This window comes from Pelodiscus sinensis, chromosome 21 (assembly GCF_052426305.1).
Source record: "Pelodiscus sinensis isolate ZL-2025 chromosome 21, ASM5242630v1, whole genome shotgun sequence".
Classification (NCBI taxonomy): Eukaryota; Metazoa; Chordata; order Testudines; family Trionychidae; genus Pelodiscus; species Pelodiscus sinensis.
Genome location: NC_143072.1, coordinates 13639857 through 13761752, shown reverse-complemented (window position 1 = coordinate 13761752; position 121896 = coordinate 13639857). Strand labels below are relative to the sequence as shown.

General features: G+C 47.6%; 1 protein-coding gene across 2 annotated transcripts; it reads right to left on the bottom strand.

The window, feature by feature from the left end:
• Positions 1-8108: 8108 nt before the first annotated feature.
• Positions 8109-89180, bottom strand: SMTNL2 (smoothelin like 2). Of its 2 annotated transcripts, none has more exons than XM_006113291.3 (9): positions 88761-89180; positions 35503-35587; positions 33939-34184; positions 32890-32952; positions 28853-28928; positions 22452-22625; positions 21216-21333; positions 17210-17361; positions 8109-9742 (listed from the first exon to the last, which is right to left on the bottom strand). In XM_006113291.3, the coding sequence occupies exons 1-9, from the start codon at positions 89178-89180 to the stop codon at positions 9616-9618; spliced, it is 1461 nt and encodes a 486-aa protein (XP_006113353.2). In that variant the 3' UTR covers positions 8109-9615. The 2 variants fall into 2 exon arrangements, with proteins under 2 accessions (XP_006113353.2, XP_006113354.2); XM_006113292.3 differs by having other exon boundaries at positions 22452-22622.
• Positions 89181-121896: the final 32716 nt, after the last annotated feature.

Below are 121896 nucleotides of genomic sequence, written 5' to 3'. Positions count from 1 at the left end.
GGAGGCCCTGGGAAGTGTCACTGTTCTTGTAAGAAATTCTTCCTCATGGCATCCTGGATGTGCACCCCTGCCTGATGGGACTAATGGATGGCATCTGTGAACAGTTGTTCAAAGACCCTGTCCTCCCAGCCATCCTCTGCCTCCCACCCAGGGAGGAAGGCCGCCTCCTTCCTCTCAGAGAAGTTGCGGACACCTCCTGGGCAATGTTTCCCCAAAATCCAGGCAGGGTCAGGAGGCATTGGAAATGGGCCCTGAGAAACCCAAAGGCACGCTCCACTATCAGATGGGCCCTGCCCAGCCAGGCATTAAAGTGGCCCATGCTGGGGTCAAGGTGTCCGGTGTAGGGCTTCAAGAGCCATGGCAGGAAGGTTGGGCTACATTTTCCCCCCCCACACACACCACGCATAGTGGCATATCCGTATCCCTGACTCCGATGGTGCACTCAGGGAAGAGTACAAGCCTCCAGTTTCTGGAATTGTGGAACATGCTGGTGTCATGCACCTTCCCTGACCACCCAACATGGATGTCAGTAAATTGCCCACAGTGGTCAACCAGGGCCTGTTGGACCATGGACAAGTATACCTTCCAGTTAATGTAGTGAGATGCCCCATGGTTGGGGCCTAGATGTGGGTGTGGTCAATAGGCCTCTCCTCCTCCCCCTCCCCCCCGCAGTTGGGGAAGCCCATGGCAGCAAAGCTGGTGACGAGGGGGGTCCACATTGCTGAGGTGCATGACCATGCTCAGCAGGGCAGTGTTGATGGCCCTCACCACCCACAGAAGGAGAATCACGGGTGCCAGAGCCCTTGAGAGATCACTGAGCTCCCCCCCTTTATCCTGCCCCCCACACCGGTGGCCATCCCTTATGTAGCCCACCCTCTGCAGCAGGGCTGTGAGAGGGTGGGACTGGAGAATTGCCTGGGAAGGGGGCTTCCCCCCCCACACCCCTTTTCCCTATGGTTCCCCTTTCTGGCACTTCATACACCCCCAGGACTGCAGCCTGAGCACGCCATACCTGCATGACGAGGGCCCTGACGGTTGACTTCCCTGTGCCGAACTGCTTCCCGACAGATCAGTAACTGTTCAGTGTGGCAAGATTCCAGACAGCAATGGCAATGCTTATGTGGATGTCCTGTCGCGTTAGGGCAGGGGTGAGCCAGGCACACAGCTCTGGAAAGGTCTCTTTCCTCATGAGGAAATTCTGGAGCCACTGCTGGTTGTCCCACCACTCCATCACGAGCCAGTCCCACCAGTCGGAAATGGTGTCCAGCTGCTAGAAGTGGCACTCCACAGTGGGTGCGATCTGAGAGAGCTGGGCTCCCAGATGCATGTTAAGGGTCTCCTCAGGCAGCTCGGGGTCGTGTTCCTGGAGGGCAGCCTGCAGAAACTGCAGCATGACAGTCAGGCTGTCGTGTGCTCAGAGGCAGGTCCAGTTCCATAGCTAGGATTGCTGTGGTGTTCACGGGGCAACCAAAGCACGCAACAGAAATGCTTTGCTGTCCCTCAGGCTGTGTCTAGACTACACCTCTCTGTCAGAGATGTAGATTAGGTTGTAGATATCGATTTAGATTAGATTAGAGATGTAGATTAGGATGTAGATGTGAATGAGGTTTACGGGATCTTTCAGAAAAGGATCTATTTTTCAAAAGATCTGTGTCCAGACAGCATTTTTTTTTCGAAAAAGCTCTGTTTCAGAAAAAAGCGGTGGCTATGTTTATGCTAATGAAGTACGGGATATTTAAGTCCCTACTTCATTAGCAATTTCGACGTGCCTAATCTACATCCCTCTGTCGACAGAGAGGTGTAGTCTAGACACACCCTCAGAGAGGTAGGCAAGCAGAAGAAGGTGAGAAACAGCTGTACAGAAGGGTCCCTTTAAGCATGTGTCTCAGATACTTCCTGGAGCTGCTGCCTGAGGCTAACTGCTGACGTGATGCCCTGCCTGAAGTGGTTCTGGATGGCCTTAAATGCGAGTTAGCGCCCAATCAGTGTGGACATGCTATTTCGCAATATCTAAGCACTATTTTGATGCACTTTTTGGATGCAGACATGCTATTTCAAAATAAGCTATTCCAGAAGATAAATTCCGGAATAGCTTATTTTGAAATTAGCATGTTAGATGTACCCTAAATGTATCCATTACTGGTGGTCACGGAAATAGGGATTGCTGTATTGATACATGCTTCAAGTAAAGCTGTTTTTTAATGTTTGTGGCTTTTTTTTTTTTTTTTTTTTTTTTAGCATTTAACCTTTCTAAGTTGTTTGCTATGCTTATTTTTAATGTTAAATAATTGTTTACAAGTTGAATCTTTTCTCTCAAAAAATAAAATCAAAATATGGCTTATCTTAAAATGTAAGTGAATTTTGCTCACGATTCTATATATTTTTGTTCATCTCTAAGCTGCCACAGGACTACTTGTATTTTTTTAAATGAGAATTAGATAAGTTTCAAAGGCGTTAATCACTGAGTGAGATAATGTTGCACCAAATATTGTTCTTGCTTTATACAAATGCAATCTTGTTGCTTTGCCCCCAAGAACATTATTTCCTTCTGTAATCTGATCAGTCATGTAGTTCATATTATTTGGGCAAATATATCTAACTAAATCTGAATCCCTGCTGCAAAAGCCATTTGTTCTACATACCTCTGTATTCTCCACAGCTGGATGGACAGAAGGAAAGAAAATCTCTAATTCAGTGGAAGTATATCGATGGGAAGGTAACTATGCCTGGATGTCTTCTTTCCATTCAGCATCACTGACAGTTTTCTCCTTAAACTCCATATAGCTACTGGATGGAACAGGAATAGGAAATCCGTAGCTATCGAAGGTGATTCTTTAACTTGTTTTGTCCCTGCATTTTCTCTGTGGAGACCCAATTGGGGCCTTTAAATAGATACAATGGTAGTCAGTTCTTTAGATATGGGACTCCTTGCAGGCTTCACACTCATTGGCTGTGTCTACATTGGCATGATTTTGCGCAAAAACATGCTGCCTGTCTATGCTGGCGGGGAGTTCTTGTGCAAGAACACTGATGTTCTAATATATGAAATCAGTGCTTCTTGCGCAAGAACTATGATGCTCCCACTCAGGAATAAGCCCTCTTGCGCAACTGTTCTTGTGCAAGAGGCCAGTGTAGACAGGCAACATGAATTTCTTGTGCAAGAAAGCGTCTACACTGGCACGGATGCTTTTGCACAAAAGCACATGCCAGTGTAGACGCTCTCTTGCGCAAATACGTTAACACAAAAACTCTTGCGTTAAAAGTATTTGCACAAAATCTTGCCAATGTAGATGTAACCATTGATAGGTAGAAATTCATCATACAAAAATGTATATTCCAACCTATACTCCTCCGATTGCAACATGGAAGTACTACAGTGGAAGTGTGTACATGTCTTATAAAGCATCCCCAAAAGTCTTGGAAAGGGTTTTTTAACCTCTTGCGAGCAGGGTTGCTGTGGGATGTAGTTTGAGAGGCTGGGGGAATGGAAAGTGAAATAACGTTCTTCTCTAGGGGAGGCAGGTACAATAGTGAGGGTCTGGGTGCAATAGAACTTGGAGTTCTTGGCGATACGGTGCGTCTTCTTTATTCCTTCAGAGCCCCCTTGTGCTACATTATGCATTTTTGTCTCTGTGAATGTAGTAATTAAAGTTACTATTGATTTATGTTTTTTAATTCATTACTGATTTCAAACTATGTAAAATTTGCACATGCACAGTGGTGCCTCTTAATTTTCAACCACTGCTTAATCTGGATTCAGAAGCCATCAGATAACCTGATGCATAGGTATATGTGATGCGCATTTGGGAATGTGTTCAAATTAATTTGCACAGTTGAATTAGAATTCCTAAGCATTGCACAGAGTGATCTTGAACGAATTTCTGTCCATTAGAGGTCAGCATTCTACTGTAAATGCTCACAAACATAGGAAAAATGTTTAGTCTCTGTTAATAGGTCAGCTGATTACTACCAATATTTAGATGTGTGCTTGTCACTTACAACCAAGTGGTCTCTAAGGAGCCTATAACTGCATATTTACTGAAGGCCTCAGTCTACAAACCCTGCTCCCAAAAGAGAGGATTTGCAAATTTGGGCCCTGTATCCATTATATTGAAATCCAGAATAGCTGAAAATGAAAAATTAACATGATGCAGAATAAGGAGGCTCAAATTGCCACTGAACCACACAACTGCTTGTTTGTATGTATTATAGACAGGTTGTGAAGTTTTAAAAGGGCATTAGAAAACCAGTGAACCATCTTCAAAACTGCCATTTGCTATTGAATCTGATATCTACCACTTTAGCATTTAATAGACCAAAGTGTCTCCCCTATCCTACCTTTCTAATGATAGGTATTTGTGGAGCAGGAAAAATAATATAAAAATCCAGCAGAGGGCATCACTTAAACTTTCAGTTTTAGCACAAGCACATGCACAACTAGTTTTATATTTCATTATAAATTAGATCACATACTATTAATAAGTTGAGGAAGAAGACAAAGTTAAAAATGAGTAAATGTTTCCAGTGCAACACACACACACACACACACACACACACGCATAGTTATGTTTTAGAGTTGCTTTGAAAATGTTCTAAACTTGCAGTATTAATTTTTAAGAAAAATGAAATTGACGACTAAATCTAGTTGAAAGTGAGTCCATTTTTATAATGAGCTCTAATTTCTATTTTTAAATAGATGCCCAAGAATATAACAATTAAGATAAGTTACTTGTTAGCTAAATGCAAAAGACAAAGCCAGTAGATATATCTGAAACTATGCAGCCCTAAACTTCCTTTTCTTCACTGTTTGCCCTGTGGCTGCTTGATGACTTTTTTTTTTTTTCCTAGAATGCTTTTTATCCGTGGATCTTGCAGATCTCTGTACAAACCAGGTCACTATACCATCCCAATTTTTACAGATGGGGATAATGAGGCATGAAAAGTAGCATATTCTCCGCATATAAGGTCCATCAATGGCTATTAGCCAGAATGGGTGATGGGTTTGATGATTACCTGTTTTGTTCATTCCCTCTGAGGGCACCTGGCATTGGCCACTGTCAGAAGACAGGATACTGAGCAAGATAGACCTTTGGTCTGACCCAGTATGGCTGTTCTTATGCACAAGTGGTAGAGCCCAGAATAGTCTGGACTAAGGCAAGTCATTTAAGAACGTAAGAACAGCTATACTGAGTCAGATCAAAGGTCCGTCTAGCCCAGTATCCTGTCTTCCAACAGTGGCCAATTCCAGGTGCCCCAAAGGGAGTGAACAGAACGGTAGAGTGATCACTTGATTGCCTATCATCCATTTCTGGTCTCTGACAAACAGAGGCTAGGGATACCATACCTACCCATCCTGGCTAATAGCCATTGATAGACTCTAAACTCCATGAATGTATCTAGTTCTTCTTGAACCCCGTTAAAGTCCTGGTCTTCACAACCTCCTCTGGCAAGGATTTCAGCTGTCTCTTCCTCAGCAGAGCTTGTATTTGTCTTTGATTTGGCAAAGCACCTTAAGTTCATGCTTCCGTCTTATTGAAATCAGTGGAGTATAAGCCTTTTGAGCGGGGGCCTATATGAATGAATCTGAGGTGATGCAAGTAACTAGTAAGAATCAAACTGTTGTAATGCCCTCATTACTCATGTTATCGGAGAAGATGGTAATACTGTGCTGTGAAAGGATCTATAACGATAGTATGTTCTGGATGTAAAGACAGGTTTCCTTTCATAGCATTTCAACAGATAAAATCTTTGACAATGTGAAATAGAAGTCTAGAGCTTTCCTACTCAACACATTTTGTTGCACAGTAGTTGAGAATATACATTTTACTTTCCATCATGATTTTGGTCATTCACTACAATGTTACAACTCAGAACAGCAAAACGTTCTCCAACAAATATGCAAAAGTGTGCCAAACCTCTATCCACTTGTGTAAAATATAGGAGCTTCATGATAACTGGGATGAGGCGCCAATGGCACCTTATATTTTTCAGATGTGCATAAAGGCTTTCAAATCGTTTCCACTATGACATTAGCAACTGGATATCTGCATTACAGCAGCAGGATGCTTCCCAGCTTGAACTGTCAGTTTATGTATTCAGTTAATGTTTTTTTCTTTATTCTTTTTCAATCTGCAAGAAAAGCAAGAGCTCTAGCCTTGTTTATATTGGGCATTAATATATTCTACTAGAGATGGAGCCTGAGCCAACCTCCCACTCCAAATGCCATTGAACTTTGGGCTATTTGGTCAGTTTTGGATCAAGTATCAAGCTATTTGGACTGGAAGGAAACTTCCCATCCAAATTCTTCTGAACTTTGGAGAAGTTCAGATCCAGATTGGAATGATGTAGCTTGGGCTCATCTCTCATTAAATTGATGCAACACGTTTCAACATGAAAGGAGTAGCAAAACATTTCACAAGTGACCTGTACTAGGAAACCTCAGTGTGTTAATCCCTCAAACAGGAAACCTTTTGAAAACCATGAGGGACATGGGGGTGAGGAGGTAATGATGTAGTCCATAGACTATTGCTTCTTGTCCTTTTTCCTCCCATCTGTTCGGTTTGTTCAGTGTTAGGGCAAACTTAGACTGATGTAACAGAGTAGCTCTTTGAGAATTAATAGAGTTGGTCTTGTTTACATCACTATTTAGAACAACTCAATTTTAAAATGTTGTTACAGTGAAAGAATAACTAGTTCTTGCCTGGTCATTGCCATGCAATTGGCTCAGGAGCTCAGCCTTAGGTTTGTGATGTAATTATCTCTAAGTCCTGCTTCAGATGTTGGAACAGAATAGGGTGAATAAGATGAGGCAGAGTGGCAGTGAATAGGGAATCTGTAACTCAACAAACTATGACCTGAACATATAAATTATAGAGGCAGTAGCCTAGGGCAGCAAGTGGCTCCGCAGGAGCATGTAATTGTTTGGATGGGTAACCGATAAGCATGAGCTTATCAGTTACCCTTTTAAATGGCTACACGCTACATCCCTAGAATGCAGTGATGTAGTTGCACCAGAGAGCTGTAGCTCCATTGACTTCAAGGATGGCTTCGTGACTTCCACTAAGGATCTGAGCTGCATGTGCTTAAAAACTAGAGATTCAACATTTGCATCTTCTAGCATTGCCAGATGTTTGTAAGGGCGTGGAGAAGGGGAGCAAGGATGGAGAGCAGATGCTGGTTCTAAAAGCCAGCCAAGGAGAAGCAAGATGATCAGGGCAGAATCTGAATTGCATTTATGTTAGGTACACATATGGCTTCCATCACCATAGTGTAGACATGTCTTACTGTATTCATTCTCACAACACTAGGGATGTTAGGTATCGTTTGATTGAATAGTCGTGTAACTGCGTGATATCTTAGCAGTTACACTATTGAATTGTCACCGTGGGCGGGGTCAGCACTCCGTATGCTCTCGGCCCCACTCCTGGGAAGCCCCCTGCCACCCCATGCTTCTGCCTCTGTATCAGTTTAAAAACCAGCTCCCCGCACAGAGTGGCTACTCACCACCCCGAGACAGAGTCAGCAGCATGGGGTGGCAGCAGCCCCTGTATTCAGGGAGTTGGAACTCCCCATGAACAGGGGCTGCTGCTATGGACCAGCCTCTGTCCATGGTAAGTCTGGGCTGCCACAGGCAGAGGTTGCTTTATGGCAGCCTCTCCTCCTGCCCCAAATTGAGGCTCAAAGAGACAGAGTGACTTGGCCCAGTACATACAAGAAGGCAGTGGCAGAGCAAGGAGTTGAATTCAGTATGAAGCCTAAGCTGCTATCTTTAAGTGGATCATCTCCATGTAGATGGAGGAGACTTGGTAGAGGGCACAACAATCATACAGAGAGCAGCTGTGATAGACTACAACTAGGCAGAGTAGAAACTAAATATTATTACTGTCCTTTGCACTGCAGTAAGACCCACTGGCTTCAGTCATATCCTGTTGTGCTGTGCACTGAATCCAATGATGTTGCTCTAGATTTACAGCCCTGTGAGTAATATCATAATGGATCCTAGTTTGTTTGTTTTTCCTTTAAACTCTAAATATATTTCAGTTTTGGAAAAACTTCCTTGGAATCTTTCCAGCTGTATCCTCCACTCAGCCATGAGAAATGCTGTGAGCGGAGTTTGACATATATTTTATTATAAATGGTCATCAATACAGAACCAAAGTCATTTTTATAAATAGCTGTGAGGACCACAAACAGATGCAGGTAAAAAAAAAACATTCTTTAGCAGGATCAATCTATTTGCCTAGTAGTTGTTACTGTCTATTCATTTGTTTTGGGGAGGGAGACTTCAGTATTTTACATTCATTGCAAAACCAAAGCTGCTTCTCTAGTGAAGCCAGAGGGTAGAATCTGATCTCTTTTTCATAGGTGTAAGCTTGGAATAACACCACTGAAGTAAATGGAGTTACTCAGAAAGTATTCTAGTTTATCAGAAATAATTCAAGGTATTCCAAAACTCCCAGATCTTTTAAATTTAGTGGCATCTTAGTAGGCCCCCGAGCAGAGAGGCCCAGGATAGAATGGAACCGGGTGTTCAGTCACATTATTCTCTCATCTCAGAGCTACTTTCTCCTGGGGCTAGGGTTGAAGCATGTTCCTGGGCAGCTTCTTCCATTGCCTGTGCTATACCTGTTTAAGAGGACCACTGCTACTCTGTGAGCATCAAATTTATAAACAAATGCTGCATAAAAGCAACAACCCCATGCCTGCCTTGCCTCCTTAGCTAGGCCTTAAGCCAGGACCTGCAGCACCAGTATCAACCAACCACTTTAGCAAACAATTTTAGCTTTGACCCCCACTAGCACACACTGGTGGAGTTTATTACACAGTAATAGCCAATATGGGGATTTGAGCTTAGATACTAAGTGGGTGTGGCTGATACAGATAAAAGCCCACTACTGCTGCAGGTGAACTGTGTAACTTTTTTTTAGTTTAAGTAAGTGGCAGAGGCCTGTATTTTGGTGCTGTGGTTTCAGTCCCCAAATGGGCCACTGATATGTAAGAGCCCCCACCAGCAGTTATGTTGCACGCACGCACGCGCGCACACACACACACACACACACACACATATTTGCCCATGGGCAGTGATATTGCAATAGTGGCAGTCAAATAACTTGCATTCACTAGAACAAAGGCTGCCTTCCTTTGTAAAGTCTTAATGTAAGCTGCCATCTGTTTCTTGGGTGTTATGCTGGCTAGAGGGGTAGAAAAAACATGTACAGTATCCTTTGTGGCTTGAACAGTGGTAGGAGAGAATGCCTTTGAAGCATAGATTCTTGTAACATGCAAACTGACTAGAAGGAGACTTACAATTTAGCTTTCTTCGATCTTTTAACACAACTGTATTTAAAACAACTTATTACTAGCACCAAAACGATGATTTCTGCCTTTCCCTATGTTTTTTTTTTTTGTATTTTACTGGTCCATTACTGTGATCGACATTTTAGGGCCCTGCTTGGCAACAGTGTAAGCAGTGACACAGCTGAATGCAAGCACGGGACAGTAACAAATTTCCGAGTGAATATAAAGGCTGCGCTCTATTCTCAAAACCTCACTCTTTTTTCATTGAGAAAACACCAGTCGTCTCAGTATGGGGTTGTATTCAAACTTTCTTGGGGGTTATTCAAAGCGACGCAGATGATTGTATAGAGACTGTACGTAGGTGAAAACACACATGGGATCTGGCTTGCGGCCCATCACCATCATGTCGTCCACTTCTATCAGGCGGTCGCAGTGTGCCAGTTTCCTGCAGCAATACCAAAAAAGAGCCATCAGACAATGGGTTATTGCTAGTGCACCCTGGTATATTTCCAAATCAGCTGGGCTTGTATCAAAGAGTGGAATTTGTTTTCAAAGAAATCTATATAACCATCTAGTTATGGATTAACACTGAAATGGTCAAGCGCATGTGTTGCTTGAATGTTGCCAGGTTCTGTAAACAGGGAAAATTCCTCTTCCACCCCTCTCCTTTCTCATGATCTGACTCAAAGCTCAGTGGGATTTTTTTCCATTAGTTTCAATAGACTTTAGATCACCCCTAATGATCTGCTGGCTGCATCCCTGCCTCTCTCTGGGCCTGGGCAAGAAGGGCCCATTGGGCTTCCAAATCCTTCTCCCACTTCAGGAGAAAGAAAGCCCAGATCACTCTAGTTCAGAGGGGAACAGAAGTGCCATTCTGCCGGCAAAGAGGCTTGCACGGACAACAGGTATAAGTGAAATGGGAAAGGACTTCATGAGGAAGGCCGGGCTGTTTGTTTTACGGGAGAGTGACCCAGGTAGCAGTCCTGGATTGCCATCAGGATCAAGCACAGATACAGGCTAGAATCGGGAAGAAAGGGAGATGTCTGATGAGGTCTGCGGTGACAGATCTGTGGCATGATGCACCAGTGGGCATGGGGTAGACCGCGCCCTGCATGGATACAGAATTTGTATGCACATCTCTCCCTGCAAAAATGAGCCTCAGATAGCTGCCAGTTTTGCAGGGTTGTCCACTAGAGCCCAAGTCCTGTGGGAGGAAATGAGCCACCAGTCTTTCTTTGCTCTAAATGGGCATGTCTAGACGACGTGTTATTTTCGAAAGGATATGCAAATTCTGCTGGAATTATCATATTTTCTTCCGGTCGCTTTTTCGAAAGCGGGTCTTTTGAAAGTGAAAGTAGTCTGGATGTGGGGTTTTTTTTTAACCCCCCCTCCCTTTTTTTGAAAAACCGTGTAAACCTCCATTTTAAAGGAAGAGCAGTTTTTTCAAAAATGTTTTTTTCCCTGAAAAAAAGTGTCCAGACTACTTTTACTTTCGTAAGACCCGCTTTCGAAAAAGCAATCGGAAGAAGATATGCAGATTCCTGCAGAATTTGCATATCCTCTTTCGAAAATAAAACAGTCTAGACATGCCCAACGAAAGCACCAAGATCAGAGTCAATGACAATCATAGGTAAGCGGACCTTCCCACAGACAGCTGTTATATAATCGACCACTACTGAATTTTCAGTGGCTTTTCTGGTCTCGTCCACACTTATTTCTGCACACAATCCGTGGATGTGAAAAAGGCTGGACCTGGGCCACAGGATAACTGGTCCTTTGGAGGGGAAGGAAAGGAGGGGTTCAGTGCACCTGGGATTTATTACCTGCTGCCCAACTGGGCTTAAGAGAAGATACTTCGTCCTTATAAAGGGGCAGGCAATAGTGGGGGAAGGCTGACTACCCAGTGATCTCTCCACTCCAGCTACTGATGCCACTGTGGAAGAGGTTACAGAGTGGGAGACCCTAAGGAACAAGTGGGAGGGCTAGTGAGTGAAGGCTGAATTCCAGGCAGGAGGGCTGAGAGGGGCTGTTTGGTGAGGAACAAACTGGGATAAAAGAAGGGCTCCAGGGATGGCTGAGCATGCTAAAGCCGATTATGAACTTTGGTGTGGAGGTGTTGGACTTCCTTTTGAGGACTTTATTTCACAGTCAATACTATTGAACCAGTCCTAGGCGGGGGTGTGGTTATCCATAAGGAAATCTGTGTAGAGATCACTAGGGAGTCCTGAGAAAACCAACCCAAGGCTGTACAGAGCCACCCCATGCCATGAGAGAGGCACCTGGGCAGCGATGCATTCTTTCATAGCCCATGTCATAAATCAATCAGCCAAACAATCATGATTGTTAATTAGCAGCCGGAGTAGGAAAGATTATCTATGACTGCTAGATAATCAAATACAGTGAGCTCAAATTCAGTGCACTGCCTTTCTGGCAAGAGTTTTGCTTGATGCCAAATAGTGATTCCCATTCTAGTGAAGTTTTGATTTGAAAAACTCCACTGTGCTGGGGACCTCCTGTACGTCAATGTGACACTGTTTGAAGTTGCATCAAAAGTTGTAGGCGCCTGTAGCTGTGCTTTGCTGCATCCTGTGATTATTTGGAAGAGCATACTGCACCTGGCTGGGCACCCCATGGAGCGTTCTTATTGTTACCCAAATTAAACAGCACAGCAAGTGAGTCCGAGTCATGTTTGCATTGGGGCAAGTGGTTTAAATGTACTTCCTTCTATAATTAAACTTCAAATAGCTGAAAAGTTCTCCTTTGTTATGAATGTAGCAAATGCTGTCCGGTCTCAGTCACTGAGCGGATGTGCCAAAATGCAGGCTGATGCAACTGCGTGGTAGTGGCCCCTGCTCTGTTTTACAGGGCTGAGATTTTTCAGAAATGCACAGCACTAGCTTCTCTCTATTCCCACTGAAGTCAACTGTCATGGACATCAGTATTGCAAATCTTACTCCAGAAAAATAAACCACTAGCCCCATCCTGCCAGAGGGTCATGCAAATAGGGCATTAGTTGGTGTGGGATTTTTAGGGGGGGGGGGGGGGAGGAGGTATTTTCTCAATTCCCTCTGAAAATCAACCAGAAGTGGATATCTAACTCCCTGAGGCTGCTGCAAATGCCAATTTCTTTGCTATGATGGCTAGTGGCAAAGTTCAGTAAGAGCTGCCCATTACTTGCATTATCAAAAACTAGACAGGATGTTGTTTCTTCTCTGTCCAAACATAGAATAGACAGCCAGTTTCCCAAAGAGGAGTGAAATAGCACCGTAAAGCTGGTTTAAATGAAATGTTTATAAAATCATCCCACTTGGATGACACGCTATGTTGCGGCAATTACCTAATTAAGCTTCAGTAAAATGTCAAACCCTTTAAGACCAATAAATAGATCTCTGTGCAGAAAACAGCAGAACAGCATTCAATGGAATGCTTTAAACCATTAAAATGAGCCATTTTCCATAAGCTGTAACACTTCAGAGCTTTCCTTATGATTTGCTTTGACTTCTTGATTTTTAACTTGGAATGCTCCCACAACATGTTGACTTATGGCCTAATGGAAAGATTAGCTTTTATAGTGCAGTTTCAGACATCAGGTCCTTTATGTAGCTACGATTAGCTACCTACTATTCTAGGGTTTTAGCAACAATATTGCTAAAACTACATTCTCCATTAGACCATCTGCTTCTTCATTAGCCCGGATAGGTCTTGACAGTGCAGACTGTCACAGTTCTTTTTCCCCCATGATGTTTACTCTTGGGAAGAAAAAGAGGAAACATCATCTAAAGTTCCCACTGGACTGCAGTAGGAGAAACAGCTGCAGGAGTCTGGAGGGATGTAGCTGTTGACCTTTGCAGCTGGGAAGCAACTGAATCAGCTCTGCCTTGAGCAAGTGAACCTATACTCCATGTAACACTGAAAGAGTTCTGTGGTCTATAGTCAAAAGTTCACCAGACAGCATCTCTTTGTAGTTTTGTTTTTCTTGCTACCAACTATGGAACAAAATAGCACTGAAAATTTCTCTAGCCCTAATTAACAGACTTAGGCTTGTCTATACTAACTCCCACTATCAATCTATGCTATGCCACTTCAGCTATGCAAATAGTGTAGCTGAAATTGGCATATTTACAGTGACATCTTGTGTGCATTAGGGTCCTGGTGAAGTACCAACATCGACTGAAGTGCATTCAGAGATTGATTTATTACGTCTAAGCAGACATGATAAATCAATGGCCAGTGGATCGATCACTATAATATCGATCCCCTGCATAATGTATGGCTACACAGAGATGAAAGAGGTGGGGTACAGCTGCAGCCAGCCTGGGTCACCTGACCTGGTCTCAGGCTACAGGGGTAAATATTGCTGCATAGACCTTAGGGACCTTCCATCTTTGCAGAACATGAGCTCAAGTCCGCTGATCTGGGTTTTTTTTTATCCCCATGTAGATGTACCCCAGTACAGACAGATCTGATGGATATTTGTGCCAATGTAGCTACTCCAGTGCCAACTACTAATGCAATTGTACTGCACTGATGAAATACTGGGGGCTTGTCTACACAGTGTATTAGTTCACATCTGTGGGGTGTCAAGTCTAGTGCATGCTAGCATGTTACACATTCACTGTCCTGTGTCAATCCAGCTGGTGTGCATTAAAAGTTCCCTAGTGCCTGTTAATTGTCCTGTTTCAAACAGTATTATGTTAACACCCAGCAAGGAATTTTAAGTGTGGGTTAGCATGCAACTTGCTGGTGTGCACCACAGTTCATACCCCCACTAATGTACACTGACACACAGTTTAGGCAAACCTTCCTGCATCTTATCCAAGTTTCAAACCACACTCAGGTGCACCAGTGGAGCACGTTTACACTGGGATTTGTCCCTATCTAACTATCCTGGTACAAATCTCTCCCTAGCAGAGACAGGTCCTTAGACAAATGTGACAACAGAGCCATCGGTTGACATTTTGATTGCCATATCTTCCCTCCTAACAGTATTTAACAAAGCAAAATAAATGTTGTTCTAAATAGACAATGGCAGTCTACTAAAACAAAACCAACTTGAGAGCCTGATCCTTAGTCACCCAAAAGTCAGGAGAAATTCAGTTCTTGAAAAGTGCCCATTGCAGAAAGGCAAGTACACAGGCTCATGCGGTGTAGCTAAGCCAGTAGCACAATGGCTCCATGTATGTTGCAAACATGCATAGCAGGACTGGTAAAAGAGCTTAGGTACAGCAGTCCACTTTACTCTCTCTCTCGAATGATAACACCACAATTAGTCTGCTCAGAAACCACTCACGTGCAGCCTCTTGACTGATGCAAATTTTACAATTGTTTTGCCACTTAATTTTGTGTTTATGTCACTGATCAACATAATTTGATGACAATGGAGGTGTCTTGCGCATACTTTGCCGTGACAGGCTTTCTGAGCCCCGGTCTATCACGGAGTTGTTTTGAAATAACAAGTGGAGCATACACACTATCAAGTCTATTATTTTGAAATAATAGCTCCTGATTTCCATGAGGAATAACGCTTATTTCAAAATAGCGGTAGTGTGGCTGCTCCACTGCTGCTATTTCAAAATAACTACTTCCCAGAGTCATTCAAAGTGATTACTCTGCAGTGCTTCTTGGGGTTCTAAGTCAAGGTAGCGCATCCACGTTAAGGAAGTCTGCCTCAGACTATTTTTGAGGCTTCCCTGTAGTGTGGACACACTATTCTGAAATCGTTATTTCAGGAGTTTTTATTTCAAAATAATTTCCTAGTGTAGACATGCCCTGAGAGGTGGGGGCAGGAGAATAATCTCTCACTGCAAATGTCGTTACAACAGCTACTCATGTTCTCTTGCAGGAGGGATGCCAAAGGCAGTCCTCCCACTTGCCAAGTTAGAGTACTGTAAATGTGAGTTGGACTGATGAATCACCATAGTATCACCATTCTTGGGATTGGTTTTTTTGGTTCCTGGTTCTAGATCCTGAACTTTTCAACTCAAAGGCAAAAAATCCTTGCTCTTGTTAAAGTTGGAGGTGCAGATCCCAAGCTATTAGGAAATCAGCCATTAGAGTCAATGGAGCAAGGCCAAATCAATGGCATTTGCCAACTGACAGGATCAGGTTGAGAGCCATTTTTAATTTTTAAGTGACCCGATTTTCTAAGAATGGAATAATGACTTCTTTTAAATCTAGTTTTCTTATAAGTCACCATATACAACCCAGCCTCCAGCTGTCTCAAGGAAAGTGCATGTACTCTGCTACATTCAAATTCAATAGGCTGGCAGCAGCTAAAAGTCATACAGTCTGATCTGTTTACTTTGTCATAGTTACTATTAATCCATCTTAAGTACATTTTTGTTATTTTCCAAATCTCAATTAATAACATTTATAAGGTCTAAGAGCTTTCCAAATGGGTATTTACATGGGTTTACAAAAGCCACCTGTCAGGAATATTCAGTAATTACTGTCAGCAGAATTTGTAAAAGTTATTTTAACTTTTCCCCTCAAAGGACTAAGGGGAAACAATATCCAATTAGACAACAGCCCATGTTGACTTGAGCTACTGAATGGAAGTTCTATGATGTACAATAAAAAGATCAAGTTAAATCACGTGAAAGGGTTAACGTGAAAACCATGAATTTCCAGACCTAAAACAAGTGCATGAGAACTTCACGTCTGTGCATGTATCCACACTCTACAGACCCAGTCCTACCTCCCACAGATATCAGTGGCAAGGCTGCCATAGCTGTGGAAACAGTAGTCAGCTATTAGAAGCTTTGTATATGTCTTACTATATATTTTTGAAATGTCTGTCAGTCAATCTGTGAGTCCATTTGTTCATGAACTCTTCCTCAACAGTAAGAGCTAGAACCACCAAATTTGGTATATAACTTCCTCTTATCATAACTTAAAGGAAGGTCGGAGTTTAGTTGTGCCAAGACAATGGGATGTGCCTGAAATTTGATTGTTTCTCATAACATTGAAAGAGGGGTCTGGTAGGAGGGACAGTTATACTCCAGAATGACCACAGGGGGGCAACAAGGGACCAGAAATGGAGACTAGGATAGCTATAACCGCATTGGGCCATTGGGGGCAGGGTGGAGAAAGGGACAGCTATCTACTATATATTTCAGAGAGTTTGTCTGTTTCTGGGTCTGTCTGTTCCCCAGACAGGGGACATGCACCACTCTCCTGGCTATGCCTGCTGCAACTGCAGCAGCCATGGAGAGGTGCTTCTCAAATAGCCCCAAGCTACTGCAATGAGAGAGGGCTGGGGCTGTCCTCTCTCCCCAGAACAGCCTGCATACTAAACCCCTCTTCCCCACCCTCACCCCGGAGCAGTGATTTAAATGAAGAAAAAGAAAACGTATTTGAGTTAAGAACCTGAGCAATGCCAGGTAAATCTTCGTGTGTGTGTGTGTGTGTGTGTGTGTGTGCGCGCGCGCGCTTTCTATTATAAGTGTTTGGCAGATACTCTGATGCTGAGTAATATGAGTGTTGAAGGGGAGATTTATTTCAAATAGTCCTGATGCTCCTAAATCCCTTGTGTATATAACAGCTATGGCTAAAATACTGTGGAACTCATCTGGTTGAGGAGAACTGAGTGCATGTGTATAGGGGAGAACTGGAGCAGACAGGCAAGTCTGAGTGCATGAATCCAAAGGACAGGCTAGGACACAGAGCCCTGGCAGTTCTTTGCAACGATTTATAAATTAATAGTCATCTGCGAAAAATGCATCTTTTTTTTTTATTCCTGAGCTGCTAGCTTTGTGATGTCTTGTCCTGTACAGTTTTATTTCCCTTTTCTGGCATAATAAGTGTGAGCTTGTGATGTAGGGTGTGAGAGAGAAATGCTTAAACTCTGGTGCCGCACAGTCTTGTGAGATTCAACTGGATGCACTTCACAGAGATCTAATGTGATACTCACTCAGCCATGGTGAAAGCCAGCTCAAAGTTCTGCTTGCGATTAGTGGGGTCAAGCGCATTATAGTCGAAGGCTTCGGGGAAGAAAGAATGCACCAGGGCACAAAATGCCATCCCGTCACTCCAACTCGAGGAGAAGTTCTGTAGATCAAGGTGCTGTCAGAATGCAAACAGAGCTTTATGGCTTTGTACAGAGCTGGCAACTGCATCTGTCTTTGCTCACTGGCTGTATTCTTGTTGTCTTACTCTTCAAAGGGAACATGCACAGTACTCCGTAGATCCCTTATGGGTTTTGCTTTTTCTTATCTGTACACCCATTATGTTCTTTGGGCAAAAGAGGAGAATTAGCATCATCCAAACCTTAGCCCTATAGAATAGTTGATAACCAGAGGATGGCATTTTGTTCTGCAGTGCTTAGTCCACTATATATTTGAGAGAGTCTGTTTGTCTGTTCAAGAAACCCTCCTAAATGGTAAGAGCTATTGTAACCGCCACTGAGCAGATTTGAACCTATGACCTTCGAAGCAGAGTATAGGAGCCTCTACCCTCAGAGCTAAAAACCAGCTAGCTCCCAGCCTGTGCTGTAGAGGTCTCTTGGTCTTCACTGTTGCTGTGGTCTAGGTACCACTTGCATTATTCAGTAACCACACTAGGTGTGTGGGTTACACTATGACCACCAAAGTTGGTATACAGCTTCCTCTTCTCATGACTTAAAGCAAGGTCAGGGTTTGGTTGTGCCAGGAAAATGGGATGTGCCTGGAATAGGATTGCTTTTCAGAAATCCATACAGAAAAGAGAATCACCAGACAGATGAAAGGGGCTCTCTGGGGGTGTCCCCCCACCATCCAGGACTGCTCCAGTCCCAAGCCTCCCATCTTCCAGGCGTCCTTTAGAGAGGGGGGAGCTGAAGTTCCCCCTCTCAGATTCATACGGGAACTCTGCTATCTGATCCCCTTTATCCAAGAGTGAGGGGAAAGTGCACGGTTCTCTGCATTCCTTACTCTGGCTGAGGAGCCCAGGGAGCAGACTTGCCCCAGTCAGGGACATGTAACCCTCCCATGGCTGTGCCCACTGGAGCTGCAGCAGCCAGGGAAAGGTGCTTCTCACCTGGCTCTAAGCTGCTTTGATGAGAGAGGGCGGGGTAGTTCTCTCTCCCAGAAGCAGCCTGCATACTGAACCCCTCGTCCCCAGGCCCACCCCAGCAGAATGATTTAAAGGAAGTGTGGATATTTACATTTTATTTTCCAAAACCAAAAATTAATTGAGTTAAGGACCTGAGCAACATCAGGTAAATCTTCTAATATTGTATAAAAAATAACACGTATTTGCTTCTTTTATATATATATATATATATATATATATATATATATATATATAAAAAAGGTAAAATTAGTGCTGACTTATACCTTGCCTCTCCCTATTAACCTTAAGGGGGTCGTCTGGAGATGAAGGAGGGGAGATTTTGACCCAGTGGAATAGTACACAGCATAGGTCAGTGCAGAGCCTGGGTCTTTTACACTTACAACAAAGAACCAGAATCACTTTGGATTTGCACCCAAGTAACAAAACGGAATGGGACTCTTTTGCTTCCTGATGCTAGACTCTTTCCTAACAAACCAAAATCAAACTCTGACTACTATGATTATGGACGAATAGGATTTTGTCTACACTACAGCATTATTTCAAAATATCTAATTTCAAAATAGTTAATTCAAAATAGCTTATTTCAAAATAACGCATCTACACACAAAATGCATTTCAAAATAACATTTTTCTATTTTGAAATAGCGCATCCACACTGAGTGGACATTGAATCACATTTAAGGCTGGTTGGAACCAGTTCCAGCAGAGCATCAGGTCAGAAGTTACCTTGTGGCCAGGGCAGCTAGCAGGGCATCCTGGGAAGGGCTGGAGGCCCCCTATTTCGAGGTAAGCATCTACACAGCTCTTATTTCAAAATAGCAATTTCGAAATTGGCGCTATTCCTCATGGAATGAGGTTTACCAATTTCAAAATAAGCCCTCTGCTATTTCGAATTAATTTCGAAATAACGGAATGGCTGTGTCGACACTAGGAAGGTTATTTCGAAATAACTGCTATTATTTCAAAATAACTTTGCTGTGTAGACATACCCTGAGCGATTTTCATTTCTCTTGGATTATACCCTTGAGTTTCAAGTTAACTAAATATAATTGTTGTTGTTCTCAGAATAGAACTGTGGAATGGGGAGTCTTTTGTTCTTAAACATCTAGGAAATTATCCCTTTTCCTTCCTGCAGTTGCAGTAGGCAATGCAGTTTGATGCTATGGCCATGTCTTCACCACAGGGAAGATTGATGCTGCCGTGTCTGATCTTCCAGAGTAAACTCAGGGTACCCCATCAGTGCTGGTACTCCTGCTTCTCATGAGGACGAGGGGAAGTCAATGGGAGCATGTGGAAACTTAAATTAAGGTATGTTGACTCCAGCCAAGTAATTAACGTAGTTGGAGTTGCGTATCTCAATTCAACCTTCCCCTAGTGTAGACCTGGCCTATGTAACATTAATGGAACCTCACACAGGCCAAATTCTCTTCTGTTACACTGGAGCAGTTCTATAGACATGAACATGCTGAAACCAAAGGAATTTAATCTCAAGTATTTAATATGATGGAACATCTCTAATTCCAATTTTCAGCTTGGAAATATGATGATCAAGGGGGGATATTATAGAGTTCTATAAAACCATGACTGGTCTGGAAAAAGTGACTGAAGAAGAGTTATTTGCTCTTTCGCATAACACAAGAATTAGGGGTCACCAAATGAAATTAATAGGTAGCAGGTTTAAAACAAAAGGAAGTATTTCTTCACACAATGCACAGTGAATCTGCAGAACTCCTTGCCAGAGAATGCTGTGAAGTCCAAAACTATAACAGGGTTAAAAAAAGAGCTAGATGAGTTCATGGAGGATAGGTCCATCAATGGCTATTAGGATGGGCATGAATAGTGTCCCAGATGTCTATGTCTCAGAAGCTGGGAATAGGCAACAGGGGAGGGATCATTTGATGATTGCTTGTTCTGTTCATTCCCTCGGGAGCACCTGGCATTGGTCACTGTCAGAAGACAGGATACTGGGCTGATGGACTTTTCATCTGACCCAGTATGGCCGTTCTTATGTGCAGTAAAGCAGTCTGGTCTACCAAAGTTACCTCGGTCCCCAGGTAACTGTACTATCGTGTAATCTCCAGCCTAATCCACATAATACTAGCTACTATATATTTGAGAGAGTTTGGGCATCTGTGTGTCTGTCTGTGAGTCCAGTTGTTCAAGAACTCCTCCTAAATGGTAAGAGCTAGGACCACTACATTTGGTATACAGCTTCCTCTTATCATAAGTTAAAACAAGGTCGGGGTTTGATTGTGCCAAGACAATGAGATGTGCATGGAATGCGACTGTTTCACATTAAACAGAAAGGGAAGGGTGTAATAGCAGGGACAGTTATACTGATGAATGTCCACCAGGGGCCAGCCGCCCACTGTGCCACATGGCCCCCATCACCTTGGGCCACCCCAGACCTGGGCAATGCCAGATAAGTCTTTTTGTATTTAATAAAGCAGTTATACTTTGCAGTAAAGGAGACATACATTGCAATTAGGAGAGAGTTTACAAATGTAAAATGAATTTTGTGAACACACACAATTTAGATCTCAGTCCAGCAAAGCAATGAGAGTCAGTTTTTTAAAAATATTTCGGTACCTACTTCTTATGGTAAGCTGATGCCTAAATATTTTAGACAATCTAGCCCTTACTCATTAACTTCAAGGATGTGAGTATCTCTGTGACTTTAAATGAACTAAATAACACACATGTAATTTATACCCATATCACTGGAGTCCAGTGATAAATGTAACCTCATTGGCTAGTGTAGCCACTAGCTGCAGAACACGCTTGAGTACAGTTTCTCTAGAAGTACTAAAAGAAATTCCTGTAAAGAACTAAAATGGAACACACTACAAGCAATAAGGCCTTCTCACCTTGTATCCTATGGTTTTGGAGCGACACCAGTCCAGGAGAATCTGCTTAATACTGCTTGCGCTGGCAACCCCAAAACTCTGTGACCTCTTCAGCTTTGCTTTGGACTCTCCTTTTCCTCTACAAGCAGAAAAGGGAGAAAACCTTGACTAGAGAAAACAAACCCTAACACCTTCACATAAGCGTCATGCACGGACAGACAGTAACTAACCCATAAGTACAAGGTTTCTTTTGCCACCTCTTGCCAATGTGCTATATGAGGCATGTAGAGGGTGAAATTTTGGCCCTAAAGGGAAAATCCTATTAATTTCAAAAGAGTCAGGCTTTCCCCTCTAGTTTGTTTTTTCAGGACAAACATTATGAGGCAAGGACCATGTTCTCTAAGCACATTGCACTGTTGACTCTCAATGACAATATAAGGTTGACATTTGTGTCCTTTCATGAGCCATCCAGGAGGAGGTTTTCATAACACTCCCTTCTCAACAACACCTGCTAGGACAGTTGAGTGACTGTATAACAGCTAGAGCTCAGAATTTCCTAGCGACTGCCCTTTTTGAGGTTGACATACTCCCGACATTACTGGATCTCCATTCTCAGTAGAAGGTGTTCACCAAGCGCTTGAGACAGGACCCACTGGAAATTCTCCTGCTGATTTCAGTGGAGCTGAAAAAGGCCCCACATTCCCTTTGCTCAAATCTCCAAAGCTGTGTCTAGACTGGCAAGTTTTACCGCAAAATCATCTGCTTTTGCGGAAAAACTTGCCAGCTATCTACACTGGCCGCTTGAATTTCTGGAAAAGCACTGACGATCTGATGCAAGATCGTCAGTGCTTTTCCGGAAATACTATGCTGCTCCCGTTTGGGCAAAAGTCTTTTTCCGAAAGACTTTTGCGCAAAAGTGCCAGTGTAGACAGCACAGTAGTGTTTTCTGCAAAAAAGCCCCGATCGCGAAAATGGTGATCGGGGCTTTTTTGCGGAAAACCGCGTCTAGATTGGCCATGGACGCTTTTCCACAAAAAGTGCTTTTGCGGAAAAGCATCCTGCCAATCTAGACATGCTTTTCCGAAAATGCTTTTAATGGAAAACTTTTCCGTTAAAAGCATTTTCGAAAAATCATGCCAGTGTAGATGTAGCCCAAGTGTCAAGGTCCCTCAACTATAAGCCATTAGTGGAGTGTTTTCCCATGAGTGAGCCCCTTTGGAAGCAAGAGGATGCGGCAGGGACTAAGGAGTGACATACTTCCCACTGTCCTGCTCAAATTTCTCGAAGAGAGCTTTCCTGGCCTGCGTTCCTGAAGTGCGTGGCAGCGTCTGAGACCGCACCAGTTCTCGCCTCCTTTCCACTTGACGATGTACTGCCGGTGGCGGAGACCGGGATTTGGGTGGCACATCATGGAAACTGTCAGCAGTGCTGCTGAAAGATAACACCAAAAACACACTAAGCTACAGTACCTGGAACACTGGCTACTATATAAAGCACCAAGATCAGTTACAGTGAAACATCAGCAATCCAAACACACGGAATAAACATTTTCACAGTACGTGAATAACTTAACCGTCTGAGTCTCATTTTCAGAAGTAACTTGGGTATTTAGTAATAACATTTCTTCTAATTTTTTCCATCCGTGTGCAGAATAAATTGTACTATATGCCCCAAGATATGTGCAGATGTGCACCACTAATAGGAACACATGCTGCTGGCTGTGGGCACCCTGCTAATCAGCTGATCAGTATTTAAATCTTTCCTGGATAGCTACCCAAGTGCTCGGGTTATAGGGAACACTGTCTAGGAACCTCAATCTGACTGAAGAGCTATAGGATATGGATAGCAAAAGGGCAGATTTCAAAGGATATTTAGATGCCTAACGCCCATTGAAATTAATGGAGTTAGGTACATAAATAAATAACTAGGTCTAAATCACTTGTGAAAATGGGACTTAGCCATCTAAGCCAGGCATTACAGGGCAACTCCTCAATCCCTTGAATCTAAGCATTAGGCACGTAAGGTCTGAACCCTCCATTTCCAATGAGATTTATGCCTTTAAGGGCATAAGTCACATTATAAAAATGCTTTTGGGGCTATTAAGTCATTCATACAAAATCCAGTCTTTGGCTTCAATAAATCAGCCTGGCTCCGCTGCTTCTAATGGACCCAGACCAATTTATACTAGCAGGCCAGTTGGATTATATATCACTTTGCACTTCTATTTGAGGTTCCCCAAGCACTTGCCAAACCATAGTGATTTAAGCTACATAGTACACATGGGAATAAAGGTGTGTTACCACCTTTTCCAACAGGGGGAAACTGAGGCACAGAGTGTGGCACTGACTGTCTCAAGATCGCACATTATACAGAGCACAGCTGTGAATTAAACCCAGATCAACTGACTTCAAGCCTCATGTATAAATCCCACAATGATCATTCTTCCATGACCTAGCCACCAAAGAGCTGGTATAGCATCCATACTTATTAGTTCATAAGAAATTTAAAACCCCGGGCAAGATATTTTCAGGGCAGATGCAAGTCCAATTTAAGTGCTCCTCTTTTTTTTTATGAGGTTTTGCATGCTGAGTATCCCTTGATATTGCTGCAGTAATTGTGATACTGTGTAATCCTACACTAAACGGTGACTTTGAGTTAATCACAAAGGCGTGATAGTCAGCCTTTGGGAAGGAAAGCAAAAAGTCACAGTATGCTCTGCAAGGAGTTAAGAAATTTCAATCTGTAAGAGAAGCTATGGGCCTGTCAAACTAAGGATGTTTGATAGGGGTCATGCGTTCAAGTGCCAAAAATAGACCCAGAAGAATAACTTTTAAACAGCTGAGTGCTTTAAAAGGAGCTTTCAGGGGCCCAGACATGGCTATTAAAGGGTAACTCAAGCTTTTTACATCCCACATGTGCTCGTTCATGCTGGGTTTAGACCAGGGTTATCAATGTGGCACTGAATAGCAAGGTTCTGAACATGGTATCTTCTGACAGTGAGGTTTGTGTGACTGTGGAACACTCCGTGCATGGAGACACAGGTCACTAGCCCAGCTAAAGCACAATAAAATATACAGCACGGAACAATCCTGCACTGAGTGGGGGAACAGGCTAGCTCAAGAGTTACCAAACTGGTTTGGTACCGAGTATGGAGATGGGAGCCGTATGTCTGAGAACCTTACACAGAGTAATAGACTTAACTATGCAATACTTATGTAAAGTAGAAAAGTATTGTTAACCCAATTTACAGGAAGGATGCTACAGAGTTGGTCGGCTACCTATGACTCACTAGGGAGCCAGATATGGCTCTTCTGGAGCCCCAACTCAGCCCCTTCCCCCCCAGCTCCCCTTACAGCCCACCACAAGACTGGAACACCAGCACTGGGGGACAGGGGAGGAGGAAGAGAAAGCCCCGAGCCTCCCCGCTGGATCTGACATGTGAACTGAAAAGGGCTCAGTGCGCTGTCATTTTCCTTCCCCAGGACACACTTTTTGAGGGCTTCCCCTGCAAATCCTTCCTGGAGGCTTCCTTCCAGCAAATGGGAGCAGCAGGAGGCCATGTTACATGGTGCCTGTGATATGGCATGAAAACAAATAAGTGCCCCCCAGCACCCCCAATCCCTCACTCCCCAGACCAGGCAGCCTGTCCCCAGCCTGCTCCCCCCAGGCCAGGCAGCCTGCCCCCAGCCTGCTCCCCGCTGCATTCACTGCTAGATCAAGCATCCTCTAGAGATCATCCCTGACAGATATTTATCTAACCTGCTCTTAAATATTTCCAATAAGGAAGATTCCAAACTTCCCTAGGCAATTTATTCTAGTGTTTAACCACCCTTACAGTTAGAACATTTTTCCCAAAATAGCTGTTCTGCCTCTATTGAAGCAGCTCCGTATTTCAAAATAGATTTTGAAATGGTGGTCAGCTTATTCCGATGTCCCGGTAACCTTCGTTCCATGAGGGTTAAGGGGAATTTTGGAATAGTGAGTTATTTTGAAATTTGGCGCTGTCTGAAATAAGCTATTTTGAAATACACTCAAAATAAGCTACACAATTTGTGTAGCACAGATTGTGTAGCTTATTTTGAGCTAAGGGTGCTGTGTAGACGCACCCCTAATGATCAACCAAAACCTCCCTTGCTGCAATTTAAACTCACTGTTTCTTGTCCTATCATCAGGTGTTACAAATAGTTTTTCTCCCTCCTCCTTGTAACACCCGTTTAGGTATTTGAAAGCTATTATGTCCCTCCTCAGTCTTCTCTTTTCCAAACAAACTCAGTTCTTTCAGTCTTCCCTCAAGGTCATGTATTCTAGACCATTAATCATTTTTGTTGCTTTTCTCTGGATCTTCTCCAATTTCTCCACATCTTTCATGATATGGGGCCCAGAACTGCACACAATACTCCAATTGAGTATTAATCAGTGCAGAGTAGAGCAGAATTATTGTGTGTGTCTTGCTCACAACACTCCTGTAAATACATCCCAGAATGATATTTGCTTTTTTACAACAGTGTCACACTGTTGACTCTCATTTAGCTTGTGGCCCGCTATGACCCCTAGATTCCTTTCTGCCATACTCCTTCCTAGACCGTCACTTCTCACTTTGTATATGTGAAATTGATTGTTCCTCCACTTAGGGACTTTGCATTTGTCCTTATTGAACTTCATCCTATTTACTTCAGACCATTTCTCTAGTTTGTCCAGATCATTTTGAATTATAATCCTGTGCTCCAAAAGCACTTGCAACCCCTCCCAGCATGGTATCATCCGCAAGCTTTTTAAGTGTACTGTCTATGCCAATATCTAAAGTCATTGATGAAGATATTAAACAAAACTGGTCCCAAAATGGATCCCTATGGAACCCCACTTGTTATGCCCTTCCAGCATGATTGTGAAGCATTGATAACGGAGAATGGTTATCCAACCAATTAGTCACCCACCTTATGGAATTTCCCACTTTTCTGGGATTTGTCTTTACTGTTAATTTGCATGATAAACCAATCTCAGCCTAAGCATTATCATGAACTTGACTGTTCCTTTGGAAATGGGCTTAAGCAATGGGCTTAAATTGCAGCAAGGGAGGTTTAGATTGGACATCAGGAAAAGCTTCCTGTCAGGGTGGTTAAACACTGGAATAAATTGCCTTGGGAGGTTGTGGAATCTCCATCACTGGAGACATTTAAGAGAAGGTAAGGCAGACACCTGTCAGGGATGATCTAGATCAGTGGTCTCCAACCCTTTTACACCCAAGATAACTTTTTAAATGACAAACCAAGCCAAGATCTACTGCCCCGCCCCTCCCTTGAAACCCACCCTCTCTATTCTCCTCCTCTCCATTACTTGCTATCCCCAATCCTTATACTGCTGCTTTTTTAAAAAAAATTCTTCTGTAGGAAGAGGTTTTTCCAACATTTGGCCTGTCTAGACTGGACCAAATGTCAGAAAAAAAACCTTCTTTTGGAAGCCCCCTTATTCCTCGTGGAAAGAGGAATATAGGGGTGACCGAAAGAGCATGTTTGCTCTTCCACTCAGAAAAGCGGAAGAACAAACGCAACCCTGGATGCAGAAGAGTTTTTCTGGGATATCTCCAGAATCCTGAAAAACTCCTACAGTCTAGCTGGACCCTCGCTGGGTTGAGACAGGATGTGTAGTCTCTGGGGTGGGAATGAGGGATTTGGGGGTGAGAAGGGGTGAGAGGTGCAAGCTCTGGGAGGAAAACTGGATACAGGAGGAGGTGGAGAAGGGGACACTGGCTCGGGGAGGGGGCTCCAGGCCGGGCAGTGTTGGAATACTAAGCAAGCCAGAGACTTGCGGATGTGAGGTTGCAGGAATTTGGGTTGGAGTATGTGAGGGGCTCAGGGCAGGGGGTTCCAGTGTAGGATAGGCTCAGATCTAGAGTTTGGGGTAAAGGGGGGTACAGGAGTGTCATGATAGTGTGGCCAGATGGGGGCTTGGCCCCAATTGGGGGTTTGTTGGCCAGGCTTCATTTTTAAATAAAATACTATGTCAAACACAAAAAGTTTCTGCATTGTCTTTATTTATGAGAATGTCAGGGAACCTGCCTTGATTCAGGGATCATGACCCATAGAAAAGTCATTCGGGAGCAGGGGACACAGTACTGGGGAGGGGTGCTAGTGGGTTCTGGGGCAGGGAACAGGGTGCCGATGGGGCAGGGTGCCAGAAGGACAGGTTTCTGCAGCAGGGGACAGGGTGCTGGGGGGGGGGGGGAGAGGACAGGTTTCTGCAGAGGGGAGCAGGGGGACAGGTTTCTGTAATGGAGAAGGCAGGGGGACAGGTTTCTGCAGTAGGGGACAGGGTGCCAGTGGGGACTGGTTTCTGCAAAGGGGAGCAGGGGGACAGGTTTCTGCAGTAGCAGACAGGGTGCCAGAGGGAACTGCTTTCTGCAGGGGAGGCAGGGTGCCAGGGGGGCAGGTTTCCGCAGAGCGGGAGCAGGGGAGAGGGAACAGGAGGGCGGGGGACAGGTTTGGGGCAGGGGAGAGGGATCAAGGTTCGAGGGCAGGGAGTCCCCTACACTAGCCATGGAGGGAAGCTTCCGTCACGCGCTCCCTCCGGGGTCGACCCTCCTCCCCCCCCCGCGAAGGAAGGAAGCCCTTTTGCGTGCCTCTGCCGGGCCTGACCCCCCCCCCCACTGAGCAGGGAAGCCCACTCAGGGGACCCCTCGGGGGCGACCCCTCCCCCCACACGTGCCTGTCCCGGGCCCGAAACCCCCACGCATGCCTGCCCTGGGGCTATCACCCGCCCCCCACGGCACAGGATAACCCCGTGCGCGCCTGCCCTGGGGCCAACACCCCCCCCACCCCATGGCGCAGGGAAAGCCCGCACGTGCCTACCCCGGGGCCAAAACACCCCCCTTACCCCCCGCGTGTGCCTGCCCCGGGCCCAAAACCCCCACGCGTGCATGTCCTGGGGCCAACACCCCTCCTCCCCCCATGGTGCAGGGAAACTCCGCTCGTGCCTGCCCCAGGGCCGAAACACCCTTCCTTCCCTCCCATGCGCGCCTGCCCTGGGGCCGAAACACACTCCCTCCCACCCCCCCGGCAGCACAGGGAAACCCCACGTGCATCTGCCCCCAGGACAACTCATGCCTCCTGCACCAGTGCAGGAAATTCACCATGCTCCTCTTCCGGAGCCAGGGCCCCCTCCCACAGTGCACCTGGCAAAGCAGCCAGCGCACTTCTGGAACTCCCGGAAGTGGCGCTAAGCTGCGGGACTTCTGTCCACCCGCGGGAAGCCAGCACTACCTCCATTTTCACTGGAGGTAAGTACTGGGGCTTCTCAGGGGTGGGTGGAAAATGGGGGTGGGGGGAGAGTCCGGACGCCTCGCGATTGACTGGTTGAGGCCTTGCGATCGACCAGTCGATCGCGATAGACCTGTTGGTGATCACGGATCTAGATGGTGCTTGGTCCTGCCGTGAGGTCCCTTCCAGTTCTAGTATAGTATTCTATAAAATCTGCAGGATCTTTCTCTGTTCTGGTCCCTAGTTCCTTTTGCTCCTTTCCATCCCCCACCCACTGAGACACTCAAACCACTAGGACCCACCTGGTCTGGCTGCCAGGACGAGTCAACAGAAGGCCTCTGCATTTAGGCTCCATCAAACACACTCAGAAAAAGTCTCAGTAAAAGAGCCAAGGAAAAGTCCTACCTTTCACTAGCTTTGGTTCCACTAGTCAGTCCATAGCTTGCAGCTGACATACACTTTGTGACAGATGTGCTTTTCTCTGTGTAAACAGCAAGAGAAACAAGATGCATCAGCGTTGAAAGTATTTTCTCTCCTTCCCCCACATGTTTTTAATCTATTTCCTGACATGTGGCTGCACATTTATTCTTACTCACAGCAATGAAAAGTTGCAGATTTCGCTATGAAAGACCTGTGCCAGCATGAGCTAATGATCTCCTGCAGAGAGATTCTCCCCACTGTCCCAGGCATTAGACCCTACTACAATCGCACAGAAGGAAGAGGCCACAGGACAATTTCCCTGCTGCAGACAATGTATTGGAACTAGACAGGCAGGCCTATACTGGCCCTCTCCCAGCTCCAGAGCACAGTGCATGCTGGAGATGGAGCCAGGGCATGCCAGGGTCTAGATCACAGACTGCTATGGTCATTCTGGCAAACCATAACCTGCCCTGAGGAGGCTGACAGGATTTAAAGCAGACCCCTCCAAGTCACTTTCGTCCTACCAAGGGCTATTTCAGCCCCCAAAGCAACCCGAGTTCATCAGGGTGCAAAGGTGGCTTTTGGCCAGCTATGCCCCTGTCTCTCCCGGCATTGCCACTTCTGTGTCATGCCCTCTGCAGGCACAGCACAGGGTCTGCGCCCACTTCAGAACTTGTGCTCAGGAATGAAGCGCAGGCTCCCCCCAGCATTAATGCTCTAAAGGGCTAGTTCTCTTCTCACATGGGCTTCACCTGTGTGTAGCTCCCCTGATCTGATTACTCACCGGTACTGTAAAGCAGCGTTTCCCAAACTATGGGCCGCAGCCCGCTACCGGGCCGCGGGAAAAAAATACCAGGCCTCAGCGTGACTGCCAGGGTGTTCTGGGCTCCCGGACTGCCCGTGCAGCGCCGGGTTCCCCAAGCCCTCAGCCGGGCTGGGCGGATGCAGCCTTATGTTTCAGGCTCCCGGCAGAGGCATAGTGAGGGTTACCAGGTGAGCTCTTATTGCTGGCTGTGGAGGGAGGAGAGGGGGTTGGATATGGGAAGCAGGGTTGGGGCAGTGGAGCTGCCCGGGGGAGATAGGGAAGGGAACCGGCCGGCGGAAGCAGGGCTGGCCGGGGGGGCGGAGCAGTGGGGCTGGCGAGGGGAGATCGCGGGGGATGGGGGGAACTGGTTGGCGGGGGCAGTGAGGCTGGCTGGGGGAGATCGGGAGAGAATCGGCTGGTGGGGACAGCGGGGCTGGCCCAGGGCGGGGGACAGGGGAGGTGGGAGACGGTGGGGGGGGGAGAAAATCGGCCAGCGGGGAGCGGGACAATTCAGGGCACACGCAGATCCTGAATAAAATTTTTAAAACAGTGCCTTTTAAATATCCCCACTGCTGACAGTGAGGTTTAAAGGCACTACAGTGTGTCAGAATGGAGAGAATCTGGTGCATTCACCATCCGGAATGAGAATATGGATAAAAAAATTCCAAAGATGGTGTCAGCTTTCTGAAAATAAATGAGCCCCTTTTCAATACACGATGTGGTGGTGCAGGGTTTTATTGGATTACAGTCCATTTTTCCAATCCATATTCCCTTAACTTGCTGGTAAGAATGTTCTGGGTGGCCGTATCAAAAGCTTTGTTAAAGCTGGCCCTGGGAGCTTTGGGAGGACCCAAAACAATGTATTTGCATATTCGTCATTTGCTTAATGAATATGCAAATGAATGTTACCGGTCCTCCGAAAGCTCGTGAATGGATTTACTGGTCCCTGTGTCAAAAAGTTTGGGAACCCCTGCTGTAAAGGAAAGGGCATGTGGGCCGTAGGTTTTCAAACGCAAACTTAACTTCACTTTGAAAACTGAAATGTGCAGATCCTTCTTCTCAGGGTTAATTCCTGGACTGGGAAGGGACAACTTTTCCTTTCCCAGAGCTGATCTGGATCCTCACCCAGCACCTGGAGGCCGTGGGCGAACCCTTGTGCTAAGACTAGAATGTGTATTCTAAGCTGCGTCGTTTCTGCCTCCCTGCTGAACTGACAATGCAAATCAGTTCCAAGTGGCATTGTTAGCCACTTGATGATGGGAACTCAGGAGATGTCTGGACAGAGCTCACGTCATTTGTTTAGACATGAATTAAGAATCTGAAGCATTTTGTCCTTCTGCACATCCCTGCATTGAAGAAGCTGGGAGGGGTCTAAAAGAAAAGTTTCCAAACCATGGTGTTCATCCTTAAGGCTCTGGCAATGCATTGACTTGCCATGGCAGTAGAAGTCACACAGCTAGTGCATTGAAACAGCCATTTCAGTCTTCTATGCAGTGTGGCTGCTGTACCAAAGCAGCTCCATTTAGCAGCCTTCGTTATATGTACCAGGGTTTATTCTGCCTTCATGGAAATGCCACCCATATTAAAGTCCTTTCCCACCAGCTCTCCAGGCTGCAACTTCACACAGTCCTTACTCCTGCCATGCTCCCCACAGCTGAGGCATCTGGCCATTCTTGCCTCCTGAAAATCAAGTTTGCCCCAGTGTACAGTAAAGAATGCAAAACCCAGTCAGATATGGTAACACCATGGTCTCAGTGCTAGACAAACCATCAGAAGGTTTCCTTCTAGGAGAGCGATTTATGAAGTGTTAATTGATTTTCCACAGACAACAAGCAGGGGTGGAATATCCAAAATAAACCGTAAGTTTTACTTTCTTCTGAGTGGATCATCCTAAGGGTCTGTGAAACCAAACTCCAGTGGCAAATTACTTCAGGAGCATGTCTACACAGCTAAGGGTGTGCCCAAGGACAGGCCTATACAAGACCCAGAGTTCAGCGTAAGGTGCGCGACTCAAACTACATAAATAATGTTGCTGGCATCAACGGACCTTAAGCCAAGCTTGGCACCATCTTCACAATGGGAGGCTGATGGGAGCAAATACTCCCGTCAGCTTCCCTTCTTCTTGTGAGGAGCACTGGCACTGATTGGAGCTACCCTCAGCATTTGATTTAGAAGGTCTTTACTAGACCCACTAAATCAAACCCCAGAAGATTGATCTCTGGTGTGGCAAGTGGAGTTGAGGCCCTAGTTAGCCTACCAGAGTGCTCTTGAATCCAGCTAACACAGGTGAACAATAGCAGAAAAGACAGCAGTGCAAGTTCAAGACTGCCAGGGACCCTGGATAAATGCTTGGCGGGCTCGCCAGCTCCAAAGCTGACACGGCACTATCTACACTGCTGCTGTTGCCTGCAGTCGCTGGATTCAAACTAGTGTGGTAGGCCAGCCCATGAACAGCTTTTGCTGCGTAGACATCCCCTGAGTCTGACTGGACCATTTGCCCTTTGCTGAGAATTGCTTTATTGACTCTCACTGAAATCAATGGAAAGACTCTCCGTGACTTCAGTGGGATATCTCCATGCAGCCCTGTCAACAGAACCAAATCCAATTCAAGATTAGCAGATAGACAAACCCGACTTGCAGACAGGGGGCCAGATCTGAACTCCCAAACCCTGCAGCATTGGCTACCTGCTACTATTTAGCACAGTAATGTAGGTGGTGGTGTGATGTAGTGGGGGGCTCTCTGCTCTGTAACCCGGTGTCCCCCGGCGCTGTGATGTGTGATTCCCACTGACTCACCCACATGTGGATTAGCCCAGACACCTAGGCCCAGCCTGACCAGATAACAAAGCGCTTCCCAGGGAGAGAGACAAAGAGAGGGAGGCAGAGCCCAGCACCAGGTTTTGGGGGAAGGGGCAGTTGCTGGCTGGGAACCATGAAGGAAACAGCCTAAGTTGAAGGCTGAGGGTCTGGGGGGTGGGGAGGGGAGAATGAACCTCCTAACCAACCCAAGGGGCCTGAGGCATCCTGGCCCTGACTCCTGTAACCACATCACGTCTATGCTGTGCTGTATCCTGGAGAACCAATAAACCCTCTCTATCCTACTGGCTGGCGGAGTCTGTTCTTGCTGCTACGGGGCTGCAGGATCAGGGGGAACCCCGACTCGCCGTCACAGTTGGTTATACCCACCAGGCTGAAAGACAGGGAAAATAACACCCACCAGCAGAGACGGATGTGCCCACTGTTCTCACAGAACTTGAATTCCAGGTCTTCATAGCAGTCACTGAAAAGCCAAAAAGAAAAGAGCGTTTGGCTTGTTTCTTTGTTTTCATAAATGGGCAGGCAGAAAGGAGAGACTTTTTTTTTTATTTAAATTGACTCAGTTTCTCTTGGGCTGTGTCCAGACTCAGGGTTTTTTTTTTAAAAAAGTAGCCTTTTTTCGAAAAAACTTCCCCTGCGTCTAGACTGCAGCCGTGTTCTTTCGAAATTAAATCGAAAGAATGCGGCTTTTCTTTCGACGGCGGTAAAGCTCATTCCACGAGGAAGAACGCCTTCTTTCGAAAGTGCTCTTTCGAAAAAAGGCGTTCTTGAAAGCAAACAGGGCTTTTTAGAAAGAGAGCATCCAGACTCACTTGCTGCTTTCTTTTGAAAAAGCGGCTTGCTTTTTCGAAAGTTCCGTGTGCAGTCTAGACGCTCTCTTTCGAAAGAGGCTTGCAGTCTAGACATAGCCCTGCTGACAATGAGGCTGGACCCTCCTTTTACAAATCAGGAGTAAGTATCTCCACTGGAGTCATTCCATCAGGGTCAGACTCCTATTTTCTAACCCACTTTTGTCAGGACTCCTTTGTTTTATTCTGGGCCACACTGCTTGCTTCTTGTTGAACTGGGTTTCCTCATCTTTAAAAGAGGAGCAACAAAACCTTCTTCATAGGGAAGTTGTTGTGAACAAACCATTGAGCCTGATCCCAAAACTACTGTAGTCAATGGAAAGACTTTTACTGGTTTCAGCTGGCTTTGAATTGGGTTCTTTTATAACCCCAAATGGGAGCAATGTCAATGTAAAATCTCCAGTGTGTAACTTAGGCTCAAATAAACTGGACTATAAACATCATAGCTACTAACCTTTGTATGACGTGCACTTGAGAAAAGAGCACTGAATAGTGTGAACAGGAATCAAATTATATCAGCTTGTTTAATTTAATTTATTTATTTAAAAACAGGCCTGGCTTTGGTGAGCAAATTATTTTCATGTCTAGAAATTTATTTTACCTGATTGGTTGGAAGTTTTCATCACAGCCTCATTCTGGCTCCTGCTCTGCCCTGTCAGGCCACTGGTAGCATTACTAGTTCCTGATAAGATAGAGGAGGTTTCTCCAGAAAACTTTTCTGACACTCTTGTTATTGCAGTAACAGGGAGGTGGGGCATCCGTAAAGTTACTGCAGGGGCATGAGCTTCAGGAGAAGAGTTTGACATGTGGAGGGAAGCAGTCACTTCCTCAGCGACTTTTGCCTGTCCTAAGGTATTAAAGAAAATGAGAGAGAAATATTTTTATTGACAGCTATTTTTAAAAATACAAAACAATTTCTATGCACAATAACTTTATTTAATTTTATTTTAGGAAACTGGAATAACAATAAACTTTTCCCCTAACAGACTATGTGACTTATGTTTGATTGTGCAGATTCCAATACAAATGAGCAGTAACTGATCATATTCTATTTTTTAAGATTCTTAATTAGAAAAGCTATTTTAGATGACTATTCCAACTATGTTTCCTTTTAGGGCCACTATGTCCAGCACCTACTGCTGGGGATTTGGATTCAGGACTCCTTTGTTCTTCTTTGGTTCACTTAAATCATCTGTGCCTCAGTTTCTCTTTTTCTGAGAAAGAGATAAGACCTTTCCCAAAGGTGGTGAGAGTTAATTAATAGTTTAACTGTTAATGCATGGACAGGAAGGCATTTAGAATACAAAGTCCAGTTATCAGTAATCGGAAGTCATGCTGATGACGGGTCTTAGGTCCAAACAAGTTAATGGGACTACTCATTGGTAATAGTATTCTAGTATTCTAATAGGTAATAGAATTAAGCATATGATTAGGATACTGCGGTACAATGAAGGAAAACTGGGTTTATTTCATCTGCAGAAGAGAAGAGTGAGGGGGGATTTGAGAGCAGCCTTTAGCTACCTGAAGGGAGGTTCCAAAGAGGATGCAGAGAGACTGTTCTCAGTAGTGACAGATGGCAGAACAAGAAGCAATGGTCTCAAGTTACAGTATGGGAGGTCTAGGTTGGATATTAGCAGGGGTGGATGAGAGTGCCGCGGGGCCCAGGGCAGCGCCGCAGGGCCCCCCTTTGACACGGCACATGTGCAGGGCCTCGGAAAGCACGGGGCCCAGGGCAGCCGCCCCACTCGCTCTGCCCTAAATCTGCCGCTGGATATTAGGAAAAACTATTTCACTAGGAGGGTGGTGAAGCACTGGAATGGGTTCCCTAGGGAGGTGGTGGAATCCCAGCTTGATAAAGTCCCAGCTTCATAAAGCCCTGGCTGGGATGATTTAGTTGGGTGTTGGTCTTGCTTTGAGCAGAGGGTTGGACTAGATGGCCTCCTGAGGTCTCTTACAACCCCTAGGATTCTACGATACACCTAAGAGTTTGCAGGACCAGGGCCTTAGTGTACAGTACTCATGCTGAAACTTTTATAGAGTATGACACTGGCAACATTAGAAAATAGCTCAGTCCCTGACAGAATTGAGCACTTGACCAGCAGCAATATTTTGCTTTCAAAAGTCGGTCTTGAAAAGACTTATTTCAAGCATTTCTCTCCTCCTACCTGTCAAGGACTGTCCGTTTTCAACTATGGTAGAACTGGAAACTCTTCTAGTCTCAGGTTCATTGTGGTACTCCAGATCCAGGCTCTGCCAAAACACACAGGCAATACTTGAACGTAGTTCTGGCTTTCAAATGATTAATGGTGATTGCCATGGCACCCAGCAGAGCTCCCATTGAGATCAGTTCCCTTTGTGAGAGTCTCCATGCAAGAGCGTGAGAGACAGCCCCTATCCCCAGAAAGGCAAATCATTCAGGGTCACACTTGATTACCTGAAGGGTCTATGTGCGGTCCAGTTCAAAAGGAGCACTGGTGATAAAGGGTTAAATCTTACACATGGATACACAGCCAAGGGAAGATTGGTTCAATGCAGACAGGAGGGGTTTCCAGTGCTTACGTTGTGCACTGGCACCTTTAGGCATTTCAGAGCTCTGACCCTTTTGACCCTGTTGCATTAGTTATGAATGTAAAAAAATTGCCAGAATCCTGGCCCCTCATTCATTGCAAATTAAACACTAGGGAGTTCCCTTTCAGTGGCCCAGAGCTTACACTAAGCTCCGGTAGAAGACTTTCTATAATCACCGGGGACACCGCACAAGTCAATGTCTGCTTTCTCCACCTTTGTTACTTTAAGACAGTGGTGGGAACCTGCCGCTTGAGGGCCGCATGCAGCCCACTGAGGTTCTGTGTGTGGCCCACGGGAGATTTTGTTTACCGTTGTGGCCCACATACAGGGTTGCTGGATTCTGCTGGTTTTCGGTCACATTTTTTTTTCCTAACGGTATTACAAAAGTGACACGCACATAAAGTAAGGGGGCTTTTGCTAGCCTCTCCATCCCTCCCTCCTCTCCTCCCTGCAGTACAGAGAGCCACATGCACAACCAGCCAGCCATCTGGGGCTGTTGCCGGGGGGTGGATGGGGTGTAGCTTGCCTGAGAGTGCTGCTGGCAGGGAGTTGCTTAGGTAAGTGCCTCCCGACCAGAGTCTGTGTCTGTCTCTGCAGCCTCCCCTCCCCCCCACGCCCTCCCAGACCCTGCACACCCTCCTAGATACTTCCCCCAGGTCAGAACACTCTCCTGCACCTATACCCCCTCTTAGACCCTGTACCCCAATACCCTGCCCCAGCTCACAACCAAATCCTCTGAACCCTCTTTCCCCCTACTCCAGCTGCCACTCTGCCTGCCGGGGTCCCTGCCCCCAGGCCACTGGCCCTGCTGGCTGCCTGCTGCCAGACCGGCTGAGCTCCCAGTCACTGGCAACCTCAGTGGTTCCGGCTCTTCGTTCCAGCAACATCCAATGTTGCTATACCAGAGAGTCCCAGACCAGAGAGGTTCAACCTGTATTGTGAACTGAAACCAAAGCCCTCTGATCCACAGAGCAGACAGGCCCGACATGCTTTTAATATTAGCAAATTCCACCATCAGCCACTTGTGGGGAACTGGAAGGCTGTCTCTACACTGGCGCGATCTTGCGCCAGAGATATGCAAATGAAGCTAAGCGTGGAATATCGCCGAGCCTCATTTGCATACCTAATGAGCCACCATATTTGTGGAAGAGGCTCTTGCGCTAGAAGGAGCTGTCTACACTGCCCCTTCTTGCGCAAGAAAAGCCCTCTTGCGCAATGCTGCTACACTGATTATTTTCAGGAATAACGGCATTGCACAAGAGGGTTTTTCTTGCGCAAGAAGGGACAGTGTAGACAGCTCCTTCTGGCACAAGAGCGTCTTCCACAAAAATGGCGGCTCATCAGGTATACAAATGAGGCTCGGTGATATTCCACGCTTAGCCTCATTTGCATACTTCTGGCACAATAACCCGCCAGTGTAGACATAGCCGAAGTGAGCACATCTGCTGCGTATTTAACATTGCGTGGAAAATAAAGCCTGATCTTGCTCCAAGTGAAGTCAAAAGCAAAACTCCCGTTGATTTCTTTGGGAGCAGAAGCTGGACTCAAATCAGTGCTGTCTACCTTAGATCAATGGTACACACTTTCCAGGTGAAATCCTGGCACTGAAATCAAGAGTGGAGACATTAGAGAAGGTCCAGAGAAGAGCAACAAAAATGATTAAAATTCTAAAAAACATGACCTATGAAGGAAGACTGAAAGAATTGGGCTTGTTTAGTTTAGAAAAGAGAAGACTGAGAGGGGACGTGATAGCAGTTTTCAAATATCTAAAAGCGTGTTACAAGGAAGAGGGAGAAAAATTGGTGTCCTTGGCCTGTAATGATAGGACAAGAAGCAATGGGCTTAAATTGCAGCAAGGGAGGCTTAGGTTAGACATTAGGAAAAACATCCTGCCTGTCAGGGTAGTTAAACACTGGAATAAGTTGCCTAGGGGGGTTGTGGTATCTCCATCACTGCATTATTTAAGTGCAGTTTAGACAGACATCTATTAGGGATGATTTAGACCAGGGCTACTCAACATGCGGCCCATGGGTGGGAGCTAAAACAAAAAAGAAATCAATATAAATGGTTTTCTGTTGATATGCATTTTAGTAGTTAAATTCCTGGACTGTCATTGCTCATTAAAAGTGCTGTTATACGGGTGGAAATCGGATTAATATTGCATTTTATTAATATCAGCAGAACGGCCTTAAATGGGGTCTGTGTGTTGTGTAGTCTTGCCTTAATTTTTGTATTCATGCCCATCAGCGTGAAATAATCCATTTGCATATTTATTTGCATGTATATACAATTACACTTAAGTTGCGGCGCTCGGCATGTACTGTGAGTATCAATTTGGTCCCCAGGGCTTCCAAAGTTGAATAGCCCTGGTCTAGACAGTGGTTGGTCCTGCTGTGAGGGCAGGGGACTGGGCTCGATTAATTCTTGAGGTCCCTTCCAGGTCTATGATTCTAGGATCTCGCCCCAGGGCAAGAGATGTGCATAAAAGACTCAGTCTGCTCCTTTCAGTGAACTGTGTGTGTTCTTTATGCACATATCAGTCGTGCTTCACAGTTGTTCCACGCAAAGTGAAATCATTCTGCTTTATCGCCAACTTTGTCCTGTTTTCAAATGATCCTGCACTGTCTTTGACACCAAAAAGATATTTTGGCCTTGGAAAGGGTTCAGAAAAGGGCAACTAAAATGATTAGGGGTTTGGAACGGGTCCCATATGAAGAGAGGTTAAAGCGACTGGGACTTTTCCGTTTAGAAAAGAGGAGACCGAGGGGGGATATGATAGAGATATATAAAATCATGAGTGGTGTGGAGAGGGTGAATAAAGAAAAGTTATTTATTAGTTCCCATAATAGAAGAACTAGAGGACACCAAATGAAATTAATGGGGAGAGGTTTAAAACTAATAAAAGAAAGTTCTTCTTCACACAGCGTGTAGTCAACCTGTGGAACTCCTTACCAGAGGAGGCTGTGAAGGCTAGGACTATAACAGAGTTTAAAGAGAAGCTAGATAAATTCATGGAGGTTAGGTCCATAAAAGGCTATTAGCCAGGGGATAGAAATGGTGTCCCTGGCCTCTGTTTGTCAGAGGCTGGAGAAGGATGGCAGGAGACAAATCGCTTGATCATTGTCTTTGGTCTACCCTTTCTGAGGCATCTGGTATTGGCCACTGTCGGCAGACAGGCTACTGGGCTAGATGGACCTTTGGTCTGACCCAGTACGGCCGTTCTTATGTTCTAATGTTCCCGTCCTGCAAAAGCTCCAGCACTGCGAAACGCTACACATGTGAGTAGTTCTATCGAATCCAGTGGACTGGTCACATGTATAAAGTTTGGTCTTTGCAGGATCGGAGCCTCGTGCAGGTGCTAAGTCGTTAGGGTGCACAGCACCCCGCAAGATCAGACCAGGATTCACATGCACACTCTGAAAATAAATGCAGAAACAGGGTGAGGGCCCGATCCTGCAACTACTGATGCAGGTGTAAAACTTCAGTGAACTGAACAGTCTCCTTGATTTTAAACTCTCTTGTGAGTAAAGTTAACCACCTGCATCAGGATTGACTTCAGAAGTGAGGCCTAAATTATTACAGAAGTATGCCAGCAAATCTATTCCTCTTCTGGGTGGCAAAATAAGACATGCATACAATCCAGTTGCTGAATCCAACTTACTGTAAATCTAAACCCTAACCAAGTCCTGTATTTACCTTGAGAATGATTTAATGGCCTTTATATAAAGCAGTGGTATAATTTATGACCAGTAAAAGTTTTCCACTGGGATAAGTTGTGGAGTTAAGTCCATAACTCTTCTCCACATTAGCTGGAAGGGTCCCTCATGTTTACAAATGAATCTTCTTTACACACTGTTTATAGGACGTTACATAAAACTACTTAAGGTTCTACACAAGTTCTTTCTAACTGAGGCAGATAAAATGACAGTAATTACAATTAGATGATATATGGAAAAAGTATTAGGGGAAAAATAAATATCCTAGTGCTTTGTGACTGAGTTTCAACTTTTCAAATGTTGTTGTTTTTGGAAAACTACACTGTGTTTTGATGTTTGCTAACTTAATTCCAGCCCAATAGGCCAAGAACGTTTTGTTTTTTATCATCTAACAGGACGCAATTTTTGGTTGCAAGGGACCAAGCACCCCGCCCCTCTCCCCCGCTTCCCCTTTTTGCAGTCACATGATTAAAAATGTTTTGGTTCTTATACCTGTATATGGGAAACTACAAGTTCCCAAATTAAAGTCTATGGGAAAGTATTCTGTCACTTTAAATAGACTTTACCTCTGATTGGCCCAAAAGTTAAAAAAAAATCTGCAACACATCTGTGTGCTAACTTAGTCTAAACAAATTATGAAACAAAAATAACAGTTGTGCATCTGGGCTATCACATTACATGTAAAACTGATGTGTAATTTATTTCTCTGGATTCAGAGTGCAGGATTAAACAAAACAAAACGAAAAATCTCATCAGAGGCAGGGTTTAAGGATGTTAAGAGGTAGGTAATAGGCTAATTGTGTAGTCGATACAATTGTTATTGACTACATGATTAGTCAATAAGGGAAGATGCTCAGTCCCAGCTCGCGCTGGGTCCAGGAGCTATCCCTGCTGTGCCTCTGAAATTTAAATGTAGTAGGAACTGGGCAGGCAGGATCATCTAAACTGCAAGGAGCAGTGGGAATAGGTCCCAAACCCAGCGCGAACTGCAACTGAGCAAGCCCGGCTCAGTCCCAGTTCTCGCTGAGTCTGGGACCTACCTCTGCTGCAACTTTGCAGTATAAATTTACTAAGTGCTGGGCAGCCTGACGGCCCAGCTCTTAGTAGATATGAACTGCAAGCTTGACCTCGCTGTGAGCAAAGGAGACTGCTTTGTGGCAGCCTGCTCCCCAGAGACAGCAGTGAGGCACCGCAGAGATGTAGGGTTGCCAGATGGTTTCAACAAAAATACCGAACCCCCTCCCCCCCACCAAAAAAACCACTGGGGAAAAAATTCTGTTGGGGGGGGAAGAGGAGGTGGGAGACCAAAGTTGTTGAGGAAAAAAAAAGGACCCCAAGAGTTATTAAGCAAAAAAATAAATAAATAAAATAAAATAGCATTAAAACAGCATGGCCCCTTTAATTGCGTGCAGAGTCAGAATAGGGATAGGAAGAGAAGTGGTTGAGCACTAAGACCCAGGGCAGGCATTGCTTCCCCTTGCTCAGGTCTTTATGTTTTTTGCCTGTGGCCATCTTGTTTTCTTGGTCGAGCTAGAACCAGGTAAGCAGGGCGTCTGGGGACGTCCGGGGGCTGGGCCCAGTTGCTGCGTGTTGGAGGGTTGCCAGGTGTCCGGTATTTTTGCCTCCTGACAGGGAAAAAAAACAGAAAACACCAGACATTTCAGGTGCCCGGTATTTTCTGAATTTTTTACCGGACAGGAGGCAAAAATACCGGACTGTCCAGCTCAATACTGGATACCTGGCAACCCTACGGTGATGGTGCTGGCAGCCTTTTAAACTGGATCCCCTCAGCACTGGCTCCTGCTTCCCCCTCCCTTGCTGCCTCTGATACAAGAAGCATGGCAATGCAACTAATTGACTACTTGCTTACATCCCTAGCAGGGCTGCCCACTTACACCATTTTATTCCAACACTCACAACATTTTGGTGTTTGTCTTAAAGCCCCAGCTCCGGAGATAGGTGATTTTGTGAGTCTCCCATTTTCTTTTTTAATGGCAATGTCTAAATCTTATCATTGTGGAGAAAAGCCTGGAAACATGAACTGAGTGTAGGGTTGCCAGGTGTCCGGTTTTGACCCGGACAGTCCAGTATTTGGGCTTTCTGTTCGGGAAACACATTGAGAAAATATAAATAAGAAAATATAAATGTCCGGTATTTTCTAAATAAGATGTAATGTTGATTGTGATGTAATGTCAAGTGTGTCCTATATTTTTGTTGAAACCATCTGGCAACCCTAACTGAGTGTGACCTCAAGGTGCAGAAATTGAGAGGCAGAGAAGTAACTCCTAATTTTTTTTTTTATCATGATTAGGCCAATATCATGATTTTAGGGCCTGATTCATAACTTGTGAACTCACGGGCTACGTCTACACTACGATCCTCTTGCGGAAGAGGAAATGCAAAAGGCGCCGTCTACACAGCGTTTTTTTGTTTTTTTTGCACAAAAACCTCTTGCACAAAAGGGGAAGGAAGAGGAAATGCAAATGAGAGCTCTGCATATGGAAATGAGTGCTCCATTTGTATTTCCTCTTCCGCAAGAGGACTGTAGTGTAGACGTACCCATGAAGCGAACAGAACTGCAGAGGGACACACACTATGCCCCACTATACCAGTGTAAATCTGAAGCAACACAGTGGATTGAAATGGAGTTCTTGGGATTACCCCAGTGTTACAGAGATCAGTGTGAACCCAACATGTAAGGCTTGGTTTACACTTGCAACACCATGTAGGGTACATTTAGCGGTACGCCACAGTGACTAGCAGGCGGCGTCCACACTGCAGTGCGTAGCTACACACCATAGTGAAAGGTTCAGGCAGGGCAGAAGGCAGCAGGACACTATGCCTCTAAAAATAGTGCAGAATAGAGATGTTAAGAGCTTAACTGGTCAACAGATGCTTGTCTGTTTCCATTATGGTTAAACTCTTATGTCCTGCAGGCACACGCCTGCTCCCTTTAGGTGCCGGATCCTGGGGAGCCAGAAGCCACTCTGCCATGTAGTCTCTGCAGTGTAAGGCTTATACTGTAGAATCCACAGCACAGCTGGCCCCCCGGGGACAGAGCTGGCAGCTGTAGCCAGTGCTTCCCAGGAGCTGGCTTATAATATCCTGTAAGCCAGCTTCCAGTGCACACCAGCTCCAGCTGCTGGCCCCAGTCCCAGGGAGCCAACTGTGCTGCGGGCTCTGCAATATAAGCCTTACACTGCAATGCCTGCAGCACAGAGTGGCAGCCGGCTCCCCAGGAATTGGGGACGGCAGCTAGAGTCAGCGTGCGCCAAGAGGTGGCTTATGCGCACCAGCTCCCGGCTGCCAGCCCCAGTTCCAGGGAGCTGGCTGCATTGCAGGCTCTGCAGAATAATCCTGATACCACAAAGCCTGCAGTGCAGGGCAGCAGCCAGCTCTCCGGGAGCCGCGGGGGCACCCCCCACCATGCTTCCCTCCCTAATCCCACCCAGACAAAAACGGTTGACCGTGTAACCAGTAGGATTTTTAATGGTTGCATGGTTACTTTTAAAAAACCTTTTTACATCCCTAACATAGGCACAGCTAGCACTGCTTGGATGTACAGAGAGCCATGTAGGATATATACATCCTAAAATTGTCGGGTGTCTGTATTCAGCTTGCCTAAACTGCTCCTCCCCATCCACACTGCTATTTAGACCTGTGCCAGCTGGGTGTGCACTGCCTGTATGCTGTAGGCCAGAGGTAGGCAATAATTTTTTCAGGGAGGCCACTTCATGAATATTGGTACATGATCATGGGCTGGCTCCAAGCCTGCCAAAAGGGGAGGGGCCTCAGGTGGAAAGGGTGGGGCTGGGAGTTACAGAGAGAAAAAGTGTAAGTGTGGAAGAGACACATACTGAGGTTATGTCTACACTGCGCTGGTTTTGCGCAAGAACTATGCAAATGAGGCTAAGCGTAGAATATCGCCGAGCCTCATTTGCATAATTAATGAGCAGCCACTTTTTGCACTTCTTGCGCAAGAGCTGTTTTTCTGGGGAAAAAAGCAGAAAACAGCTCTTGCGCAAGAGGGTTTTTTTGCACACGTGTAGACGGCTCCTTTTTGCGCAAAAGCCTCTTGCACAAAAAGTGGCCGCTCATTAATTATGCAAACGAGGCTCGGCGATATTCCACGCTCAGCCTCATTTGCATATTTCTCGCGCAAAACCAGCACAGTGTAGACATAACCTGTGTGTGATAGACTTTGTGAGAAAGATTGAGTGTGCGTGTGGGACACGGACTGGGAGAAAGTTTGGCACAGAGACGGGAGAGTGTGTGGGGCTGTGTGGGACTGTACAGAGGCAGCGTGGCACAGACTGAGGGTGTGTACTGGCTGCTGCTGGGTAAGTTTCTGAGAGCAGCCACGTGCTATCTCTTTAAGACAGGGAAAGCTGTCCTGCTCTCTCTCCTTTCTCCCTCATTCTGCAGAGATGGGGCATGGAGTACAGGGGCAAGTGTGTGTGTGTGAGAGCGCACAAGCCCTGAAATCTTAGAAACAGTGCACTGCCTCTTCAGACAGACACTCCTCTGACACATCACTTACTCCATGCTTCAGACTAGAGCAGCTCCGCTGTGTGTCTCCCTCTCCCCAACCCCTGCTCTGCAGAGATGGGGTACAGGGGCAGGGGGACTACAGGCTTTTGTCGACAGAGGCTTTGTCAACAGATACTGTCGACTTCAGATCTCCCCTCCCTTCTGTACAGCTAACAAGAGAACCCCGGGAGTAGCTTGGCTGCAGGATGGAACACAGAGGGGCAGCTGAATACACACGGCCGGCCGGCTATAAGTATGCACTCCTGCTAATCAGCTGGGCAGGCGGAGAAAAATGCTTGGTGGGCTGAATCCAGCCCCTGGGCCTGAGAGTCTGTCCCCATGTTTTGTAAACAAACATATTTTACCTCGGTTGCTCTCAGCACATTCTTCAGAGGGACAGAATTTTAAAAATACAAATTACTTGCTACTGGTTACTCGCTTGTGATTTATACAAAATTTTAGAGACATCAACCAACCCTGAGCTTAGTGGAGTTACTCACTGTATTAAAGTTAAGCTCATGCTTAAGTAGTTAGCCCGTTTGGGACTGTGCATTCAACACCTTGCAGAAGTGACCCGAAGGCTCGTTTTAAAATAAAAAGTGCCAGGTTGTAACATAAATGGGGACACCTCTGACTCGTGTGTTCTGTTCATTAGCCAAACTTTCTGCTTTGACTTTTCCTACACACTTTGCACTGATGTTATTCATGTTGCTTAATCCTTCACTGGAAGACACTCAGGCCATGTCTACACTATGCAGAAGATTGACACTGCCGCAGTCGATTTTCTGGGGTTCAATTTAGCTAATTCAAACTGAGAGGGCCCCCCTGTCAGTGCTGGTTGTCCTGCTCCTCACAAGGAGTAAGGGAAGCAGATGGGAGCATTTGCGTCTGCTGACCTCCTGCTGTGTGGACAGTGCGAAAACATGTCGACTCCAGCTGCGTAATTAATGTAGCTGGAATTGCGTATCTAAGGTTGACTTTCCCCTTTAGCGCAGACCTGGCCTCAGATAATGAGGGTGGAATAAGAAATTATATACAATAGAAAGGAAAAAGGCAGCTCACAGGTAAGTAATAATTTCCTTCTGCATCCATATTTGGTTTTCATGTGGAAGAAGTTAAACCGATGGTTTGATTTCATATATTTATGCTGTAGCTTCATAATAATCTATTAAAATAATTCATTAGTAATGTAGGGACAGAGAACCACACTGCATGTAAAATGCAGAAACCAAGCAATCAACCCAAGGTAAGTTTCATGAGCCGTACTTGATTTTTAGCAAACCTCTGTGTATTCCCACCCACAGTCCACTCAGAACATGGGACAAGGATCATTCTTGCCTCACAGTTGTCTTTTAAATCAAACACATTCTCCTCTACAGTGTGTAGAATATACTGGGAATCTCCATTGTATTTTCCAGTACCTTAGATGTTTATATTCTTACTAGGCCCAATCCAAATCTTCACCAGCTCTTAATGATCTGTGCTGGCAGTGGGGTGGAGGGTCTCATCTACACGTTATACCCTCCGCAGTGTCAGGTGACCCTGTTCCAATGGCAGTATGAATTTACAGCTATAATCCTACTTTAGTAAAGTCAACGGAAGCCCTTCCTTTGAGTTCTGTGAGAATTGGCTGAGCCCGATCTTCCCAATCATGACTGAACCTTATGCTTTGCAAGGCTACGGCCCAGTTTGGGAACCACGGTTACCTTAGGAACAGTTATTCAGTTATAATAGTGCCTGAGATCATTACTAGGGTTGCCAGATAGTTTCACAAAAAATACTGAATCCCCCCCCCAAAAAAAAAACGCTGGGGAAAAATTGTTGAGCCAATAAAAAAAGGGGGGGCGGAAATGCAGCTGCTGTTCCAAGCAGCCTTCCGTCAGGCACCCGAGCTGGGTCTCAGGAAAAACAGAAAATACCAGACATTTTAGATGTCCAGTATTTTCTGAAATTTTTTACTGGACGGAAGGCACAAATACTGTACACCTGGCAACCCTAACCATTACTGGGATCTGATTTTTCCAAAAGTATGCGAAGTCACTTGAAAATCATGGCCCGTGCTCATGAGGAGGTAGAAATGTGATCGATACTAAGGCCCTGATCCAGTGAAGCATGTAAGCGCATGTCCCACTTCAAGCACATGAGCAGTCCCATTGGTGTCACATGCTTACAGTTATAAGGCTATTCACATTCTTAAAGTCACACGTGTTTATATACTTTGTTGGATCCAAGCCTGTGGCAGAAAAAGAATTTGCCAGCATATTCCCGTTTGCCATCACGCTACATAAGTAACACATGCCTCCTTCGTTAGTTTATTGTGCTTATGAAAAGGCACCATTGGTTTTTACCACTACTTTCTTTATAGCTTCAATAACAGGAGTGACACATGCTCAGATTTTCCTTGGTTGCCACATCAAAATCCTCCTGGCTCCGGGGATATTAGAATGGTTACTCAACAACAATTTTATCCTCCCCTAAGGTACACCTCCCAGCTCCATGTGAGATACAGTGTACTGGGTCTGCACACAGTAAACTTCTGTTCATTACTTTATTAGTATAAGTTGGACCTCCCTGGTTCAGCACCCTCAGAACCTTACTGGTCCCAGATGAGGGATTTTTCCAGACCCAGGGAGGTAATTTCTGGCCTCCCACTGCCAGCTTCCCTGTCCTTCCCCTCCATTGGGCTTCCTGGCTCTCCCCACAGCCCATCTGAGATGTGTGCTGGGTCCCACCCCCCCGCCCCAACCCCAGCAACCAAGCTGGGCCGCGCATTGCCCGCTTGCATAGTGCCAGGCTCCTGGCCCCTCCCACTCTCTGCAGCGTGCCAGAATCTGATCCTGGAACATCTGTGGTCTGGAAGCCAGACCAGAGAGTTCTGGTTTATAGCGGTGCAACCTGTAGAAATGTAGATAGGAGAAAATAATTGCTATAAAAATTTGAATGTTTGGAAGCTCTCTTTTCCAGTATCCAAACTTTCTTAAAAGCATCAAAACTGCTCCAGGGCCATCTGAGCTACAGGGGGTAAGATTTTTAAAAGAGCTCAGCTCCCATTTGGACATCTAAATAAGGGCCATGTTTTCAAAGAGGCTCACACCCAACATGGGGCTCTTTAGAATGACACATAATTGGGTTCCCACAAGGGCGCTGGGCTCTTTAGAAAGCCTGGGCTAGATGGACCTTTGCATTCTACAGCATATCACATATACAGGGAAAATGGCATCTTCAAAAATATTATCTTGTCTCAATCAAAAATAACACTTTTGCCACTAATACTGGAGCATCTATTATTCTCTAGTCTAGGAGAATGTTTCTGTGTACTTACATGGCAAAGTGAGAGTGCATCTGACTTATTCTTGCTAAATAAAATCTGTAACATTGTCTACGGACGTTGTAATTTTAAAAAAAAGGAAAAGTTGTTTTGAAATGTCTCTGTACCCTGAGATTAGCAGCGGTTATTTTGCATGAATAAATGCAGTCACCAGCCAGGGTTCATTTGAGAAGAGTACAACAAACATCATCCGTCATCAGTCCTATTTTTATTCTATATTTACACCATGCAAAACAAGGAGGGACAGATCCTGGCTACACTACGAACGTTTTCCAGAAGAGGAAATGCAAATGGAGCACTCATTTGCATATTCTCGTCCGATCCTTTTTGCGGAAGAGGTTTTTGCGCAAAAAAGTGCTGTTTAGAAGGCTTTTTTTGTGCAAAAATATCCCTTTTGTGCAAGATCCCTTCTTCCTCCCTCCCTTTGAGGAAGAAAGGATCTTGCGCAAAAAGGTTTTTTTGCGCAAAAAAGTGCCATCTACACAGAGCTTTTTTGCACAAAAACCTCTTCCGCAAAAAGGATCGGAAGAGAATATGCAAATGAGAGTGCAATATACGCAAATGAGCACTCCATTTGCATTTCCTCTTCCGGAAAAAGTGTGTAGTGTAGTCATAGCCTTAGAGTTGCTCCATTGACTTCAGCGGAGCTACATTGGTTAACATCAGCTTGAGAGTCCGTCTCATAATATGTTGCTATATAAGGGCCAAGTCATGACATTCTTATTCAGGGAAGTCTCCCGTTTCATTCACTGTACTCAGTGGGAGATGGGACTGAGGAAGGACCTAGCGGCCTGATCCTGTTCTCTATGGGGTATTAGTCACCCCTGAGTCTGACACCAGGAGAATGTTGCTGAGCTGCTTTAAGTAGAGAAAATTTCACTCACTATCTTCAGGGAAAGTTAGATCAGGCCTTTGCTAAGGAGCAGTTTCGACTCCCAGGATACATCTAGAGTACAGGCTTTTGTCAACAAAGCTTCTGTCGACAAAGAGCATCTAGACTACATCCAGTTCTGTCAACAAAGCCGCTTTGTCGACATGAGAGTGTAGACGCAAAAGACAGTGTAGATGCAATAACGCCTTCTGTCGACAGAGCTCTGTCAACAAAAGGCGTTATTCCTTGTAGAGTGAGGTTTACCGCCGTCGACAAAACTGCTGAGTTCTGTCGATGTTATGTTGACAGAACTTGGTGGTAGTGTAGATGCAGGTATAGTTTTGTTGACAAAAGGCAACTTTTGTCAACAAAACCCTGTGGTCCAGACACACCTCCAGAGTCCACATCTTACAGTGATGCTGTCAGAAGATGTTTAAGTTGTTGTGCTCTGGTAGGGCATGGTTTATAAATTCAAAATGGGCCTTCTTAAGAGCAAGATGCAGCAGTGTGGTGCCCAGTCCTGCACGTACCACGTGCTTCACAAGAAAGAGGATGAGATGCTTCCACTCAAATGGTGCTCAGCACCCCCACTGGATGAGGTGCTCCCACTCAGGCAGTTCTCAACACTCCCATTGGACAAGGTGGTGCTCAGCAATCCCATTGGATGAGGTGCTCCCTCTCTCCTCACCATGCAGTAACAAGCCCCATCATGCAAACGTGCTGTCACCCACTACAATCTTATGAAACCAGAAGTGAGAGTCCTTCAGCAACATGGTGCATCTTCATCCTCAGCACTGCCTTGTTTTGCCAAGGGGCTGTGCGCTAATGCCTAAGGAGTTGTTACTACACAGGAGAGAGATGTTGGAATCAGTGTGGAGAATTCTTTGAAAACTTCTACTCAGTGTGCAGCAGCAGTCAAAAAAGGAATGTTAGGAATCATTAAGAAAGGGATATATGGGAATACCTCATTGCCTCTATATAAATCCATGGTACATCCTCATAGACTCACAGTATCATAGAATGTTAGAACTGGAAGGGCCTTCAAGAGGTCATCAAGTCCAGTCCCCTGCACTCACGGCAGGACCAACCACCTCTAGATCATCCCTGAGAGATGTCTATCCAACCTGCTCTTAAATATCTCCAGTGATGGAGATTCCACAACCTCCTAGGCAATTTATTCCAGTTTTTCCTAATGTCCAACCTAAACCTCCCTTGCTACAATTTAAGCCCGTTGCTTCTTGAATTGCTTCTTGAATTCTGCATACAGATGTGGTCACCTCATCTCAAAAAAAAGATATCTTGGCACTGGTAAAAGTTCAGAAAAGGGCAACAAAACTAATTAGGGGTATGGAACGGCTGCCATATGAGGAGAGAGAAATAAGACTTGGACTTTTCGGCCTGGAAAAGTGATGATGACTAAAGGGGATATGATAGAGGCCTATACAATCGTGCCTGGTTTGGAAAAAGTGAATAAAGAAGAGTTACTTGCTCCTTCCCATAACACCAGAACTAAAGGTCACCAAATGAAATTAATAGGTAGCTAGTTTAAAACAAACAAAAGAAAGTATTTCTTCACACAATGGACAGTCAACCTGCGGATGCCAGAGAATGTTGTGAAGGCCAGGACTTTAACAGGAGTCAAAAAAGGACCAGATAAATTCCTGGAGGATAGGACCATCAATGGCAGGAACAGAGTCCATAGCCTCTGTTTTTCAGAAGCTGGGAATGGGCAACAGGGGATGGATCACTTGATCACCTGACCTGTGTCACATACAAAGTCATATGTGGGTCCTGCAGCTTAGCTTAGCAGGCCCAGGATGGACGTTTCCATCCTTGAAGTACACAGCCTGGGACCCTGCAAGCACAAACAGCAGCTGACCCATATCAGCTTTAACCCATGCTTTGAGCTGGGAAACTTCTAAGCAGTAAACAAATTTGACCTCAGGCTCAGCTCATGAGAATGTTAAGAGTGGCACTGAGCCAGTGCACATGCACCCAGTAAACAACTGTAGTATAACTAGCGTAGGGAGTCTCGTGCCTGGTGAGTCTCACCAGGGACCTAGACCTCGGAGGGTGCCCTGGATCCCCTCAGCTGAAGCCATGTCCATGGGTGGCCTGGTGCCAGGTGACCGGAACAGGACTCCCCGCAGACTGAAGGGGCGTAAGCATTTCCATTGCCTGTTACTCTTTTATGCATTGCTCTGCCTGTGCTTATTGATGTAGCTGTATAACCATTTGGCAGTATTAACCCTGTAATAGTAGTGATGTAGTGAGATGAATAAAAGCACCTATCCGTAATCCTCCTCTTGTTGAAGTGAATTCATAATCCTGTTTGGCCATGGCCCTGTGAGTTGACAACCTGTTCTATTCATTCCCTCTGGGGCACCAGGCATTGGACACTGTCAGAAGGCAGGATACTAGTCTAAATGGACCTTTGATTTGACCCAGTATGGCCATTTGTACAAGCAATCAGCCCTCTCCACTCAATGCTGACTTAGGCCCTGGGCCAGCAAACACTTAAGCAACGTGCTTAACATCAACGGTACTGTTTGAAGTTTAATTATGTGATACATGTAAACAGGCAGTTAGCTCTCAGTTACATCAGTATAAAACTGGAGCAACACCACTGACTTTAGAGAATTTACTCCACATTTGTGCTGAACAAAATTACGTTCCTGGGGGCTGCCCAGAATGGGCAATTTCTATTCTCCTCCGAGGGCAGGGACTGCACTTATTCCTGATTGGAGTGAGGAAACAGCTATTGTGCCAGAGCTATTCCTAAGCAATGGTCCATCCATTAAAGCAGACTCCACATATGGTTCACGTCTGCACACATCACAAATAGCATGAGGGACCAATTACACCAGCATAGCTCCACTGATTTCAGTGATTCATGGTCACTAATGTACAGGAGGTACCATGTTTTGACCATGCAGTGAGCAGGGATGACACATGGGTTATGTGCCCTGGTGTTATGACTTGCTGCCTTTGGTCAGGTGGTCAGGGCTGGACAGAGGCATGGGCTAGCCAGGCAGCTGACCAGGGCACCAACCCATGGGGGGTGCCTGATGGCAGCTGTAAGGGGCGCACAGCATCCCTTACAGCTGCCATCAGGAGCCGCGCACCCGGCTCCCACAGCGCCAGCCCTGCGGCGCCGGACAGCAGCACCCTTGTCCCCATGGCTGTGGGGCCCTGCTCGGGCCAGTCCTGCAGGTGGTTTGCCTCCTCTCTGTGCTGCATGAGGCAGCATGCAATCAGGGTTCAAGATCAGACCTTCCTCAATAGCCCTGCGGAGCAGCTTATTATTGATGATCACCCTTTCCTGAAGGATGAGCTGCTGATGCTGGGTTGGGGTGGGATTTTCACAAATGCTCAGGACCAGCCTAATGACTGGCCTAACGATGCTCCTACTGAAGTCAGTAGTAAAGGCTTAAGGATGTAAAATCCCATTTAATTAGTTAACTGGTTAAATGTTATGTTTAAACGGCTAACCAATTAAATGGAGCAAGCAGCGGGTCTGGATTGGAAGCACCCTTGCTCATGGCATGCCGGGGCCAGGCCCACCACGAATCAAGGACTAGTTCAGCTATAACAACATTGTGGCAGGAGGCAGGGTGGAGAAAGCCACAGCTATCTACTATATATTTCAGAGTTGTGTTTACGTGTCTGTCCCCCAGGTGGGGAAATGCACCCATCCCCCAGCTATGCCTGCTACAGCTGCAGCTGCCACAGACAGGAGCGTCTCACCTGACCCAAGCTGCTGCAGTGAGAGAGGGCTGGGGTTGCCCTCTCTTCCTGGGGCAGCCTGCACAGTGAACCTCTCACCTCCAGTCCCACCCCAGAGCACTGACTTCAGTGAAGAAAAGGAAAACGTAGTTGATTTAAAGAGCAATACTGAGTAAATCTTCTAGCAATAAACGTTTGTAAAAACCACTGAGTATTTTTTCCATTTTTTTAAAAGGAAAACCTGCAAAGATTTCCACCAGTTTCACAAACAGCCACAAAAAGATTGGTCCTTTCTAGATCCTTCTTCCCTGGATAGTGTCAATTTACCAAATGTAGGAAATAATTTTCTCATCTGACCAAATATTTACCGACTATATTTGCTATAGATGAGGCATGCAGGGAATAAGTGTTACAAATTCACCTCCATGATGCAAGATGAGTAACAGAAAATCTCCACTGAAGCAGAACGTGCAGCTAACCCAGGTGTTCCTCTAGCATGCTCATTGCTTTGGCATGCAAGAAACAGGAGACACACTCACTTTCTCCAATTTGCAAGAAATTAAGCTCGGTCAAGTTAGGGAAAAGTAAAATCCTGGTTCCATGTAAAGTCCTTTTGACTTCACACATTCTGAATGAAGTGGCCAGATTGATTTAAAAAAAACACACCAAAGGACCGCACTGTGCCACTGTTCTCTGTAGAAACCTCACAGTGTTAAACCTCACCTGTTAAAATAACACTTTGATGGGAGATAAGGTTCTGGCCTGGAGAATGTGCAGAATGGATTGTTCACTGCTGCTTAGAATGGTTTAAGGAGTCTCTATCCATTCGCATGGCCTTTCAGTGGCTTGTCAACCTGGCTCTGTCCTCCCCTCTGCTGTCAGACCCAACTCTGCATTTGTCAAGTCCCTCTTGACTGGGTCTTCAATAGTCTTTCTACACTAAATGGGAAGCAGAGATTTAATGGTTTCAGCAGAGGCTAATCAGCCAGAGGTGTCATGAGTGTGTTATGTGCCATGGGGCAAAGGCAAAATTTGCACCCTTCCCCCTCCCACCCTTGCTGCAGCTGCTTGGCGAGGCCCCAAATCTGGTGCACAGCTGAGCCCAACCCGGGGGAGGGGGAGGGAGCTTGTTCTGATCTTACCCCACCCCCTCCAGTTTGAGGGCCAGACCCCGCATGCACTAGCCCTCCAGCTGAGGTGGAAGAGGGTTGGGCTGGGGGCAAAGAGGTGGGGAGGAGGTGACTTCAGCTGGCGGCTGCAGGGAGAGGAGGAGAAGGCAAGCAGAGGGATAACAGGGGAAGTGGAGGGGGACTGAATTGGCGCCCCACTAGCGTGGCACCCAGGGGAAACTCCCTGCCCCCCCCCCCCACACTCTCCTTAAAACACCAACACTGTAAATAATCCACCTCTTAGGACATCTATTGTCTAATGAATTACTTATTTTGCTAACTACAGACAAATAGAAATTATAAAGTTTTTGTGGTTTACATTCTGTTAAATAAGTTTTTCTCTTTAATTTGTTCATATCCTGTTCTCATTAGGTTCATGTCTTTTACATTAAAAATGTCAAATTCTTAAAATATGAAAGTTTTATAAAACACGAGAGAAATAAATGTCATACAATCTAAATATTAATTTCATCACTATATTTCAGTCAAGCATTTAAAACCACTATTAGAGCTAACGAGTAACTTGTTGCTTTAATGAATAAAAGGTAAAAAAGATTTTGAGCATATCACATTTATTGTAAGCAATCGGTAATGCTTCCTAACTGCCTAGTAACTTACCTAGTTAACCCAGTTGTTTTTCATACTATCGCACAGTGATAAACTACATCAGTGTTACCATCTACATGTTTTGTTAGTCTATAAAGTGCTACCAGACTATTTGTTGTTTTTTATGAATGTAAGAGAGTAGCTTACCTGTTAAAATAACACTTAGAAAAACTTGTAAATAAAACTAACACAAAACATGAGAATTACCCTCACTTTCTTGAAGGCACTTTGAAGCCATAAGCAGCCTTACAAGCCTGGCTTTCTGTCTGCCACGAGGACATTTTCCTTCAGACTGCCATTAGATTCTATCCTTAAGTAAAGGAGAGAGGTCTCTCTGAGCTGCTCTTCCAAATTTCACACAAGCCATTCAACTGAAGCCATGAATGTCAAGATTCAAGGCCAGCCTTGCCTTGACTGCCTCTCCAGGTGTTCACAATCACAACATCCATACATGTATAAGACTTTTAGTTGAGAAAGCCATGATAAACCCTAGTCTCTGCTATGACTGGGAGATATGGGTGACCTATAGAAAACACCAGCGTGGGGGGGATCTATCACTTCAGTAATACCAAGTCCTTTAGAACTGAGGCCCGGATTATCCAGCACCAGCTGAGGTAGAGCAGGCACTATGTGCACGTCTGATATATTTTGACCAAAACTCCTGCCTGCCCAACTTGCCAAAGGAGAAAGGAAACAGGGAAGCCAAAAGGAATGGCATAGAGCAGTGTTTCTCAACCTTTTTTGATAAGCTTCAGAGGGGTAGCCAAGTTAGTCTGTAACAGGAAAAACTTAAAAAACAACGAATAGTCTAATAGCACTTTAAAGACTAACAAAACACATAGATGGTATCATGAGCTTTCGTGGGTGGAAGTGGGTTTTGCCCACAAAAGCTCATGAGACCATCTACATGTTTTGTTAATCTTTAAAGTGCTACTAGACTATTTTTTAAGTTTTTCCTTTTTTTTTTTTTATAAAGTACCTTTTAAAAAAAATAAGTATCCCCAAGGCACCAACCCTCTCCCAGAGCCAGGCACCACCAGCCCCCCATCCCAATACACCCACCCCCCCCGCAGAGCCAGGCACTGGAGGTACAGGACGGGTAAGGTAACCCTACCTTTAAAGTGGCCGCTTCTGCTGCCTGTCCACCTCGGCTTGATCACGGTTTGTACAGGGAGGCAGCAGGTGGCCCGCCAGGTGCTCAGAGTCCGAGCTCACCGCTATGCATCACATGGGCCTATGCACTCTAGTCCCACCCTAGCCCAGTGCCCCCCTAGCGTGGTGCCCGGGGGGAACTCCCCCCACTTGCTATGCCTATGTAATCAGCTCAAGTTTTCCTGGGCTTAGGAATTTCTTCTCTAAGAGCCCCTAATTCCCTTGTCAGGGACAGCCAGACCAGGCCTTCTCAACTCCTTGGTGTTCCCTGAGCGATTTCCTCACTCAAGAGTCTTCCCCAGCGTCTCCCTCTTGGGTGCGTTGGTTTGTCTAACAGCGTCTCACAAGCCTGCTGGAGAGATCCTCTTTCTGCAATCCCTCTGTCCCTCTGGCAGCCTCCCTGCCTGCCTTTCTTGCTGCCCTTTTATTGTCACAGCACAGCTGCTATGCGAGGCTCCCAATCAACTCCAGCTGAGCAGGCGGGCAGCGGTTTTGGCCACCGAACCAGCATGGGCTATATAGACTGCATGACAACTACAAATAGCACAGTTGTGAGCTGAACGTGTGTGACCCCAGGGCTGAGTCAGTGCAAGAGGGAACAGGCTGTCTGTGAGTCAGTGTTCCATTCCTAGCCCTGCTGTGGATTTCCTCTGTGACCCCCAGCCAAGCCACTTGTGCTGCCCTTTTTAAAAGTAGCCTCTAATTTTGGGTGTCCGACATTAGACTCCTGGAACCTGGTTTTCAGAGGCACTGTCAGTGATGGCTCCTCTTCCCCTTCTTCCCCCCAGCTGTATGAGATTGTCTTCTGTATACACATATGCATAACTCAAAGATGCACTGGACAAAATACCTCATGTGACCTGTCATGATACAGCCAGGAGAATAACCAGGGACTCCAGGGAGAGTAAAAGATCTTCCCTGGCTTGAAGGTTTGCCCAAAATAAAAACAGTCTTATTGTAAGTTTGCAGCAAGCTGTAGTGTGTTATATAAATACTAGCTATGTGTTTTCTGTTATTTTAAATTTGTAATTTACTTTGCTCTGTCCATTTTCACTTGCAAAAACACCAACTATCAAGAAACTAACAATTGCATCACTAGAGTTGGCAACATGTAAGTGTAAGTAATCCATTTATATATTTAAGAGTGTGTCTGTCTGCAATTCTGTTTGTTCAAGAACTAAACAGTAAGAGCTAGGGCCACCAAATTTGGTATGTAGCTTCCTCTTCTCCTAACGTAAAGCCAGGTCAGGGTTTGGTGGAGTCAGGACAACTGGAAGTCCCAGGAAAGGGACAGTTTTCCATAACATCCACAGGCAGGGGCTGCTGTTTGGAGGGACACAATATGAGAGTGCCCACGGGGGCAGTGAGCCTCCAGAGGAGAGCTATATGCAGAGCATCCACTGGGGGGGTCATCTTGTCTGCCAGCTCAATGAGTAAGTAGTGCTTCTTCCCAAACCTTGCCCCCATCCCTACCCTTGGCCACAGAGAGGGGGAGAGAAAAAGGCCCCTGGTGGCTGGGGAGGCCCGGGGGCTAGGGTTGCTAGATGTCTGGTTTTGAACCGGACAGTCCAGTATTTGAGCTTTCTGTTAGGGAAACAAATTAAGAAAATAGAAGTGAGAAAATAGAAATGTCCGGTATTTTCTAAATAAGATGCAATGTCGATTATGATGGAATGACAAGTGTGTCTGATATTTTTGCTGGAACTATCTGGCAGCCCTACTGGGGGGAGCGAACAGGCCCTTGGTGGCTGGGGACGGATTGGGGGAGGAAGACTAGGCCCCTGGCAGCTGGGGCATGGGGGGCTTAGAACAGGCCCCTGGAAGCTGGGGGGTGGAGGGCAAGAACACACACGCCTCTGGCAGGCAGGGGGATTCCTCCCGACCCTGAGCTCCTCCTTGTCACCCAACCCTCACCCTTGCTACCCCACCTCCTATACCCCTTCTCCTGTACCCCCTCCCCCACATTCCCAAGGCCCTGCCCTGAAGTACCTTGGCAACTCTGGCTGAAATCCTGGCCTTGCTGAAGTAAACATGAATGTACATGAGGAAGGGTAGGGTGGATACTAGTCTAATAGGTCCTATTGGAGGTACAACGTCCGTGCCAAATTGGGTAAAGAATGTGAGTGAGGCCAAACAGCAAAAATTAAGAAGTTTGTACACCAATGCAAGGAGCCTGGCTAACAAAATGGAGGAACTAGAGCTATTGGTCCAGGAAGTGAAACCAGATATTATAGGAATAACAGAAACATGGTGGAATATTAGGCATGACTGGAGTACAGGTATTGAAGGGTATGTGCTGCTTAGGAAAGACAGAAATAAGGGTAAAGGTGGTGGAGTCGCATTGTATATCAAAGATGAGGTAGATTGTAAAGAAATAAAAAGTGATGAAATGGAGAAGACAGAGTCTGTTTGGGCAAAAATCACATTGGGGAAGAAAACTACCAGATCCTCCCCTGGGATAGTGCTTGGGGTGTGTTACAGACCACCAGGTTCCAATTTAGATATGGATAGAGACGTCTTTAATGTTTTTAATGAAGTAAATACTCATGGAAACTGCGTAATCATGGGAGATTTCAACTTTTCAGATATAGACTGGAGAACAAGTGCTAGTAATAATAATAGGGCTCTGATTTTCCTAGATGTGATAGCTGATGAATTCCTTCATCAAGTAGTTGCTGAACCAACAAGGGGGGATGCTATTTTAGATTTGGTTTTGGTAACTAGCGAGAACCTCATAGATGAAATGGTTGTAGGGGACAACCTTGGCTCGAGTGATCATGAGCTAATTCAGTTCAAATTAAATGGAAGGATAAACAAAAATAAATCTGAGACTAGGGTTTTTAATTTCAAAAGGGCTAACTTTAATAAATTAAGGAAATTAGTTAGGAAAGTTGATTGGACTAAAAAAATTATGGATCTTGAGGTGGAGGAGGCCTGGGATTATTTTAAGTTAAAGTTGCAGAAGCTGTCAGAAGCCTGTATCCCAAGAAAAGGGAAAAAATGTATAGGCAGGTGTGTTAGACCAAGTTGGATGAGCAAGCATCTCAGAGAGGGGATTAAGAAAAGGCAGAAAGCATATAAGGAGTGGAAGATAGGAGGGATCAGTAAAGAAAGCTACCTTATTGAGGTTAGAGCATGTAGGGACAAAATGAGAGAGGCTAAAAGTCAGGTAGAGTTGGACCTTGCAAAGGGAATTAAAACCAATAGTAAAAGGTTTGTGGAAGAAAATTCTTCCACAGGTATTATAGCCATATAAATAGGAAAAAAAAACAAAAAAAGAAGAAGTAGGACCACTAATTACTAAGGATGGAGTGGAGGTTAAGGATAATCTAGGAATGGCCCAGTATCTAAACAAATACTTTGCTTCAGTCTTTAATGAGGCTAATGAAGAGCTTAGGGATAATGGTAACATAACAAATGGGACTAAGGATATGGAGGTAGATATTACCATATCCGAGGTAAAAGCCAAACTTGAACAGCTTAATGGGAGTAAATCGGAGGGCCCAGATAATCTTCATCCAAGAATATTAAAGGAACTGGCACATGAAATTGCAAGTCTATTAGCAACATTTTTTAATAAATCTCTAAATTCAGGGGTTGTACCATTTGACTGGAGAATCGCTAATATAGTTCCTATTTTTAAGAAAGGGAAAAAAAGCGACCCGGGTCTGTTAGTTTGACATCTGTAGTATGCATGATCTTGGAAAAAATTTTGAAGGAGAAAGTAGTTAGAGACATTGAGGCTAATGGCAATTGGGACAAATTACAACATGGTTTTACAAAAGGTAGATAGATCGTGCCAAACCAACCTGATCTCCTTTTTTAAGAAAGTAACAGATTTTTTAGATAAAGGAAATGCAGTGGATCTAATTCTACCTCGACTTTAGTAAGGCATTTGATACAGTACCATATGGGGAATTATTGGTTAAATTGGAAAAGATAGGGATTAATATGAAAGTTGAGAGGTGGATAAGCAACTGGTTAAAGGGGAGACTATACAGCGGGTCATACTGACAGGTGAACTGTCAGGTTGGAGGAAGGTTACTAGCGGAGTTCCTCAGGGATCAGTTTTGGGGCCAATTTTATTTAATCTTTTTATTGCTGACCTTGGCACCAAAAGTGGAAGTGTCCTGATAAAATTTGCAGATGACACAAAGTTGGGAGGTATTGCCAATTCAGAAAAGGATCGGGATATCATGCAGGAAGATCTGGATGACCTTGTAAATGGGAATGAGAGCAATAGGATGAAATTTAATAGTGAGAAGTGTAAGGTTATGCATTTAGGGATTAATAACAAGACATTTAGTTATAAGCTGGGGGCACATCAGTTGGAAGTAACGGAGGAGGAGAAGGACCTCAGAGTCCTGGTTGATTATAGGATGACTATGAGCCGCCATTGTGACATGGCCGTGAAAAAGGCTAATACGGTCTTGAGATGTATTAGGCGAGGTATTTCCAGTAGGGATAAGGAGGTGTTAGTGCCATTATACAAGGCATTGGTAAGACCCCCATCTGGAATACTGTGTGCAGTTCTGGTCTCCCATGTTTAAGAAGGATGAATTCAAACTGGAACAGTGCTCTTAAGTACCCTGTGCTTGGTTTTTTTATGTCATTAGGATGTGGAATGTAGTGGGCCATTCACACAAGGTCTTCATTTAGACCTCTGTTGCAGGTATCAAAGTTGTCAATGAAATTAAGTCCTGCAGCCTCTCTTCCAAACTGGTTTTGAAATTGGCTTGCAATAATATAGTTACTTCGAGATCCATTAATGAGTGTCTTCATGACATAGATCACATTGGTTGATGTGCAGTTATATATGAGCCTCTGATGTGGTGGTTTATGTAGTTAGGTCCTGTGATGTCACTTGTATAGATGTGTGGATAGAGTTGGCTCCAGAGTAGGGATGTTAAATATCGGTTAATTGAATAGTTGAGTCACCTCATGAATTCTTATTGGTTAGTCGACTATTCTATAGACCCCATGGGTAGGGGCAGCAGCTGAGGAGCCCCCTGCACTCTCCACTGCTGCCTCTGTATCAGAGGCAGCAGTGTGGGGTGGCAGATGGAAGCTAATCTCCAAGGGAAGCCAATTTAAAAACCAGCTCCCCTCACGGACCAGCTGCATGTTTCCCCATGTTGCTGCCTCTGTATCAGAGGCAGCAGCATTGGGTGGCAGCAGTCCCTGTCTAGGGGGCGGGTCTGAGCTCCCAGACCCAGCACAAGTCAGAACTGAGCCGGGCTGCTAGCCCTCCTGGCTCCTAACTTTAAATGCAGGAATGAGCCGGGCTGTTGGCCAACCTGCTAAAAAATTACTGGCAAGGGGGAGAGAGGGAAATATGTGTAGTTTATAGCATCAACCTATAAGCTTTTCGTTTATCAGTTAATTGACTACACTATTACATCGCTACTCCAGAGCTGATGGGGGGAGGGGGAGGGTGTTCCTGGAAGAGTATGATGAAGGTGTTGCTACATGGTTACTGGAAATAATTTGTTTGAGGTTAGGGGGTTGTCTGTAAGCAGGGCTGGATTAAGGGAGGCCTAGCCTGGCAGCTACCTGGGGCACCAACCTATGGAGGATGCCTGATGGCAGCTGTAAGGGGCGCCGCACACCTGGCCGCGCAGCCCCTTAGAGCTGCTATCAGGCGCTGCGTGCCCGGGGCTGGGGGCCGTGCAGCACCCCTTAGAGCTGCAATTAGGCGCCGCATACCCCATTACAGCTGTAAGGTGCACAGTGTACCGGGGGGCAGGGCCATGCATGTGCCGTGCACCCGGGGACGGAGCTGCGCATGCGTCATGCGCCCGCTGCCCGGGGCACAGGAATGACTCGAGCCAGCCCTGTCTGTAAGCAAGAATTAACCTTTCCCCAAGGCTTGTGAGGGGTCATTTTCCAGGATAGGCTGTCGATTGCTGATAATGCATTGGAGGGGTTTAAATTGGGGACTGTAGGTGATGACAAGTGGTGTCCTGTTGTTTTCTTTGTTGTGCCTATCTAGAAGAAGCTGATGTCTGGGTACTCGTCTGGCTCTGTCAATCTGTTTTTTTACTTCTTCAGGTGGGTATTTTAGTTCTAAAAATGCTTTATATAGAGCCTGTAAGTGTTTGTCTCTGTCTGTGGGATTGGAGCATATCTGGTTGTATCTTAGGGCCTGGCTATAAACAGTTGATTGGGAAATGTGTCTTGGATGGAAGCCAGAGGCACGAAGGTAAGTGTAACGGTCAGTAGGTTTCCAATATAAGATGGTAGAAATGTGTCCGTCATGTAATTGTCCTTGAATTCTACAGGGGTTTCAACAACTTCCACCTCACCAACTGTACTGTACTGTCAAGGAAGTGGATCTCTTGTGTGGACTGGTCCAGGCTAAAGCTGATAGTGGGGTGGAAGTTGTTGAAATCCCTGTGGAGTTTTTCCACTTTTCAGTTTACTAGATCCTCCCTGGAGGAAGCTGAGCCACAGAACAGGGATAGGAAGAGATGGTGTGATGTAGTGTTGGTACCTTGCTGGTTGCTATGCTGGGCGGTAGGCTGTGGGTGTTCTCCGCTGGCAGCTGTTTGTAGCACGGCCCAGCAGGACAGGAGATGAGTCATTATGCAAGGGGCTCCCAACCTGTCGGACCAGTTGCCTCCCAGGGAGAGAAACAAAGGAAGGAGGGGAGGCCAGCCCCTGGCTGGGGGGCAGGGCTGGAAGGGACGTTTTTTAGTTTTGGTCTGGGAAGCAGGGGAGAAGGAACTAGGGAAGGGGCTGGGATTGTAGGGCCCAGCCACCCCCCATCACAAGGGGGGCCACTGAGGCCTCCTAGCCCCAGTTCCTGTAACCAGATTACATGTGTGCTGTGCTGTATCTTGGAGAAGCAATAAACTCCCTCTATTCTACTGGCTAGCAGAGTCTGTTCGTGCCACTACGGGGGTGCAGGAGGCATGGAAACCCCGATGGGCCGTCACAGATGGGTAGGTAGACATTAAGACCCAGCGGTGCCCCCAATTTTCAGGTGCCCCATGCAGCTGCATGGAGGTAAGAATAGCCCTGAAACACAGGAATGTAAAAGATTTCATAGTGTTTTAAGGTCAGAAAGGACCATCTAATGGTCTAGTAGTGTATCTTCCTATGTATCAGAGCCCATTACATTTCACCACGTTACCTCTATGGGCTATGACAGCAGGAGACTGGTGCTCCTGCCTGCTTTAGTCACACCGTGCAGGGTTTGCAGTCTCGTCAGCCACCTCTTCGAGCAAACCATCCAAAAGCTGCAAATGCAAGACAAACTGCTGTTCTGCCAAACCAACCAGAAGCCCTGCCACCAGCGTTCAGGATGGCAAATTACAATTAGTCCATCTGGAGGCAGGAAATACTGATCACATGACACTATAGTCCTCATACCCTTGAGTGCAATACTTTGCAAACAGATCTTCCTGATCACACTTGGAACGGTGGTAGGAAAGCCTCCTCTGATGCCAGCAACTGGTATTTGATGGAAAGCCCTGCCAGCTGTCCCAAGCCCTTTCCAAGAAGGGACAAGGAGTTACCGCGGTCCCTGTCTCAGCCAAGTCATCCCTCTTTTTTGCCAGCTGGAGTGCAGAAAGCATGTGGTGCATGCTGGAGGAGCACAGGCGTGACTCATTAAGTTGCTGCCTTGCGTTTAGCGGATGGCATGTGACACATGATGAAAGGGACTCTCCTACACTAGAATCCGAACAGAACACTCTTGCTACATTTAAGATGATCCCATTCAGACAGGTGCAGAGCCCAACTACAAACACTGCAGAAAGATCGGGGAGAGAGAGTTACCACCCACATGTCAGAGGTGAGTAGTGAGCAAGGACAAAGGGCCTTTTCCTCCACAATCAGAGGTAGGTAGATGGCGAGGGCATGTGGGGATTAAAAAAGTTGACAAAGAGCAACAGATTTCCCAGCAAGGAGCTGATGCTCAGCAACACTGCCACTGCTCTAGCACCCGGCTTTTAAAATCATCTTTCAAACCTACAACGCTCTACTCCACCTTCACAATAGTAGTGTCTAGATTTGAGACCAGGAGGGTGTCAAACTGAAAGCTTCTAATAGCAGAAGCAGGACCAAGATCTGAGAAGTGGTGAACTCCAGACTGGAGGTAGCTATTTTATATTATGGGTTCTCTCTGCCATATTTACCATATTCATCTTATTTCATGACCCAATTTAAGGACAACAATATGAATGAAACAAAACTCTGAATATATATTGACAGGGCTCAACAAATTATACAATCTACTCGCAAGTAGATTGTAACCCGGAAGAGCCGGGTTCTGGCAATCTGCGCATGCGCAGATCACCGGACAGCGCGGCTGGCGAGCAGGGCTCGCCGCGGTTCGGCGAGCCCTGTATATTGGTATCCTCTTGTTCTTTCTCTGTAAATATTCCTTTGGGCATGGGTTGCAGGTGAAAGGCCAGCTGGGGAGGACAAGCCCTGAGCCCTGCCCCTACTGACTGAGCCCCACCCCTTCTGCCGAAGCTACGCCCACTCCCAGCCCAACCCTTCCAGACCACGTGGAGAGCCACGTCTGCGGCCCTGGCCCGGCTCCCCTTGGTCACCAGGGAAAGTCGGGCCGTCAAGCACCAGCCCAATGCCTCCACAGCGGGCTGGGGAAAGCTGGGCTGCCACACAGCGGTGGGCAGGGAAAGCCAGGCTGCCTTCCTTGGCAGCTGGAGCCAGGCTGCTACACCGCAGCCTCAGCCTTCCCTGGCAGCGGCCAAGCCTTAGGCAGTCTGTCATGTAGGTAATTTTGGGAAGGCCCTGCCTTCCCTTGCCTACATTACTGGCCACCCATGTTTTTGGCAATTCCCTCTGAAGGATGTAGACAATGTGACTTTACTTCTGCTCTTGCTACATTTACACAGGAGATCTTAAAAAAATAGAAGTAGTCTGCAAAAATGTTATGGAAACCAGTTAGAATCTTCCTGGCTTGCTTGCTAGAATCAGATTAGTTTCTTTAAGGGAGGTTTCGAAAAGTAGCCTTTAAAAAGCAGTGATTTCAGATGACCTTCTCAAGAACTGGTAGTTTACAGTCTTTCCTAAACGTCAGTGTAGCTCAGAGGCAGGTCGAGTGGTTTGGTATGGAGATGAAGAATCAGGAGACTGTGGGGTCCTTTCCCAGTTCTGCCTCTGGCTTATCACATGGCTGTGATCAAAACACTTATTCACCCAGGACCTGATTCTAATTTCACCAGTGTAAAACAGGAGCCAACCCACCAAAAGACGATGGACTTATGCCAGCGTATATGCCATTTAAATGAGCTCAGAATCTGGCCTTCAGTATCTAAGGCTACGTCTTCACTCTGGGAAAACAGATGCTGCCGCAATCCATCTTCTGAAATTCAATTTAGCAGGTCTACTAAAGACCTGCTAAATTGAACTCAGGGTGCACTCCCATCTGTGGCTGGTACTCCCATTAGCCTCCTGATGGGAGGATGGCTGGGAAACTTGAATCAAGTTACGTCAACTCCACCTACGTAATTAACATATCTGCAGTCGCGTATCTTGATTAGACCTTCCCCTTTAAGGTAGACCTAGCCTTAGTCTCTCCTCTTGTAAACTAGGTTAATTATACTTTGAAGCTATGTCTACACTGGCACCATCTTGCGCCAGAGCTATGCAAAGGAGGCTAAGCGTGGAATATCGCCGCGCCTCATTTGCATATCTAATGAGCCACCATTTTTGCAGAAGAGGCTCTTGCGCAAGAAGGAGCTGTCTACATTGCCCCTTCTTGCGCAAGAAAAACCCGCTTGCGCAATTCCATTATGCTGATTATTTTCAGAAATAACGGCATTGCGCAAGAGGGTTTTCTTGCGCAAGAAGGGGCAGTGTAGACAAAAATGCAAAAATGGCGGCTCATTATATATGCAAATGAGGATCGGCGATATTCCACGCTTAGCCTCATTTGCATAGCTCTGGCGCAAGATCGCACCAGTGTAGACATAGCCAGAGAGCCTCTGTCAAAAGCTCTAGCCCGGATTTAAACTCATCTATTTTCACTTAAATGTGGAATAACAGGAGTCAAAATTGATCACCTACCAATATTTTCCATCAGAAATCAACAGAAACACTTTCTTCATTTAGATTTCTGTCAGCACACAGATGTACTCAGCTTATTACATCATGAGCTAAATAAATTGTTCCCTGGAAATTCAATGGAGTTATATCAGAGATTAATCTAGCTTACTGAATATGCTGTCAGGCATCAATATGAACTGAAAGCACACGTCTGAGATAGGGATGTAATAGTGTAGTCGATTAACCGATTAAACAATAAGCAAAAGCGTATAGGTTAATGCTACAGATTACACGCATTTCCCTCCCTGCCCTTGCCAGTAATTTTTATAGCAGGCTGGCCAGCTGCCCAGCTCAGTCCTGGCTTGCAACAGGTCCGGGACATACCTCTGCTGCATCTCTGCATTTAAAGTGTATTAGGAGCTGGGTGGACAGGCAGCCCAGCTCAGTTCCAGCTTCAGCCAGGTCCCATGAAAGGAGCTGGTTTTTAAACTGGCTCCCCTCACAGACCAGCTCCCACCTGGCACCCCACGCTGCTGCCTCCGATACACTGGCTGCCAGCTCCGCCCCCAGGGACACTAGAATAGTCGACTAACCAATAAGAATTCGTGAGGTTACTCAACTATTCAATTAACTGATATTTAACATCCCTAGTCTGAGATTTTAAATGCTGACTATAGGGACTTAGACACTTGGATCATGCCAAAATGAATGGGAGTTGTGCCTCTCAATCCCTTGGGTAGCTTTGAATATCTCAATCTTTATCGTTGAAGGCAGCAGTGCTAAGTTAACATGAAAACACTTACACCGCCCAATCAGAGTCACCTTGTGGACCTTTAACTGCTGTGTTTAGCTTCTTTCTGAAGCATCATAAATCGACACTGTTTGTCTCATGAAATGCATTTTCTGTTCGCTACAAATTTACAAGGAGGTGCAGACATCTGGATTTCCCTAATTGGTTCTCTGGCAGCTCTTTCTATTGATGGTAAGAGTTTCATGGAGGGGTGTTAACAGATAAAATAATGGCAAATGAGGAAAAAGAAATCCTAGGGACAGGCCAGAAGCAGCATCTCAAATCTGAACCCCGGTGAGGAAGTGAGAGGAGGGCCTGGCAGTGCAGGGGCTAAACCAAGTTTTTTTGCCCAGCTAGCCCCACCCCATTTTACCTGCAGCCAGTGCCATGCCTGGAGGGAGGATAAAAGACAGGAACCTGGCTCAGTTAGGGGCTGACCAGCAAAGAGACAGGAGCTGGTTCTGCTGTCTACAGACCTGAGCCAGAGCAGTCTACTGGGTCAGCCTCAGGAGCATGTAAGCCTCCAACCCCTCTGAGAACCTTCGAGGAACCCTCACTGAGGAGGGGGAAACCGGACTCTTGGGGCCATGCCCCAAACTTAAGGAACAGACTCAGATAAGAGGCCGGAATTCCTAAGCCTGGGGCCCCAGTGGAAGGGGCCCACACCCCTTTGCCACTAGCTAACGCAGAGACTTAAGTACTAGGCCACCCTGCTGTCCAGGTGACCCAGCCACAACCCCTTTGAATTTTGGAAAGGATGGTGGGGTGAGCTAGGATTTTGAAATACTGACATTCTGGGAAGAGTTACAATGTGCCAGACCGATCAGGCAGACATGAGAACGAGAAGAATGCTGACTGAACAGAAAGTGGCGATATGCATAGGCTGATGGCTGCAAGAGAAAGGGGTCTCAAGGAGTTGTCTGGGAAAGTAAGAAACCAGTGCTGCAGGAGAAGCTTGTTATTGGAACAATGCAAAGCAAAATGTCTCAGAGGTGTAGCTGTGTTAGTCTGTAACCTTAAAAATGGGTAATCCTGTGCCGCCTGAGACTATCAAAAATGTACACACACGTACACGGAAAAAGCAGTTACCTGTCAATTGTAGAACTTGTGTTAATGAAGTTAATTAAGTGGGTTGGATGTGCTATGAATGGGACACACACACACACACACACCCACACACACACCCACCCCCTTGGTTTCTGTTATTTCCACTCCAACTCATTCGATGAAGTGGGTTTTACCCACAAAAGCTCATACTATTGTATATATTTTTGTTAGTCTCTAAGGGTATGTCTAGACTACATGCCTCTGCCAGCAGAGGCCTATAAATTAGACTACCATACATAGTCAATGAAGCGGGGATTTAAATATCCCCCGCTTCATTAAAATAAAAATGGCCACCATGCTGTGCCTGCTCAGCTGATCGTCAGCACAACACGGCGGTCAAGAAAAAGCCTTTGCCGACCAATCCTATAAACCTTGTTTCACGAGGCATAAGGGATCAGTCGGCAAAGGCTTTCCTTGCCGACCGATCCGCGTCTTGACTGCCGTGTTGTGCCAATTGACTACGTCGGGTAGTCTAATTACATGCCTCTGCAGCAGAGGCATATAAATCTAGACATACCCTAGGGTGCCACAGGATTACTCATTGTTTTCTAAACAAAGTGGATGAACTCTGAAGTATCAGGCTGTTGTTCAAGTCAGGTAAAAAACAAGAGTTGATCAGAGCAAGAGATATAATGGCAAGTTAAATAACTGACACTAGCTCCAATTCAAGTGTGAGTTGGGATCAAAGAGGAACTGTGGACAAAGTCAATCGTACAGAGGAATGGATTGGCTCTTCTCTCCTGTCTGGTTTCTGAGGACAAGAGGCTTCCCTTACCACAATAAGGTAGAACAAAAAGGATTAAACAACAGGCAAGTGTGTGAAATGCAGAGGAAATCCCCTCATACAAGTCATACCTGCAAGGGAAATTGTATTAGCACCTCCCTGCCGGCATGCAGTACTACTTTGGAAGGGGTTCACACCTTTTCCCTAGCTAGCCACCAATGCAGGACAGCAGTGTGAACTTTAGCAAGACTTGACAACCTCAGTGTCATATACTCCCATGACCAAAGCAGAGGTTTCCTCACAGCACCCATCAGATTTTATCACCAGAGCCAGCAAAATAACCATCACAGCAGTACCCCACCGTTCTGTAAAATTGGCATGACAGAAATATTTCCCTGGGGGTTGGGAGAATAAATATTTGTAAGATTGCGAGGTGCTCGAATACCACAGTAATGGGATCCTTAGATAAAATCCTGCTTCCTCAGAAACCACGGTTTGACACCCTACGTTCAGCAGCAGAGGAATTCTCAAGAATGGTACGCGGAAACCTCCTCTACGTAGAAAAACAGAAAGTGGCTTTGACTGGCAGGGCAGCAACATGGGAAATGCAAAGATGAGACGCAAGAGCTAAACCCTGGGAGCGGGACGGTTTTAGTAAGCGGCACTTGGATTTGTTTCCTGCAGACAGACAAACACAGCTGCTGCTTTCATTCATTGCCCCATCCTGGATTATTTGCACAGTGTTAAATACGATCTTACAAGCTACAGTTTATGGCCCTGTTGTGCAAGCTCAGCAGGGCTTTTCCTGCACAAAGCGCTCTCTTTCATCGCACTAGGTGTGTCTACACTGTGAGAAAAAACCCACAGCGCTGCATCTCAGAGCCTGGGTCAGCTCACTTGGGCAGAGGGACTAAAAATAGTAGTGTGGATGTTCGGGCTCATGCTGCAGCCCGGGCTGTAAGAACTCACAAGGATGGAGACAGCGACGTTGCAGTTTGATTGGCGCATTCTGAGTTACCTGGTCCTGGACCGGCCGTGTGTCGTTTACCACAGTGTGGACGTACCCACCCTAACGTATTGCCTTGCTTTCTAAATGCACTTTTAATTTACCCACAACGAAACATGCCAGATGAGAGCCGACACAGCACTGAGTGAGGGACAGGCTGATTGAGGACTGACGGTTTGGGGACATTTTTGGAAGGCAAATGGTATCAGTCTCTCTAAAACATGGCCCAGCCTCTCCCCCAATCAAATTTTGCTGCCCTGTTCAGTTCCTTTTTTTTTTTTTTTTTTTTTTTTTGGCTCAACAAGTTTTGCTGCTATTTGGGGGAGGGGGAGGGTTTTTCAAAAATCAAAAAGGGGGTGTGATACCAAAAAGTTTGAGAACCACTGCTCTAAAACAACAGCAGCACTTCCTTGAGTAAAACTCCCATAGACTCCTATGGTGTCCTGAGGATCATAGGGTTTGACTGGTAATTAATTATTACTAATTGCCCAGATTTTCAGAGTGATTGTCAATTCTAGTCACCCAAATGATTGTGACCTGATTTTCAGAGAGTGGGTGTAATATACCAGGTCGGGTCTGGACACCACTGAGAGGGTCTTTTCTGGGCAAATTGCTCAAAACCAAGATTACTTACAGCCCATGCATGACTGGAGTCCTTTCCTATAGGCAACAAACCAGTCACACAGAGCACTTCAGCTACCAGTTTGGCCAGCAAAAAGCCTCACAAGCAAAACCCCTCAGACACTCCAGCTTTCTCAGTGCCAGAACCAGGCTCAGATCTTACACAGGTGAGAGATTATAAAACCCAATCTCACCAACTCCCAACAGATCCTCCCGGTCTCAAAGGACCAGCCACAGTCCCAGGCCAATTTATACTTCAGATTTTACCCACAAGAGCACGCTGGGCCAATCCTTTAGAATCTAAAATTCTGCCTGCTCATATTAAATCTATGACCTGCCTGCTCATATTAAAATCCAATAACGTGGCAACGGGTACTCAGCACTTCCTGAAAATCAGACCCTTTTAAGGTATCTCAGTGGGGCACCCAAAAATGACAGCATGCAAAATCTCTCTTGGAAACCTTGATCAGCGATAAGAACACTAGTCATAAGATAATAATAAACAAGTATCTAGAGAGGCAATCTTGCAATGGATGGCAGGTTACAATCAACGTTCCTTCTAATTTTTCCATCCATGCGTGGAATAAATGTTGTTGTGTGCACCAAGGCACGTGCAAATGTGCACCATCAATAGAAACACATGCTTTCGGCTGTGGGCGCTCTCCTCACAAATTTGAGAGGGACCAAGATTCTTAAAACAATTAAATGTTCAGTCCAGCAAGATGTTGAACACTCTGACTCCAATCCAGTGAAGCACTTGCTTAATTTTCACCAGATGCTTAGTTACACTGCAGTCGATGAGACTGCATATGTATGTAAGTGCTTTCCTGGATTGGAGACAGGATCACGCCCAGAGGGCCTGCACATCTTAGGGGCTTGATAGTACTGAATTCAGGACTGGTGAAAGGAGTTGGCTTCCCATTGTCAGAGAAAAGAAAAAGGGGAAAGATGTGAGTCAAGGGCTGAAGCAAAGTCAAAACGGTTCTGAAAGGTAGTAGTGAGCTTGGAAAAGGCAATGAGAACAAGGCAAAGTTTGAGAGACAGAGGACGTAGAAAACACCCACCGGGCCGAATCTGCACCTGGTGTAACCTCTCATGTAAATGAAGCCAGCTTGACCCCACATCCTGCCATGCCGAGTGTACAAATTCCAGACAGCTTGGGTAGCGTGTGTACCTTCACAGACCACCCTTACAAGGTCATCTCCATTATCTGGCTCCCAGTTCAGAAGAATGTGCAACCCCCGGGCAGTAATTTGTGCAACATCAGGAGATCAACTTTCAAACAAAGAAAAAAATTCTAGGAACTGGATCCTGGGAAGAGAACTGCTTTGTGCCATTACAGTATTGCAAAGGTTGTAGGGCCAAATGCAGCTGGGCATGACAAATGACTCTTAAATGAGTGCAGAGAAACGTGGCCCACACATTAGGAACAAGCCCGAATATATCCTCACTCATGGGCGAGGGGCTGATAGACTTGGTGGGCCCCTGGGAAAGGTGAGGGAGGGCTTCTCCACACTCCCGGATGGGACAGGGACTTGGGTGGAAGGGACAGAGCTGTGGGCAGAAGAGTAGGGTTGCCAGGTGTCCGGTATTGAACCGGACAGTCTGTTATTTTCACCTCCTGTCCAGTAAAAAAAATTCAGAAAATACTGGACACCTAAAATGTCTGGTACTTCCTGATTTTTTCCCAGCCAGGAAGCGAAAATCCTGGGCTGTCCAGCTTAATATGTAGGCAGCCTGGCAACCCCAGTGCTTACCAGGGAGCTGTCCAGCCCAGTGCAGGGAAACAAGATAGTGGGCGGCTGCCTGGTAGGGCCAAAAAGCTTCACCTCACAGTTTTTAAAGGGGCCACAGTGGGGTTTTTTGGGGACTTTTTTTGCTGCTCATCAAACGTTTTCCTGGTGTGATTTTCTTGTTGTTCAGTATTTTTTCTGAAACCATCTGGCAACCCTACAGAAGAGGCAGGTCTAGGAGCTACCAGCCCTCAGCACCACCTGGTGCACACCACATTCCCACCTTCTTCAGGCAGTCCTCACGCCCACCTGTGCACTCCGATGGAGATTTAAAGAGTCTGGGGCTCTGATAGCTACTGTTGCCACAATAGCAGTGGCAGCAGCTGGGAACCTTGGGGCCTTTTGAATTGCCAGGCCCTGGGGCAGTTGCCTTATTTGCCCCCGCTTCCTGTCAGCAGGCCTGCCCATGGGCCAAAAAAACAAAGATGCAGGATGAGGCCAGCGGTCCCTCTAAGATTTTCCATCCATGAGCAAACTGAGTTTTGTCTTGTGCACCAATACTGAGGTCATGTGCACTAGCTCTGATGTGTGCCACTGTTGCACCCACCAGTTAAGATCAGATGGGCTGAAACGTGGAAGGAACAGATGGAACTAAACATTGCTAAAATACAGAAGTTATCAAAGCCCAGGCCAAAAGATCTCAGCTGGAAAAAAAAAAAAACAACCTTGGTCAAAGTGTAAATATAAAAATGAATAGCTGTTTAGAAATGTAAGCAACTTTAATGAGTCATTTGTTCATCACTTGCAATTTATACACATGCCCCACAAACCATGTGTTTTAGTATCAGAAAGGGGATGATCAGAACCAGCTGGGAAAGGAGCTGCTAATTTCCTGATGAGCTCCTGGTAGGGCTGTGAGAATGAGAATGTAGAAAGTAGGACGGCTTCTGAAGCAGAGGATTCCCTGGCAGGTGTTTTCCAGGACTGGGGAAGAGCTATTAGGAGTAGGGAGACTGGTAAGGAAGCCCATGGGTCAAGGGGATATTTGCTGTTGGATTCATATTGAAGTGGTTTGTGCTAAGATTTCCTAAAGATTATTAGTCTGTCTAGTCAATGTTGCCTCTAACACGTGCAGAATAAATTTTCATATGAGTATTAAGTCATTTGCAGATGTGCACCACCAATAGAAACACATGCTGCCAGCTGTGGGAGGCTCTGGGCACTCTGTTAATCAGCTGGGCGGCATTTGAATCTCTCTTGAATGGTCAGACAAGCACACAGTATACAGGGAACGTTGGCTGCCAACCCCCACAGGATTGTCCCGGAGTCTCCAGGAACTAAAAATTAATCTTTAATTAAAGATGTGATGAAATGTTTAGGAATTCATGCAACTAAAAGTTGGCAGCCCTAATTAATGAGTCATGATGTTGCACCGTCACTTAGGGCAAGTGAAGTAAGTAGAGTTACTCCTACTGGAAAACTGGTATCAAATCGATATCCTTCAAAAGGAAAATCCTAGATTTTTTTTTAAAAAATCCAAATAGGAATGTACAGGGACTAAACGGTTTAGTGTAGCTAAACAAATGGGAAAAGTTCTATGAACCAAACAAATGGAGATCTGTAAGGCTAGTTATTCAGAAACCTATAGAACAGTTTCACTACCAGTATCTAATTTGAGTTTTATTATAGTGTGGCTGTGCATACTAAGGGCTCCACTTCCTCCACACTTCTCCCCTTTCTCACATGGCTGTACATGTGGGCTACGTCTACACTGGCACCCTTTTCCGGAAATGCTTAAAACAGAACAGTTATAAGTATTTCCGGAAAAAGCGCGTCTACATTGGCAGGATGCTTTTCCGGAAAAGCACTTTTTCCGGAAAAGCGTCCGTGGCCAATGTAGACGCGCTTTTCCGGAAAAAAGCCCTGATCGTCATTTTCGCGATCGGGGCTTTTTTTGCAGAAAAGACTACTGTGCTGTCTACACTGGCCCTTTTCCGGAACAGTTTTTCCGGAAAAGGACTTTTGCCCGAACGGGAGCAGCTTAGTATTTCCGGAAAAACACTGACAATTTTACAGTAGAGCGTCATTGCTTTTCCGGAAAAGCAAGCGGCCAGTGTAGACAGCTGGCAAGTTATTCTGGAAAAGCGGCTGCTTTTCCAGAATAAGTGGCCCAGTGTAGACACAGCCATGGAGTAATGCTACTGAAATCAGTAGTTACATCAGTGGGTGAGGAGTCCGGTCCTTAAAGGCCCAGAGCTCATTTTGATCGGTATATAGATGTCACACCTCTGCACCAATTCCTAACAGTACACAGGTAGGCCTTAATCACGGAATTCAACCAATCCTTGCATGAAGCATATCAAATGGAAGAGGATAAAAATAAGTGCTGCTGCAGGCACAGGGAGTGGAGAGAAGTGGGGTGGGTGGAGGCTGAAGTGTGAGCATTTGAAAGACAAAAGTTTATCTGGGTTTTTTCAAAGTTTTCCCTTCCCAAGGCAACTGACTTAAATGATCAATACTGACCGACTGTCACACTGGACAAATGTTCACTGGCAATAGGAGACTAGGCCAGTGAGTTGTCCCCATGAGCGGCCTTCCTCCACCTTAGTGGGCCGCATGGGCAGCGGTGAGAAGAGGCAAGGGGAGACAAGGCCTTTCCTGGGTCTTAGTGCTCAACCTCTCCCCTCATTCTATATTCCTATTTTGACCGTTCCTAAAGGCTCCCAGAGCAGGCAGCTGCAGCATGTAGACTGATCACTCTTTCCCCCAAGTGGATCTGTTAACTTAAAAGTGAAAAGCCTTCCAGGTTGCCAGACATATTAGCATAACGTTGAATCTGTGACAGAGCCATTAAGTGGTAAAGAAACTATTTAACAGGCATGTGCCAATCCTATTTACAGACAAACACAGTTGTGCATTACTATGATGCAGGATTTAGTTTAATATTTGCTTTAAATATTTCATGAGTTTGTTGCTGAAGATTGTAAAATCACATCTATAAAGGATTACACAGCCCCTACAATGAAAAGACAGGTACTCCAATTTTTGGGATTACAGGATACTACCACCATTTTGTCCCAGACTTAGCAATGCTAGCCACTCTCTTCTCTGATCTAAAAAGAACCAAAACAAGGTTTGGTGGTCGAATGAGTATGAGAGCCTTCCAAGCTCTCAAGCTCTCAAGGACCGTTTAACTAAAGCTTCGGTTTTGTTTCACCCGGATTTCACAAGACCGTGTATTTTGCAGACCAACGCATCTGAAATGGGACTCAGGGCCGTACTGCCCCAGGGGGTCAAAGGAGAAGAGCACCGCATTCTCTATAAGAGCAGAAAGCTCTTTCCACGAGAACAGAGGTGCTCTATGATAGAAAAGGAGGCCCTAGCAGTAAAATGGGCAGTCGATGCGGTAAGGTGGTATTTGCTTGGCAACCCCGTCCAACTGGTCACCAACCACACACACCCTCCCCGAGATGGCTGCATAGCATGAAAGAGACCAACCCAAAAATCATGAGGTAGTACTTGTCGTTGCAGCCCTAAGATTTTAGCGTGGCTCACCGACCCGATGAGACACAAACAAACACAGACTTTTTCCTCCCAGGCAGGTATGGAGGAACCTGGGCCAGAACAAGCGCCAACTACCCACTTAAGGGGGAGGGTGTGTAACGGGGTATATTACCCTTGCACTGAAGCTCAGGGAGTTGCCTTGGCCCAGCTGGCTGAGAGAGCCGCACCCCCACAGCCCTGCTGGGCATGCGCCAAGTGGAAACAGACTATGAAAGCCCCTGCAGCAGTTCAGTCTGGGTTGACTGTGGAAGGGGAAGGAGGCACGGAGGACGCTCTGGAGTCAGAGGAGCAGATGCCACCAGACCACACAGCAGCACCCAAGCTGAGACACGCTACCCCAAGGGGCCATAACCCCGGAGTAAGACGGCAGAAGAGAGCACCGACCAAGGAACGGCATGAAGTAGCCCAGGGCGGAGAATTGTTCCCCGGGCGCTCAGTGTGTGGTGGCAGGATTCCCCGCTGAACGGGCAGTGGCCCTGGGCTGGGACTGCTATCCCTTCCATAGCTACTCCATGTGGGGAAACTTTTCCCACAGGCCTCAAGACTAAGCCTCTAGGCCATATTATCCCTAGCAGAGGGGACTGGTGTATGGACTCTGGCTGCTAGGCTGTATTATCCTTAGTAGAGGGGACCTGTGTAAGGACTCCAGCTACTAGGCTATATTACCCTAAGAAGAGGGGATTGACATATGGACTCAGGCCCTTGGGCCATCCTACCCTGGATCAGATACAAACTGAGACTGCAGTGGTTTCTTGTAAACGGCCTTGGGAGAAGGCCAAGTTGCACTTTTAAAGGAGACTAGACCTGAGGGGTCTCCAACAGTAGGTCACCCCTTGACAGTCACCCAGGAAGGCTGTGGAAACTCTGCCATTGGAAGTTTTTAAGAACAGATTAGATAGACGAACACTTGTTCAGGACAGTCTCCTCAGGTAAGTCTCAATCTGGGGGGCACGAGGCGCTTCAGGGGGTTACCTACCACTCACATTCAGAGCTCCCAAGCAGCAGCTGCTGACCAGGCACCCAGCTCTGAAGGCAGTGCTGCTGCCAGCATCAGCAAAGAATTATGGGTGCATTTTGGGCGCTATCTATTATACCTTATCTAATAAGTGCTCTCCTATGTGAGGAGAGAGACAGCTGCTTTACAGTAGACCCTCGTGAGCCACTGAGTCACTATTTGCAATTTCGCCTATTTGTACGTCTCTCCAGTCCCCCCTCCATCTCCCAGCCTGGGGGGTGGGGCTTGTTGCTGGATGGCAGCAGCGGTCAATGCCTCTCACCCCTGCAATCACTGTGACATCCACAGGAGCCAGGAGCCGGGGGAAGCTCACTGCAGGGCTGGGAACCACAGAAAACTCACCGTGGAGGCCAAGGACGGCCACCCCCATTCTTCACGGATTTTGCCATTCATGGTGGTGGCAGGAACGCATCCACTGCGAATGGCGATGGTTTATGGCGAGTGCTGTATAGAGCACTCCTGCAACAACACCAACGATAGCAAAACACTGCGGACTTAATCAATGCAGGTCCTGTCCCGCATGGTACGTGGCACCACAGTGCCCACTGATCCTGTCTATTCTGGTGAGTGTTCAAAGCACTGAACACTTCGTAGGAGGTGCTCAGTGGATTATAGAATCGGTCCCTATGCGGTTAAATGCACCTAACCGTGCGCAAGGGAGGAAGACCAGAGGTCAAATATGTACTGCAGTGATGGGCCATAATCCCTCAAAACAAAATTAGAATACAAAGGTGGTCACTAGCAGGGCTTCAGGAGGCTAGTGCCAGCCTCGCTAAACAGCTGACCTCACAGTGCCCTCTATATTATGATCCAGCAGACCAGGCAGCCGTGCTTTATTCCAAGGTGGCAGAGCAACTGTGCTTGCCTAGTGTACTTACACAGTAAGCCTGGGCCCACTTCTCCTGCTGCAGGCGCTAAACCCAAACCTGGTATTGTTTGCATGTGGCCTTTCTGCAGTGGAATATTCCGTTTACAGCCTTATCAGAAAACCTGCATTCGCTCAGCAGGTTCTCCCCCCTCTGCCTAATCAGTGCAATAAATCTCCCTACCCAGCAGACCTAAAAAGACATTACTCCCGAGCTGTTGTAAAACCCATGGAGGGAGTCACGTCTGCCTTTCTTCCCTATTCCAGAGACTCTCGTGTCCAGTTAGAGTAAAATTCAGCCTGGCAAAATGGGCTCAGAAGTGGCTCTCTGTGCCACTTATGCCCACCTAAAGGGCAGCCTGCATGGGGGGTAAGCACAAAGGAATCTTTAAAGCTCTAGTAACAAGCTCTGGGTTGGCTGCAAAGGAGCTGGTGCCACGCACAAGCTGGGAACAGATCAGGTGCATTGCAATCCACAACCTTAGGGGTCAAGTAGCCCAAAGCCCCGCACCTAGCGACAGTTCTTCTACTAGGGACGTTAGCAAACATTTATTTTTGTAAATGTGTAACTGCTGAATTTTTCAGCGGTTACATGTTTACACATGGTGGGGAAGGGCAGGTGGGAACGGTGCTTGTGGGGAGCTGGCTTTTAAGCTGGCTGTCCATGAGCACCGGCTCCCATCTGTCCCCTGCCACCTCTGATATAGAGGCACGAGTGTAGGAAGTGCGGGGGGAGAGCCAGTGGGCTTGTGGAGCCGATATGCACAGGAAGCCAGCTTGAAAGCTGGCTTCCAGTGTGTACCAGCTCCCGTCTGCCCTCCCAGGTGAAACCTTGCCTTATGGCTGTTCCCCCCCCCCCCCCCCAAAAAAAAAAATAATAAAACCTCTCACAAGTTAGTAATAATCGGCCATATGTCCCAGGCAAAAAGGGAGTCTTCAACACCCCTCCTGCAGTTAGTTAAAATTTGGAATACCTTATTTTTATTGCATTTGTAGCCCAGTTCATGACTTTGCATGACTTGCATACATCCTATATTCCTGTCAGATAAGAGGATACATTTGCATGCTAGGACTTGTAAGTGTGTGTGTAGTTATTTATGCCATATAGTAGCAAATAAATTCCTCAATTCTTCTGTACTCAGATGACCACAACTGCCTAAAACCCGGCATGTGTTTTTCTGTTTCAGACATTTTCTCATCCAATGTGACCTTTACAGCAAACTAGATTGCAAGTGACCTTTTTTGCTTCCCATTCTGATTTCCTGAAGGCTTCCACAGGGGAAAACAGACAGTATTAGGGAAAGCAAAAGAAGCGTGTACTGCAGAGAAAGACATCAAACATGTTAAGCATGTCAAAAGAAGGAACGGTATTTCTTTTATATCGTTGAGTATTGGGGTTTGACAGGTCTTTGGCATCTCATTAAATATGTCATTTTTAGTCACTATTTATACTCTTCAAGTCCTAAATCACAAGTACACTTTCACAATTATGCGGTAAAACAAGGGTTGGGAATCTCAGGCCCGCGGCTTGCCTTCATCTGACCCACGAAGCTTGGGGCTCCGCCCTCTCTCATACAGCAGGGCAAGCCAGCACTGGCACTTCAACCCCGTGGCGAGTCTCCGAGCGTCAATGCCCCCTCGTGTGACTGAAGTGCGAGCACCAGCTTCCTGCTGCAAGGAGAGAGTCCCAAGCCTCATGGGCCGAACCAACACAGGACACATCCAGCCCACAGACTGCCTGGCGGGGGGGAGAAAGCGGCTCTGTGGGCTGATGCTCCCCCTCCCCTCCGGCTGGGGGAATGGCAGTACAAGGAAGCAATGTTCCTGCACTCGCTTGCAGGCTCCACCCCACCATTCCCATTGGCTGGGAATCGAGGCCAATGGGAGTGGTGGGGTGGAGGGGGGGCAGTGCCTGCAAGTTCAGGCCAGTGAGAAGCCACCTATGCCCCCCAACCAGGAGCTGTGCCAGGTAGGTGGCCCAATCCCCTGCCCCCTCCCACCTAGATCCTGCACCCTCAGGCCGCTCCTGAACCCCACCTCTTGCCCAGAACCCACACTGCCATTTTCAGCTCACTCCCAGGTAGCTCCCCCTCTCAGACCAAATCCCTCATTTTTAACCCCACAAAATCTACTCGTCCCAGGCTCCCATAGGAGTCAATTTGGCACAGAGGGTAAACCCTGAGCCTTGCCTCTCACCAGCTTGGGGCTGGAGCCTGAGGGGAGTGTCCTTTTTTCTGTAAGTAAATGGCCCCCAACCCAAAAAAGTTCCCCACCCCTGGAGTAAAACAAGGGTCACAATATCGCAGCTGAGCTCTCACTTCACTTTCTTCTTATCTCTCACTGGCAGGGGACGCCCGAACCCTTACACAGGTGGGTGCATGGTTGCAGGGGCAGCCTGTCCATATAGGTGAACTAGGCAGTCACCTAGGGTGTCAAGTTAAATGGGGTGCCAAATGGTGGTGCAATATCATTCAGGGGTTTGGAGGCGGGGGCGCCGATTGCATGGTTCACCTAGGGCGCCAGTTGCTAGCAGTTAGTCTAGGGCCGCCCCTGCATGACTGACAAATATTCTGAGGAAAAGTCTGGAAGGTTCCGTTGGAGGATCAGTTTCACTTTCTCTGCATAGCTTAAATATGCGAATGGATTTGTGCCTGGTGCGCAGGGGAAGTCAATTATAACTAAGTGCAGCAAGAAGACTTGTGGTGAAAGAAAGCCAAGTGCTTACAAGTGACTCCTGTAGAAATTAGGGATGTAAGCAACTAGTCGACTACCCAATAAGCATAAGCTTCCCCCCCTTGCTGCCTTAAAAGTCAGTTTCCCCCAGCACCATCTCCACAGGGGGAGGCAGGGGATGCAGAGGCGCAGTGGGGAAACAGAACCGAGTGAAGATTCCAGTAGTCTCCGCTTGCGCTGGGTCCTGACTGCTGTGCCTCTGCCTTTGAAATGTAGAAAGGTGGCTCTTACTACATTTAAAAGGCATAGGCGCAGCTGGGATAGTGAGCAACCCCCTTATCGATTAATTGAGTAGTCGATGGAAATTCCATCGACTGCTCCATTCGCTGATTAATTGAAATTTAACATCCCTAGGGCTGTGTCCAGACTCAGGGGTTTTTTCGAAAAAAGTAGCCTTTTTTCGAAAAAACTTCCCCTGCGTCTAGACTGCAGCCGCGTTCATTCGAAATTAAATCGAAAGAACGCGGCTTTTCTTTCGACGGCGGTAAACCTAATTTCACGAGGAAGAACGCCTTTTTCGAAAGTGCTCTTTCGAAAAAAGGCGTTCTTGAATGCAAACGGGTTTTTCGAAAGAGAGCATCCAGACTGCCTGGGTGCTCTCTTTCGAAAAAGCGGCTTGCAGTCTAGATGCTCTCTTTCGAAAGAGGCTTTTTCAAAAGTATCTTTCGAAAGAGGCTTGCAGTCTAGACATAGCCTAGTAGAGACAGCTGGAAAAATCTCCAGTACCACCAAGTTTCAAATTAAAGTTAAAGTTTTAAAAAAATGACATGGGAAATATTGTGAAATAATTCAAATGGAAACCCTGGCTTTGATTCAATTATCAGATGTTTGGGGTTTTTCCCCCTTCTTTGCCAGAGTGGATCAGACTTTGGACCCATCTAACCCAAGACACACGGTCAGAGGAAGGAAGATTTAAGAACCCCTGAGTTGGTAGACGGGATAATCTGCCCCCACTCTTCGAATGAATGCCTGGAATCTTTCACTTTTCTCTTTTGCTTTTTTCCTCTCCAAATTTTCAAAACTTCCTCGGCTTCTGAAAAGCTAGAGTTACGTAGTTTCACTTTTCTCTTTACTCTGTCACTTATACATTTTATTGTACTGGAGGGCAGGAAAGGAGGAACACATTCAAAAAAAATTTTTTTTTAAGTTTGGGTTGCAGAAAAGTCTTAACATTTTTCAGTGGAAAGTTGTGGTTTAGATAAAATTGCGGGGGAGAGAGGGGAGTTGGCAGGAAACTGTCTTGGTTGAAAAATTTCAACTAGCTTTTAAATGTTGCCTGACTCCACAATGGGGAGTGGGGAACCAACATCTGAAGGTGACAGACATGGTCTCACTGAAGAAGGGGTCTAACAAGTTCAGACCTTAATTTGAACTTTGGGAGTTTGTCAAGCTAGAGCTGAACTTCCCCTAAATTCACAGGTTTACAGCCCTGTTGAGATAAAGTGGCGGGTTCTTCTGTTGATCCACTTTGTAACATGTCCAGCACAGAATTCCTATTGAATGGCTGTGGTAGGTGTTACTCATTTACTCCACCTGGGAGGCAAGATAGACTCTAAGGCATGGGTTCCCAAACTGCGGGGCATGAAGAAATTCCAGGGGGGGTGCGAGGTGACTCAGCCCTCCCCCCCCCATCAAGTTTTGCTGCCTCGGTCAGTTCCTTTTTTTTTTTTTTGCTCAACAAGTTTTGCTGCTATTTTTTTGGTGGGGGTGCATGAGGGTTTTTCAAAAATCAAAAAGGGGGGTGTGATGCTGAAAAGTTTGGGAACCACTGCTCTAAGGACTCCCCAGGTCAGACTAAGTACAGGCAGTCCCCGGGTTACGTACAAGATAGGGACTGTAGGTTTGTTCTTAAGTTGATTTGTATGTAAGTCGGAACTGGTACATATTGTAGGGGAAACTCTAGCCAAACATTTCTCCAGAGCTCAGTTTTATTCTCCCACACCTCACTTCCCTCGGTCCTTTATTCTCAAGCTGAGGTGTCTGCTGAGAAAAGCCGCTCCTCGTCTCCCTGGTCTGCTGGGGGGAAGCAGCTAGTGCGGGGTTGCCTCACCCTGTTTGTAAGTAGGGATCCGATGTAAGTCGGATCCATGTAACCCGGGGACTGCCTGTACAGCCTAGTTTTCTTCCCATATTTTCTCCAGCCACTGTCAAGGTCCCCAGCAGAGGGCTGTGTTTGGGCAGGTGATGGGCTAAAGCAAGGGAAAGGACTGCCATCCAGAAGAGGTTTTGTGCAGGCTTCTCTTTCTTGCTTATATGGACACAATCATGATGACGACCTCCTGCAGTGTGTGCTTTTACATGCTGGAATCTGAAACTGAATGCGTACACCTCTGTTTGGTATCCACTATAAGAGAGCAACCAAAAATCGCCAGTGTTCCCTGAGAACTGAGCACTTGCATAGCCAGAAATTCCATTGCTGCCCAGCTCATTAACAAAACACACACAGCCAGCAGCATGTGTTTCTATTGGTGGTGCACATTTGCACATGCCTCAGTGCCCAGAACAAAATTTATTCTGCACATGAATTAAAAAAGTAGAGGGAATATTGAAAATCACTACAAATACGAGTGCTTCAGTGGTACTACATGTTTGCTCTGTTTGAATAGGGAGGTTTCCAGTCCAAGAAACCTTATTCCTTCGTTTGAATAATCATATTGGCCTGGAAGCCCCTAAATTGGACAGAGTCCTGTTAGGCCAGCTTTTCAAACACAGGATCCATATTAAACTTTTCATTCACATGTAGAAAGTTGTGTCTCTTACCCCCTCCCCCATCTCCAACTGCGCTAGTGAATGAAATCACAGAGGATCAATCTCGGTCCTCTAGGTTGAGCCTCTCTAATCTGCCACTCTCTCGTCCAGCAACGTCCATGATCTGGCATGATTTTAGATAGCCAGATGACCACTTGTCATGGGGTTGGCTACATTTCCAACAGTCCCATAAAATTTGTTTAGTTGCCAGTCCTGCCTCTCAGCATTCTGTAGGGGTGTAAAATTTCGATTAATTGGCTAATCAAATAGTCGCAATTTGCAAAGGGCACCTCCACCTCTGAAGTGTAGCAACAGCCCTGGGGCTGTTGCTACACTTCAAAGGTGAAAGCGTTGCATGGAGTATAAGGCCAGCAGGGGATTCAAGCAGTCCCCCGCCGACCCCGTGCTCCCCGTGGTGTTTCAGAGCAAACAGGGTCAGGATTTCACCTAGTTTATACTACACCTAGTGTGACTACAGCTAACATAAGCCACCCCCTTAATCTTGCTAGTGTCACTAAAAATGAGCAATGTGATTGCATCGCCACGGATGCTGGCACAGACTATAGAAGCTCACCTAGAGCCTTGGGTACTTACTTGTGTTGCATGCCTGCCAGGACTCCAGGCTGTGGCAGCTTCGCTACTATTTTTAGCTGCACTGGCTTGTGTGTGCCTACACCAGCTGCAGTTGCAGCGCTGAACGCACTGTGGACATACCAAAAGAGGGGAGCTACAGGAGGGACCCTTTCGGGGGCAAAGTGCTGACATGAGCTCCTCCCAGACTCATGTTTGTCTCAGGTGATGTGCAGGCTTAAAATGAAATAGACCCTTAAAAATTACTTTCAGCAATTGGTATTCTCCAGCTATCCCCCAACCACACAAGACTTCAGCAGCCAGCGTGTGCTACAGAAATACACCAGACATGCTCCTCCCTGCACAAGTCAAAGCCATCAATCATTCTAATGTAAATGCAATACTTTTTGTTGTCTTTTCGAGCTACTCAAGGTAGCTCCAGCTGTAAGTGCTTTCTCACCTCTCCCCAAGGGACCTGCAAAGCCAGCTGCTCTGAATGACATCACTGGTAACCGGGACTGACAGCTCAGGCCAAGAGCTGTCTGAAACATAGTACAGAACCAGTGACCCGTGGCAAGCTGAAGCTAAGAAAGCCAGCCCCATTTTCATAGCACTAGCAGCATGCACTGCTGATTAACATGCTGGGAGTGGGGAAACTCTATACTACTGTATGGAAGCACAAGACTCTTACGCCATCTTCTTTGGAAGATACAGAATGATGGGTCTGACCTTGCATTTTGGCGTGGCTCAGTGGGTTAAATGCGATTCTCAAATGCATGTGGCAAAATAAAGAGCCACCCGAAGAGAGTCGTGAGATGCAGGGATGTAAGTGACTGACTAGTCAACTCTCTGATAAGCAAAACCTTATTGGATAGTCCACACTAGTCGACCAGTTGCTCTCTTCCCCTTTCTGCCTCTATCAGAAGAGGCAGCAATTGGGGGAAGAGGAGGAGGTGCTGGGGGAAGCCAGCTTAAAAGCCATGGCTCCCCAGCTCCAGCTCCGTGGGAGGGGGCAGGGGCACAGCAACCGTGTTCCAACTTTGAAATGTACAAGAGCCCCTGCGGGGACTCTTGTACATTTCAAAGCAGAAGCACCAGCAAGGGACTCTCCACTGGCTCCAGGCAGTATTTCAATTTTTGAAATGCACAAGAGTCCCTGCTGGGGTTATTGTACATATCAAAGCTAGAACGCCGTGCTAGACCTTATCGACTAATCGAATAGTCCATGGAAATCCCATCGACTATTCGATTAGTTTATTAATTGAAATTTAACATCCCCAGTGAGATGCCTTGGGAAGAATACATCAATCGGCAAAATAAGCAGAATGGGCTTTTTTCTGCCAGGCAACTTACTAAAGAGGGGGAAGGAGAGCTGCAACAGAGATCAATGAATTACTCAGGGCCCTGGGCTAGGATTTGGGAGCCATAGCCCTGCCATTAGGCTTTTTGGGCAACTTTATTTGTCTCGGTTTTGTTCCTCTAAACCATGGGCGGGGAATCTTTTTTGTCAAGGGCCACTGACCCACAGAAAAAATCAGTTGGGGGCCGCACACAAATGAGAAACAAAAAAGCTCCAAACCCTCACAGACGTGGCCCCGACTAAGGAGAAATACACTCCCTGAATTCCCTTCGCATACTAGATCCTAGCGGGGCCCAGTCTAGGAATGTTAAATTTCAATGAATCAGCGAATTTCCATCAACAACTCGATTAGTCAATTAGGAATTTCATCAACTACTCGATTGGTCAATAAGGGGGTGCTTGCTATCCCGCTGTGCCTCTCCCTTTGAAATGTATAAGAGCCGCACGTGGCTCCTGTACATTTCAAAGGGAGAGAGGCAGCAGGAACCGTGCTGCAGGATCAAAGCAGTCCTCACTGGAGCAGGTTCCCCTCTGTGCCTCGCCCTTTGAAATGTACAAGAACTGCAGGCAGCTCTTGTACATTTCAAAGGGAGATGACCAGCAATCAGGCCGCTTGCTCCTTTCCCCACTGCCCCCCTTGGAGACGGTGCTGGAGGAACCAACTTTTAAATTGGCTCCCCCAAGCACCGGTTCATGCTCCCCGCTGTCTCTCTCTGACAGAGGCAGCAAGGGGCAGGGAAGTGACTAGTTGAATTCCTACTCAACTACCTGATAAGCATTTGCTTATTGGGTAGTTGACTAGTTGCTTACATCCCTAGCCCAGTCTAGTAGATTTTGTGCTCCGGCCCCACAATGGAGCAGTGGTGCCTGGAGCACCAGCACAGGCTCCTCAATGCTGAGGGACAGCCCTGAGTCTCAGGGACCAGATCCAGACAAGCCAGGGGCTGCATCTGGCCCCCACGTCTGAGGTTCCCCACCCCTGCTCTAAACTGTAACCTCTTTGGGACAGAGGCTGTTCCTTACTGCATGTATATACACTACTTAGCACAAGGGGGCCCTGCTTGACCTGCTTGTATTCATAAGTGCTGCGCAGGCCCACGGAAATGGGGGGGGGAGGGAAAGAAGGGAGCAACTGCCCTGGCAACTCAAAGGATCCAGGGTTCCCAACCATTGCTACTACAAGCCCCACCACCCTTGGCCCTTTACATTGCTGGTGGAGCACTGAGCATCTTGGAGGGCTAGAGGGAGGGGGCGGTGCCAGGGGCGGCCTGTGACTATAGGCCGACTCGGCTGTCGCCTAGGGCACCGCCTTCAGTGGTGCCCGATGATGATGTCACGGGGCGCCCGATGATGACGTCGCCCCATTGATGACCGATTGACGGCTGTGCAGGTGGGGGCGCCGATCGCGCGTTCTGCCTGGGGCGCCAGCTGCCGCAGCCCGCTTTGGGCCACTCCTGGGTGTGGCGCATTCCCGCAAGCACAGAGAGCTGGCTGCTCCTAGCCAAGCCCCTTCCACCTGAGGCCTTGCCCCTTTCTAGCAAGCAGAACCAGTGTCCCCTCCCCAAGTTGCTTAGGGGCCTGGGAAGTCTGTCAGCCCCCCGCTGTCATGACAGATGTGCCTAATAGTAGTGACACAAAAAAAATGCAGTATTTGAGTTCTGCAGAACTGTGTTCCAAAAGCATGGTGGCCCCATGGTACTGTGGATCCACAGTAGCTATTAACATCATAGATATACAAAAGATCATGTTCATACACGACTGCATGCAAAGCCATTTTTGCTTCAGAATGAACCCATTTTTGCTTTTTAAATCATCCTTGTTCTTTAGTGAATTGTGAAAGTGTTCTAACTTTAATTCATAATGCACAGGAAAATATTTTTTGTTCTTTTTACTTTGTTAGGCATGTTTTGCTCCTTTCTATCAAGTATTTCTTTCCTGAATGAAGAAAATTCTTCAATCCCCAATTTCAAAAAATGAGGAGCCTGAGGCAGAGAGTAGCTAGTGTCAGCACACAAAATCCATTGACCACGGAAGTGAAATATTTTTTCTGACTTCAGTGGGCATGGTCTGTTTATGGCCCCATTACCAGTATCTGAGCACTTTACAATCTTTATATTGTCCCTCACAATATTGCTCTGAGGTAGGAAAGAGCTGCTATTCCAGGTGTACAGATGAGGGATTAAATGACTTGCTCAGGGTCAAAAAGGAAGACGATGGCAGAGGAATGACTTAAGCCCAAGTAGATTCAGTCCTAGAATAGCATCCGACTCACTGAACTATTCTTTTTCTCTGAACTATTCTCATCGTTATTGTGTGCAGGACTGAAGGAGAAATGCAGGCCTTAGTAATACAGACAAAACAGATAGCAGTATATCAATTCTGGAGGTGAAGTCAGTGAAGCCAGAATTTCACACGAGGTGTTATGTCCCAAAGTAACAGTAGTACTTGTAAGTTTAAAAAAAATTAACTACCCCTAACTATTTTCTATTAGCTTGTATCATAGTGCATGAAATAATTCATGGACATAAGTCAGATTCATCCCTTGTGAACTGGAGATTATCTCCACTTGACTCAACACCAAATTATGCATTGCAACATGTTAATTTCCAGAAGTAAAAAGGAAACATTTCTCATCTTAATGGAACTGTAACTAGAACATATATTCTGTGCTATCAGGGCAATTATACTCTACTTGACACCACGCTGTGCCTCCTGGCAGCACACTTGAATCTGCTGCATGTGGATCTTTTCATTAGCAAACGGCCCTGAGACTTTTTAAAATTGGTAACACTGCCAGTGAGAAACAATGTACGGGGGTTTGTTTTGTTTTATGTGCAAGTCTTTTGATACCTGAAGTTTCACACTGGAGTCATATTGATCCTATCTCAGCCATCCTTTTAAGAAAAGGAAGCGTCTTGCTCCCATGTACTGAAAACAGGAGCCAAGTGTTCAAAAAGATGGGAAAAAGCCCATTTAATTTTTTTTAATATTGTGATTCTTTGAGAATGGGAGGTGGTAATACTGCACTTACACGATCTTTCTGGTCTATAGTCCTGACCTGAAATCCTATGGCTTTAGTAGAAAGAGTCCCATTGACTTGAGTGTGTTTTTGAATCAGGTGTGATCTTTGTTACGTATGTACCACAGGCCAAATTCTTAAGCACTTACCTAGTCTGTAATAAAACTTGCCCTATTTTCAATAAGCCATTTCCCAAAGGGTCGAGTAAAGCCTCACAATGCAGTTAGCGGCAGCAACTGTCCAAGTGGCTTGCGGGCCCTATGTGACAGCATGACGTGAGTTATTTGATCCTGAGTGTTCTAAAGCAGGCAGTGAGAGTGAAGAGAGAGCTGATCTTCCTCGGGTCATCGTTTGGAAGATTGTGGCAAATGAAACTGCCCCATAAAACAATCTTGGCTCAACTCAGTCCAGATCAGTCACTTGATATCCAGCTTACCCTGCAGAGCAATCTGACACCTGCCCCATGGTCAAGCTCTTTAAGAGCTCTGAACTGTTCATATTTCAAGGGCCGGAGGCTGGGGTTACAACTGACTCATGCATTGATCCAGAGCTTCAGTTACCTTAAAACTGTTTTGTGCTTCTCCACTGCCTTATACTTACCATCCCTAGCCCCTGTATAATCTATCGGGCATACGGTGATCCTCTGGCAGTTGTCGGGGGGCCCTGATCCTCTGGTAGTTGTCGGGGGGCCCTGATGGGCCAAGAAAGGTGTTCATTGATTGACTACCACCTCTCCATGGTAGGGGCTGTCCCTGCCCCTCTGTTCTTTGTACAGCAATAAATAATTTGCCTGGATATCATGTTTCCTCCAGAGTTCCTTCTGGGCTCTGTGGGGTTTCCATGTACTAAGCTACAGGCTACTGACACAGCACTTCTATCCGCTCTTGCAAGTTTCTGAGCTTGGAACACAGCCTGACTTCCTTCTCTAGGCTGGGCCTATTCTCAGAGCCATACCCCTGTCCTACAAGGGGGGGGGCAGGGAATCTCCTCCCCCCCCCCCACCTTTCTGGAGAACACTCAATCACCCCTGGCAGGGAGGAATTCTATTGTTGCTCATAAAGAGGCTACTGAAGAAAGGGAGCACACTACACAGTTTCCTTGGGCAGGGATTCCTCTGGGGTCAAGCTTGAGAGCCCTAGGTATATAGTCATGTTTTTCCAATTTCTCATTCATGCAATCCCCAGGGGGGCTGATTCAATGGAGCTATATCAGTTTATAGCCTCTGGGGACCTGGCCCTACATGCCTAAAGACCAATACATGTTTAAACGCTTCAAGGAAGAAACTAGCAGAAATAAAAACAATCCTTAGATGGAGCTTTTGTTTAGAGAGACAACAGGCAATAACATCATCAGATTTCAAATGGGGTTGTGGAGCCAGAATCTTTGCACTACTTTTAACCTGTCACTGCCACCAGCTGATTTTAATAAAGGAAGTGAAATCTCCGATCAGGCCCAGTTCACAGACTAGCCCATGTATCAAATGTTCTGTTCAAAGCAATCGGATAGGGGAACTGAGGCTTTTGAAAATTCCTAGGTTAGTCCCTCCTGTACAGGGCTGCTTCCTGGTTTGGGATAGGTGCCTAAGCTCCACCCCCAGCACCCTGCAGGGCCCAGACACCAATGTTCCCTCTAACTTCTTCCATCAAGTGGAATACATTTTGTTCTGTGCACCGAGGCATGTGTGGATGTGCACCACCAATCACATGATGCCGGCTGTGCATGCTCCAGTAATCAGCTGGGCAGCATTTTAATCTCTCCTGGGTGGCCACCCAAGTGCCCAGCTTACAGGGAACACTGCCAGACAACCCAAAGCGTATCATCTTTCACCAGAAGACCTCCCCCGCCCCCCCAGCACAACTTCCCGGCCCTCGGCTGTGCTTACCTGGCTCTTGCCAGTCATGGATAAGGTGGCATGGCTGGAGAACCTGGCCAGCTTTGTGCCAGCCCCAGGAGAGCTGGGTCCCCTAGGGGGGCTCCCCCCGGCTGCCCCGCACTCCGCAGCCCAGCCGGCCGGCAGCCCAGCCGACCTGCTGAGGGCTTCCACCTGCTTGGCCAAGCGCTCCACCTGAGCTCGCAGCCGCTGGTTCTCCTGCTGCAGCTCCGCGACGGTGCGGGTCAGCGGGCTGGCGAGGCGCAGCACCTCCTCCACCTGCCGGTCCACCCCCTGCTTGAAGACCTGGATGTCCACGTGGATCTCCCGCACGGCGCCCCGCAGCGTGTCCTCGTAGCGCCCCAGCGCCTCGCACACGCTCTGCGCGTCCTGGCTGCTGAGGTCCGCGATGTCGCTGGCCACCGTGTCCATGGTGGGCTGGGCGCGGTCGCTCCGCCCGGGCACCGCTCCCTGCACCCGGGTGAGGAAGGCAGCAAGCCGGCCCCGGGTACCGAGGCCACTGATGTCAGGCAAGCCCCCTCCGCCTGCTGGCGGGCCCCGCTCGCTGCCCCGGGCTTGCTCCGCCCTGCGCGCCTGGGCTCGGCTCCGGGGGCGCACTGGGGCGCCGGAGGCAGCTGGAGCCCTGCGAAAGGCGGGAGGGCGAAGCTGCCTGAGCCGGCCCCCGCCCTGCCCTGCGCGCGTCTCTCTCCGGCTCCTCCAAGGAGGCGATGCAATTTCAGGAGGGGACAGTGGGGAGGGGAGACGGAGGAGCCGCGGAGATGCGGCGGGGTGGGGAGGGGACGAGAGGGGCAGGGCTGCTGGGGGGAGGGGCTAGGACTGAGGGGGAGTCCGAGGGAGGGCTGAGCAGGGGGGTTGCATAGCTGGTCTTTCCTGTTGCTTGGATGCGCTGCCAAGGTAAACACGCCTTATCGCTCCCCGGGGAGCCGGCGGCAAAGGGCGAGGGGGCTGGACGCTGGGAGAGGAAAGACAATACCCGCTCTCCCTCCCCCTCGCGTTTGGGTCCATACTCGCACAGACCTGCTCCCACCCAGACGCAGCTGCATGCTTGCACCCCTAGAGCCACGCGCTTACCAGTGCACAGCCGGGGACTCGTGGTGTGGGCAGGGCACGCAGGTGTTTCACACAGAGAGCATGTTCTGGCAGAGCTAGGTGTGAGGCACCCACACCCTGTATGTGTTCATGTAGTTTTGCTATTTACTCTCTGTGGAAGTTGGCCTGAACCTTCCTTTCCCCCCCCCCCTCCCCATCTCTCTCTTTCCTCTTGTACTTGTGTGAACACCCCCTTTTTCTCTCCTCTGTCCCTTTTGTGGGAAGAAGAGGCCCAGTTCACAGCTGTGAGCCAACCCTACAAGCAAATGCCAATGACCTCTAAGACCATCCTTGCTTTCTTGCCATAGAAAGGGGTCAGCGCTCAACAGTTGTCCCGACAGGCAGCTGCAGCAGCAGCTGTAAGATGGTGGGGTCAGAATGAGCTGCAAACTGAGTTAAACATTGCCTTGATGTACCGCCCAGCATGAGATTGCATTATAGGGTTGCCAGACGGTTTCAACAAAAATACTGGACACTCTTGACATTACATCACAATCTACATTGCATCTTATTTAGAAAAAAATGGACAGTTATATTTTTGCATTTTCTCAATTTGTTTCCCAGATAGAAAGCTCAAATACTGAGCTGTCTGGTTCAAAACTGGACACCTGGCAACCCTAGTTGCAATGCTAGTGAAACAGGGCAGATCTGGGGCTACACCAGGCCAAATTTATCCCTGGAGTAGCTTCCCCAAAGACAATCACCACTCCAGAAATGGGCTCCTCACAGTGTTGCCATCTCTCAGGTTTAAGATTCTTTATGGTTTTCTCCAACCCCTTGGCAGTAGAATTAGACTATTAGCTGGGTCATCAGCTTTCATATTTTGAAAGTAGTTTTCTACCCCTCATAGTTGCAGAGAAAAGCTTGACAGCGTGGCCTCAGCATGTGCCGAATAAAAAGGAGGAAAATAAAATGTCTCTCCCATTCGCTTTTAAAATATTGTTATTTTTAAGTCAGTTCTTGTGATTTTTGAAGGGGGGAGTTAGACTCTTTTTTTCTTACTGAAAATCTGAACTTTCAGTAAAAATAAAAAAACTAATTCAGCCAAAACCTGAAAGTTATAATTTTGAAGGCACTGGGCTTTTCAACAACAAAAATCAGAAACATTAAAAGGAAGGTACACACCTTTTTATTTAAAGAAAATCATTTAATTGAAAGCTCAATTTTCAGTTAAAAAAAATAGAATTTTTTCAACTAGCCCTAAAAAGCAGCATTTATCTGCTCCAAGAAAATCCACTTCTTTTGGTGTGTCTGGATCCAGACAAGTAAGTTATAACAACATCATAATGTTATTTATAAAAGCACTTCTCTCCTTGTTAATGCATGTGGAACATTGCACAGTGCAGTAACTACAACAATGGAGAGGGAGAGCCTTCCAGATTTTTGGACCAAATTAAAATCCAATTTCAAAGTCTCTTTCTCTCTTAGGATGAGGGCCACATTGGATACATCTAGGCTGTGTCTACACTGCACCCCTTTTCCGGAAAAGGGGTGCAGTGTAGACACAGCCAAAGACTACAGGCTTTTGTCAACAGAAGTTTTGTCAACAGATACTGTCAACAAAGCTTCTGTCGACAAAGAGCATCTAGACTACATCCAGTTCTGTCGACAAAGCAAGCTGCTTTGTTGACATGACAGGGTAGATGCAATAACGCCTTCTGTCGACAGACTTCTGTCGACAAAAGGCATTATTCCTTGTAGAATGAGGTTTTCAGCTGTCGACAAAACTGCTGAGTTCTGTCGACATTATGTTGACAGAACTCAGCAGCAATGTAGACGCAGTTTTGTCGACAAAACCCTGTAGTCTAGACACACCCTTACTGTTCATTTCAGACATTTATATCATACCCAGCTTTTCACCCAGCCTTATGAAAAACACGGTGCTAGTCCAAAACTGCAGTTTACATGATCACAGTTGTTTGGACCATTATCCTAGAATGGTGGTGTATTTTCTGTAAGGATTTTGCTGCATTTCTGAATCACCTAGCACAATAGCATCTAGGCATCAGTGTGATTCTAATACACCCAGTGTAGCTGGAGCCTTGGGCATGTTCTAACTTAAAGAGAGGTCCTGCTCTGACAAGTGACTCTGAAACTGGCATCATGGACATTACTGTATCTCAGGCTCCAGATCCAATGTGGTCAGCTTTCAGTTTATATTTGTTTAGATCTGTTTAATAACTGCCAGTCCAGCAAACTCTGCCTGGGCTCTGAGAATCAAGTCATTCCACCTTGCTCATTATCAGCAGTGGGTCTTGCAAGCCCAATTATGTCCTCATAGACAGCTGCCAAAGCCCATTGCCATCAGTGTCCTTGCAAAGGTGTTCATGATGGGAACCCGGCCCAGAGTTCTGTCACTGCTGAATAAAGCAGGATGTTACCTGTATTTGTTTCTGATTATATGCCCATGCTGTGCAAACCCACATCTGCACCTGGCAACGCTTATACCACAATGGATTTGATTTGCAGTGTAATGTTCTGTGGGATCAGGACCTCAATTACTTTCTGTCACTGCAGACTGTAGTGCTAGTAATGAGACCATATTGCCTGCAAAGCAAGACTGCTTCTGTGCACGCCGAGAACAAGAGCGTCGGTTGCAAAGGGGATTCACTTGCATGCATGTGAAATTTGTCATTTAATTTTAATATTGTGGCAACCTTGGGGCACCTTCTGGGAATCTAAAGTTTCCTTAGAGCCGAGTCCTGTAAACTTTAGTCCGATGATGCACCCTTATTCATATAAACAACATGCATGTAAATAATCCCATTGTAAACAGATGTCTTCCTATAAGGGTTATTTGCCTGAGTGTTGCAGATTGCTTGATATTCCCTTAATGTTTGACAGGAGAGTTCACCAGATTTAAATATATTCTCCCCCTCCCCCAATACAATATCATCTTTCATCAATAGATCCATATTGTATTTCAATGTAGCACTTTTGGCTACTGGACTATCACTTTTAAGTGCAGAATGTAAACACAAAGTTCTTAAGAGCCTTGCATAGATCCTTTGAAAAAAAAATCTCTCTCATGATTGGGAGACAGGAAGGAATGCTGCATTACCTAATCTATTAAATGTTCCAACAGTTATTTCATGTTAAAGCTTAATGCCAAATTTTTTGTGCGTGCATGTGTTTTTGTACAAACCTATATAGCTATTTTGGCACATCTATGTTGAGCCATTGCCATATTTTTTTCCAGTGTTTGGAATCATTGATATCAACACTGCTAAAGTGCAACAATGTTAGACAAAAATAGCTTTATTTGCAACTATAAATCTTGAAAATTTCTCCTTGAGGTTTGAGAGTGAAAATCTGGCACATCCCCCCCAGCCATGAGATCATCCAAATTAAACTTAATCCAATCAATTAACTCCTACCCCCGTAAATGCTGTCAGTAAATGTAAATCCAAGTGCTATCAATTGACTTACATTCTTGGGTTATTTGGTAGTATGATAAAATAAGCTGTTATTCAATCAGCAGTGTAACATGGAGCTAAAACAAATATTAAGTCAGTGTTCACTGGCAAGGAGAAATTCTGCAGTGATTCAGATGTTCCCTTTAACGTTGAAACTTGAGTTGGGGATATGTTGAAAGAAAAAAAATTGATTGTTATGGGATCTGTGTACTCACGCTTTAGTTCCAGTTCATGCTGCGTAACTGCTTATCATAATATTTTGGTACTGTATTCGGCATTTTGGATTGATGCTGGATGAGGGTATAATTGGGACCCTATGCATGCATAGTGTATCTTACAATTTGTAGGGCGTGGTCAGCTATATGTGGTCAGATATACTTGAGGCAGAATACAATGCTGAGGTGCAACAACGCAATTTGTTTGGGGATTTCAGACACCAGTCGATCCTTGTATTCCTGATTTCAGCACCATGTGTGAACTGATACAGTATATATCCATCCAATCCAGTGGAACTTTGCTGATGTACCCCAGCTGAGAATCTGGCCATGCATAGGGTGGCCAGGTCTCCGGTATTGGCCCCAACTGTCCGGTATTTGCAGCCTCTGTCCGGTAAAAAAAAAACAGAAAATATCGGACATGTGAAATGTCCGGTATTTTGTCAGACGGAAGGCCACTTGGGACATTCTTCCCTTGCTGCATCTGGTGGGGGCAGGAGGGAGCGAGGGGATTTAAAGGCGCAGTGCCTCTTTTCTTTTTGTGTGGGTTGTGTTTTGGGTTTTTTTTGTCTTGTCTCAACCAATTTTTTCCTGCTATGTTTGGTATTTTTTGTGAACCCTAGCCCATACATGTTTACCAATTACTCTGAGCATTATTGGAGTACATCTGGCATCTGATTCTGGTCCCATGCTTGTTTCAAACCAGCTTAACTCCTGTGATTTCAAGAGAAACATTCCTAATGTACTGTGGTGTAAGTGAGATGAGAATCAGGCCTTTTGTTTTAAAGGAGCTTAGTCTGAGGCCTCCTACATGAGTTACTCCTGCTCTAGAGCCGGGAAGGTCTCAGTTCTGTCTGAAGTGCAGGGTGGGCAGCTCAGAGGCTGCAACTCTCGGTTTGTTTTCATTGTGAATGTGGCAGCACAACAAAGGGTTAATGAGAAGGCTCCCAGCCTTGGTCACGGATCTTCATGGGCTGCAGGTCTGTTTTCTCTCACCAGGTTTATGTCAGCGCGTGCAGTGACATCATGCTGCTTATCTCCCTCGGAACAGGCCGCAGTTCCACCGGGACCGTCCTCTGCTCCTTCCTGTGCATCTCCAGAGTCAGCGTTTGCTGTTGTAGCACCAGAATTTCTCCTGAGCAGTCCTCAGATTGTATAATACCCTGCAGGGCCGACTCAAGAGGCCGTCCCTCCCCCAGTGCCCCTGCTACAAGGCACGGTCAACCCGCCCTCCTCTGCAGGCCCTGTCTCTGCTCTGTCCCTTCCCCAAGTCTTACCTCTACTCTGTCCCTGCTCTGTCCCATGCCCCCTCCCCTGAGCAACACGGCCTGTGAGCAGTTACAGGAGCCTGGTGCAGGGAGATGCCTGCTGTTCCCCCTAACCAGGCCCCTGCAATCTCCCAGGTCCCTCCCATCCATAGGATGGTTGGGGCAGCCACCACGGAGGCCCCAAAAGCACAGAGGCCCCAAAAGCAGAGGGGCTAAGCCAGTCACCGTGATTAGTCCTATGGACGGGGCAGCTCTGAGACCCTTATTCAGTAAGACGCTCCGAACAGGCAGTCTGTAGCACGCCCCTGGGGACTTTGCCAGATCAGGACCTAGATTTGTACCAAAAATGCACATAGTAACTGACTTGGATTTTGGGGTGGGAAAACGGGAAGAGGATTTACTCATCAGTTATAGCCACCTCATTAAAAGTGGTTGCATGACTTTGACTCAGGACATAATTTTGCTACAGTTAACTATTACAGTATGGCCCAGCGTCTGCACAGGACAACAGCAGTGTAATTAAACTCCAGAGTGACTCCCTCGATTTCCATGACTTGCTCCAGATTACTGCTGAGATGAGAGTGTTGTTCTTGTCTCACGTTACCAAAGTAACCTTTGAGAAGACTGTCTGCTCCATCTGTATCTAGCCGCAGCTATTCTAACTCACGGCTAGTTGGGCTTAAAGTAGAAAGTAGGGTTGATCTAAAGTTGGTGGCGTTGCACTCACAGTGGTCAGATTAGCTCCAAGGGCTTGACTAGTCTGCTATCACACCCGTTTAAATCCGGAATAATTCTATGAAGTCAGTGGCTTTATAGTAGCACCAGGCCCCAAGAATCTAACAGAGAGGTGTAATCTGTTGTCTTGAGCACCGGGCTCTGGGGTAGGACAGAACTGGGCTCTTCTGCCCTCTTATGGGATCTTGGGAAAGTCATTTAACCATGGAAATTAATTATACTGACTTGGCATTTAATGGTTTTGGGGAAGTAATTAGTTAATGGGCTGGACCCTCAGCTGGATTAGGTGAGCTGATGTACCAGCTAAGGCTCTGACTCAGTAGGTTTGAAGCGTTGTATCAGAGAGACTTAAGTTCCTTCAGTGCCCTCAACACCGATTCTTTACAGGGTATTGGGAGGATGACAGGTTATTTTGCAAGACGTCTTTTGTTGCTCCACAATATTGTTCAAATCTTACTGTGATACAGCTGGCCAATGTAATGTTGTCCAGCTTACTCAATTAGTTCTTTAATACCCAAGTATTGACTCGCTGTCTTTTAAAAATAGTTTGAGAGGGAGGAAGGAAGGAAGGGCTTGGGCTCTCCTAGTAAAGGCATTACCATGTGTACTGAAGGATTCGTATTCTGCATTGTCCTGTCCTCTAACCTCTGTGTTTTCACAAAACTTCCACATCCTGACAGTTGGTTTTCCCCCCAAGAGTCCAGAAAATGAGATTTGTAGGTCCATGATGAAGACATTACTTAGAACAAGTGGAAGAGTGGAGAGAGGCTTGGACAAGGAATAGCTCAAGTTCCAGTGACTTGTTCCTAGAAAACCCCAAACTTTGAGCTGAATATTAGGCCCTGTGATGGATAGGAGGCGTGCTGGCCAGCATTCGGTGACTAAAGGGTTAAACCCAGGTAGTTAGGGGGTGTTGGCAGGAAGCCAGAAGAACCAATGGAACACAGTGCTGAAATTGCTTGCTGTTTCTTTTTGTGTGTTTTTAAGCCAGGAGTTGGGAGAAACAGGATGATTTAAATCCAGGCAGGACTACCATGCCTCCAAGGCAAGGGTGGGCAAAAAGGGCTCTGTGGGCTGGATCCAGCCCACCAAGCGGGTTGGTCTGGCCCGCGGAGGCCCTGCCACTCCCCCGCCCTCAGGCCAGTCAGGGCCTAGGGCTGGGGGAGCACGTGGTGCTTAGCGCTGGGAGGAACCGCCAGGGTTCACTCTTATCTCCAGAGTGCTGCCTGCTTCCCCTCCCCGCTACCTCTGATAGAGGAGCGGGGGCGAGGGGAATAGGGGAGGCTGCTGCGGAGCTGGGCCTCCTCGCGGACAGAGGCTGTTGCCGCCAAGCTGCAGGGCTGTCCGCTGCGAACAGGGACTGCTGGACTCGGCACAAGCCAGGACCGAGCAGTCCCGGCTCGCGCTGGTCCAGGATGCTGCGCCTCTGCATTTTAAATGTAGTAAGAGCCCAGCAGCTCTCACTGTATTTAAAATGCAGAGCCGCAGTGCGGGCAGCTCCTGGAGCCGGCATCAGCCAGGACTGCTCAATCCCGGCTGGAGCCAGCTCCTGGAGCTACCCGCGCTGTGGCTCTGATTAGTCCTATCGACAAATCGTATCGTCCGTACAAACTCTGTTGGCCATACAATTAGCTAGGTACCTGCAATTTAACATCCTTAAGCCTCTCTCCCAGGGCCTGTGAATCTGTGACATTGGGGAGTTTTTGTAAGCAGAAGCCCATAGAGGCAAGGAATTTAAGGTCTTTCGTGAGCCCCCACTTCTACACTCGGAGGACCAGACTGGGAAACAGCCCTGACAGGCCTGGTCTATGCTAGGGATGTGAACATGTACTTATGTACATGGTTAACGGATGAGCCTGGGCTTATCGATGAACCCTCACCGTTACACACAGACCCACCTCCCTCCACTGCCTCTGTATCAGAAACACTGGGCGGGGGAGGGTGATCCAACCTGTATCTTCATTGCAACGTGGGAGGGGTTCAGCCCAAATGAAAGCAGAACCTGGTCTGTAAACCAAACAGCAGCCAGGCCAGCTAGCCTGGGTCGGGGCGAAGCCTGTCGCACACCCACTTTGCACCCAGGCCCATCCCCTTCCAGCCCGCCTGGTACTCCAGCCGGGAAACTGGACTGGGATGTACCCCATTCCTGTCCCACTCCATCCCACCCCCCGTTCTTGCCCAGCCAAGTGAGCCCATCTGGCTACGCCATTGGCCTGGGTTAAAACCACCACTGCGATGAGACGGTTTGGTGTGCACATGGGAGAGGGGGAGGGGGGCCAAGCCCTGAGTAAGGGCCTGCACTAACTCTGCAGCGATGCATACGCAGCACAAGTGTAATTGTGCTCACGGCTCCCCCCTTCCTCGCATCCCAATGTGAAGTGACATTAGCGTAAAGGAGAATCCCGTCCGCTGAGCACAGAGGTCTGAGCTCAGGCAGGGAAGCTGGGCTCCACGGCCGACTCCGAGGCCGTTTGTGCCTTTGGGTGAGTCACTTGTCTTCTCTGTGTCTGTTTTTAGCTAAATGCGGAGAGTGCAGCCAGCCAACCAGCACTGCAAAGACTGCAGGATGGATACTGCTCACGTACAGAAATGGGTGGGTCGACTCTCATCTCGAAATCGGGTTCTAATTGTTTAATGTTTGCAACGTACTTTGGGTGGTGCCCCTGTCTTTGGTGCTTTACTCACATGAGCAACGGGGCCAACAGCCACTGTGGGTCTGGGGGTGAGCTGCGGCGGGGGGGCATCTCTGTGCCTTGGAAGGGGCGGAGCCTTGGGAGCAAGAGGCATGGCCGAGAGCAGTCAGCGTTTAGCACCTCCCAGAGTACGGGGCTGGGCCCATCTCTCCAGCCCTCAGAACCACACGGAGCAGTGCTCCTGCAGCATTTCAAAGGGGCCCAAAACTCCCAGCTGCCACCACCGCCGCAGTAGCTCGGGGCCCCTTTCAAACGCCAGGCTTCTGTGCTATTTCCCCTTTCCCCCCACCTCTCCCGGTGTGAGTAGTCCTTACGTCTGAGGTCTAAGCAATAAGAACTATTCCTGGAGGTGCTGCAGGATCAGGTCAGAAAAGTGACTCTGTGAAGTCAATCCAAACACTGCCTTTGATTTCCAGGGGCTTTGGATGAGGTCTGTAAATGAGACATGGCAACTGTATGATCTGAGTGCTGCCCTAACAACAGAAACTTGGCCAGGATTTGTCCCAGCTTGCATGATGGCTATGCCCACAGGCGACGGTATTTACAATAGGTTGCCATGTACCTAGAAAGTTTTAAAGTTAGTTTGTCCCACAGACGGACGCCTCGCACAAGATCCCTGCAGCAAGCTGCCCTCTAAATAGAATATTTACAACAGGCCTCACTGCTGAAAGGGAACCTTGTAAAATATCTGAATATGTGATTTATGCCTCTGGTCCCATACTGGGAGTTGGACTTGCAGGCTCTTTTTCCCCCTCTTTCTCCCCCCCCATCTTCCCCCCCCCCAAAAAAAACCCAAACCAAAACAGCACAACAAGACACAGCAGGTGATACAGAGGGGGAACACAAGAAAACAATTTGACATTAATATTGGTCATTTGTCTCAGTGCACAAGCTGCCTAATTAACTAGTAAGTTGTGTCACAGTGGAACATGATTGTGAGGAGTCAGATGAGCTGTTGTGACACTGATTATGATTATGCATCAGGATAGCACAGGGCAAATTATGTTCATGTCTTCATCAGCTAATCATGACTGCGCCTAATCTATCCTGACCGGTCAACAATGTTTCCTCTATTTTTTTCCATCCATATGTGAAATAAATGTTGTTATTTTGTTAAGGCTTGTGCACCAGCAGTAGAAACACATGCTGCCAGCTCTGGCTGCTATGGGGGCGAACCAGCTGGGTGGCCACCCAAGCACTCAGATTACAGGGAATATTGCCGGCCCTTTAATTCTAGTCTTCAAGATGGTGTTTGAACAGAGTACTGGCTTATAAAGACTCCCACTGGTTTCAGTGAGGGTAGGATTGGACCCCTTCAGTCACTTCTTTGGAGGACAGATCACTGATCAGAGACAATAGTCAGGGATATGTACATTCTCCCATTCTGGTGCCACGTGGGAGATGTGGCTTCCTCCAAATAATCAATATTCCTTGTGCCCAGCTCTTCCAATTATTGCCAGTGCAAACAGAGTCTCTACATTTGGGATCTGATTTGGTGGAATGCCCTGAATTCCTGCCAGCTGTGTAGATTGATATCTGTGCTGGCAGTTACCCTCCGCATTTCTGAGTGTCTTCGGATAACTAAGGACACAGTCTGGTTCGCAATTCCTGCGACATGGATAGTACGTGAGGTCAAAATTCTCCTCTTCAGATAACAGCCCCTGCTGTGAGTCATCCCTACCAGGGTATAATTTGATCATGTTGGGATGCGTTAAAGGCCAAAGGGAAATGCTGTCACATCAGACATTTGAAACTAGAATGGACAAAGTGCTAGAAAACAGACTAAAGAAAACTGTCCTTTCTTGACACAGAGATGGGACTAAAATAATCTCTAACTAAAAGGTCTTCAGTAGCATTTATGATTCTGCAGTTCGTCAAGCAAATCCCTTTTCTGTCTTCTTGTGACCCTCTGTTTTTGCTTTTAAGACCATGTTCAGTTTAGCTCTCCTCTTACCTGTTCACTCTCATCTCTTATAGTAATCCAAGGCCCCATATCCACTGTTCCACCCTGATGCAATCTCCTTGGTCTCTGGGGAAGGCTTGGAGGTGTTTGTGGTTTACCCAACACTAGACTTTCTTTATTCATTCTTGGTGGTTCACCACACTCAAACCTCTGCAGGCAATTAGAAGGTCTGGCAGCTCATGGGGAAAACATGTTACACTGAGTATTTCTTCACTCCGTTCTCACTTATTAGCATGTCAAATCGGGGATACGACCTTTTGCAGAACTCTGAAGCAGAGTGAGCTTGAAATGGCATAGGACGTGACTATTTGGCTTTTAACTTTCCTCTTTCAACTTCCAACCTTTTCCTTCTCTAAGGCCTGCTTTTCATTTAGCTATAATCATGATGGGAAGGGGTATAATTTCTTAATGAATAGTTATGTAGGTAAAAGTCCTAGTGTAGATGCAGCTATACCAACTTAAAGGTGCCTTTTGCTGAGGTAGTTGTTCTTATTGGAGAATAGCTGTGTGGGTATAAAAGACCTCTTTATACCCATACAGTTGCAGCAACACTCAGTGGCCCTGCCTTGCTTCAAGGATACTGGTATAATTAAAGTGCTATGTAGCCAAGACATGATTTCTTGTGCGCAGTATTGTCAGCGGTACATGCAGTACGTGTTCTGTGGGTGGAGAACTCCCATCTCCAGAATTGTCTGAGAGGCCCCTTTCACCAGCACTAAATGGGCTACAAAACAAGAAAGAAGCCTCCTATGGGGATAAAAAGAAATATGGGACTGGAAGTGTCCTTGAGAGATCTTCTAATCGAGTCTCAGTGCTGAGGCAGGACAAAATAACCCAGGATCATGATGCACTTTTTTGGAAGTTTTCACCGTCTGCTAATTACAGGAGGTACTGTCTCTTCTGGTTCAAAGGGGCTTTTGTACAAACAAATATGCCAACTCACCCCACACACAAGTTCATCTAACAACAGAATCAGAGAGGGATCTTTCTGAACCTTCCAACATCAGGGTAGTCAATTTCTAGGTCTGGATTTGCTTAAGGTGGGTTGGGCCCAAAAGAACCAATATCTCCAAGGCTCTGTTTGGTTTCCTGAATGACTTCTTCTGAGTAAGCACGTATGGCTGCCTTTGTGGAATGGATTTTAATCAGCTATTTCTATAGCAGGCAATTCTTAGGAATGTATCCACACTTACATGCTATTAGTCAGATACTCTGGTTTCTGTGATTTTTCTGCTGAGGCCTTCCTTGTTTTACGATAAAGGTCAACTGCAGAAAAGAAGATGACAGCCAGCTACTTACAGGGCCATGTTGCTCTGCAGTGTACAACAGGTAGAGATTAATTATCAAAACAATGAGGTCACTAGTGTGGTCAGACTTGAAAGCTCTGCAAACTGTATCATTTATAATTAATAGGCAACTAACTCCTAGGCTTTTGTAAATATGTACTTTGGGTGATATCGTTTTACTCTCCTGAGGTTTGCTCTTATCTTTTCCTGCCAGAACATTACACACGCTAGCCAAGAATTATGAGATAAGTATGATAGTTAGAATTTCTAGATAATGGTATAGGTGTCTAGAAAGTTCCCAGATTATGTCCAGAAGCTCTTGCTTATTTCCAATTCTGTTGCACTTCTGGAGAGGGAAGATCTAGAAAGAAGTGTGACCCATATTCCTTTTTACACTGAGGGCTTTTTACAATGCTCTGGCAGTGGGTAGAGGCCTTAAATTGCACTCACACTAAGCCTCCTTTACACTGTCAGAGCAGAGGAAAGGAACCACAGTGTAAATGAAAAGCAAGCCATGTATGTTTATTTCTTCTCTTATCTAGTGGAGGAAGAAACAGTAAAACAAATGATAATTAAGAGTGATCCTACCAGGGCTATCCCTAACAATGCAGATACCCTACGCCAGTGGTCACCAACCAGTCGATCGGGATCTACTGGTAGATCTTGGAACTTCTGACAGGTGATCCTGACTGGTTTGGCCAAGAGGCTACCAAGTGCAGGGACTTCAACTGCCCCTCCTCCCACTGCTGCGCATTCCCTGCCCTTTGCCTTGGAGCTGCCTCCCTCCATCCCTGGGAGCCTCCTGCTTGCTGTGCAGGGCAGGGGAGGGGAGGGAGAAGAGGAGCACTGATGTCAAGGTGCCCCCTCTCCCACCCTGTATCCTGTCTCCACAGAGCAGAGAGGGGGCACAATAGGGCTTGGGAGGGAGTTTGCTGGCTGCTTTTTGGAGTGGTGCAGGGCCAGGGTGGGGATGAGCCTGCCTTAACCCCACTGCACCACCACCCAGGAGCAGCCTGAAGTAAGCAGTGCCCAGTTGGAGCCCACATCCTGAAATAGGGTAGCCAGATGGTTGAACCAAAAATACCGAACACCTCCCCCCCCCCCCCCCAAAAAAAAAAAACCACCCGAGGGAAAAATTCTGTTGGGGGGAAAAAAAGAGGAAGAGGGAGACCAAAGTTGTTGAGCAAAGGAAAAAAAAAAGGACTCAGACTTATTAAGCAAAAAAAAAACAAAAAAAAAATTAAATAATAAAACAGCATTAAAACACCATGGCCCCTTTCAGAGTGAGTGCAGAGTTAGAATAGGGATAGGAACAGGGGAGCGGTTGAGCACTAAGACCCAGGGAAGGCATTGCTTCCCCTTGCTCTTTAGGCTTTTTGCCGGTGACCATTTTGTGTTCTTGTTCAAGCCAGAACTTAGCTTCCCTGCGGAACTAGGTAAGCATGGGCCTGGGGGGGCGGGGGGTATGGGGGAGGTGGAGATACCAGGGGCTGAGCCTGGGCCTGGGTGCTAGGGTTGCCAGGTGTCTGGTATTTTCTTCTTCTGGCAGGAGAAAAAAATCAGAAAATACTGGACATTTTAGGTGTCCGGTATTTTCAGAAGTTTTTTTACAGGACAGGAGGTGAAAATACCGGACTGTCCAGATCAATACCGGTCACCTGGCAACCCTATCCTGAAACCCTACCCCAAGCCTCTGCCCTAGCCCTGAGCACCCCTGCATCCGAACACTGTCCCACAGTCTGCACCTAAATCCCCTCCTACATCCCAACTGCCTGCCCCAAGCTCAGCTCAAAACCCCTTAATCCAGATCCCTTAATCCAAGAGCAGAGCCTGCACCCCAAACCCACTGCCCCCAACAAAAAGTTGAAATAACGGAGGTTTCCTTCCGACAACGGTAACCCTCATTCTACGAGCAATAAGCCTTTTTCCGAAAAAGGTGCATGTGGACGTGGAATAGGGAGTTCTATTGAAAAAGAGGCCTCCAGGAAATAACCCAGGTGCCCTGCTGGCCACTCCATCCTCACTTATCACAACTTGATAGTTCCTGTCTCCCGGCAGCTCTTAAAGCTGCAGACACCCGGGACAAGGCTTGTGGCAGGAACCCGGCCCTGGAAGTTGCAACTCACCGTGTGGCTGCCGCTGCCACACATCTGGGCTCTATGTCCCAGCCACTGGCCCTCACAGGGAGCAGAGCACCCTCCTCATCTGGGGTGAAGATCCTGGCCCTCCTGGAGGTCTGGGGCAAGGAGAAGACCCTCCAGGGTCTCCGTTCCAGATGGTGCAATGCTGAAATATATTGCCGGATGGCCCACAGCCTGGCCACAGGAGCCACACCAGGAGCCTTGAGCAGGTGAGGAGCCAAGGTTAAGGAGCTGCGCCAGGGTGAGAGAACGCAGCTCTCACTCCGGGGCAGGATCCCACTCCTGCCCCTCCTATGCCGAACTACACGGCATCCTGGGGGGAGGTGCAGCCCCTTCCTCACCCCTGGTGGTGAACTCGGGGCTGGAGATGCCCGTCGTTGCCCGCCCAGGGGTCCCAGCCCGGGAGGAGGAGCTGGGGAGGAGGAAGAAATGGCCAGCACCATCACGTTGGAGTCAGTCTCCCAGGGCCTGGATGTCTCCCAGGCATCCTCCGAGCCAGGAAGGGATCATCAAGTGAGTGCTCTTAGTTTTTCACACACACAGGTGGTGGGCGCTGAGGGGCCGGGGCGCGATCGCTTCTCAGCCTGGCCATCACGCTGCGGTCTGTGCACATGGCTGCAAGTGCTGCACCAGTCTGCACCACGCAGCCCCTGAGCACCCCCTGGCTCCTGCTCACAGGCTCTGGGGAGGCCAAACACACTTCTGACCCCCAGCAGGGGGGGACACACCCTTCCACCACCAGCCACCGCTGGAAGGAGGCTGGGGACAAGGGCACATGCAGGCCCACACACAGACTCTGGACTGCCACACGTGCCTGCCTGCCCGCTCGAGGCACCACCCACGCCCAGGGACAGCGCTGCCAGGCACAGGAGTGAGTGCGTCCTTGATGGAAGCCCAGGCTGCTTGAGGCCCCTCTCCCAGCCATGGGATTCCAGTGTGGCCGGACACTTCCCTTGCCTACTTGTCTGTGGGGCTGCGGGAAGCATGGTCCCCATGGCACCTCTAGGCCCCTGTGAGGCAGGGCCCGCTGTCCAGGCCACACGTGGCCTTGCTCCCAGGACATCACCATCCTCTGGCCCGAGGACTGTTGCTCTCAGCTCGCTGATGAGGGCAAGGCCTCAGGGACAGTGTCTCTAGGGATGACTGAGCACCTCTCTATATTGTCCCCAGCTGGACTAGCCATGACTATGGGGCAATTATCACCAGGTGAGCCAGCCGCCCAACCCCAGGGGAGCTGCAGGCATTGCAGGGTCCACGAGGACCTCAGGAGGGAGCACGTGTCCATCCTCCAGGGTGTGCAGCAGACGCTGGCCCAGAAGATCCAGGATGATGCCCAGATGTGGACCGAGCTGCTGCAGCAGGGCCGCAACATGTGTGCCACTGTCCGGGAGATGATGGACTACCCGGCTCCCGTCCCTGCTCCTGTCCCTACCCCGCCCCCGTCCTATGCCAGCGCCTGCCCCCCTCCCAATCCTAACCCCACTCCATCCACCCCTCCTGCTTTTCTTCCTGTTCTCCTAGGACCCACTCCCAAGGTGGCCAAGGTCTCCAGACCTGAGGTGGAACTACCACTCAAACCACACGCCAGTCTCAGCCCCAGATCTGAGCCTCTCCTCCCCCTCCAAGGTTCTCACCCCCCTTCTCCCTCCCCATATCCAGGTTCTCACCCCCCCCCCCCGGCCTCCCCAGTTACTTTTATCAGAAAAAAACCCAAAGGCTGTGTCTACACTGGAAAGTTATTCCAGAAAATCAGCCGCTTTTCCGGAAAAACTTGCCGGCTGTCTACTCTGGCCATTTGAATTTCCGGAAGAGCACTGACGATCTAATGTAAAATCATCAGTGCTTTTCTGGAAAAACTATGCTGCTCCCGTTCGGGCAAATGTCTTTTTCCGGAAAACTGTTCCGGAAAAGGGCCAGTGTAGACAGCACAGTACTGTTTTCCGCAAAAAAGCCCCGATCGTGAAAATGACGATCGGGGCTTTTTTGCGGAAAAACGCATCTAGATCGGCCACAGACGCTTTTCCGCAAAAAGTGCTTTTCCGGAAAAGCGTCCTGCCAATCTAGATGCACTTTTCCGAAAATGCTTTTAACGGAAAACTTTTCTGTTAAAAGCATTTCCGGAAAATCATGTCAGTGTAGACGTAGCCAAAGACGTCTGTTTTTAAACACTAAACTGTTTTTATTGACTGTACAGAGAAGGGGGGAAGGGAGGGGTTGTTGTGGGGAGGCCAGAGAGGGGCAAGGCACAGGACCCTAGTGGGGAGGCCCTGGGGAGAGTTACTGGGGTCCTTGAGAGAAACTCTTCCCCAAGGCCTCCTGGATGTGCACTCCCAGTTGATGGGCCTAGCAGATGGCAGCTGTGTGAGGCTACTCGAAGGTCCGTCCCTCCAGCTGTCCTCTGCCCCTCAACCCGAAAGGAAGGCCTTCCCCTTCCTCTCCACAATGTTGTGGAGATCATGCAGAGATCACCTAGGGGGTGTTGTGTTCCCCCACATCAAGGTGGGGCAGGGGGCACCTGAATCGCACCTTCAAGCACCCAAAGGCGCATTCCACCTGGCTGTGGGCTTGCCTAGGTGGTCATTGAACCGTACTCTGCTTGGGTCCAGGTAGCCGGCGTATGGCTTCATAAGAAAGGGCATGAGGGAGTAGGCCATGTCCCCCACGGTGCACAGTGGCAACTCCATGTCCCTGACTTTGATTGCTGCGCTTGGGGAAGAAAGTGCCAGCCTCCAGCTTCTGCTAGAGTCTGGAGTTTCTAAACAGGCGGGCGTTGTGCATCCTCCCCGAACAACCGACGAAAATGTCACCGAACTGTCCGCGGTGGTCCGCCAGAGCCTGCAGGACCGTGGAAAAATCTCCCTTGCGGTTGATATATGGGGCGGTACCGGGTTCTGGGGCATGGAGGGCGATGTGGATTCCATCTATTGTCCCTCCCCTGCAGCTGGGGAAGCCCAGGGCTGCAAATCCGGGCACGATGGGGTCCACGTCTCTCAGGCGGATGACCCTGTGCAGCAGGATGGGGCTTATGGCCCTCACTACCTGCAGGAGGAAACAAACACCCAAAACAGAATCAAAGGGGGCGCCGGAGCCCTTGAGAGGTCCCCGAGTCCCCCTCCCTTGCCTCCCACAAACACCCCAGGAGGCACTCCTATGAAGCCTGCTCCGGACTGCTTGAGGGCAGGACTGCAGAACCCCGTAGGGATGGAGCTTCCCCCCCAGTGCACCCTCTGTGCCCCCAATCCCCTCTTTCCCTAAGGACCCCCTTTCCAGTACTGCCCCACTCCAGGCTCTGCACCCCAAGAGTGCCTTACCTCCATGAGGAGGGCCTCAACAGTGGATTTTCCCACGCCGAACTGGTTGCCCACCATCTGGTAACTGTTCGGGATGGTGAGCTCCCAGATGGCGATGGCAACCCGCTTCTCCAGGGGAATGGCGGGTCGCATCTGGGTGTCATGTCGACCGAGGGCAGGGGCGAGCCAGGCACACAGTGAATGTCTCCTTCCTCATGAGGAAGTTCTGCAGCCACTGCTGGTCTTCCCATTGCTCCATCACCAGCTGGTCCCACCAATCACAACTGGCGTCCAGCCTCCAAAAGCGTCTCTATACTGGGGGGTGCAGTTGCAAGGGCCTTGCTCCTGCACATAAGCAGAGGTTCTCGATGAGCTCTGAGTCGAACTCATGCAGGGCCATGAAGGCAGCTTCCAGAAACTGCAGCATAGCAGTGGGGCCATCGTGTGCCCAGAGGCAGCTCCAGCTCCATGGCAAGGAGTGTCCTGTGGTGTCCTGGGTACAGGGCCAGCCCGAGCCATTTGTGCGCCCCGGGCTCCAGGAGCGCGGCGCTGCCCCTGGGAGTGAGGCACCTACACAGCCCTGCCCCTGCCAGGATCAGCAGCGCTGTGTGGTGCCCGCTATGATGGGGCGCCCCAGGCAGTAGCCTGGTCAGCCCGTAGCTTGGGCCGGCTCTGCCTGGGTAAGCAAAGCACACACTGCAAATGCTTTGCTGTCCCTCAGAGAGGTAGGCAAGCAAGCAGAAGAAGCTGAGAAACGGGTGCCTAGGACGGTCCCTTTAAGCATGCATCTCAGATAGCCGTAGGCAACAGTATTTAGAAGCAACTGCTGACCTAAAGCCCTGCCTGAACTGGTTCCAGGCGGCCTAAGATGCAAGATAGTGTCCAATCAGTGTGGATGCTACCGTTCAAAATAGCACATCGCTGTTTCATTGAGCTTTTTGTGTGTAGACGCGCTATTTCGAAATAAGCTTTTCTGGACGATCTCTTCCAGAAAAGCTTATTCCGAAAGAAGCCAGCAGTGTAGACGTACCCTGAGAGGGATCCACCAGATGCATGTAGGCTGGGAGCATTTTGAATGGTTGTGTCGCTCCATCCTGTCCCATTGCTTTCATAGCTATCTCACTTGCACTTCCAAAGTTGGGCTGGGTGCCAAAGCAGGGAGCTAAAGATAGACAATGTTTTGGAAAGGGTATATGCTGCTCGATGGGTTAATTACAAAGCGCAGATTAGCCTGATCCTTGTTTGTCATGCAGGCTTCGGGCCAGATACTCACTTGGTGTAAATCAGCATAGTTCCATTGAAGGCGATAAAGTTATGCCAGCTCAGGATGAGGCTCTTTATCTTCACACTAAGATAAACACTTAACTTAACCCTGCCCTCCCACAATGGGACATGCAGATGTGACCCGCCATCTCCCGCCATCCCCCTGGAGAAGCGGGTCACCATCGCTGTCTGGAAGCTCGCCACGCCGGACAGTCACCAATCCGTGGGTAACCATTTCGGCGTGGGGAAGTCGACCGTCAGGGCCCTCGTCATGCAGATATGGTGCTCTCAGGCTGCTGTTCCTGGGGGGGGGGGTGGTACTGGAAAGGGGGACCCTAGGGAAATGGGGGGTTGGGAGTACAGAGGCTGGGGGTTGGGATGGAGGTGGCAGGGGGAAGCCCCGTCCCCAGGGGGTTCTGCAGTCCTGCCCTCACACAGCCCTGCGGGGGGGGGGGGGGGAGCAGGCTGCATAGGGGTGGCTCCCTGGGGTGTTTAGGGAGGATGGGGGGGAGGGGCTGGGGACCTCCAAGGGCTCTGGCAACCCCTTCGATTCTCTGTTGTGTTTCTTCGTTTGTCTCCTTCTGCAGGTGCTGAGGGCTATTAACACCATCTGCCTGGGCGACGTGGACCCCATTGTCACCAGATTTGCCACCACGGGCTTTCCCAGCTGTGCGGGAGGGCTATCGGGGGCACACACATCCCCATCCAGGCCCCCAACCGCCAGGCAGCACAGTACTTCAACAGGAACAGATCCTTGGTCAACCACCGCGGCCAGCTAACGGACATCTTCGTCAGCTGGTCAGGGAAGGCGCACCACGCCCGCATCTTCCGCAACTCCAGTCTCTACCAGAAGCACTTTCTTCCCCGAGTGCAACATCAGGGTCCGAGATGTGCACATGCCACTGTGCCTCGTGGGGGACGTGGCCTACCCCTTCATGACGTAGTTAATGAAGCCCTACACCAGCCACCTTAACCCGAGCAAGGACTGCACCTTTGGCCGTCTGAAGGCAAGGTTCAGGTGCCTCCTGACCCGCCTGGATGTGGGGGAGCAGAACATCCCCCAGGTGGTGTCAGCATGTGGTGCACTGCACCACATCGTAGAGAGGAAGGGGGAGACCTTCCTTCCAGGGTGGGGGGCAGAGGCCGGCTGGAAGGGAAGGGCCTTTGAGTAGCCACACGTAGCTGCCATCCGGCAGGCCCATCAGGCAAGGGTGCGCATCTGGGAGGCCCTGAGGAAGAGTTTCTCACAAGCACCCCGGTGATATTCTCCTCACGAGGGTCCTGTGCCTTGCCCCTCTCTGCCTTTCACACAACAACCCCTCCCTTCCCTGCTGCACCCCTCTTCCCTGCAGACACAATAAAAAAACTGGTTGATAAAAACAAAACTGCGTGGTGATTTATTTGGGGTAGAAGAAAGTGGGGAGGAGGGGGGAGGAGAACCTGGAAATGGGGGGTTGAGAAACTAGGAGTGGGGAGAAGAGGCTCAGGGCTGGGGCTGAGAGTGGCACATGGCTTGGGGACTTCTTCCGCCTTGTGTGCGGGGACCTTGGCGGGGTCCGAGGAGGCCAGGAGGATAGGCAGGATCGGGGGCTGGAGCGGGGTAAGGCATGGGAGGGGGAGCAGGAGCAGAGACTGGGACTGGGGCCAGGTAGCTCAGGAGAGCCTGGACAGTTGTGCACATTTTGCATCCCTGCTACAGCAGCTCAGTGCACGTCTCTCTCCACCGCTCTCATCCTGGCCCTTTTGATCCAGTGTCTGCTGCATGTCCTGGAGGGTGGAGATGTGCTTTCTCATGAGGTCTTCCTGGACCCTCCAGTGCCTGCGGTTCCCCCGGGGCCAGGTGGCAGGCTCTGGTGCTATAGATCACCCATAGTCACAGCTGGTCCAGCTGGGGACAATCATGAGGGATGGTCAATCCTCCCTGGAAACACTGTCCCTGAGGCCTTGCCCTCATCTGTGAGTTGAGAGCAACAGTCCCCGGGTCAGAGGATGTCCCAAGGGCAAGGCCATGTGTAGCCTGGACAGCGGGCCCTGTCTTACAGGGGCCCAGATGTCCTCAGGGAACTGTGCTCCCTCACCTGCCATGTCCCACGGACAAAGAGACATGGGAAATGGCCAGCCACACTGGGATCCAACGGGCAGCAGGGGGGCCTCAAGCTGCCTGGGCTTCTAGTAGTGGTGGCATCCCAGTGGGAGAGACCTCGTCTCCCTGGCCGCTGTGGGAGTGAGATTGAGGGTGTATGGGGTGCGGGGGGTGAGCAGCACACACACCTGCGCCTTGCAGCGCTGTCCCCAGGAGCCGGTGCGGCCTTGAGTGTACAGACATGCCCGTGTGCCATGTGTGGCACTCCAGAGTCTGTGTGCATGCGTGTGTGTGTCCTTGTCCCCAGCCTCCTAACAGTGGCTCATGGTGGGAGGGAGTCCCCCTGCGGGGGTCAGAAGTGTGTTTGGCCTCCCCAGAGCCTGTGAGCAGGAGCCCAGGGGTGCTCTGGTGCTGTGTGGTGCAGACTGGCACTGCACATGATGGCCAAGCCGAGAAGGCCGAGCGACGAGCGCACCACAGGCCCTCAGCGCCCGCCACCCTCACCGTGTCTGTGTGAGAAAACTAAGACCGCTCACTTGATGATCCCTCCCTGGCCTCAGAGGATGCCTAGGACACATCCAAGTCACGGGATACCGGCTCCAGCACAATGGTGGTCACCGGGCTGTCTGCGTCCTCCTCCTTCTCATCAGCTGGGACCCCCAGGCGGGTGACGACGGGTGTTTCCAGCCCTGAGTCCACCACCAGGGGTGGGGAAGGGGCTGCAGTGCCCCTCCAGGATGCAGTGCAGGTCCTCAAAATAGGGACAGGAGTGCGGTTCTGCCCTGGAGCATGAGCTGCGCTCCTTCGCCCTGGTGTGTGCCTGGTGGAGCTCTTTTACTTTGCTCCAGACCTGATCCAAGGTATGGCCCTTAGTGGCTTGGCTCTCGGCCATCTGGCCATAGATACCTGGAGCGGAGATCCTGGAGGTTCTCCTCATCGCCCCACACCTCGATGAGGGCCAGAATCTCCATCCCAGACCAGGACGGTGCATGCCTCTTGTGGCCCCTGGCAGGCTCCTGAGAGCCGTGTAAGTGCTCCCTGGGATAGGCAGGAGGTTCTTAGGGGGCTTGTGGCTGGGACATGGTAGCCAGATGTCTGGCACTGTGAGCTGTGCTGTGAGCTGGAGGCTGTGAGGACCGGCTTCCTGCCACAAGCCCTTTCCTCTGTGTCTACAGCTTTAAGAGCTGCAGGGGAACAGGAACTACAGAGTCCTGATGAGTGTGGATGGAGTGGCCAGCAGGGCACCTGTGGCATTTCCTGTGGCCCTCTTCTTTTGAAAAAAACTCCCTATTCCACATCCACACACCCTCTTCTGAAAAAGTTTTTTTGGAAGAGGGCTTATTCCTCGTGGAATGAGGTTTACCAATGTCGGAAAAAGCCATCCGTTATTTCGATTTTCTTTTTAAATAATGCAATAGCATTGTTTTTCCGGAATAACAGCCAGGGGGTTGCAAAAAGAGGAGCTGCAAAACAGTGTCATTCAGAAAGCAATACACTTTAGAGGTGTAAGGCCAAATCTCTTTCTGTCAGCTGAAAAGTATACATTGAGAATTTCTTTTTGCAGTCACTGGCTTTAGCGCCAGCACAAGGCAACAGATTTCCACTCTTCTCCAGTTTCCTCCCTGGAAGATTGTATATAATTGGCCTCCCCTCTCCCCTCCCTTTCTTGGGCTGATGATATGCATCAAGGTTAAAGTCTACTGCTGCCTTTAATGGTAAACTCAATAGCAACTGTAACTCTTATAGTTTTGGTTTTTTACTTTCAGTGAAATCTCATTTCCCCTCAAGCTGCTCCACTCCAGGGGGGATTATGGGCAACTCTTAGCATTTTTTTCAGCCTGAAGGGAACAGAGGAAAACTCACATAGTAATTTCCAGAATCTTCTTGCCCTCATAATCAAATTTGGGCTTGAGTGGGAGCCAACACTTGAGCTACGCCTCCACTGTAGCCTTCTTGTGGAAAAAATTATGCAAATGAAGCTCGGCATGGAATATCCTCAAAAAATGCGGAAGAACGGCTCTTGTGCAAGAGGGTTTTTTTGCTCAAAAAGGAGCCGTCTACACTGCTCTTTTTTGCGCAAAAGCCTCTTGCACAAAAATGGCTGCTCATTAATTATGCAAACGAAGCATGGTGATATTCCATGCCGAGCTTCATTTGCATAAGCTTTTCCACAAGAAGGCTACAGCGTAGACATAGCCAAGATAAGGAAGAGCGATGATCCTATTTTTCTGAAAATCAGACAGTCCAAAAGCCCCTCTTCCTTTGATATACCCAGGCCCATCAATACAGGTGAACTAGGCAGTCGCCTAGGGCGCCAAGATAAACGGCCGTTGACGGCTTTGGAGGTGGGGGTGCCAATCGCGCGCTGATCGCGCGTTTCGCCTAGGGTGCCAGTGGCTGGCAGCTCGTCTAGGGCTGCTCCTGCAAGGGATACAGAAAAGAGGCAGGACATCTCATGTGAAGGAGTTGCTCTATGGGTCCGGACCCAAATATGGGTCACCATTACATTTCAAAAGGGTCGCCAGGTGTCTCCCCAGGTGGCTCTGAAGGAGCCATTCAGACATTTTTTGAATTGCCCTGGGTCACCAAGTCTTCCTGCATTGTCAAAATGGGTCCCCATCTGGAAAAGGTTGGGAACCGTTGGCTGAACCAAATCATCGTTAGCATTTTTCCTACTAGACCCAGCTAACTATGCCATTCCTCAATCCAAAACTCAGGGGCTGCTAATGTCAAAAGCATGTTAGGGTCTTCAGTTTAGCCGCTTTGCCCAGAATTTTCAGCGAGGCTCAGCATCAAAACCTGACATTCGATTTCCAGAAGAGAGGTGGGAGCGGGGCTCTTTTGAAAATCTAGCCACAAGTGTAAAATAGGAACTTCCGATTGTTCAGCTGCTCTGAAAATGTGCCTCTTATTTCGAGGCTTGAGGGAAAGCATAGTTATTTTGAAAACTGGTCCAAATTGTGAACACTGGGCACCTGAAAATTTGGCCCCTCGTGCCCAACTGACATGAGTGTGCAGACTTCAGGAGAGAGTGTAAATTGGTGTAAATCAACATAGTTCTATGGAGGCCAACAGAGTAACAGTGATTTACGCCAGCTGAGGATCTGACCCTTCATTAAAAATATACACTAAAATATACTTTCAGTTAGGTGAGGTAGTGGGGACCAATTACTGTGTTCCCTGAAAGTGTGTCTGTGTGTGAGAACGCTGCTTCCAGCAAGGCGTTAGAGGATAATGCTCCAACTGGCTGCAGCTGGGTTGGACTCACATTTTCCATGCCTCTATCTTTCTTTCTCATGGAGTCATTCGCATGGTTTATCTGACTGGAGGGGGAACCGTTTATCTCCTGCCGTACCATTGCTCCTTAGGACACGACTCTATAATTATTTTTTTAATTGGACGAAAAGGAGGGCTCTTAATCCTTTAGATAATTGGAGGCTGCGTGGCCTGTCGCCATGACAACGTGCTTTCCCTTGAAGGCCTGACAGAACGCTGCGCTCAGTCTGTGATCCTAATGGGATGAACCTTCAGGGCAGCCTAGGCCCCTCGCTCCATGGTGGGCAGGTCTGCACTGGTCTGAGCAGGCCTCTTGGTTGCAGATGCTGCTCAGTTCCTGCAGCCTGTGTGGAGTGACTGTCTTTTGGGATTTAATCACAGTCACCAAAGTGGGTGGGGAGCTTGGAAGGCGGGGGTAGGGTTGCCAGTTGGTCTCCTAAAAAATACCGGACATGCGGAGCAAAAAAAAAAAAAAAAAGAATACAGGATAATAAGCTCCCCCCTCCCTCCTCCGTTCTGGGGCGCCCGGCTAGGTTTCTGAAGCGCCCAGAGAGGCAATCGTGGCCCCGCCTCCCAGCCACTCCCCCCGCCACGGCCAGGCTTCTGCGCAATCACAGGCTCCTAGCGCCGATCGTGGCCCCGCCTTCCAGCCGCTCCTCCTGCCCACACCAGGCTTCTGTCCGGTGAACAGCCGGAAAAATCAGAGAATACCTGACATTGCACATGTCCAGTATTCTCTGATTTTTTTTACCGGACAAAGAGTGCAAATACCAGAATACCGGACACTTGGCAACCCTAGGCAGCGGCGGAGGACGGGGGGGGGGGGGGGGGACCAGAGCTTTCCTGCTGCTCTCTCCCCAGCCTCTGGCTCCTTATTGTCTGTGGGGAGAGTGTGTCTTCCGACCAGTGGAGCTGTGTTGCTATGTTGGAGTTGCTACCTAGCTGTGGGGGGTGGAGGGGCCTTTCTGTTTCCCCCAGTTGTCACCCAAGAGGGGAGAAGCCTCCACTCCACGGAGGTTCATTAGGAGCAGCACAATCTTCTCCCTCCAGACAATAACAAGGGAATGTTACCTGGCAAAGCTAGAATCCCAGCCCAACCTCAGTGGATGGAAATTCTCAATTAAGGGAACATCAACACAGCTGGCACAGTGCTTGGAATCAAGCCCTGCAGGTCCACTTGAATTTGTTCTTCTACAAGGATTCGGGATTGGGGTGGCTGAGCTTCTGCAGAGGAGTCAGATGCATTTATTGTTTAGATCAGGGTCTGAAACTCCCAGCCTGCAGGCCAGTCCCAGCCAGAGTGATCACACAATCCTTCCCGGGACTCCCAGCAGGCCAGGGAACGGGGCAGTGCTCCACTTCCCCCACAGCTCCTAACGATGGAGGGAGTGTGTGTGTGGGAGGGCAACCACTGCTGCTGCATGGCGCCAGAACCCCTGGTGATCCCCAAAGCCATGTGCTCAGGGATGGGGTGCAATGGGGGGGAGAGGGTGGGCCAATGGTGGCAAGCGATGGAGCTTAAGGGCTAGTAACGGACAGGTTCCCCAGCCTGCCGGACTTCTCAGGCCAGATTGCGCAATTGTAGATTGCCCAGGACTGGTCCATAGGTAAGGCATTTGAGATCCTGGTTTAGATGGTCAGTAATCAGCAGCCATTCAGGTTGTATAATGAGAAACTCCTTTAGGTGAGATGAAACTCACACAGAGACATCCCCTTCTGCCCCCTATCCCAGCCCTAACAATTCTATTTGCTTGTTTTCTCCCCCTCTTCCTGATTCAAATACATGAAACACAGTAACTGAAGACAAATCAGTGTCCCCAAGCCAATCCCAGCCAGCGTAGACTGGTATAGACAGGTCCTGATTCCAATAGACAGCTCTTCCCTTCCTTGGGGCTAGTGAAAGGGAACCAGCAAAGGGTGGGAAGGGACACCATGGTTTTTAATTGCCTCTCCACCTCTTGTGTAAACCTGCTCGCATGCCATAAATATTCTACAGGACAAATATTTTGTTTTTCAGCAACTCAGTCACAGTAACAATAGCCATGTAGCTCAACAAACTGACTAACATTTTCCACATTGCTTTCAGCAGTAAATGTCTCTCAGATAAAACAAATACAGGGTCACCTCCCATTCCCGAGCTGCAAGATGAAAGGGAAGGACTGTATTTCCCCACAGAAGAGGCAGCCAAGTGCTGACTGAAATACTGCAGTTTGGGCCCCCTAGTTACCACACAGTCACAAGGATGTCCCGTGGCAAAGATCTCAGCCAGAGTTCCAAAGGAATTGGGCTCTTATATCGATAACAGAGTTACTAGCTAATGCTAATGAAGATTTTGGAAGGGATATTAAGTCTCATGTGGCAGAGCACAATTCAGGCTCTTCGAGTTTAAGACGAGACCTGGTGTCTCTCCAAGGTATATCTGTGGTCCCATCTCAGCTGGGAACCCTGTGGCACAGAGATTGCTAAGTGTCTTGCCCAATGTCACATAGGAACCAGTAGTAGAGAAGAGAACTGAACACAGGTCTCCCGAAGTCTCCCCTACCTCTCTAATCTGCCTGTGGGGGTAGATTATCTCACATCTGTCCACTGCAGGGTTCTTAACCCTTCCTCTGAAACTTATGGTTCTGGCCATTGTAGGAGACCGGTTACTGAACTAGACCGACCAAGGGTCTGATCCAAGCTGGCCAGTCCTATGTTCCTACATTGCCTGTTTGGTGCAAGAGAACTTGTGTTTTGCCCACAGAGTGCAGAGAGGTAATTTGATCCTCGGGTTTTATTTCTGGCCTGTCACTGTTGTTACATAAGGCATATAGTTGTCCAAGTCAGATTTTGTGTGTAGGAGTGAATCTCATCCTGGTGACAGCTGCAAGATTGACGGCCTTGAGGCCTGGAGTCCTCTCTTTAGCCAGAGTCACAGCCAGAAGTCCTGGCTCACTGGTGTCAGTCAGACTACGTCTCCACTGCCTTTTTTTGTGGAAGAAGATATGCAAATTGTGCTCGTATTTGCATATCTTCTTCCAATTCTTTTTGCAGAAGAGGTTTTGCCACAATTTGGCCCCTTGTAGACAGGGCCAAATGTCATAAAAAACCCTTCTTTCACAAGACCCCTTATTACTCGTAAATCAAGGTTTACAGGGTCTTGCGAAAAAGAAGGGCCAAATAGCGGCAAAACCTCTTCCGCAAAAAGAATTGGAAGAAGATATGCAAATGCAAGCGCGATTTGCATATCTTTTTCGCAAAAAAATGGCAGTGTAGAAGTAGCCTCAGAGTTCGGCTTGAGAAGAGACTGAGGATTTGGCCCACACAAAGCAACAGGGCAGATCAGAACAGAAATCTTGGATGGTTGGTACTGAAAGCAACCAGGAGTGGAGGACCAGGAAGTCCACAGGGGTGGAAGAGGAGAATAGTCTCTCTGAGGGTACGTCTACACTAGCCCCTAGATCGATCTAGGGAGGCTAATGAGGGCAACCGGAATTGCAAATCAAGCCCGGGATTTAACTATCCCGCGCTTGATTTGCATGTTCCCCGCTGGTCGCCATTTTAGAAATTGACTAGCCCAAAGTAACTGCCCGCGTCTACACATGGCCGTGAAACGGGATTCTGATTTAAAGCCCCTAATTCAAATTAGTTGGTAAACCTCATTGCAGGAGGAATACCAGCTAATTCGAGTTAGGGCTTTAAATCGGAATCCCATTTCACTGCCGCGTGTTGACGTGGGCAGTTACTTCAGGCTAGTCAATTTCTAAAAATGGCGACCAGCCGGGAACATGCAAATCAAGCCCAGGATATTTAAATCCCGGGCTTGATTTGCAATTCCGGTTGCCCTCATTAGCCTCTCTAGATCAATCTAGGGGGCTAGTGTAGATGTACCCTGAGGCAGAAGAATACCTTTGTGGGTGCTGATTCAAGAAAATCAAGAAGTGTGTTTGTTGTGCTGGGAGGGTTTGTGAGGGGACTGGTATTTAAGGAGCACCTGAGGTTTTGGCAGACCCATGCTCCATTGAATCTTAAATCAGCCTATTGGGGTGCAGACCCTTCAAAGTCCAGTCTAGGACCGTCAAGGTGCACCCCTTCTTTTCCGGTACGTCCGGGTCCCGGTTGGCCGATAGCCCGCTGGGAGCATAACGTGCTTGCCTCCGCGACTGCTACGCCCCCGGTGCTCGGTCGTGGCCCTTCGGCTACGGGAGGGAGTAGGGGGGCCCGGGCCCGCCCTCGCTCACGGGCCCCAGCCCAGGGCCCTAAGGGCAGGTCCCACCAGACCTGCCCAGCCGGCGGGGGAATCTGACCCCGAAACCCTCCGGCTCGCCGGACCAACTCCAGCCCTTGCCCTGGGCTACTTCCTACTCCCGACCCGCTGCCTCCGTCTCTGTCTCGCTACCCCTTCCTGCTTCTCCATGTAGGAACGAATGATACGGCCAAGAATGACCTTGAGCGGGTTGCTGCGGATTATGTAGCACTGGGAAGAAGGATCCAAGACTTTGGAGCGCAAGTGGTGTTCTCGTCCATCCTCCCTGTTGAAGGGAAAGGACTGGGCAGGGATCGTCGAATTGAGGACGTAAATGCGTGGTTGCGCAGGTGGTGTCGCAGAGAGGGCTTTGGTTTCTTCGACCATGGGACTCTGTTCCGGGCGCAAGGATTGTTAGGAAGAGATGGGATCCACCTAACGAAGAGAGGAAGGAGCATCTTCGCGGGCAGGCTTGCGAACCTAGTGAGGAGGGCTTTAAACTAGGTTCGTCGGGGGACGGTGACCAAAACCCTGAGGGGAGTGGGAAAGTCAGATGCCGGGAAGAAATGCATAGAGCAAGGAGCGAGAAAGGAGGACCCCAGTTTCGAATGGAGAAGATAGTGCAATCAACTGGTTACCTGAAGTGTTTGTACACGAATGCGAGAAGCCTGGGCAACAAGCAGGAAGAACTGGAAGCCCTGGCCCAGGCCAAGAAATATGATTTAATTGGGATAACAGAGACTTGGTGGGATGACTCGCATGACTGGAGCGCTGTCATGGAAGGGTATAGATTGTTCAGGAAGAATAGGCAGGGGAGAAAAGGAGGAGGAGTTGCACTATATGTAAGAGAGCACTATGATTGCTCTGAACTCCAGTATAAAGAGGGAGAAAAACTTGTTGAAAGTCTATGGGTCAGGTTTAAAGGAGCAAACAGCAGTGATGTTGTGGTTGGTGTCTGCTACAGGCCACCGAACCAGGTGGATGAGGTAGATGAGGCTTTCTTCGAACAACTGAGCGAAGCTTCCAGATCGCAGGCCCTGGTTCTCATGGGGGACTTTAATCACCCTGACATCTGTTGGGAAACCAATACGGCAGTACACAGGCAATCCAGGAAGTTTTTGGAGAATGTTGGGGATAACTTCTTGGTACAAGTGCTGAAGGATCCGACCAGGGGCCATGCACAGCTTGACCTTCTCCTCACAAACAGGGAGGAACTAATAGGGGACGTAGAGGTGGGTGTCAACCTGGGAAGCAGTGATCATGAGATGGTAGATTTCAGGATCCTGACCAAAGGAAGGAAAGAGAGTAGTAAAATACACACCTTGGACTTCAAAAAAGCAGATTTTGACTCCCTCAGAGATCTGATGGAAAGAATCCCCTGGGATGTTAACATGAAGGGGAAAGGAGTCCAGGACAGCTGGCAGTATTTTAAAGAAGCCTTATTGAAGGCACAGAAAGAAACCATCCCGACGCGTAGCAAGAGAGGCAAACCTGGTAGGAGACCGGATTGGCTTACAGGGGAAATCCTTGGTGTACTTAAGCACAAAAAGGAAGCTTACAGAAAGTGGAAACTTGGACAAATGACTAGGGAGGAGTTTAAATGTATAGTTCGAGAATGCCGGGGGGTTATCAGGAAGGCGAAAGCGCAAATGGAGTTGCGACTGGCTAAGGATGTGAAGGATAACAAGAAAGGTTTCTACAGGCATGTCAACAAGAAGAAGGTGATCAGAGAGGGTGTGCAGTCCCTAATGGATGAAGGAGGTAACCTAGTGACAGAGGATGTGGGGAAAGCTGAAGTACTCAATGCTTTCTTTGCCTCTGTATTCACGGACAAGGTCGGCTCCTGGACTTCTGTGCTAAGCAACGCAAGATGGGAAGAAGATGGACAGCCCTTGGTGGGTAAAGAACAGGTTAGGAACTATTTAGAAAAACTAAACGTACACAAATCCATGGGTCCAGACTTAATGCACCCAAGGGTACTGAAGGAGTTGGCAAACGTCATTGAGGAGCCTTTGGCCATTATCTTTGAAAAGTCGTGGAGATCGGGCGAAATCCCGGATGATTGGAAAAAGGCAAATGTAGTGCCCATCTTCAAAAAAGGGAAGAAGGACGATCCAGGGAACTATAGGCCGGTCAGTCTTACCTCGGTTCCTGGAAAAATCATGGAAGGGATCCTAAAGGAATCCATTTTGAGACACTTGAATGAGAGGAAAGTGATCAGGAATAGTCAGCATGGATTCACAAAGGGCAAGTCGTGCTTGACCAATCTGATTAGCTTCTATGATGAGGTAACTGGCTCAGTGGACATGGGAAAGTCAGTGGATGTTATATACCTTGACTTTAGCAAGGCTTTTGATACGGTCTCCCACAATATTCTTGCCAGCAAGTTAAGGGAATGCGGATTGGATAAATGGACGGTAAGATGGATAGAAAGATGGCTAGAAGGCCGGGCCCAGCGGGTAGTGATCAACGGTTCGATGTCAGGATGGCGGTCGGTTTCTAGTGGAGTGCCCCAAGGTTCGGTTCTAGGACCGGTTTTGTTCAATATCTTTATTAATGACCTGGATGAGGGGATAGATTGCACCCTCAGCAAGTTTGCAGATGACACTAAGCTAGGGGGAGAGGTAGATACGCTTAAGGGCAGAGATAGGGTCCAGAGTGACTTAGACAAATTGGAGGATTGGGCCACTAGAAATCTCATGAGATTCAACAAAGACAAGTGTAGAGTCCTGCACTTGGGACGGAAGAATCCCAAGCATAGTTACAGGCTGGGGACCAACCTGTTAAGTAGTAGTTCTGCAGAAAAGGACCTGGGGGTTACAGTGGATGAGAAGCTAGATATGAGTCAACAGTGTGCCCTTGTAGCCAAGAAGGCTAATGGCATATTAGGCTGCATTAAGAGGAGCATTGCCAGCAGATCCAGAGATGTCATTATTCCCCTTTATTCGGCTTTGGTGAGGCCACATCTGGAGTACTGTGTCCAGTTCTGGGCCCCCCACTACAAAAAGGATGCGGACGCATTGGAGAGGGTCCAGCGGAGGGCAACCAAAATGATTAGGGGTCTGGAGCATATGACCTACGAGGAGAGGCTGAGGGACTTGGGTCTGTTTAGTCTGCAGAAGCGAAGAGTGAGGGGGGACTTGATAGCAGCCTTCAACTTCCTGAAGGGAGGTTCCAAAGAGGATGGAGAGAGGCTGTTCTCAGTAGTGACAGATGGCAGAACAAGGAGCAATGGTCTCAAGTTGTGGTGGGAGAGGTCCAGATTGGATATTAGGAAAAACTATTTTACTAGGAGGGTAGTGAAGCATTGGAATGGGTTACCTAGGGAAGTAGTGGAGTCTCCATCCCTAGAGGTGTTTAAGTCTCGGCTTGACAAAGCCCTGGCCGGGTTGATTTAGATGGGATTGGTCCTGCCTAGAGCGGAGGGCTGGACTTGACGACCTTCTGAGGTCTCTTCCAGTTCTGATTCTATGATAAGGGGATGGTTGGATGAAATAACATGATCTTGGTAACTAATTGACCATTCATTACCAGTTGGAAATAGGTCAATGGAGGGATGATAGGAGTTGCTATAGGGAACTTTCTGGGTGTCTGGCTGGTGAGTCTTGCCCACATGCTCAGGGTTTAGCTGATCGCCATATTTGGGGTCAGGAAGGAATTTTCCTCCAGGGTAGATTGGCAGAGGCCCTGGAGGTTTTTCGCCTTCCTCTGTAGCATCGGGCACAGATCACAGCTGAAGGACTCTCTGCATGTTGGGGCCTTCAAAGTATTTGAAGGCTTCAATATCTGAGACATAGGTGAGAGGATTATTCTAAGAGGGGTGGGCGAGATTCTGTGGCCTGCACTGTGCAGGGGGTCAGACTAGATGATCATAATGGTCCCTTCTGACCTTAAAGTCTATGAGTCTATGAGTCTATGAGTCTCTCTCTCTCCCTCCTAGTGCTTCCTTCCCCCTCCTAGGGCTTTCCTCCTCCCTTTTAAACTACCCGCTGCCCTCCTACGTCATCGTCCCGCACTCCCTTCCCCCTTGGCGTGTCCCCAAATCTCTCCTCCACTATGCTGGACCTTGGGACTGCCCCTGCGCCTGGCAGCATACTGCCCGGTGGCGGCCATGCAAGCCGCACAGACCCGCCGCTTCTCCCCGGCAGCGCTAAGCAGCACAAGCGCTACCGCCGGCTCGGTGC

Coding starts and splice junctions, on each gene's coding strand:
- SMTNL2 (XM_006113291.3), bottom strand. CDS start 89,180: ATGGACACGGTGGCCAGCGACATCGCGGACCTCAGCAGCCAGGACGCG. Junction 35,588..88,760: donor CCATGACTGGCAAGAGCCAG/GTAAGCACAGCC, acceptor GTGTTTTGGCAG/AGCCTGGATCTGGAGTACCA. Junction 17,362..21,215: donor CCAAAACCATAGGATACAAG/GTGAGAAGGCCT, acceptor GCATTCTGACAG/CACCTTGATCTACAGAACTT.